General features: G+C 43.0%; 6 protein-coding genes and 1 long non-coding RNA gene across 8 annotated transcripts; 4 read left to right on the plus strand and 3 right to left on the minus strand.

Moving 5' to 3' along the window:
- Positions 1 to 5393: 5393 nt before the first annotated feature.
- On the plus strand, positions 5394 to 22893 carry LOC103720278 (probable GTP-binding protein OBGC2). The gene is made up of 12 exons (XM_039127340.1): positions 5394 to 5604; positions 5697 to 5847; positions 6088 to 6172; positions 6262 to 6351; positions 6809 to 6820; positions 7021 to 7077; positions 7768 to 8017; positions 9648 to 9869; positions 11951 to 12034; positions 16734 to 16934; positions 17029 to 17136; positions 22678 to 22893. Exons 4-12 carry the CDS (start codon positions 6332 to 6334, stop codon positions 22792 to 22794), a joined length of 1071 nt encoding a protein of 356 aa, XP_038983268.1. The 5' UTR covers positions 5394 to 5604; positions 5697 to 5847; positions 6088 to 6172; positions 6262 to 6331; the 3' UTR covers positions 22795 to 22893.
- Positions 22894 to 46379: 23486 nt separating this feature from the next.
- Positions 46380 to 60730, plus strand: LOC103717040 (uncharacterized membrane protein At1g16860-like). The gene is made up of 4 exons (XM_008805271.4): positions 46380 to 47348; positions 50071 to 50217; positions 53579 to 53790; positions 60234 to 60730. Exons 1-4 carry the CDS (start codon positions 46632 to 46634, stop codon positions 60424 to 60426), a joined length of 1269 nt encoding a protein of 422 aa, XP_008803493.1. The 5' UTR covers positions 46380 to 46631; the 3' UTR covers positions 60427 to 60730.
- A 2382-nt stretch (positions 60731 to 63112) lies between these two features.
- Positions 63113 to 71565, minus strand: LOC103717041 (tropinone reductase-like 3). The gene is made up of 6 exons (XM_008805272.4): positions 71359 to 71565; positions 71128 to 71244; positions 66782 to 66916; positions 66578 to 66703; positions 63825 to 63926; positions 63113 to 63430 (listed from the first exon to the last, which is right to left on the minus strand). The coding sequence occupies exons 1-6, from the start codon at positions 71488 to 71490 to the stop codon at positions 63281 to 63283; spliced, it is 762 nt and encodes a 253-aa protein (XP_008803494.1). The 5' UTR covers positions 71491 to 71565; the 3' UTR covers positions 63113 to 63280.
- A 1649-nt stretch (positions 71566 to 73214) lies between these two features.
- LOC120111906 lies at positions 73215 to 88190 on the plus strand. The gene is made up of 2 exons (XR_005513317.1): positions 73215 to 73812; positions 87200 to 88190. It is a non-coding gene; the product is annotated as an uncharacterized LOC120111906 (long non-coding RNA).
- Positions 88191 to 93458: 5268 nt separating this feature from the next.
- On the minus strand, positions 93459 to 100010 carry LOC103717042 (NOI-like protein). Of its 2 annotated transcripts, none has more exons than XM_017845185.3 (4): positions 99832 to 100010; positions 94345 to 94866; positions 93940 to 94143; positions 93459 to 93768 (listed from the first exon to the last, which is right to left on the minus strand). In XM_017845185.3, exons 1-4 carry the CDS (start codon positions 99835 to 99837, stop codon positions 93733 to 93735), a joined length of 768 nt encoding a protein of 255 aa, XP_017700674.2. In that variant the 5' UTR covers positions 99838 to 100010; the 3' UTR covers positions 93459 to 93732. The 2 variants fall into 2 exon arrangements, with proteins under 2 accessions (XP_017700674.2, XP_017700673.2); XM_017845184.3 differs by having other exon boundaries at positions 94345 to 94872.
- A 3546-nt stretch (positions 100011 to 103556) lies between these two features.
- LOC103717043 (non-specific lipid-transfer protein 3-like) lies at positions 103557 to 104477 on the plus strand. The gene is made up of 2 exons (XM_008805273.4): positions 103557 to 103973; positions 104135 to 104477. The coding sequence occupies exons 1-2, from the start codon at positions 103618 to 103620 to the stop codon at positions 104142 to 104144; spliced, it is 366 nt and encodes a 121-aa protein (XP_008803495.1). The 5' UTR covers positions 103557 to 103617; the 3' UTR covers positions 104145 to 104477.
- A 10198-nt stretch (positions 104478 to 114675) lies between these two features.
- LOC103717044 (ethylene-responsive transcription factor 3-like) lies at positions 114676 to 115946 on the minus strand. The gene has a single exon (XM_008805274.4). The coding sequence runs from the start codon at positions 115691 to 115693 to the stop codon at positions 115010 to 115012; it is 684 nt and encodes a 227-aa protein (XP_008803496.1). The 5' UTR covers positions 115694 to 115946; the 3' UTR covers positions 114676 to 115009.
- Positions 115947 to 137318: the final 21372 nt, after the last annotated feature.

Consider the following 137318-nt stretch of genomic DNA (forward strand, 5'->3'; position numbering starts at 1 on the left):
GTATATAGAACCACCCCGGTTTTTTTTGGATGAATACCCTTTTTAAAATTTAAATTTACATTAATACCCCCATTTCAAAATTTAAAATTTTCTTAATATATATATACACACACGTATTCGTATACGTTTACGTTTACGCATACGTATACATTTACGTATATCTTTACGTATACGTTTACGTTTACAATTATGTTTACGATTACCTTTACGATTATAAAATACATTTACGTATACGTATACTCTTTCGTATAACGTATACGCTTACGTTTACGTTTACGTATCCGCTTACATTTACGTATACATTTACGTTTACATATCCGTGTACATTTCCGTATACGTTAACGTTTACATATACGTATACCTATACGTTTAAATTTAAGTTTACGTCTACGTTTACGTTTACGTTTACGTATAGGTTTACGGTTCGTTATATGTATACATATAATGTATATGTAAACGTATACGCAAACGTATACATATACGTATCCGTATGTGCAAACGTATACGCAAACGTAAACGTATCTGTAAACGCAAACGTATCCATATACGTAAACGCAGCCGTATACGTTTCCGTTTACGTACACGTTTACGTTTCCGTATACGTTTGCGCATAGGTATATGCATAAGTTTACGTTTCCGCATACGTATACGTTTCCGCATACGTATACGTTTCCGTATACGTTCCAATACACATTTATGCATATGCATACGTTTCCGTTTACGTTTATGTTTACGTATACGTTTACGCATACGTTTACGTTTACGCATACAGTAACGTTTACGTATACGCATACGGTGACATTTCCGTTTCCGTTTACGTTTACGTATACGTATACGCATACATTTACATTGACGTTTCCATATACGTATACGTTATACGTTTCCGTGTACGTTATATGTTTACGTTTACGTTTACGTTTACGTTTACGTATACGTTATACGTTATACGTTATACGTTTACGTATACGTTATACGTTTACGTATACCTAATACGTTTCCGTATACGTTATACGTTTTCGTTTACGCTTACGTTTACGTATACGTTATACGTTTACGTTTACTTATGCGTATACGTTTATGTTTACGTATACGTTATCCATTTACGTTTACGTTATACGTTTACGTTTCCTTTTACGTTTACCTTTACGTTTTACGTTTTCCGTTTACGTTTTACGTTTTTCGTTTACGTTTACGGTATACGTTTTATGTTTATGTTTACGTTTACGTTTACGTTATACGTTTACGTTTACGTTTACGTATACGTATACCTTTACATTATACATTTTCGTTTACGTATACGAATATGTATACCTTTACGTAATACGTTTTCGTTTACGTTTACGTTTACATATAGGTTATACGTTTATGTTTACGTTATACGTTATACGTTTACGTTTACGTATTCATTATACGTTTACGTTATACGTTTACGTTTACGTTATACGTTTACGTATACGTTTACGTCATACATTATACGTTATACGTTTTACGATATACGTTTACGTATACGTTATACGTTATACGTTATACATTTTACATTTACGTATACGTTATACGTGATACGTTATACGTTATACGTTATACGAGATACGTTATACGTTATACGTTAAACGTTATACGTTATACGTTTTACGTATACATTACACGTTATACGTTATACGTTATACGTTATACGTTTTACATTATACGTTTTACGTTTACGTATACGTTATACGTTTTACGTATACGTTTACGTTTACGTTTATGCTATACGTTATATGTTCTACGTTATACGTTATACGTTATACGTTATACGTTTACGTTTTACGTATACGTATACGTATACGTTATACGTTTACGTTTTACGTTTACGTATACGTATACGTTTACGTTTACGTTTACGTTTACGTATACGTATTTACGTATACGTATACGTATTTACGTATACGTATACGTATACGTTTACGTTTACGTTTACGTATACGTATACGTTAAGAAAACGGCTGTGCTAACGCACAACAGCGAAAACCGTTGTATACGTATACGTTTTCGTTACACGTTTACGTATACGTTATACGTTTTCGTTATACGTTTACGTATACCTTATATGTTTTCGTTATGCGTTTACGTATACGTTATACGCTATACATTTACGTATACGTATACGTATTCATTATACGTTTTCATTTACGTTTACGTATACGTATACGTTTACGTAATACGTTATACATTTACGTATACGTAATACGTTTACGTTACACGTATACGTTTACGTATACGTTACACGTTTACGTTTACGTTATACGTTTACGTTTACGTTTACGTATCCGTTATACGTTTACGTTTTACGTTTACGTTTATGTTATACGTTTACGTATACGTTTACGTTATACGTTTATGTTATACGTTTACGTATACGTTTACGTTATACGTTTACGTTATACGTTTGCGTATACGTTATACGTATACCTATACGTTATACGTTATACGTTATATGTTATACGTTTATGTATGCGTTATATGTTATACGTTATACGTTTACCTTTACGTTATACGTTTACGTATACGTTATACGTTATACGTTTTACGTTTTACATTTACGTATACGTTATACGTTATACGTTTACGTTTACGTTATACGTTTAGGTATACGTAAACGTTTACGTAAACATATACGTTATACGTTATGGTTATACGTTACACGTACACGTTATACGTTATACGTTATACGTTATACGTATACGTTTATGTATACGTTATACGTTATACGTTTACGTTTACGTTTACATTATACGTAATACGTTTACGTTTACGTTTACGTATACGTTAAACGTTACACAGTTACGTATACGTAAGCGTATTACGTAAACGTATTACGTAACGTAAACGTATACGTTTACGTATATGTTATACGTTATACGTTATTCATTTTACGTTTACGTATGCGTCATACGTTATACGTTTACGTTTATGTATACGTTTTATGTTTTCGTTTACGTTTACGTATACGTTATACGCTGACGTTTACGTATACGTTTACGTTTACGTTTACGTATATGTTATACGTTTACGTTTACGTATACGTTATACGGTTACGTTTATGTTTACGTTTTATATTTTACGTATTACGTTTACGTTATACGTTTTACGTTATACGTTTTATGTTTACGTTTATGTTTACATTTTACGTTTTACGTTCACGTATACGTATACATATACGTTTGCATTATACGTTTTCGTTTACGTATACGTATACGTTATATATTATACGTTATACGTTTTTGTTTCGTTTACGTATACGTTATACGTTTACATTTACGTTTGCATATACGTATACGTTATACATGTACATTTTCGTTTTATGTTTACGTTTACGTATACGTTATACGTTTACGTTATATGTTTACGTTTTACGTTTACGTTTACGTTTACGTATACGTTATACGTTTACGTTTACGTTTACGTATACGTTATACGTTATACGTTATACGTTTAGGTCTGTTTACGTATACGTTTACGTATACGTTTACGTATACGTATGCGTTATACGTTTACGTTTACGTTTACGTATGCGTTATACGTTTACGTTAACGTATACGTATACGTTTACATTATACTTTTACGTTTACATTATACGTTATACATTTACGTTTACGTATACGTTATACGTTTACGTTTACGTTTACGTATTACGTTTACGTTTACGTTTACGTATACGTTATACGTTATACGTTATACGTATACGTTATACGTTATACGTTATACGTATACGTTATACGTTATACGTTATACGTTATACGTATACGTTATACGTTATACGTATACGTTATACGTTATACGTTATACCTAGACATTATATGTATTCGTATACGTTGTACGTTATACGTATACGTTTACGTTTACATTATACGTTATACCTTTATGTTTACGTTTACGTTATACGTTTATGTTTTTACATTTACGTTTATGTTTACGTATACGTTTTACGTTATACGTTATACGTTATACGTATACGTTATACGTTTACGTTTACGTATACGTTATACGTTATACGTTATACGTTATACGTTATACGTTATACGTTATACGTTATACGTTATACGTATACGTTATACGTTATACGTTATACGTATACGTTATACGTTATACGTATTCGTATACGTTATATGTTATACGTATACGTTTACGTTTACATTATACGTTATACATTTACGTTTACGTTTACGTTATATGTTTACGTTTTACGTTTTCGTTTACGTTTACGTATACGTTTACGTATACGTTATACATTTACGTTATATGTTTACATTTTACGTTTACGTTTACGTTTACGTATACGTTATACGTTATACGTATACGTTATACATTATACGTATTCGTATACGTTATACGTATACGTTTACGTTTACATTATACGTTATACATTTACGTTTACGTTTACGTTATACGTTTATGTTTTTACGTTTACGTTTAAGTTTATGTATACGTTTTACGTTATACGTTATACGTTATACGTATTCGGATACGTTATACGTATACGTTTACGGATTCGTATACGTATGCGTTATACGTTTACGGTTACGTATACGTATGCGTTATACGTTTACGGATACGTATGCGTTATACGTTTACGGATACGTATGCGTTATACGGTTACGTTTACGTTTACGTAAACGTATACGTATACGTATATATTTACGTATACGTAAACGTTTTCGTATATGTTATACGTTTACGCATACGTATACGTATTCGTATACATATACGTTTACGTTTACGTTTACATTTACGTTTACGTTTATGTATTCGTAGACGTATAACGTAGACGTATCCGTATATCTGTACGTGTACGTGTATGTTTACGGTTACGTTTACATTTACGTATAGGTTTTCGGTTCGTTGTACGAGTACGTCCACGTATACGGATATATCTACGTTTACATATATATGTACGTCTTTGTATACGTATATACGTAGACGTATACACGTATATGTATGTACGTATATGTATACGTAGACGTATACCTATACGTAAGCGAAGACATAAGCGAAAATGTGCGCATATGCGTAAACATAAGCATATGCATACATGGAAACATAAACGTAAATGTAAACGTGTGAATAAATCTAAATGTAAACGTAAAAATATATGTAAACGTATGCCTATACATATGCATAAACATATGCGTAAACGAAAACGTATATGAATGCGTAAACATATGTGTAAGCGTATACGTATACCGGTATACGTATACGAATATGTATGTATATATATATTATAAAAAAATTTAATTTTAAAATGGCGGTATTAATGTAAATTTAAATTTTAAAATTGGTATGCATCCAAAAAAACCGTCATATATGTGACCTCGTCTTCCCTATTTAAACCCTTCGCCACTGCCCAAATTGCCACCGACGCCTCTCTCTCTCCTCCGTTCCCACTGCCCGCCCGCCCCCCCAACGTCTCTCTCTGAGCCCAAGAAACTTGAAGGCCGGAAACAATGGCGGAGATGGGGGAAGAAAGCCTCCGCGACCCGGCGACCCGGCGACCCAGAGAAGAAAGAAGAGGAGCAGTGATGGGAGGAAAGAACTCTAAGCCTCCTCCAAGGCCCAAGATCGATCAAGGTCCCACCTTTCCCCATGTTTCCGCTCCCTTTCTCTCTCTTCCATCTTGATTCTTTGATGACGCTCTCTCTTTCCTTTTGGTGGGTTTGCAGATATCTCTGGGGCGAAGGAGGGAAAAAAGTTGGGCAAGAAGCACAAGGTGAAGTGGATGAAGAGGCCAATGACGATGCCCCAGGTCATCGTCGTGTTCGTCGAGATCTTAGGGAAAACGCCATCAGATACCTAAGCAACTGCCTCGTCGAGGTCTCCATTTCTTTTTTGAATTTTCTTGGGTTTCTTTGTTGATTTTGGGTACATCTGTCTCGATTTAGACTTTTCTCTCAATTCGTGATTTACATGCCCTTCTTGTTCTATTTTGAAAAATCGCTTTTAAAGGATTCCAGGTCATATGAAATTTGGTTGTACAAACCAAGATCCAAGAAATTGATTACCGGTGATTAATGACTATCAGAGTATCATCAATTTATACATTCTTGGCTGCAGAAAAAGGGAGGAAGATCCAGATAATTACCACCGGGCTGGTTTTTTGGTGTTCAATTCCTATGCTACAATGTCTGGATTGTTGCAGGTGGTCGTTTGTTTCTTGGTTCTAAGATTCTATCTGATTGCAAATGGCTTGGTTAGTTTGATATGTATGTTTTTGATTTGATGGAACAGGAGATTGTGGGGTTTTACGTGAAGATGGTAAATGAAACTCTCAATGTGAGATCCATTAAACGTCTTGCTAATGTTCTCCCACTTTTTCAGGTAAGTTTTGTTCTCTGTGTTTGTGAGGTTTATGTTATTGTATCCATCATTGTTTTTGTTGTATGAAATAAATCTTGTTTCCCCCTCTTTTGAACCATTCGCTGACTAGTCAATAATCTATCGTTTGCCCCTCTTTTTCTATCGTCTCTGCTATCTTTTCCAATCTTTCTTTGCTCATGAGGTGAAGAACTTGTTTCTTATTCTTCTTGATTGGTGTCTGAAGCTGAGGAATTTAAAGAAATTAATTATAGAATAAGTAGATTTTATCTGTCTTGAACTCGTGATTTTTAATCATACTGTTCTTGAGAATATTGTAAGTTCTTGAATTCTTTTGCAATTTCTTTTTATTGGACGAATAGCTAACCAATTATCTTGGATTGTTTGAACCGTTCGCTGACTGGTCAATGGTTTATGATTTTTGTGAACCTTGAAGAATTAACAATGATTCTTATTGTAGTTCGCCTAATCCTTCTGTTTCGCAACCTAAGTGATCTCATGTCCTCCTAGTGGATCAACTTGAGCATCACAGGTTGGGTATGACAAGAGGTGAAGAGGTGTCTTGCGGATTATTAAATTTAACTAAAAGCACCATATGATGAGCTGCATGGGGTGCATCGTCGAGTGAGGCAGATTATTTATATTGGATTTGATAAGCAAATGATGAATTTATGGATTTAGCAAAGAAAGAATTGCCACTGTGTGGGTCAGGGGTCTGGGAATCAGATGGTATGTAAGGGAGTTGATGTAGATTTATATTGATTTCTATGTGATTTTCTTTTAACTTTGAGATGACAACCCATAGTTTATGATGTCTAATCTCTTTTACATATGCTTGTTTAATATTCAATTTATCGAACATTGAATTCTTTTTGGAAATTTGGTGAACCCCTGTTTCTCTTTCTGTCTCTCCCCAGAATTTTCATCTTGTCTACTTGTTTTTAGACTCTGAATTTGTGATTAAATATTTAACTGAAGCACTCTGAGTTTATTAGTTCATAGCGTTTTGTTCTGTTGATTTGTGCAAGCAAGGGGTACTTAAGATGATTGTTTTGCAATGGGCGTTGTAATAAGCTTGAGAAGACCAGATTATACTTTAGAGATAGTTTCACTAAAATGATAGTTTTGCATATTCAGGAGAAAAAGGTACGAGCATGTTACAGCTTTGTAAATTCTCATTTTGTCTTCATGAAGGATTTTAGTAGGAAAAAAACTATTTCTTATTACAACTTCTTTGAAGAGATATTGTAGGAAGCCTGATAGCATAAGAGATTTGATTCATTTATTGTACTATTGGATTCTGATATCCTGCTTTTTACATTTCTTTGGTGCTCGAGGCTTTTGTTTTGATGGAAATTTTGGAATAATTTTTGAATTTCTAGATTACTCATAATTTACCATGAGTTGTCTCTTTTGCAGGGGTAGACAGTGGAGTTATAGTTCAAAAGGCATTCAGTACTTTGTCATTAACTGCAGATCTGCAAGGGTCAAAGAATCTCTGTCCACTAATGCTGCCACATTGATAAGAGAACCATACCACTATTTTGATCAGGTTGTCATCACTGTACGTTCTGGAGATGGAGGCCATGGTGCTGTTCTCAGCTTGCCAAACCTTAGAAATACCACTATTTTTGCTATGTTCTATTGTTTTGGATGGCCTAAAGGTAAATGAAGTTATCTTCAACCATGTGATGACCTAGATGCGATTCTATAGCCTTAAACCAAGTGTTCTAAAGCCGATAACCACACTGAAGTTGCTTGCAAATTTGTTTAGGAGAAAATTGCTGGCAAGGAAATATTGTTTCTTCGTTTGATTTGAAAATCAATTAGATGACTCTTTCACTAGTTTGAAGGATCTACATGGCAAGTTATGCATGATTTTTTGTCAGTACAACAACTTTAGGAGGGAAGTTTGATTTTTGATTGCATTCATGCAATGACCCAACTGCTTATCCTTCAGTTTTGTGAGCTATATACTGTATGCGCACTTTCTTACAAAGGCCAAACTCAAGGTCTGCGGAACTGTCCCGAACCGCCCAGTTCAGGGCGTCCCAGGCCATACCGGTGGCGGACCAGAATGGTTCTGCCATTGAAACCGAGACTTGCCGGAGGGGAAGAAGGAGAAGAGGAAGAGGGAGAGAGAGAGAGAGGGGGGGGGGGGGAGGAAGGGAGCAGGAGAGGAGGGAAGAGAGAGGCCGGGGCTAACCGGCTGAGGCCGGGAAGCCTCCGCGCTCTCTCCCTCCCTCCCTTGCTCTCTCTCTATCTTTTTCTCATTCTCCCTTCCCTTGCCATAGAAGATGTGTCGATACGGGCCCGGCACGGCATGGCGCGGGCCCATACCGACTCGTCCCGCCGGGCAACCGGTATGGTGCCTGGTACCGATTCCGCTGTCCTTGGCCAAACTACTACATTATGCAATAATCATGTCACCTGTTGAGGGCATGTTCTTTGGCCTCAGTATCTCAAAGACTGGTTTACCTCTCTTTCCATCCTTTCTTCTGTGTGTGCACATGCATGTGCATGTCTGCTTGCATGTATATGTACTGTGTACATATGTATATATGTAAATATGTGCCTATTCTCTCCGAGTTTATGCCTTTTACTTTATTCGAGGCATAGCTTTAGTTCTTGCTTTCACCAAGCCCCAATCACTAAGTTTGGAACTGTAGTTGCTGTCATCCAATCGACAGCTTGTTACAAGCATTTGAGTGGATGAAGGCAACTATCATTTCTGCCATTTAAGTTATTGTATGGCCAATTTTTGTATCTTTTTAAAGATGTAGGTCAAAAAGATGGAGTCAATTCATGTAAACTATGGAAAATGTATTATGTACGCGTAAAACCTATACTGAAATCAAAAATAAATAAGCTCCTTTCTTTATGATAATATATAAATCTACCTACATACAAACACGTAATATTTTTGATATTTTGTTTTTCAATCTCCATATTCACCCCATTATAAAGAAATTTTTCTATATTTTAGTTTCAGTTTATAAAATAGAACACAATTTGATGGGAAACATGAAGCCTTCTTGTCTTAGAGCTGACAGGTGTGCTTCATAGCTGTCATATTTGATGCAAAGGGGCTTGGATGATCATGTCCATGTCATAGACCAAGATGAAATTTGATGGGTTTGTCTAGTGGCCGTCTCCAAATTTTTGACTGCATAATTTACTTGCTTGCTACCAAGATTCCTTGATCATCTTGCTATTATGCCTGTAAAGTTTCAATTTTCTTTTGCGTCCTGTTGTATGCAGTATAATAAAATATGCTTATGTAATTTTGATGTCTCTTTATAATTCTAGTATGTGCTAAAGCGGCAAGCAGATTAAGCCTGATAGTCAATACACAATATTTCCATTTTACCATAGTGCTTAATCAACTTTTATTCCCTTATTCACTGTTATACGTGTCATGCCCTTTTTTTTCACAGATTAGCTTGTTTGAGATGCCGGAACATAGAAGGAAAAGGTTGATGGCACTATCTAGTAATGTGATGAGGGATGAAAGTGACAAGGTAAGCTTCTGTCACAGTGTTATTGAAGCTGAATTTAGGTATATCTATCAATTATTGTACTTGCTTAGTTGTAATTTGTTGAGTCTCAAAATGAATTGTAGCTGTCAACATGTGATGCCTTTGATGTACTTGAGATGCATTATTGATCAATCAAACTATTAATTAATTAATTAATTAAATTCAGGAAAGTAAGAAAATGGAGAAGATCGCATTCTGAGGAAAACTCCTATTTGCAGCACTTGTGTCTGTCAAAGGTCGGCATGGTCTGGTAACATACTGTTTGTGCCTTTGTGGTGCCTGCTGGCCATGTGCCGTCCTTATAACATGAACAATGAGTTTATGCTGGTCTTTGTCTATCCATGCTACTGTGTGCCAATTGGCATGCACCAGCATGGACTAATAAGAATTGGTATGCACTCTAGTAAGAGCAATACAAGGGGTACGTACCCCCTGTTCTATGCCTGTCCTTGGCTGGCGGAATACATGCCATGCAGCAGGGACCAACACTTGACTGCATTCAACGCAATAATAGTTGATGTTGTATAATAATAAAGTACACAATCAAGACTTCTAGATCTAGAACCTTGTAATTGGTGTCTTTCATTGCTTTATGATCTCATGAATGACTGCTAAGGATACCAACTTTTTGCAGCTAAAAATACTCAAATAAACATATAAATATTAGTCATGTGTATTAGTTGATACTCTTAGTTTGAAGGTTTTGCAATGTACATATGCAATCTCTGCTATTTGCATGTATCTAATTTATTGGTTGACATGCATCAATTTGTCCAAATTCCATAACATTAAATTTGTATATATAACACATATACTGCTGCCTCTGACTCTTATTAATATGTGAATGGTATGACTACAATATCCTTTGAACTTTATCTGAAGATGTCAGCTAGGCTTTTGAGTAAGTTCATCTCACATTGTTTTCTCTCTCTCTAGGAGAAATTGGTCGTTGATATTTAAGATGTGATGCAAGAAGGATTAGGAATGATATAATTTGAACCTTTTGTTATCGAAGATGAAGACAAAAAGGAGACAAATTATTAATGAAAGATTAAATTAGTCCTAAAAGTTGAGATGAGTTGTGAACAGGCTGAGCTGAACTTATCATTTGATGACAGTTTCTGCTTTTAATTCCCAGGGATTTCTGAGAACTCAAAAAGTAAGCAAGAAACCTTGCTTCGCCTAGGGTTCTGGTCATACACAAAAAACTATGGCTGATAACTTCTTTAAAATTTTAAAATTTACTCCTCTTTTAATGTTAAACCAAATTAATTCCGCAAAATATAACGGAGAGATTTCAAAAAACCAAAGAATGAAACATAACTTGTATTGCATACCAGACCATTAACTACAACCTCAAAATTTAAAGATCTTCCACTACACGCTATCATGACTGTTGAAACTTGCCTTCTGATTTGATCTACTTTGAGCTTTGAGCATATGTTAATTTGGAATCTATGGTTGAGTATGTAGATGTGGTAATCTAATTCTTGATATGCACCTTGATCCATTAGACAAACACTGCCAAGATCACAGAACGAAAAGCCCATTTTAGAGTAAGCAAGAAAATGACAGAGAGGCTATAAAATATTTCTATCCCTTTTGACTTTTGTTAATGGTACACAAACTGAAAGGATGAAAGCCTTAACACAAGGAGAATACCTAACCCTATATGAAGATTGTGAATCGGTTGGATTTTTTATAACATTATACCTTAAACCTTGGCATATCTATTGCATAATTTATTTGCTATTAGCAGTATATGTCACATAATTTATTCACAAATGTTTCACATAACATTATATTTTAAGCCTTTTGATTTTTGCTTAATGGTACACAAACTGAAAGGATGAAAGCCTTAACACAAGGAGAATAACTGGGTCCTATATGAAGATTTTGGATCAGATGGATTTCCTATATCATTATACCTGAAACTTTGGCATATGTATCCCATAATTTATTTGTTATATCAGTATAGCTATTAAAGTTATAGTTGGTCTCATTCACGAGGTGTTTTTATTTTTTTTTCTCTGTATAAGCATCTTGCTGCTGCTTTTTTGAAGGTTCTAGTTCTTGGTCAGCCTGGGGAGGAGGTTAGCTTGGAACTCATCTTAAGAGTGGTTGCTGATGCTGGTCTTGTGGGGTATGTGAACAATCTTGAAGTCCTTTCTAGGTTTGACATTTATTATATGAAATTAGTGGTCAGTAGTGCTGTGCTCTTCTTTCTTTTAAACCATCAACTGCAGTATCTAGAGATAAGTTTAACTAGGTTGATGAAGATGACAATTTTTAGTTACCATGAGGAACTTTAGATGGGATGTAGTATTAACTTTGATTGCCATGTGTTTTGAAATGCTATGTAATTCAAATCAAAGGAGGGTCAAATACTTGCATACTCAGTTTTATTTGTACAATACGATACATGATGCCTTTCAAGTGCAAAATAATTGGAAGGCCATATAAAAGCTTATTCTTTTTTAGTTAAATGAGGGTGAGAGGGCCTGACTATTATTACTTTAAATTTGGTCAAGAGTTTCAAGATATATCGCTTTTATTTGGAAAGGTCATAAAAGGATGCATGATTGAAATAAGCCAGTAAGCTGTGTAATGCCTAGCATTTATAAGGTGGTATCAAAAGTACCTTCCAAATGTGTGAAGGTGGTGACAAATTGTATTGTTTCTTCCTTGCAAGGTACTTTTATATTTTTTCAGAAAAATGTTTGGCTACTATGAAAGTAATGCAAGAATCATTTACAAGATTGACAACAAAGGAAGTTCTTGCTCTTGAGTGTTTTTTCTAATGCTTGCAATATCTAAAAAGGAAAGAAGAACAGAAGCCAATGATCTTTTGCTGCATTATTTTTTTTAGCAGTGGACTCTATTTCTACATTGGCTGCCCATATAATTTTGTATTTATTTGGAAACCAATCTCTCATATCATTTACTGTATTGTCACCATCGCAAGTAGATGTTGTTTATGCCACTACAAAAAAACTTGTCTTTTCCAATGCTTTTTAAAGCCTATACTGAAGCTTATAAGTGTCGGTAATTTTGCTGCCGACGCTTTCTAAAGCGTTGCAAAAGTGTCAGCTATGTAAGAGTGGAAAAAAATCTGCTGACGCTTTAGCATCACTAAAAGTCGACGCTTATAAGCATCAGGCAGTTAGCGCCTCTTGAAAGCGTCAACTATTAACTGCTAATTTTTTTATAGCATCGCTTTAAAGCATCATTATAATTATTTTTATAAAAAAAATATTTTAAAATTTTTTTCCCTTTTAGCAAGCTTTAAAGGTCAGAGGTCATCCTTCTAGCACCGTATTTGCATTTCATGATCCCTGCCAGACCTCCCTTAAATCCATACAACGTGCTCCCCTTGGCTCGATCCTGCAAGTAATCTACCAAAAACCATAGAAAAGAAAAGAAAAAAAAATCAAAAGATCAATCTAACAATCAATCAACCAAAAACACAAAAGCATCCACAACTACAAAGGGACAAAGAAAGAAATCAATCAATTTGTACGGGGAGAAAAGGACAACCAAAAGAAACCATGAAAAGAAGCACTCACCAAAGATCCCAAAGATGACATTGTGCCCACCGGGAGCTTGGCCTCCGGAGAGCACCATACCGACATTAAGAATCCCAGCCATCTCCGACGGAACAACGCCCGTTGGCACTAGCATGACCGATGGTTGACCGAAGAGATTAGGAAACAGCTTCTTGATCTCATATGCAACCCATACCATCACAAGCATTACTATCAGAACCTCAGGTCGATCTACATAGATCTCAACCAATAACCAAAAGAGAGAAATGAAGGAAGATGGATAACGGGGTTTCTGGCGGCGGAGTTCGGAGCCTCATCGATAATCTTGAAGGGCCCTCTGACGACGGAGGGAAGGGGGAGGGGGTGGTTGAGGCGGCTCGTCTACACCTCGCTGTACACCGCCACGAGGCCGCCGGGCGATTGCCACTTGCCACCATTAGCGAGGACGGAGTTCGCAACCATCGTAGGAGATCAAGAAAGATCGATCTCAAATGAGACGCAAGCGAGCGACGGAGAGAGAAGGGGAGGGGGTTAGGGATTTGTAAGGAGGGACGGCTGGGTTGGAAGGGGTTAGGGATTTGTAACGAGGGGGGGCAGCTGGAGGGGTTAGGGATAGGGAGGGGGCTTCGACGACGCTTTGTAAAGCATCGTTTGGGGAGGGGGGGATAATGCATTGTTGGGGGCAATCGGCCTCCAACGATGCTTTCTAATGTGTCGTCTTAGAAATTAGGCCTTCGACGACGCTTTTTAGAGCATCATCTTGGGGGTGAGATTTAGCCTCCGACAATGCTTTCTAAAGCGTCATCCTAGGACGACGATTAGGCCTTCGACGATGCTTTCTAAAGCATCGCCTTAGCGCACTAAGTCTTCCAACGACGCTTTTAAAAAGCGCCGTATTACCTTAGGCTTCCGACGATGCTTATAAATGTTATCATAGCTCTCTTCCCACTTCCGATGCTTTTAAGCGCCGGAATATATCGACGCTACCTCCTCGCATCGCCAAAATTTGGTGCGGTGACTGATTGAAGACGCTTCTTTATAGCATCGGCAGATCACTGTTGGGAAAGCCACTTTCCCTGTAGTGTGCTTTTTTCCCACTCTTATATGCAAGAATGCATGGTAGTAGACCTCTTCAAAAGCCTCCAATGAGAAGTTTGGGGAACACCACACTTGCCATGGATTGACAAATCCAAAGGACTTTTCAGCTGTTGGATAATTTCATCACTTTCCTTTTGTTTTTGTTGTTGGAGGACTATTTTGCATGAGCATTGCTAGTCTCAAATTACATTGGCATCATTGTAGTTGGTAGACCTCGAGAGCTTTTTAAGGCTTTTTCTTAGATGTTTTCGGTGCCTTTTCCGCTAACCTAGTCAATGGTTGCAAACAAGCGTTTTCTGTGTTTTGCTTACTTACAATAGAACCTCAAAATGTCAGAAAATTTAACTCACTTTTCCTATGCAAAAGAAGGTTTTGAAATGTCTTCAAATACTTTTTTAGTACTAAATTTTTCCAAATAAATTACACTTTTTTTTACCAGTCTATTTCTATTCTTGAGCCTTTCTAACTTTATGCAGGTCTTTTCTTTCTTTTTTTCCTTTTTTGGTTAGTTCGAGTGAAACGGACACTTAAGCTAGCTAGATTGTTGCCTAATTAGAAACTTAAATCACAATTAGAGAACTCATGTAATTTGATTAGGATTTGATTCAAGATCTGTCTGAGGTTTTCGTTTTATTTCTTGCAGGACCCTTTTTCAAGGATTTATTTTTGGCCATTCCTTGAGGACCTTTTTCTAAACCGTTTGTTCCATTTATTTTCTGTTTATGGGTTAACTGCCTCTTACACTCTGTTCTGGCATTTGGTGTCTTTTCGAGATTGCTGACAGCATCTTGGTATCCGTAAAATCGTTTCGGTGTTTAACTTACAAAGCCTTGTTCTCTTAGTTTATATTGCCCTTTCACACTTGGCTGACCAGAACTACAGTGTCTTCGCTGAGAGTGTTTGAACATCAGCAAAGCCTATTTATATTAAGAGATTTGATACTATATTCATTTTTTGTATGTTTTGCTATTTCACTTGGAAATTATTGGCCTGCTAAGTGCTCAATGCTTGGTTGCATTGTCTAGACCCTGTCAGTCATTTTGCTGTAAGGTGTATATGTGCCTTACTGTGTCCTTAGCTCTAAATTCTTGCAGTAGTGAGGTTGAGCATCATTCTTGCTTCCTTCGTGCTTCAGTTTCTTCTATTACTTTTATCATGCTCATGTATATTTTGGTGTTGCTCCAAGCTTAATAGGTGGAAGCTTGTCAACAAAGATGAATTACTGCAACTATTAATATGATCAGGGTTTCAACTGGAACTGTTTCTATTATACAAGCTCATCTACTAGAGTGATCCTAATGTTGGTTCTTTGCATCCCTTCCTAGGCTGATCATGAGATCCCAAAGCCTTTTGATTGGTTTGAGCATACTATTCTTGCTAGTGATATTTTTAGCATGATTTAATTTTGTATAGTGCTCTTTTGGAGCTTAATATGATCAATCATGTATTAATGATTTAACGTGAACCCAGATATTCATGTAAAAACATCCAAGGGGCCAACATTGACTTTGACTATCATGGATATTTTAGTGATTTGCCGCTAGCAATGGAAACACCAATTAAATTGAGAACATGAGTATAATCATATATCTGTCCCTTTGCTGCAGTAACAATGCTCATATTTTCCTAAGTAACTACTTATTCTATCACTTTGGTTATGTTTGCCATTTGTAGTATATCTAGACCTACTGAGATTATCTAAACCCTCCTTGATTCTTGAATCAGGTAAGTCTACCCTTACTCATCCACAACCATTGCTGAAGCCACTTTGATTTGCTCTATTAATACTTCACCAGTTTTTATTTTACATAAGGATGCTTTTATGAAGGGGTGCAAAGAAGGTGACCCATGCCAACCTGTGCTTTACATTATTCAGTAAGCCCAGTGCTCATATTATTGTCAGAAGTCCTTATAAAACATGATAAAAATGCACCATGTTTGAATTAATATAAACAAACAACCATTACATTGCCAAGGCCCAAGACATCAGAACAAATAGTGCTTACTATATTAAAAAAAAAAGAGCATATCAGCATTTCATTTGGCAATTGGAGCTCTGTAATTGATATATTGGTTCTAGAGAGCTACCTTATCAACTCAATCCTTGTTGCATTGAATTTAGTGAAGTGCTTACTCATGTATAGCTTATTTGTACTAAATAAAGGAACATTTTGTTGAAGGGTATCTTATTTGCTCCCCCCAGGGACTCCCGAATGCTGGAAAGTCAACTCTTTTGGCAGCTATCACGCTTGCAAAACCAGATATTGCTGACTACCCTCTCACAACTTTAATGCCAAGCCTTGGTCGCCTTGATGGAGACCCTACTTTAGAAGCACCTAAGTATTCCTCAGGAGCAACATTAGCTGATTTGCCTGGTCTGATCGAAGGTGCTCATTTAGGCAAGGTACTTCTGTGTGCATCGTATCTTGTCATATTTTCCTTTATTGACAGCATCAGATGCTTTATTCACAAAAAAAAAAATATATATTTTATTACAGGGGCTTGGTCGGAATTTCTTGAGACACCTAAGGCGAACTCGGCTTCTTGTTCATGTTGTTGATGCTACTGCAGAGAACCCCATAAATGATTATAGAACTGTCAGGGAGGTAACCTATATTTTTGCTCCTTATGTAGCAATTTATTAGTTTCTATCTTCATTTTGTTTTTGCTCTTTTTTTTTTAACTGGAACATCTTCAATAGCTAACTGTAGTAGATAACTTTAGTGTGGAAATAGTTGAATGTGGTTCTAGCTATTGAACTGATGTTTTATTAGCAGACATAGCTATAAAGGCTAAGAAGTAGCCATGCCACGTGAACAAGAAAACTGAACTTCGCAAAGGATCCAAAAACAAAATCGACCAACAGATGAATATCCAGAACACGCAAAAGACCACAGCATAAGCATGAAACTGATAGCTAGAGTCTGCAAAGGATTTCAAAACTTCCATTGCTGTGAAAAGTTTTTGGGAGTCTAATAGGCTTCAAACTTCTCTCATCAATTTGTCAACTAGATTGCATGTGATAGATTATTTATTCTAAAAGAGCTGTGGACAATGACTATGTGCTTAACTTAAAATTTTATTTATAGTTCTTTCAAACATCTTAGAAAAAAGTTTTGGAATACTCCAATGATGATCCACATGGAAATATTTATCCTTCAGATAGATCTGAATATCTGATTATGGTAGAATTGAGATTCTCCATATTGACATTGCTAACATTGTCTTTTGTGAACTCCAGTGTCTAAAGTTAAGCGCATGCATGTGTTAGATGCTTTGAATTAACATGAATAATAAAATTTCATTTTTGATAGTAATATTTTATATACTCTTTGTGCATATCTTTCTATAGAGGATAAATAGTCTTTAAAAGAGATTTAGAAGAAGTGCAGCTCAAAAATAGGGTGCATCCATTGGCTTGTCAAACACACTGTTTATCAACCCATCCCTTTTTTGAATTTGGGCTCATGATATCCCTATCATCTAGGACTCTAGACCCCGCAATGGCGGGAGCCTCGTGCTCTAAGCCACCTCTTTTTTTGAAACATAGAAACAACCTCTTTGTATGTGGAGGTAAGGCTGCTCCATTATGACCTACTGTCATGGGTTCAAATACGAAGCCTCTCCGCATGCGCAGATAACATACATACGACCCTCCCCAACGCCCACAGTGGTAGGAGCCTTGTGCATTAGGATGCCCTTTTATATCCCTATCATCTTGAAGGAGGCTTCTCTTATACCTTTTGTTAATGAATAGGTGATATTTAAATCCTCAAAGAAAAAAGAAAAGCAAATGGTACTGCCACGCCCCGAGCCCGGAGCACGGCAGACGTCGCACGCCCGCACGGGCACGCAAGGCAGCTGACCACGTCAAAGCTATCACAAATGCTTAAAATTTGCTTAAACATTTATATATATACAAAACAATCTTACAAAGTTTCCAAAATTTGCATATATCAACATAGTTCAAATATTTTAGTTTGACTAACCAAAATTCTAATTTTGGCAAAAACTTCCAAAATCTATCGCACTCCCCAATCCCGTGCGATCAAGCTTCTGGATCTAAAAAACAAAGAAAATAGAATAATGAGCTATACTAGCCCAGTAAACAACATAATACCCTAGAGTGGGGTCAGAGCATATTAAATGTTTAATTAACATACAAAATAATGACTGAAAAATAAATCACAATAAGCATTCTAATTTTTCTTTTCAAAACTTATCATCATTTTCACAAAAACTTTGATACTAAAATTCCAACATATGTAGGCTATGGCCATGAAATCCAGTGGCATGGGTCGCACAAAGTGCCAAACACCACTATTATTATACGCCGGTGGTACGGTGTCCAAACACCACTATTATTAAACATCGATGGTACGGTGTCCAAACACCACTATTCTAATCACCGATGGTACGGTGTCGAAACTGGTCTCTCACAGATACAAGTCGACAGGGCCAACGAATAATCTTCATTGACGGGGCCAGATCATAGCCATGCTGAGAATACATACATGTATACAAAATAAATTTTTCATCATTTGCCCAGTCACATTTTTCAGATTTCATAACATATAACATAATAAATTTCAAATAATATTTAACATGCATGACCCATTTTACTAGGTACAAAATATATCTCAAGATTCAATCAGTAATAATTATTTTATCAAATACTTTGAAAAATACACTTTGAGGTATTAAATTACTTATCTTTTGTTGCGTAAATTCCACTTCCAACAAACGGATCAATTGCACCTGTTTAGATATAATTAATTTTCTTGTTAAGTTCAGGGCTAAGCAAAATCAAAAATACTATTTTCGGTCCAACAGGGTCCCACATGGCTGAACTGAGCCCAAGTTGGGCCCACAATGGGTACGGCCCAAATAGAGCCCAACAAGGCTGGACTGGGCCCAAGTTGGGCCCACAAAGGGGTACGGCCCCAACTGGGCCAAACATAGTTAAACTGGGCCTAAGTTAGGCCCGCAATGAACAGAGCCCAAGCTTGGCCTAGTTCGGCCCACGATGGGCCTTCCTTCTTTTCTTTTGTTTCCTTTCCCTTTTTTTTCTCTTTTTCTTTTTCTTCTTTTCTCTTTCTTTCCTTCTTCCCGTTTCTTCCCGAAGCTTCCTGTTTCTCCTTTTTTTTCTTCTTCTTCCCGTAGCTCTCCCCCTTCTCTCTTTTTCCCTCTCCTCCTCCTCTCTTCTTCCTTTCCTTTACTTCTTCTCTTCTTCCTCTCACCTTCCCATGATCATAAGGAAAATCCCACGTCGGAGCTTGAGAGAACCCCACGGTGGAGAGGGAGCTCGGCAGGAAGGGCGATGGAGCTCTTGGGAGGGCCGGCCGAGGCCAGCGGCGCCTATGGCGACCCATCTTCTCCCGCGGAGGGATGACGGCATCGCGGGATGACCGTGGCCGAGCTTGCGGCTGCTCCCCATGATGGTCGCGGCTCTCACGACCGGGCTGCAGCATCGCGGTGCTCACGGCCAGGGTCAGCGGCACCAGCGATGCTCACGGCCGCACACGGTGAGCCTTCCCTTCTTCCCCTTTCTCTTTCTTTCTTTCTTTCTTGCTTGCTTTCTTTCCTCCTTTCTCTCTCTCTCTGTTATCCCATGCAAATCGGGAGGGAAGAAGGTTGGGAAGAGGAAAACTAAGATGGTCGGAAGCTTACCTAACTTTGGGGAGGAGTCACGAGCACCTTCTCCGACGATGCAGACGTCCGTTCAGGGAGCCCGATCTCTGAGGAAGGAGGAGAATAGTGAGGGAGAAATAGTGACATGGGTTCAGTTAATAGAAGGGTGAGTTCTGGAGGGTTCGACGACTGAACCACCGTACATCCACTTCTTCCCCCCCTCGAAGCAACGGATAGTGGCCTCTAGATGGGCTGCCGACTTTGGTCCATGTTGGCCCATCTGGCGGCCCGATACTCACAGGTACCAACAACAAAAAGGATAAAGCTATGTTTATTTAGCAGTATCCTACAAGTGGAGATGGTAAGCAACAAACAATTGCACAGACACCACTTGAGTTGATTATATTTTTTAACATCGTAGTTGTATAGTCCTGCTTTGTACTGTTCATATAAGTGCTATAGAAGTATGGATCCTAGGTACCTTGAAACTTATCTGGCATCCTTGAATGTTGGAGTAGGAGTATTATCAGAGCGAGGTTGCAGGTTCAAACTCCCAGGGTGTCGCTTAGGGGGGAGATTGTTGGGATTCCCCCTTAGGGGTTCGCTGCCACGTGTGGCTTATAGGGTCCACATGGTGGCATCGGTGCTTGACAGCCCAGCCTGCCGATGCGCTTATGGGGACGCATTGCGAAGCCCCTCCTGCCTACCTGTCGCTTAGTACGGAGCTCTGCTCTGCCGTTGATAGCCGTGGGGGGTGCCTTGCGGTGGTCAGCCTCGACTTAAGAAAATAAAGTTGCGCCTCTACTAACAGCAATTGCTTTTAGTATGGTAGTAAGCGCTTGATTCAACAAGTGGGTTTGCCAACCTTAACTTGGATATGGTATCTTCTAGTAAACATGTGATTATATGATGTCTAGTTTAATACAAAAACTGCATCAATTTCCAGTTGTGTCTAAAACATATTAACATATTTTGCTTGTTATAAAATCATACCTGACTTTTATGCTATATTATGATAAGGGCTATCATGCCCTGAAGTTTTATAAACTATATGTTGTGTTGAGGTGTCAATTTGATAGCTTGGAGAAATAAGGATAAATGTAGAAATAAACTTATTAATGATGGCTCAGATATTATGATATAGAAGATGAGTAGATAGGCAGCAGATTGTATGATATGATCAAGTGTGATGTAAGATACTCCAGTAATAAGAGAGGCTTAGGACATGTATATAAGCAATCTAGAATAAGGACCTTAGAAAATATGGCCGGAAGTTTTTAGACAGGATCTGACAAAGCTTCCACTTAAACTTAAGATGCAGTTGTTTTTAGGTAAAGAATTGCTCAAAGATTTTTTTAAGCAACCTAAAATATAGCATTGGGAATGTAAATTACATGTTAGAGCAAGGTCGGTGGAACCGTCCCGAATCGAGTGGTTTGGAGAGTATCGAGTCGTATCGGTGGCAGACCGGGACGGTTCCGGCAACCGAGAAAGAGCGAGCGGGGAAGAAATGGAGAGGGAGAGGAAGAAAGAGAGAGGGTTGCAGAGGCCAGCAAGCTGTGGAGGAGGGGCTCCGCCTCCAGGTCCTCTCCTCCGCCTCCTCCCTCGTGTAGCTCGCCAGCCTCCACCACCCTCTCTCCTTCCCTCTCTCCCCCTTCTCTCTCTTTTTCTCTCCTATTCTTCCTTTTTTCTGCCTCCTCTACTGTGTCGGTATGGGCTCGACACAGAATGGTACGGGGGCATACCGACCCATGACGCCAGATAGCCAGTCCGGACTTCAGTTTCGGCACAACAAACCTTGTATCAGAGAAAGTATGGATTGTTGTGACCCCCTATCTTATCGAAGATTTTTACTATTTTAAATAACTCGATGAATATATTTTCACTTTTGACTATTACTTCTCTCTCTTTCTCTCCCCTACTCCCCACCCCCTCTCCTCTTCTCTCTCCTCTTCCTTAAAGATCTAGCAAGGCTTGAGCCGAGAGTGGTGAAGATGGAGTCTTTGAAGCCATTATTAGCGATTTTTTTCATTATTATAATTTGTAGTTGTGGATGGGTGACTCAAGCACACTCACCAAGGGCCAATTGAAGTCCTTTCTGCAAGAGTGCTTATGGACTAAGGCTATGGTTCTCATAGTACATATATTTTAATATGTTTTGCATTTGCCTAAACCTTGTTGGTTTTTTCAAGTTTAATAACTAATTTTGCATTATCTTGGACTTCCAAATGCTTTATGCTACACAGATAAGATTTAACTAGATGTTTATAAGCTCTACTCTTTCAGATGATAATACTACCATTTAACTAGATGTTTATAAGCTCTACTCTTTCTGATGATAATACTACCATTTTAAAATCCACTTGGCCTATGACGATGCTTGCATCAAGGATGAACTAAGCCATGAACATTTGGACTCTATATCTTCATCCTTTTACGGTGGCTAATGTTTCTCTATTGTATGCTTATGATTATCAAAAAATACTACTTTTGCTGAGAGTAGCTTTGACAACAAGTGGACCTTCCTGCAAGAATTACGAATGTACAACCCAGACTATCTTCAACGACCATATATGGTAGTGTTAAACAAGATTGACCTTCCAGAGGTGCATTCTAGTTCCATGCTCCAATAAAATTCATGCACTTATACAAAGCTATATCCATGTTGTTGACCCAAGGTTTGATTTTGATGATCACAAAACTATAAATAATATTTACTATTGATTGTGTCTTGGCAAGAAAGATAGAACATGAGTTTTTACAGAGAATGAGAGGCATTCACAGATTAAGGGTCGAACCCTTCAACAAAGAAGTCGACCCCAAGCAGCTAATGTCAAGGAAAGAAAAGCAAAGTTCTGTGGATGAGTCGACCCCAGGTTCTCAAGAGTCGACCCCAGCGAAGCAGGAGTCGACCCTTGTGCTTAAAGAGTCGACCCTCGATCTCAATGAGTCGACCCTTATGTTTCAAGAGTCGACCCCTGATCTCAATGAGTCTACCCTTGTGTTTCAAGAGTCGACCCCAGCTCAGTCTCAGCATTGGATAGATAGTCAACTTCTGGATTCCTCAATGAGTCGACCCTTGTATTTGTTGAGTCGACCTCCGATGCAGATGAATCGACCCTTGGGTTTGAAGAGTCGACTCCAAAGGATCGAGAGACAAAAACGCGATTTTCAGAGGAACAATGGCCGAGTCGACTCCAGAAATCTTCGAGCCGACTCACTCAAAAGGGAAGAACAAAAAGCAAGCTCAAATGAACAGTTAGCCGAGTCGACTCTAGAAAATCTTGAGCCAACTCCACTAATGAACGGCAGAAGATCACGACAGCACTGATGCCGAGCCGTTCCAGAATAACTAGAGTCGACTCCAGCTACAGTCGAGCCGACTCACAGAATTGCCGAGACGACTCGAGGACGGACAGAACTCCAACAGCTAGTTTTTCCATATTTCCAACGGCTCTATTTTTGTGTCTAACGGCTAGTTCTCAGCTTCCACGCCACCCAAAGGTATAAAATGAAGATGAGAACAAGGAGAGAGTAGAGAGATGATTTAGAATAGATTGGGAAGAGATTTCAAGGAGATTTAGAGAGAAACTTCCCAAGAGCTTAAAAGATCCATTCAAAGAAGAAGAAAGAAGAAGAGTGCATTCGACGGAATCCCAAGCTCTCTCTCCATCTACTTGCTGCATCAGTGATCCTCAGCTTCGTGCAAAATCAGAAGAGGATCAAGTAAAGGAGAAGCTGAGTTCTTCCAACATCGACTTGAGTTTGAAGGCTTCTATCCTTTATCCATTTGTTTAGATTGCTATATCTGCTTATTTCAGAAGCTTGTATTTGTTCTTAAACTTTATTTTCATATCTTGTGACTTGATTCAATTGGGGGATTGAATCAAGTGGTATTGGTTTAGTTGGTCAGCCAAGGTAAAACCAACTGGGTTGTTTGTGACACCATAAAACAAACGGTATAGGTTCTAGTCGGTGATCCTGTAAAATCGATCGGGTTCGTTGTGCTCCCAGAAAACAACAGGTTGGTTGTGTGCCTGTAAAACAATTGGATAGGTTCTAGTCGGTGAGCCTGTGAAAACCGACCGGGTTCATTGTGCACTCGAAAAACAACAAGTTGGTTGGGAGCTTGTAGAACAACTAGACTGTAATCCGAGAGATTATAGTAGAATTTCCAAGAGGTCTTGGAGAGTGGATGTAGGTGCAAGGTCGGCACCGAACCACTATAAAACTCTATGTTTGTGATTGCCTTGTTTTACATTGTTTCTATTATGCATTTACTACTTTATCTTAGATCTTTTTCAAGTGCACTTACATTAGCAATCACATTCCTTCTTGCTAAACCTTTGGACTGAATTCAAGCCCTACACCCAAAGAGCTTTAGCAAGATATCTTTTCGCTGCACTTAACTCTAAAACTGATTAAGTTTAAATCTGTTAAGATTAATTTTTTTTTAATTACCCAATTCACCCCTCCTGTTGGGCTGCGTATCTGGGCAACAATTGGTATCAGAGCAGGTGCTCTAATATTTGTTGTTGATCCTATCAACAAAGCTAAAGATAATGGCAGCCCCTGTTGAGACATCTATGTTAGAAGACCAATCCACAAGCAGACCCCACTGTTTGATGGATCAAACTATACATATTGGAAAGCGCGAATGCGCATTTTCATTCAGGCCTTAAACTATGATTTGTGGACTGTCATTTTAAATGGACCTCACACACCCACAAAAATAATTGATGGCTTCCCCTTTCCTAAATCTGAAACTGAATGGGATGCGCAAGATAAAAGATTGGCTCAAATAAATGCTAAAGCCATAAATGTGTTATACTGCTCTTTAGATGCAAATGAATTTAATAGAATATCTACTTGCATCTCTGCTAAGGAAATCTGGGATAGATTAGAAGTGACTCATGAAGGAACAAACCAAGTTAAAGAGTCAAAAATTAATATTCTTGTGCATAAATATGAACTCTTTAAAATGGAACAATATGAGTCAATATCTGATATGTTTACCAGATTTACTAACATTATTAATGATCTAAAGAGTCTTGGCAAGTCCTACACTAACAGTGAACTCATGAGAAAAATTCTTAAGTGTTTGCCAAAGATATGGGAAGCCAAGGTGACTGCAATACAGGAGGCCAAAGACCTCAACATTCTACCCTTGGAAGAGCTACTAGGTTCACTGATGACCCATGAACTAAACATGAATCAGAACCTAGATGAAGAGTAGAAGAAAGTAAGAACAATCGAATTAGTGAAATGAAAGAAAAATTGAGTACTGAAAATAATCTTTTGAAATCGAATTCAGAGAAACTGATTCAGAAAAATCAAAGCCTAATCATAGAAAATGAAAAGCTAAGTCTAGAGATTAATAAATTAAAACCTCTTGTTGATAAATTCACTCTTACTTCAAAAAAGCTAAACTTGATATTAGAAAATCAACAAGCTGTTTTTGATAAAGCTGGACTTGGGTATCATCCTCTGTTAAAGCAAAAAACCTTAAGAAAAATGTATGTAAGACCTGCAAAAGCTTTTACCAATACTTTCAAAGAAAAATCTTTTGGTAAAGTTATTAAGCAAATATGGGTTCCAAAAGGAAGCATTGGCACTAACCCTCAAGGACCCAAGCAAGTTTGGGTACTTAAAATGAAAATCTGAGGTTGTGTTTGCAGGAGTGCCTTATCACCCATGGTCTCAAGAAAATATTTTTTTTGGGTACTTTGGCACAAGAAAGGTATGAATGAATTTTAATCTTCTTACTTTTGAATTATTCTTTTCTTAAGATTATAACTGCAAATCTGTATGCTACTTGGTGCTTTATTTGTATGATTTTTTTTTGTTTCTAAACTTAATTGCATAAATGATTAAAACCTTAAATTGAAACTTTCACAGTAACATCCCCAAACATTTCATAAAATACTTAAGTGTTTAATCTTAAAAGGAAATGTTATTAAGCAATTTCTTCAATCAAAAACTTGACTTATAACTCCCCCAATCTTGATTTTAATTGATAAATTAATATTAAAAATGAATAATAAGAAAAATCTGATCATAACATCTTTTATTCTTGTTGACCCCTCCTTAGGAGTCAACTCCAGGAATGGAGTCGACCCCTGACTGGTAGGAGTCGTCTCAAGTCGACTGAAACAAATCGACTCAAGACCCTGAGACAGAGGAGTCGACCTCTCAAAATGAGGAGTCGACCCCTTCTCCCAGGAGTTAACTCGTGTTTGTTCAAGTCGACTTCTGATTTGGGAGATGGAGTAAAACCCCAAATCGAATCGACTCCTTCTTCATTTCTATTCCTTCGAGTCGACCTAGAGAGCTCATTTCTCCGAGCGGCAGACAATTTCCAGCTCATTTCTCCTTCGGTTTCTTGCTGCTCCTCTCTGTTACACTCCTCTCTTCACAATGGCAAGGAAGTAAACTGTGATTCGTTCGAAGAAGAAGAGCTTCGCTCCAAAAGCCTTAGAGAGAAGGTTGAAGGCCAGATTTGATGCCCCTCCTCCTCAAACCATTCCATCTCCTCCTAGGCAAGTACCTAGTTACCCGTCCAGTCTCTCTCGGTAGAAAAATGGACTTTGCCTTTTTAGAGACCGAGGGGTTTACCATAGGTCTGAAACTAAAAGCCATGGGGTGGAAAACCATATGTTCCCTGAATCTTCCGACCTATCCCAACATAGTCCAGGAATTCTATGCAAATTTAAAGACCAGAATGGGTGATTTTGAAACCGTTGTTGTGATAACTGCCCCATTCCAAGAGAAATGGAAGGTGGCCATTACACCATGGTACAGGCATTTGTAATGCCTGGTGGTGGATGGTTACAACCGTCCATCTCCCTCAGCGATCGGGGGCTACAAGAAGCCCCGATCGGCTAGGCATTTCACCACCCTTTCCTCCTCCACTGTCTGTCTCCCTCTCTCACAATTCTCCTCGTTTGTCAAGACCTAGTGTTAGACCTATGCTGCCGGAGCAGAAGGCCGCATCGCCGGAGTAAGAGGCAGACGACCACCTTCAGAGCAGGTAAAGCCCTTCTTCATAATTTATTTTTGTAGATCTAGCTTAGAGATTAAATCTAAACAAAAAAAAAAAGAAGGAAAGGTGGGTGTCAGCCGGGGCGGCCGCGAATAGCGTCGGCCACAGGCCACGGCAGCCACAGGCCATCGGCCGCGAGCACCAATTGCAGCCACAGGGGCGGCCGGTGCCGCTGACTAGCCGGAGAGCACTGCCGGCTGCGGGTCGGGCCCTCCTCGGGAGAAGAAAGAAGGGAAGGAAGAAAAAAAGAAGAGAGGAAGAGGAAGAAAAATAAAATAAAATAGAAATATTTACCGGTGGTCGATCCGAGGGCGCCGACCTCCACCGCGGGGCGGGTGGTCGGCTGTGGGCACGACCGCAAGCACGGCCGCCGGGCGCCATCGGCTGTTGCCCGTCCTTCCCGAGCCTCTTTGCCTCATGGGAGGAGAGGAGAAGAAGAGGGGGAGGAGATCGCGGTGGAAATGGAAGAAGGAAGGGAGAAGCTTCGGGAAGGAAGAAGAAAGAAGAGAAGCAAAAGAGAAAGAAAAGAAAAAGAAAGAAAAAGAAAAGAAAAATGGGTTTAGCGAAATTTGACTAAACCCGAGCCCAATCAGATTGGACTAAGTCCGAACAAACCCAAACTGTAACTTGGGTTAAATCACTGGTTCTAAATCGAGCCCAATCGCTCCAAATTGGGTAAATTGGACTTGAGATCCAAGCAAGTAAATTCATGTTATGATAAATTAAAAAATTATAAAATAAATAGGGATTAATGTGACCCTTATGTGATTAATTTAGGTGATCAAGGATTCGTCACCCGGACGTAAGAAATTGGAAAGCAAATTGCTGTAAGTAACCCTGGCACAATCTTATTGATTTCAAATTACTGTTTAATTGTAAGTATAAAATTATGAAATTGTATTTGATATGATGTATTTTCTCAAAGTTAGGATCAAGCATATGATTGCATATGATCAATGAATTTGATTAAAGAGCATCCTTCATGAATATTTGATGGTGTATGAGTTATGAAATTATAATTATGTTAGACTGCATGAAAAATGATATTTGAGGCATGTTTATGCATTTTAAATTATATGATGCCATTTATTATTTTCCAACCTATTTATGATGATTATGATTTATGAAAGAAAAAGAATAATGATTTATAAACTCTCAGATTGCTCTGTACGGTCCTCGCCAGCGGGTTATAATAGCTTGGCAGATGGCCCTCGCTAGCGGGTTATAATAGCTCAGCATACGGCCCTCACCAGCGGGTTATAATAGCTTGGTGTAGACCCTGCCAATGGGGAATAATAGTTGGCAAAGATTATGGTCCTCGCCAGCGGGTTATAATAGCTCGACATATAGCCCCGCCAACGGATAATAGTAGTTGGTAAATATTACGGCCCTGTCACGGATAATAATAGTGACCATAGCTGCACTATTATCTGAGAGCATGGTTTTCGAAGCATGAATAATGGCAAGTATGGATTTCAAAGCATGAATAATGGCAAGAATTTTATATGATGCATATTCATATTTATGAACTTTCATTGATGGAACATGCATTGCTTTATGACCTGATTTGTGTATATCATCTATAAAATGTTTTATTTTGCCATAATTGTTAGCTTCTTAAACACTGCATTGGCATAATTATGTTTGATCCAATAAGATAGTACTTGGTTACTTACTGAGCTGTGTAGCTCATATCTTTTTATATACTTTTTTCTACAGATGAATAAGACCACTAGGAGCAGGGAGCTTGGTGTTATTCAGGGTTGGGTAACTGAAAATATTATGTAATAATCAAATTTTAGAAGCTCTATACTGTTCCAACTTCATGAGTAATGTTATGACATTAGTAAATGAAACTATTTATTTTTATTATGAAATTTTAAGCGGCTTCATGTTATTGTGTGCATAAGATTGCAATAGCACGGCCATGTCATGATCCGGATTTGGGGTGTGACATTTAGTGGTATCAGAGCAATAGGATTAATCATGAGTAAAAAAAAAAAAACTCTAAGTTTTAGTAAGGAAAATGGGTAGTTAAGTCTCGTTCAATTAAATTCGGCATATTCAAAAGAAAGAAAATTAGTTAATTGAATTATGCTAATATTTTTGATAGGTGAAAATGAGGAATAGAGAGGAGGAAGTCTTGGCAAATATTGCAGCTCGGAGGAGAGGAGCAAGAGGGAGAGGAGTTGTCAAGCAGCCAGCCGAGCAAACTCCTAACTAGACTTGGGCACTGGGCCGGGCCGCCCACGGCCCGGCACGGCCCGGCACGAAGCGGGCTGTGCCTGGCACGGCCCGCTAGCTACAGTACCGGGCCATGCCTGGCACGGCCCATTCAAGGGGGCCGTGCTGGGTCACGGGTTTCTGGCCCGCGGGCCAAGTACGGCACGGCCCGCGGGCCAGGCACGACCCGTCTCCATTAAAATAAATGCTTCATAAATTTTTTTTAATAAATTAATAAATATTGAAAACTAAGGATTTATTAATATAAAGCCACCTTAATGGTGGGGGGTTTGGCATAGATCCCTACCAGTTTATTAATTTAAATCAAAATGGTACATGAAGGGAGGTTTGGACCTTGGTCTGACCTCCAGAATACAATAAGAAAGAAGAAAAAATAGAGATGACTCACTTTAACAATTAAAAAAATAAAAATGTACAATTATAAAAAATTAAGAAATCTTACTAATCACCAGTGATTCAGTGAATCAGTATTCACTCTTCAGTAGTGTTTGTATCATCATCATTAGAGGATGTTGTATTATGTCCACCTTTATCTTGAAGTCTTGCCTCAGCATCCAACCAATCTTTGAAGCTTAGAAGCATCTCAACCGTTTTGCCCGTCATCCTACTTCTCTTTTCGTCAAGAACACGCCGACTTGCACTAAAAGCGGATTCCGATGCTACCGTGGACATCGGCACAGCTAAAATATCGCGTGCAATTGCAGACATAACAAGATATTGATTTTTAACACTCTTTCACCAAGATAATACATTTAGACTCTCTATTTGATTTTCATCATATGCAGACTGAAGATCATTTCGTAAATAAAATTCTAGTTCACTACTTAAAGATGAAGAAGATGAAGATAAACTTGAATCATGTGTGTGTTTTCTCTGTGCAATGAATGAAAAAGTAGATGACGAACGAGAACTACTAGAAGAAGAAATAGAGCTTTGTACGGAGAATCTAGATCCACGAATTTTTTCATCATATATAGCATAAATATCATAAAGAAGTTGTTTTACCTCATTTTTAGCAGGTTCAGGATCTTGAATCATATTTTCACAGTATGCATCAAGTAAAATTAGCACGCCATTCAATTTAACTCTTGGATCAAATACAACAGCTAAGTTATGCATAGGACATATCTTGTCCCAATACTCATTCCATTTAGATTCCATTTGGTCAATAATAGGCATTAAAACATCATCATATCTATGTTCTGCAAATTTTTGACTAATTATATATGCTTGTTGTAAAAATGAACATGAAGTTGGATAATAAATACCAGAAAGAACATTAGTAGCATTATAAAAACTAAGCAAAAAATCTTCCAAAATTTTTCCTTTATTCCAATCAGTTTCAGTCAATGTAAAGCCTAATCCACGATCATTAATATATGCACTTAATAAGTTTTTATATGGGTATGCATCATGTATCATGCTATATGTTGAGTTCCAATGAGTAATTACATCAAGTTTAAATTTTTTAAAACGTTTACCATGATTTATACATAGTTCCTTAAATTCTTGAAGTCTTGATCTTGAAGCATGAATAAAAGAAACTGCATTTCTAATTTTTGAAATCACATCTTGAATCATGCCCATGCCAGCTTGAACAGAAAAATTTAAGATATGACATGCACATCTAATATGCAATAAATTTCTATCTAACATGGGATGCAATGAGTCTTTTAATAATGTAACAGCAGAATTATTATTAGATGCATTATCAAAAGTAATAGACATAATTTTATCATTAATATTATTTGAACATGCAGTTTGATAAATGACATTTGAAATTTGTTGCCCAGAATGTGGAAAATCAAAAGCACGAAAAGCAAGAATACGTTTATTTAATTGCCAATCATTATCAATATAATGAGCAGTAATGGCAATAAAACAATTACTACCTACAGATGCTGACCAAATATCAGAAGTTAATGAAATTTTTACATTTAAAGTAGAAAGTGTTTCAATTAAACTTTGTCTCATTGCTAAAAAGTTAGTCATAGCTACTCTTCTAAATGTACGCCTACTAGTTCTTTTGTAAGCAGGTTGTAGGTTTAATTGAACATATTCTTCAAAATTAAAAGATTCACATAAACTAAAAGGTAATTCATCCTTAACTATCCATTTTACAAGTGCTTTTCTTTGATTTTCTTGATTATATGCAAAATTACCTATAAGTAATCCCCCTTGTATATTAAGGGTACTTTGAGTTTGAGCATGAGAATCATGCATCCTATGACTCTCTTGATGTCTTTTTAAATGCCCTGTTCCCCCACTACTACTATAACTATAAAGTTTGGCCACTCCAAAGATCCCTTCGCCGACTTGGAGATCTCCTCCCAGCCGGCGCTTGCCTCGAGGATCCTGCGGACCCCGAATCCGCCGGGGTTTAAAATGCCGGCGATCGAGCCCTATGACGGGGCGGCGGACCCGCGGGATCACGTCGAGAGTTTCAGGACCCTTATGCTCCTCCACGGAGCATCAGATCCTCTCCTCTGCAAGGCCTTCCCGGCGACCCTCCGTGGCCCGGCAAGGGCGTGGTTCGCCGGCTTGGAGGCTAACTCAATCCAGTCCTTCGACTAGTTTACTCGCCTCTTCATCACCCATTTCGCCGTCAGTAGCCGGCGGCGACTGGTCTCCGACTCCCTCTTTGATGTCCGGCAAAACGAGGGAGAGAGCTTGCGGGATTATCTTACCCGCTTCAACAAGGCTACGCTGGAAGTCCGGAACCTGAGCCAGGAGGTGGCTCTTTCAGCCCTGAAGCGTGGCTTCCGAAAGGGCAGACTCACCTTCTCCCTGGACAAACGCCTGCCGCGGAGCTTCCCGGAGCTGTTGTCCCGGACGAACCAGTATGCGGACGCCGAGAAGCGGCCGCCCACCGGAGCAAGGAGGCCGCCGAGATCCCTCCAAAGCTCGGGAAGAAAAGGCGAAAAGAGGCACACCAGAGGAGGAGCCCGACGCCTCAACGTCGGCGCAGAAGCCTGTCGCCGGCGAGGAACCACGGCGCCCTACGCCCTCGTTCTCCGCCCCGACGTTTCAACCGGTACACTCCTCTCCTGACTCCCCGGGCCCAGATCCTCATGGAAATCAAGGGGCGGGAGGACCTCCCGGTCCCGAGACAGATGAAGAGGATTCCTGGGAGGAGGCCCTCTCGGGCGTACTGTGAGTACCACCGGGACCACGGCCACGACACCGAAGACTGCTTCCAGCTTCGGGACGAGATCGAGGCTCTCATCCGCCGAGGGCGTCTCGGTCGATATGTGAACGACCGACGTCCCCCCGCAGACCCGCGTCCGGCCGACCCGGCCCCTCAGGAGCCTCGGGAGCAGAATCGACCCGTCGCGGGCGTGATCCACACTATCACTGGGGGCTGCCCCCGGCCCGAGAGGAACGCAGGGGGCTCGACTGAAGCGTCAGGGGCAGCCGTCGCGAAGAGGCAAAGGGTCGGTAATGTAATCACTTTTTGTGATGAAGATGTAAAGGGGGTTCAGACCCCCCACGATGACGCCATGGTGATCTCCCTCACTATGGCAAATTATGATGTAAGGCGTGTTCTTGTGGATAGTGGAAGCTCAGCTGATATTTTGTTTTACGAGGCCTTCCAAAAGATGAGCTTGTCCAGACAATTGTTGCACAAAACATCCACCCCCCTCATAGGATTCACTGGTGACGCTATCTCGGCCGAAGGTGTCGTTGAGCTGCCTGTGACTGCGGGCGTTGCACCCGCAGAAGCCATGGTGCGGCTCGGGTTCTTGATCGTCCGTGTTTCCTCGGCCTACAACGCTATCCTCGGACGACCCGGACTGAACGCCCTTCGCGCGGTGGTCTCTACGTACCACTTGCTCATGCGGTTCCCCACGGCGGCCGGTATTGGAGAGGTCCGAGGTGACCAACCGACCGCAAGGCAATGTTTCCTAGCAACTCTCAAAGGGAAGGAGCCCGTAGAAGCCTTAAGCGTCGAGTCCCTCGACGCCAGAGATGAGGTGGCCTTGCGGCACGGGGAGCCGGCCGAGGGTGTGATCGAAGTTCCCCTCGAGGAAGGTCGCCCGGACAGGACGATCCGGGTCGGCGCCAATCTCGACCTGGGAGCTCGGGCCCGGTTGGTGGAATTCCTCCGAGCCAATGCCGATGTGTTTGCCTGGTCGGCGGCCGATGTACCTGGGATCGACCCGGAGGTCATTTCTCACGCCCTCAACGTCGACCCGACCCACCGACCGGTAAAACAGAAAAAAAGAGACACTGTGCCCCGGATCGGATCCGAGTGGTCGACCAGGAGGTAGACAAGCTCTTGGAGGCAGGATTCATAAGGGAGGTCAGCTACCCCGAATGGCTGGCAAATGTCGTACTTGTCCGGAAGGCGAGCGGGAAGTGGAGGATGTGCGTCGACTACACCGACCTGAACAAGGCGTATCCCAAGGATAGCTTTCCGCTTCCGCGGATAGACCAACTGGTCGATGCGACTTCCGGGTATCAGCTGCTGTCTTTCATGGACGCCTTCTCCGGCTACAACCAGATAATGATGGCTCCACAGGACGAGGAGAAAACTGCCTTTATAACAGACCGGGGGCTGTACTGTTACAAGATAATGCCCTTCGGTCTGAAGAATGCTGGCGCCACTTACCAGCGCCTCGTCAACAAAATCTTCAAAGAGCAAATCGGCCGGAACATGGAGGTGTACGTGGACGATATGCTGGTGAAGAGCCGCCGTGCAGACCAGCACATCGCGGATCTGGAGGAGACTTTCGCCACCTTGCGGAAGTTTCGCATGAAGCTGAACCCAGCGAAGTGCGCCTTTGGCGCTTCGGCCGGGAGGTTCCTCGGTTTCATTGTCAACCAGCGGGGGATCGAAGCCAACCCGGACAAAATCAAGGCCATCCAAGATATGTCCCCTCCGACCAAAGTGAAGGGGGTTCAGGAGCTCGCTGGGAGGGTCGCCGCGCTCGGACGATTTGTGGCAAAATCGGCCGAACGCTGCCAACCTTTCTTCAAGGTGTTGAAACGCCCAAAAGACTTCCTCTGGACGGCCGAATGTCAAGCAGCATTCGACCAGCTCAAGGAATACTTGGCGTCTCCTCCCCTGCTGTCCAAGCCGCAAGAAGGGGAGATGCTCTACCTCTATCTGGCGGTCTCCCCAACCGCAGTCAGTGCGGTACTGGTTCGGGAAGAGGCAAAGCTCCAGAAGCCTGTGTACTACATCAGCCGGGTCCTACGGGATGCCGAGACGCGGTATACGAAGGCTGAAAAGATCGCCTTCGCGCTGCTGACCGCGACCAGGAGGCTTCGCCCCTATTTCCAGGCCCATTCTGTCACCCGCTTGACCGATCAACCGCTGCGGCAGATCCTCAGCAATCCTGAGAATGCGGGACGGCTGGTGAAGTGGGCAGTAGAACTTGGTGAGTTCGACATCCGCTACCAGCCCCGACCCGCCATCAAGGCCCAGGTGCTCGCGGATTTCCTCGCTGAGTGCACGGTGCAGGAGGCGGAACCTAGGTCGCCGGAAACACCCAGCCTCGACCTCCCGATTTGGACGCTTCACATCGATGGGTCGTCGAACCCCGAAGGTGGAGGGGCCGGGCTGGTCCTTACCAGTCCTGATGGAGTGATAGCCGAGTATGCCTTGAGGTTCGGATTTCCAGTGACCAACAACGAGGCGGAGTACGAGGCCCTAGTCACGGGACTCAAACTCACCAAGGAGCTCGGCATCCGGCGCCTGAAGGTCTTCACCGACTCCCAGCTGGTGGTCGGGCAGGTCCGTGGGGAGTTCGAGGCCCGGAACCCGACCATGCAGAATTACGTCCGGAAGGTGCAAGCACTCATTTCCGACCTCGGCAGTGTCGACATCCAGCAGGTCCCAAGAAGTGAAAATGCCAGGGCCGACAGGTTGTCCCGCTTAGTGGGCGCAGACGCGCACAACTTGTCGAGGGCGATCTACCTGGAGACCCTGGATGCCCCGAGCATCGGCGAGGCTGGAGCGGTGATGGCGATTGATCCGGAGCCGTCTTGGATGGACCCGCTTGTCGCCTACCTCGCCGAAGGGATCCTCCCTGAAGACGAAGATCAAGCTCGGCGACTTGTTATGAAGTCCGCCCACTACGTACTCTATGAAGGGAGGCTGTATCGGACCTCGTTCACCGCCCCCCTCTTAAAGTGCCTCCGCCCCTCGGAAGCGGCCTACGTCCTCGGCGAAGTCCACGAAGGCGTTTGCGGATCACACTTAGGGGCTAGGTCCTTGGCGCACAAGATCATGAGGCAAGGCTATTATTGGCCTACCTTGTTGGAGGACTCAAAGGATCATGTATGGAAATGCGACGCCTGCCAGCGCCACGCCAACGTCCAGAGAGTCCCTTCTGTCCCCTTGGCACCAATCACTGCACCCTGGCCCTTCGCCCAGTGGGGAATGGATATCCTCGGACCATTCTCCGTCGCTTCAGCTCAGCGAAAATTTTTGATTGTTGCAATCGACTACTTCACCAAGTGGGTGGAGGCAGAGCCGCTAGCCACTATCACGGAGGCGCAAGTCCGGAAGTTCGTGAAGAAGAGCATCATTGTCCGATTTGGGGTACCTCGGGTCCTCATCTCGGATAATGGTCGACAGTTCGACAACAAGCATTTCCGTGACTTCTGCGAGGAGTTCGGGATCGAGCATCGGTTCACATCTGTGTCGCATCCCCAAACCAACGGCGAGGCCGAGGTCACAAATCGGACAATCCTCCAAGGAATCAAAGCGCGAATCGGTCGGACGGGGCAAGCTTGGGTCGAAGAACTCGAGAATGTCCTTTGGGCGTATCGGACCACGCATCGGACCCCTACCGGGGAGACGCCTTTCAGCCTAACCTATGGCACGGAAGCCGTTGTCCCCGTGGAGCTCGGACTCCCCTCACCTCGGGTGGCCGCGCACCGACCCGAGGCCAATTCGGAGCAACTCCGAGGGAACCTGGATCTCTTGGAAGAAGCGAGGGAAATGGCGCAGGTTCGGATGGCGATGTATCAGCGGAGGGTGGCCCGATATTACAACTCCAAGGTCCGACCGAAGCTTTTCAGAATCGGAGATCTGGTGCTAAGGCGAGCAAAAGCATCTCAACCTGCGGAAGGTGGGAAGCTAGCGCCAAATTGGGAAGGCCCGTATAGGGTTCGCTGGGTAAACCGACCTGGCTCCTACCAGTTGGAGGCCCTAGATGGTCGAGAAATTCCAAGGAGCTGGAATTCCGCTAACCTGCGGATGTATTACCAGTAGAACGACAATGCCAGAAAGACAGTTCAAAAATGTATAACACTTTTCATTTCAATAATTTCTGGTTACAATGGCGTGCTCGTGTGATTACAAGGAATTTCCAGAGGGAAATTAGGGTGTAAAGAAAGTAAAGAAGAGGTGGAGACTCCGAGGAGCTGAAGATCTGGGATCCCGAAACCTCCATCCGAAGCGGCTGCAATCCCGCCGGAAGTGGGTGCTTCCAACCGGAGGCGCCATCGGCGTCTCACGAAAAAGACGAAGAGCCGGCGCGGATGAAGAAGAAGTGGACGAAGGAGAAGTCCACACTGCTCCTACCCAGAGGCGCCATCCACGCCTCACGAAAAAGATGAGGAGCCGCCGCAGAAGAAGCTCCCGCTGCCTCCAGGGGAACGCCACCTCCAAGGGATATTCCGGTCCTCCCCAGTGTTAGGGGAGAGAAGGAATACAAGGGAGAAGAGCATATGGAGGCGCGGTCCCGGATCAAGCGTCTGGTGCGGAGCTCAATCGGGAGGCTGAACTTCAAGGAGGGGAGACGTGATCCCGGATGAAACGCCTAGAGCGGAGTTCCGCCGGGGAGAACCTCCTTGTTGATCCCAGATGAAACGGCTAGTTGGCGGAAGTCGCGAAGGGCGCGCCTCCCGTTCCTTCGATAGGGGTCTCTCAACCATGCGCCGGAGAGGAGGCCCACGATCCATGGCAATCTGAACAGCTCCGGCTTGGCAGGCTCCATCGCACCTGCACCTATATTTATAACCAAACTGCGGCCCCCCGGTCGTTCCGATGCGGGTGGCTCCAATAAATGCGGGCGCATTGAATCCGGAGCCGATCCGGCTCTCGAGGCGTATCTTCCCGCGATTTTCTAGGCGTCATTCTCCTTAATCGCGTTCTTTGTGCAGGACACTCCGGGTGGCCTGTACCCCTAGGTCCACGTATCTCCGCTCGCGCCCAGGCCGCATCCGCCTCGAAGAACGCGCGTATCGCGGCCGCTTAACTGACACTCCTCGCAAGCAGCAACTGGCGATCCGATTTCCCAGGTAACCCCTCAATTAGCATTTAGTGCCCATCTGGTGTTCCCCAGGCAACGCTTGGAGAGGAGGAGAAACACGATCGCAGCTGGCCACGGAGAAATCCCGTCGGGCGGCAAGCGACAGGCGCACGACCAGCGAGCGGAATTTCCCGAGGCTCGGCCCTCGGATGCCAGGCTAACCCGATGATCATCCCGGGAGCAGACTAGCCTGAAGCCCCGACCGGTCGCCTCGGCTTGCGCCAGCCTTGGCCGACCAACGAGCGGAATTTTCCGAGGCTCGGCCCTCGGATGCCAGGCTAACCCGATGATCATCCCGGGAGTAGACTAGCCTGAAGCCCCGACCGGTCGCCTCGGCTTGCGCCAGCCTTGGCCGACCAACGAGCGGAATTTCCCGAGGCTCGGCCCTCGGATGCCAGGCTAACCCGATGATCATCCCGGGAGCAGACTAGCCTGAAGCCCCGACCGGTCGCCTCGGCTTGCGCCAGCCTTGGCCGACCAACGAGCGGAATTTCCCGAGGCTCGGCCCTCGGATTCCAGGCTAACCCGATGATCATCCCGGGAGCAGACTAGCCTGAAGCCCCGACCGGTCGCCTCGGCTTGCGCCAGCCTTGGCCGACCAACGAGCGGAATTTCCCGAGGCTCGGCCCTCGGATGCCAGGCTAACCCGATGATCATCCCGGGAGCAGACTAGCCTGAAGCCCCGACCGGTCGCCTCGGCTTGCGCCAGCCTTGGCCGACCAACGAGCAGAATTTTCCGAGGCTCGGCCCTCGGATGCCAGGCTAACCCGATGATCATCTCGGAAGCAGACTAGCCTGAAGCCCCGACCGGTCGCCTCGGCTTGCGCCAGCCTTGGCCGACCAACGAGCGGAATCTCCTGAGGCTTGGCCCTCGGATGCCAGGCTAACCCGATGATCATCCCGGGAGCAGACTAGCCTGAAGCCCCGACCGGTCGCCTCGGCTTGCGCCAGCCTTGGCCGACCAACGAGCGGAATTTCCTGAGGCCTAACCCTCGGATGCCTGGCCTAGCGCCGGAAGAATTTCCTGAGGCCTAACCCTCGGATGCCTGGCCTAGTGCCGGAAGAATTTCCTGAGGCCTAACCCTCGGATGCCTGGCTTAGCGCCGGAAGAAGTTCCTGAGGCCTAACCCTCGGATGCCTGGCCTAGCGCCGGAAGAATTTTCTGAGGCCTAACCCTCGGATGCCTGGCTTAGTGCCGGAAGAATTTCCTGAGGCATAACCCTCGGATGCCTGGCCTAGTGCCGGAAGAATTTCCTGAGGCATAACCCTCGGATGCCTGGCCTAGTGCCGGAAGAATTTCCTGAGGCCCAACCCTCGGATGCCTGGCTTAGCGCCGGAAGAATTTCCTGAGGCCTAACCCTCGGATGCCTGGCTTAGTGCCGGAAGAATTTCCTGAGGCCTAACCCTCGGATGCCCGGCTTAGCGCCGGAAGAAGTTCCTGAGGCCTAACCCTCGGATGCCTGGCTTAGCGCCGGAAGAATTCCCTGAGGCCTAACCCTCAGATACCTGGCCTAGCGCCAGAAGAATTTCAGGAGTCGGGAGTCAGCGAGACGCTACCAAGAGTTAAAAAGAAGAAGGACGAAAGTGAAATGAAGAAACTCTATTTGCATTAACTTTCATTGTTTCAGGGCCGAGACCCATACAACTTGGCAAAACGCCAACACACAAAGAAAAGAACAAAAATACAGAAGGTCAGCTTGGAGGAACCCCCGGGTCGGGAACGCCGGGCACGTCCGCAGGGGGTAGGGAGGCGGTTGGAGAATCAGCGGGCAATGGCGCCGGAGAGGAGTCTAGAAGAGAGATCCCACTCAGGTCAATTTCGGGGTACTTAGCCGACACCCTTGTCAGGCCTTCCTCGAAGCCTAAGATAAAGGAGTCGGACCCCGCGTCCGACATGTCACGGACGAACTCGTCAGACTGACGATAGGCCTGTACCGCCTCCGACATATCACGGGTGAACTCGGCGGACTGACGATAAGCCTGTACCGCCTGACGCCCGATTTCCGCACTCTTCTCGGCCAGCGCCGCCTCTGCCCGCTCCATAATCTGAGCTTTCGCCTCCAAGACCTTCGCCACAATCCGGTCGTCCGCCTCGGAGGAGACCCTCAGCAGATCAGCCTGAGCCTCCTTGTGCTTCGCCTCGGCAGCAATGCGAGCAGCCTCAGCCTCCTCCAGGCGCGAATGAAGCTCCTGGTCGCTCGCGCGGAACTTCTCCAAGGTCGACTCCAATTCGCCCAGCTTGGCTTCAAGAGACCGGGTTCGGTTGCGGGCGTTGTCGGCTGACCGCTGGGCCTTCTCCCACCTCTCCCGGTAGTCGGCAGCCTTCCGGGACTGCTTCTCGGCCCGCTCCTCCGTCTTCTTGATCTCGCCCTCGAGACCCGAGGCAACCTTGAGTTGCTCCTGAGCCTCCAACAGTTGCTTCTCGAGGGTGACGAAGCCGAGTGCCCGCTCTTCGGCCACCTGGAGCCTCATCTCGAGGTCCCTGGTCGTCCTCCCCGCCGCAGCCTGACCTCCCTCCTCTACTGCCTTCAGTTGGCTCTCGGCCCTCGCCAGAAGCCTCGCCTGTTCCTCGTAGCACTCCTCCAGGCGGATCATGTACTGGGCGAGCTAAGAGATAGGAAAAACGAGGGCGTCAGGCGGGGATCAACAGAGCCTATAAATGATGAAAGCGACCAAAAGAACACTCACCGACATGAGACAGACGCAGCTGGCAGCCCCAACGTCAGGGACCCTCATCTCCCGGACCCGCCTGCGGTCCTTCTCCAGCAGCACCGTCTCGATGAGGTTTCGGGCGCCGGCGAAAGTGAAGGCCGACCCCGACTTCTCCCCGGAGTCGGACGGTGGTTCTGCAGCCTTACCCTTACCCATCGCTTAGGGAAGAGTCATGCTGACCATGCTCGGGGCGGGGACCGCCCCTGGAATTGACAGGGTCCCGCTCGGCCGGGGCCTCGGCGCGTCCCTCCTCGTATCATCCGGAGCCGACCGAGTCGAAGGCTGGGCTGGGGACCGATCACGTCCGACCCGTCAATCTCGGGCGCGCCCGGGTGATGCCTCCGGAGAAACGGTAGTCTCGGCATCGGAGGGCTGATATAGCGTCAACTGCCGGTCCGCGCCTGCGGCGTCCCCCTGATCGGTGGGTCCGGACCCGTCTGTCGGCGTCGGAGTCGCCTGCCGGCGGGACTTCTTCGCCGGAGGGGCCCCGCTCGGAGGAGCTCGTTTCTTCCTCCGGACCGCTTCCAGTAGGGACGTCCTACTGACAGCCGTTGCCTTGTCCGACCGCATGATGTCGTCGATCTCTGCAAAAAGGACGAGATGGTCGGAGGCTGAGAAACTGAAGGAAAGAAGAAACGAAATAGGAGAAAAGAGCTAAAAAAGAAATGGTGGCGGGCTCACGGTCAGCGGGGACCGAGCTCAGACCGACGTTCACCAAGGTATCCTCGGAAATAAGGCGAGCCACCGGGGGGAGCCGGCCCTCGGCAACCAACCCCTTCAAGACGGCGACGCCATCGGATTCCTCCCTCGACAACCTCGATAGGCCAATCGGGGACTTCATCGGCGTCTCCCAGGTAGCCCTGATTCCCCAAGAGGGATCTGCGTCAACGAAAAAGAAGCGCCCCTTCCAGCCGTGAATGGAGGTAGGAGCCTCCTTGACGAGGCCGCACCCTCGCCGCGCCGCAAAGCACCACCACCCTTTGTCCTGGGGGTGGCCGCTCAGGCCGTAGCATTCCCAAAAGACATTCAGGGTGGCGGGAACCTCGTGCATGCGGCAGAGAACCTGAAAGGCCGTCAGGGCGCGCCATGAGTTCGGCACCAGTTGTGTCGGCGCCACTCTTAAACCCCGAAGCACCTGAACGACTAAGTCCGAGGGGGGAAAGCGAAACCCGGCCTGAAGAATGCCCTCATTGATGGCGACCTTCCCTGGAGAAGGATGGGACATCCTCTCCTCAGGCCCCGGGAGCGTAACATTGCAGGCCTCGGGAAGGTGGTATCGAGCCACGAACCTATCTAGGTCTTCAGCGACCAGCTCCGACTTAATGCGGTCTGCTCTCACTTCGCCCATCCCTAATGGCCAGTGAATCTACGGTCAGGACGGGGTCAAGAAGGGGGAAAGGACCGGAACGACTGGAGTACCCTAATACAAAAGGAGAAAGTATGGAGAGCCTTAAATTGAAGAATGGGGCAACTCACCGGAAGAAAAGGAAGAACGGCTCCGGGAGCGTCAAAGGAGGAGCAAGCGAACAGTCCGACGGCAATGACGGCAGCGCAAAGGAGAAACTCGGAGATGTCTGTAAAGAGAAAGGCGGACGGAGGAGGGCCCCCGGTTAAATAGGCGGAAAGGTGGGTGACGCCACGGTGACGCCAGAGGACGCCTGGCTGCCGAAGGGTCGCTCGCGCCCCAAAGACGAATCGACGCCATTAAGGAAGGATGTCCGCCGAAATCCTCAGACTGCCAGGTCAGCAACAACCGTCATACGCCATAAAGAAGGCGGGGAGCTCGAAGCGCGCGCGCCTCTCCGAGGGATGGCGGCAATCACGAAGCATCACTCCCTTCACCCGTTCCCCTTCTGGTTCCAGGCTCGGAAGTGGGGGGCTACTGTTACGGGGGAACTTAGCCACCATGCCCCACGTGACCGGCACGCGCGCCCAGGAAGACTACGGCAGCCCCTTGATCCAGCAATCCGACCCCGAGTCGGACATCTCTCGACAACGACAGGCTATTCCCCAGAGGCACGCCGCAGCCTCCTGCTCCACTACTCCCTGCAACGGTTGTATCTGGCGCTGCTCCACGATCTCCTGTAACGGCCGTACAAGGCGGAGCTCCACTACGCCCTGTCATGTCCGTACCCAGCGCTGCCCCACGACGCCCTGTAACGGCCGTGTCAGTGGCAGCTCCATCGTGCCCCACGATGACGAACCCCCCTGAAAGACCCCCCAGCCTGGTATATACGCGGCTGGGGGAAGAAGGGGGGGAGTAGGCAAGAACTTCCAGAGCATTCTCCTACTTGCTACTATTATCTCTCCTTCTCCTCCAATCTCCTCTGACTTGATCGTCGGAGGGCCCCCACTACCCCAGTGGTGGTGCGAGGCTTGCTTGCAGGTTTCCCGGTGGAAGGTGGAGCGCAATCAACACCAACCAAGGCAACTCAGACGGAATCCCGTTCACACCGCTGTGCCAATCGTTCTCGGTTTGGACCACCAGCAACAATAAGTGCAATCAAGAAAATGCCAATATAAAAACGAACAAACACTTAAAAGTGCGACATAAATCATTTAGATATAAATTAAAAAATAACGTTATTACTTTGAATTTTATAAAATCAGAAAATAATTTGGCTGATCAGCTTACAAAAGGTTTGTCTAGAACAGTAGTTCTAGAGTCCTCAAGGGGGATGGAGCTTAACCCATAAAGATAGATCACCACGGTGGGAACCCAACCTTAAAAGGTTCAATGAGTAGAACAAACTGGAGTATGACTAAGAGAAGCATTGTTTCATATTTTTCTCATCCCTATGGCGCTAGTGCTCATAAAAGCAAGCGGTAGGATGAGTTTGTTTGTATAACTCTTAATGAGTCTAAGTCCCAAGAGGCAAGAGCTTTTTTGCTAGCTTTCTTATTAGGACTCACCCATATGTGCGGTCGTGAGGCTGCGATTATAGAAAATGGGCGATTTCCTAAAAAGCATATGAAAGATACCAGCGCATGGCCATATTAGCGCAACCTGCTTGAACCCAGATCAGGCTATATTATGTGGCTGTTGATTTAATCTGAGCCATAGACCGAGGTTCAAGATTAAGACCACCTTGGCTCTACAGATGTAATCAATTGTCACTAAGTGAAGGTTCAAACCGAAAGGTACCTACATCTATTATATAATATAAGATATCTAGCATTTTGTTTTGATTTTAAAATTATTTAAAAATTAATTTTTATGGAGGATTGTTGGAAAAATTAAATACGCACGCATATTTTTGGGCCGTGTGCGCGTTTGCTGCTGGAAATTATGTGAGCCAGCGCCCGCACTTAATTACTGCAGAGCGTTCGCAGAAAGACCAATAAGCTCCTGTAATCACCCCTATATATACCCCTCAATTTCATCTTACTCGGTACACGAAAAATTAAAGAAAAATATCAAAAAAATTCTGAAGAAAAGTTCTTCCTCTTAGCCACTACCGATTTTTATTTTTGCAATTCTATTTAGTTTATTTTATTCTTTTTATTTCGTTCTTTGCTAGATCTGCAAGTCTGATCGGGTTCGATTTGGCTTCTTCCGAGACGTACCGAAGAAAAAGTTTAGAGTCGTTATATCTCTGAGGAGAATTGCCAGAAGATCCATACGTAGGAACAAACACTTCTTTGGGACAGCGTCTACGCGCTTCGACCTGCTTTTATTTAGGCTATTTTCTCTTACTTTTGTTTTAAATTTAATATTAGTGGATTTGTAGGATTTGCAATTTTATAATTTGAATTTATTAAATGAATATATTTATTTTGTGCTAAAATAGATTTTTTTTAATAAAATAGATTTATTTTGATACCCAATAATATATATAATAATTTTTATTAATTATAATTATTAGATTTATTTGTTTAGTTAGGTAATATATTACTAATAGAAGTATGCATGAGGAACGTAGACGCACTCAAAAAATTTGCATTGTCTAATAATAAAGTAGATTTTAAAAAGAAACTAAACAACAGCAACGAAAAAAAAGTATCCCTCTCCCTCTCTCTCTCTCTCTCTCTCTCTCTCTCTCTCTCTCTATATATATATATATATATATATATATATATATATATATATATATATTATTTTGACATCGATTAAAAAAATTTAATATTTCTATATCTATAATTTCAGCTGGAAAGTTTAGTATTGGGAGACATATAAAGAAGGTTATAAAATAAGTAGTGTCCCGTCAGGGAACCCCGGTGATAGAGAAATAAATAATAAAAAAAAAGCTAAAGGTGGAGTTCATTATAAATTGAACTCTATAATCACACGCAACTTGATCACTTTTAGAATCGTAGTCTAAACGTTTTAGAGGAAGAAACAAGACAAGTCCACTCGCAAAAATTTATTCACACACGCATCCACACATGTATATCTCACTTCAATAAAAAGCTTAATACCTCAATTTATTTTTTATACTTCCAGTTAAAATTTCGGCAATTGAAAATACAAAGAACCTTATAATTTGCGAAGAAACGAAAAAAGAAGGAAACAAAAGAGTCCATAAAAAGTGCTCTCATGATCGAGTGAAATAAGAGATATATTAGACAAGCGGGCCAACAAAAAAAAACAAAGCACTTATCTATCACTTCAATATACTAAAATAATTTTTAATATAATTTTCCTTATCATGATTTCAATTAGAAATGGCTGCAGTGGAAACATACTAGAGAACTTAAAGTTGGTAGAGCCGCATAGAGAAGCCTCGGAGTCCGTGAAGAAACGGACACAAACAAAATGAAGAGTCCTTCATAAAAAACAAAACAAGCGTACCAACAAAGGATTGCTGTCGTTGCATGCATCAACTTCCATAATTCTAGTCAGAATCGTGGGAAATACATAAAGAAGAGCGGAAAATAAATAGAGTCCCATGAAACAGCCTTGAAGTTTATATTAAAAAAATAAAAAAATAATAAAGTAAAAAAAATTCATAACGTATTATTTTAATGCTATTCTGGTATGTTACGGTCCGATACCAACGGGATACTGCAGTGGGACTCAAGCGGCATTGATGTATTTCTAAAATTATAATATAATAGATTTTAGGTAAAAAATAATAAAATATACTAATAAACAATTTAACTTATATAAAATTAAAAAATTAAATACAATTTCACGGTTTTTGATTTTAGTTGGAATATTAATAAAAATAAAAACAAGCAAAGGAGAGGAAAGGCCGGTTGCCATCACACAAGTACAGTATAAATACTCATGATGTATGCCTATGCGCGGTTCTAAAAAAAGGACCCACAAAGCAAAAAACCTAACCTTCGCGAGCTGCCAAATCCATTGTAACTGTTTGGACGTTGCCCAGAGTTGTCTCGTCAAAGAATCGAATCGAAACTCCTTTTCTTTCTGTCGTCTCGTTGCACGCTTTGATTGCCTCGAGTACCTTCAAGCGTCACTCGGAATTCTATTTTCCGCCGGGCCCCGCCAGCCCCTCGATCCTGCCCATCCGAATCCATCTCGCAATCACTCGCAACCGTTGATCTCGTCTTCGATCTAAGTAGGGTCATTTCTTTTTTAGGAAAAAAGCTTGCGTCAATTACACACCGTCGGCAGTCCACTCCCCCGGGCGACCAGCGACCGCCCCACCTATCCCGATCCAACGGCCAAGATCGCTCCACGACCACGGCCATCGCCAGGGGCCGCGCCACCCTTGAGGGTCGGTCGGCGTCGAGCCACCGGGCCCACGTGGCACGATAGCGACACGGTCAAGGGCGCGCCACGTGCTGCCTTGCATCCTCGGGGTCCCCCACTTGTCGGCAAGGACCCCACACCTTTACTTCAGGACGCACACGCAATCCCCGCTGTCCACCCATCGTTCGACAGCCCTGATCTAATCGCCCTCATTCCCACCGCCTTTTTTTTATTGTATATTCCACTAATTTTTAATTTTTAAATCTTGGGAATACTTGAACCCCTTGAGCTTCCCGTTCCTCCTCCGTGCAAAATAGATATCCACGGAGCGGACGATCCAGATCGAAGGGGGTCCACGGGAAGTCCCAGCTCGACGCCTCCGGGCTGGGGAGCAAACGCTCGACGCTGGAAAAATCCGGCTCGATTCCCGTCCTTTCGCCTTTACCGCCTTGCCCCCGCTCCTTTCCCCGCTCTCCACTCCCAAAATATATAAATTTCCGAGATCGTCCTTCGTGTACTGTTGCTGCGCTCTCCGTCACGTTCGAGATGTCAGGGCGCAGGATGTCGCACCAGCTCAGCAGCGGAATGTTTGTGTCGGGGCCGCCGGAGCAGCCAAAGGAGCGGCAGCCGACAATCGGCTCGCGGGCGGTGCCTTACACCGGCGGTGATGTCAGGAAGTCCGGCGAGCTGGGAAAGATGTTCGACATCCCCGTGGTGATGGAGGGCTCCACCACCACTCCCGCCAGCCGGTCTCGGTCTCACTCCGGCCCCCTCCCCCGCCCGTCCTCAGGCTCCGGGCCGCAGTCGCGGAAGACATCCGGCCCGCTGTTCCAGGTCCCTGTCACCGGGCTCATCACATCCGGCCCGGACCGCCGATCCGGCGGGCAGCAGCAGCAACCAGCGGCGGCGGAGCAGTCGCCGGCGGTGGCCGGGCGGAGGAAGGCGGCGCTGGGAGGATACGGGCCGGCGGTGACGGCGGTGGGCCACAGTGGGAGCTACGCGTCTGGTATCCCGACCGTGTGGTACTGGATCGTCTCGCTGACGTTTGTGGTGGGGCTCGGGGTCGGGGGGTTCCTCTGGGTTGTGGTGGCGAGGCCGGTGCTGCTGATAGTGGTGGCAGCACTGGGGGTTCTACTCGGGCTGCTGGCGTTGTGGAACTGGATCATGAGGAGCCGGGAGGTGGAGAGGTTCTTGACGTGCTACCCTGATACTCCTATCGATCCCAGGAACCTCCCAATTGGAAAGACAGTCAAGATCACCGGGGTAACTTCTTTCTTTCTCTCTAATTTAACGATTACTCGGTTTACTTCTTGTTCATGTTCTGTTTTCTTTATTCGGCTATCGATTCTTTTTTATTAGAAAATATTGATTCGTTTAGTGCTTGATGGTATTAGGTTGCTAGGTAGCTTGTTCTTTCACACCTTTTGAAATGTTTATTGGTACGGTTTCAGCCTTCCTTGCAATTAGAAACGACTATTTGGAACAATTATTGGCTGCCACTTCTTGGATAGCTTGTTCTTTTGTGTCATTTGGAACGATTATTAGTGTGATTTCAGTTTTTCTTGTAATAGGAAATGGGTATTGTTTGCGAGTATTTGCTGCCATTGTTTGCTGTTTTTAATGAATTATTTATTCTTTAATATGATCTCTAGGTCATGTGTCCTCTGGAACTCGGGGAATTGTAGATTAGTGGAATCGCGTGCCATGCAGCCCCAGATTAAATAAACTGACGGCCAACTTTATTATTGCTTCAATCACATGTTCCTCAAGTCAATGTTATGCCCTCATCTATTTGTTTGAAATGAAATGAAATGTTAAAGTTAAATTGTTAAAAAATTACAGAGTCTCATGTGTGATGTTAAGATATTGGAAAAGAGATGGTTATTTTCCAATCTATCTATATGTTTTTTAATCTATCTATGTTTTTTTTTTGGTTCTTTACTGTGGATATGTATGTGTGTGTGTGTGTGGATTTTTTTCCTCTAATTTAGATTTTGGATATGTTATTTATCAGGGGAAAAAATGAGACGGTACATTTTAACTTTCTTTCAAATTGAGCTGTATATGTGAAGAAAATTCCTTTCTAACATAATGAAGCTGTGTACTGTAAAGCTTCGTACTGTAAAGCTGCTGTTTTAATGTTCTGATGTGGTATCATTTATGGATTCATTCTTCTAGTCATGAATTGAGTCTCATAAATGCCCATCATCATCTTGTTCTTTTTAAGATTGAATTCAAAATTTGTGTTTAAAAGATAACTAGTGCAAGGATGATACAAAATCAAACTACACTAAAATGGTTGCAGAGCACCAGTATTCCATGGGTAGTTTGTTTATGTACACGGAATGTTTATTGGTAAGGTTTAAACTGATACTGCACTAAGATATGAGTATTATTTTCAACTACTTGCTGCCACTGTTTTATTGTCTTTTTGATCATTTATTTATTTTATTATGATTATTTTCATGTCTGTAAATTAACAAACTGTAGAACTAGTGGAATCCAGTGGTCAATGCAACACCCAATTCCAGAAACCGCTGGCCAACTTTATTATCATTTTCATCACACATTCTTTTCAGTCAATATGTTGGCTGCATCTACTTGATTGGCCAGTGGGAAGTTTTTTCTTCTGTCTTTATAGTTGTGTGGATTATCTAAAAGTTAAGTTGTTCAAGATTACAGTCTCATGTGTCATGTTGAAATATTAGATAAGAGATGGATATTTTAATCTAATATTTTTCTTTTTTTTTTTGCATGGATATCTATTTTGCATTTCTTGTTCAGATCTTGGGCATGTGATTGAGAAAGCCTAATGGATTCTATTCATTCATTTTATCTATTTGGTAAAGAAATTCGATATATTTTAGGATTATTTAGATGGATCGCTAAAATTGACCTTATATTTCTTATAGTTGGAGCCATATCGGAGGGGAATTCCTATGTATGAAACGTATTATTAGAACTGATCAAAACAAATCTTTTGAGGAGGACTTGCCTCCAATTTTCTGAGGATAAGTTATTGTATTATTCTATATTCTATTCAGTCACATTGCAAGTGTTTCTGGGTTTCAAAAGCTCTTACCAGGTACTGGTTTTGGCCTTTGGGGATATTTGCTCAAATTTTGTCATGTTTAAGGTCTGAAATCAGTACTACATATTCCCTGGCTTCTTAATCCTCTGTAAATCCTTTTGGATGTTTCTTCTTTTTATTTGATTTTTCAGATGTTTTTCGCCTTTTTTGTATTTTGATGGCTATTGATTGCCTTCCTATTCTCATATCCTACTTTGGAGCAGATTGAATTTTTTTCTGAGCCTTGTTGGGTCTGTCATGTATCTTCGCTGATTTAAGTTTTACCTATTTGGAGCTTCTCCTTTATTAACCTATGACATTGCCAATGCTTTCATCTTGGCCTTTAGAGAGGATAGGCCTTGGATCAAAACATGTGGTGTATAGTTAGTTTATAACGTTTACTTCATATGAATGGGATAAATTTATATGTTTATTTTAGCCTTTCTAATTTGTTACATGATGTTAAATGCTTGCATAAATTATCTAGGGTGCAATTTAAAGATCTTTTACTGATTATGCTCAATTTCTCAGTTTCTAGAATTCCAAACTTGCAATAACAATTCAAATATGGAAAATATGCCAATTTTTGTCTTCCTTGGAGTTTAAAAGTATCCTTGCTTGCAGCTTTTATGACAATATCTTTATCTGGTAAAGAAACTGAGTACCAGCATGACAAAACATCGGAGTCTTTTTTTTCTAATTTTATTTTTGGTAAGTAGATTCTACAAACTATTACATTTTAGAAGATAATGTTTGTTTAAAAAAAAGAATCAATTCATTTTAGTACTAATGTAATGATGAATGACAGGATATTGCATTTTAGGTTCTTCATAAAAATAGTGCAGCTTAGTCACATGTTTTAATTAAAGGTATCATCTCTTTTTGCCAAGTTTGATGCATCACACTTTCATGCAGCATGTCACTTGTGGTAGCATTCCTCTTGAAACATCCTATCAGAATATCTGTAGGTGCATATATGCATCTACTGAACTTTATGAGTATCGAGGATGGAGTGGTTTGGTTAGTCTTAAGCGCTTCACATGGGGATTGAGACATTCAGAGGTTAGTCTTTCAAATTCCACTTATATGGACTAATGCCATTTGACTGATTTTACTTAAACTTTGACTTTTATGTCTAAAGTCTCAATATATGAGCTTTCATAAGTTATTACTTTTGACTGGTTTATCAAGTATGAAATTCTTGATTATGGACCAATTTAAAACTGTTATATTTTAACACTTGCACAAAAATCATTCTATGGAATGTCATCGGTTACTGTTGGAATTTGTTGCCACTAGTTTCCATGTTTTTAATATTTATGTGTGGTGATAGATCCAATAAACCTCACTACCTAAATCATAGCAACACATGCTGATATCTAAATTAATACATATTGTGCCTGGATTGGCTAGGCGATAAAGGACCCCGAGAGATGAGTGAGCTTAAAGAATCATGATCTGTGTTTTGGGTTACTTGTATGACATGCAGTCTGCTTCAGAAAGAGGGCAGATACAGAGAACATTGGAGAAGAATTATCAACTTTGTTATTCTAGTTTTAATTTAGAAAATGGATGATCACCTACGGAGCAGATTCTAATTGCTTTAGTATTAGGAATTCTTTGTTCATGTATAAGATATTGTTATACTGCAATAATTGGATTCTTGCGGAAAATTAACTCTGCACAATAAAAGATAATATGTGCAGAAACTAAATTCAGCCACTAGGTTCAAGTCAGATCGAAAGCAGCCATCAACAATCAAATGTAGTAGAACATATATTATGAGCTGCAAGAACAAAGGGTTAAGAAATGTTTAAAAGTTAAAACAGATGTGAACATTGAGTAGTTCACCAGCCAAAAAAAAATCAAAAAAATCATAGCAAATTTCAACAATAGATCATTCAATGAAAACTGAAGAAGCAAGGAAAAAGAAACAAGAATTTATTAATTGTGAGAGGAAGAAACTATGAGAGTATAAGAGGGAAGGGAAAGGGAATAGGATGGCTGGACTTGGCCTTAAAATCTTTTCTTTTTCTCATAACAAACGAATCCATGGAAGATGCTTTAGCAATATTCATGCCTAAAAGCTCCTTTTACACATTTACTGGCCACTTCTTATTCTTATTTGGAGTCCCAGACTTCTAGGACTTAGGGCTCAATCAAGTCAAATATACTAGCTTGTAAACCAAATTACTTAACCCCCAAGTTGTTGAACCAATCTATCAGTGCTGAAAAAAAAGGAAGGGGATGGGGCAGCATATAAGAGACCACTTTCCATTTGTAAAGGTTTTATTCTGAAATTTGAGCTTATGTGACCAGTAATTTGTAAATGGTTGTGCAATTTTAATCCGTATGGCTAATTCCTTGCTACAATTCAATACACCATTTAAACTGCAATCAACTTAGACCTGTATACCTTTTTGTGCTAGCTTATCCATGTGTCAATATGATATGCATACCAAGCAAGGCCTCTTGACCTACATGGACATGACACAAGAATATAATTCTTTGGTCTTTTGCTGCATAGTTCATGATACTTAACCCATCAATAGGGGTTGAGGAAACAATCTTTATCCATGATTCCTCTGAACAAATGATATGTTCTGGTCTAAATGGACCGTTGAATGATTGTGCAATGGCTTTGAATGGTGTAACAACGACCTATATATCATCATTACATCACCAGGCATAATATATTGTAGATATTAATTTTTTTTTCATTGATCATTCTCAAACTCTAATCAATTCATAATAAACTAAATTAGTGCCACCATGAGTTTTGACTTACGAAGTGTGCAAACTTATTTGGATTTTGACCTTTTTATATTTTGTTTAATAAAATGAAAGCAAAATATGTTCTTCCTATTTATGCATTTTAACACAAAATCTCTGTTTCGAGTCCAACCTCCATCCCCACTAAACACACACACACACACACACAAGGGAAAACTTTTGAAGGTGAATGCACCTTAACCTACTTTGGTCTAAGACACTCTACCATCAACAGGGGTTTAGGAAACAAATCTTCATCCATGATTCCTCTAAAAGAAATGATACGTGTTGGTCTATATGGACTGTCGAGTGTTTGTCAAATGGCTTTGAATGGTATAATGATGACTTGTGTATAATCATTACATCACCAGGCATAATATATTGCAGATAATATTTCATTTTTAAATATTATTTGTTAAATTTTAATCAATTCTTTAATAAATTAAATTAGTATCATCTTGAGTTTGGACTTATGAAGTGTGTCAACATCTTTGGATTTTGACTTTTTTATTTTTATGTTAAATAAAATGAAAGCAAAATATGTTCATCCTAATCACACATTTTAACACAAAATCTGACTCTGCTGAAGTTAGAAGGTAAATATATCGAAATTCAGAAACTCTATTTATAGGGTTTAAAATCAAGTTTTATAATAAGCAGATGTCTGGTTGTCAGTTTCATGGGAGTTGCTTTTGTGACACCTGAAACTTAATCGAATCGGCAAAGTTTCATCCCCCCCCCCCCCCCTCTTCCCACCAAACCACCACCAGAAAGTCATAACGAAAAGAGGTTTTGCAGATTAAATTTAAGAAATGTTATTTGATTTCATGGTTTTGGCGATAGGTATCATACCTGCTATTATGTTGAAAAGGATGAAGTGTTTTGTGGTTAAAACAGGAGAGGGTTTTAGGGTGTTAGTTCCTGTATTCTGAAAAAAATCCCAAAAAAGGAGATAATTCAAGGGATGGAAAAAAGGGGAGAGAAGATAATATTTCATGGATACTGTAAATCCATGCTCCACATGGCCTCTTAAACAAGGCCCATCTACCCATGATTGTGTTCTGCCCAACCATCTTGGGGTTATGCTATAGAAGGGCTTTTGCATGTAGTGAAAGCCTAAGATATGAGACATATAAGTGACTGGAACATGGATTGGCTTTGACGAGCTACTAAATAAACGGTGTGCACATTCTTTTGCATCACTTAAAAAGATTAATAGGCATAGCCTTGGGGTGCTGCAATGCTCCAACATACGTGATGGCTGCTGGTTGAAGGGACTAGAATGCTAGAGATGTGAATATAAGGCACTGTAGCACTGTGGTTTATACCTAGTTGTCTTCTTGTAAGTTTCTGAACAATAAGAATGAAAATGTATGTATGTCACGATTTGGGTGGCTAACTATGTGTTGACATATGCATGCTGACATGCAGAACTTCCTTTCTTTAATTATGGTACATAGGCTAGATCTAGGTATTGGCTTGTGCATTTCTGACAATATAAGAACTTTATATGAATGGTATATATAGTTAGTCTGTGCTTAATTAGTTTTTGCCTATGCTTATGTTGATTGTTTCTGTGTACTCCATTCATATTTAGTGCGTAGGTAACTGCATTTCTTGATACTGATCAGTCTGCTATCTCTTGTGACAGAGGCATGTTGCAGATTTCTACATATCTGACCCCAATACTGGGACAAGATTTCTTGTAAGAGCAGGAAATGGAGCCAAAGTCACTTCTTTTGTTAAACTTGCAACCGTTTTAAATGTAAACAAGGAAGACAAAGAGCTATCTCCTGACTTCGTAAGCTGGCTGACAGAGCGTAATATTTCCAGTGATGATCACGGGATGCGCCTTGAGGAGGGGTAAGACAATCTATTTACAAAAGACTTATCATGATAGGATTATGAAAACTGTGCTCCCATGAGTATTGTTCTTTAACATTACATGTGTTCATGGTAACTCTTTTCATATCTTGAGTAATGTTGGTGAAACTTTAATTAGAGTATTAAGTACCATGAAAATCCCTTCTTCAAAGCTTGGAATGGGTGACAAACGCTGTTAACATGATGGACATCTTGTCAGCGTCAGGTGGTTAACTGAAACTGTAAGATGTTTACTTATGGGCAGAAGAATTGGAACATTCTGGTTGAAAGAAATTCTGTTTATTCTTGCCTTAATACAGAAACTTGCAACAATATGGTAACAGACTAACAGTTAAGTCAAAATATCTTGTTGATTGTACAATACTATTGCAAATGGTTGCATCTAAAAAATAGTAGATTTGGGTCCTTTTTGGGTTTGAATCTTGATTAATCAATGAACAATAAATCAATATGCAATTTTGACATAACATTAACCAAAGCACAGCTACACCATGATATTTATTTGATCAATTATAGTTTTGCAAATACATACCTCAAATCCTTTGCCTAAAATTCTTTTGCTTATGATGTATATTCTATGTATTGCTATTTATAGTTATAAATAGTATATTTAACTGTACATATGGTGCCATTTGTAGCCTTCTGCTTTTGTTGTTAAGATCCCTTCCTATGACCATCTTGTTGTATCAGTGCCTAATCATAAATTGATGTCCTCTTTTTCAATCTCTCTCTCTCTCTCTCTCTCTCTTGACAACCAGCTAAGGCGAAAAATAAAATATATGATGTTTGTTATTAGAGATAGTCTTGTATATGTGCTTCTTGCATCATATGACATGTATGATACTGTGCACAAATTGGCATGCACTAGCACAGAGAAATAGACAAAACTATTGGAAGATGCTTCAGAGGAATGTTAAGATGAGCTGAGAAAACTCCTTTTTGATTCTAGGTCTCTTTTAATTTATTTGTAGTGGCAATAGGTGATCGTGCTTTCAATAGTGAAAAAAAAATACTATTAATCTTTTGAAGCAGACTTGCAACTTAATTATTGCATTATAAAATTTCTTTTTTTTTTGATTTTATTGGGTTAGTATAAAAAATATTACATAATATGTTATCAATTGCCATCATCTTAATTATCATGATTTATATTTTCCTTGATCTTGGGCATTTCCTTTGATGGCGGCACATTGTAGATCTAGAAATGACATTTTTTGAGCTCGTGAATTAAGGAAATTAAGTTCAAATGATTAAAGCTTTAGCTAATAATGTGATTGATGTTTATTTTTGCCGAACTGCTTGTCGCCTATTTAGAAAGATTGGTCAAATTAGGCCTAGATTTAGAGTTTTAGAAAAATCAATTTTGAATTGTTGAACTGGATGGTTTAAGCAGTCTAATTGGTCGAATCTAGTTTGGAGCTGTTACTCACATTATGTAACAAGAGAGCAAATGGCCCCACCCCCCCTTTGCAGCAAACCTTCACCTATAAAGAGTGCATGCAGCCTTCCTTCTTATGAGAAGGAGAGTTATGCTGAAATGCTGAGACTGTTCATGGCAAAGGGATGAAGCTCTTGACACAAAACAAAGGCCAGGGAACACTCATGTCAGAAAGGATGAAAGCAAAGGCTTATAACTTGAGAGATACGAGATTAAAGCCATGTGAGATTGCTCACATTGAAGTAGAGCATGAAAGAAAAAGCATAGAGAGAGTTTGAGCAATGGGCAAAGAGGGAAATCCCTTAATACAAGGTGGTAAACCATCACAGTATCACCCCATTCCTTCTCTCTTCATCCTACTTCACCTCTCTCCACCATAGTCACCTCTTTTCTTTGTTTGTATTCCATATTATCAGAAGCAACTGCCTTCTCTCTCTCTCTCTCTCTGCGTGTGTGTGTGTGTGTGTGTGTTATGCACTCACTATAATAACAAGCCCATGGGTTTAATGTAAAAAGGGCGTAAAGAGGAAGGAAAATGAGAATGTCATTCTCAGGTCCCAGCCATATCAAAAGAGAAGAAAGGAGGGTGCATGCATGGTTTCTTAGGTCATGTTGATGCCTTCATAAAATTGATGTAGACTCCATTGGACAATGTTGGGTGTCTGCCATTTGTTTCTTGCCCCCACCTCATGTCCCTGGATGTTCATGGTCATTTCACTCACTGACAACCATGATCACGTCGGAACACTACATGTAAAGATATGAACAGGGAATGATCATGCTGAGCTATGAATCAATCCTTCTAAGTTGAGACTAGCTATGTTGAGTTGTGACATTCTAAAAGCCATGACATTAATTGTTGCGATCACTTCTCTCCTTGGTAGTGTTTTGCCATCTTGTGATCTGTATCACCGAACTTTTACTAGATTTACTGTATCATCACCAAGCTATGATTCCAGTCTACCATGATGATCACATTGTTGTGGATTTGGAGGAAGAAAATGTTCATGCATATACAATGTTGACCTCCTCATCTTATTAAGTTAGACCAAGTTGAGACCCATCTTCTTGAGCTATGACCCATTTCACTAAATTATATATGTCACTAGTTTGGGTTAAAGTTTATTCATTTAATTATTAATATCATCTTATTGCACTGTATTGTACCAGCGTCTCCTAGTCAAGTTATGATGATGTTTTCGAGTGACCAATATGTCTTGGTCGCATGACTTTTAAAAGTTGTAACTGCTTCCATGTAATATCTTGGTTTGCCTGGATTATGGCTAGTTTGCTATAAAGCTTATTGTATATCATAATACATGTGCGCTCGCTTGGGATTTTATCTCTTTGTGCATGTTCACACTATTACAATAGCCATTTGGTAAGAAAGGGTTAGTGTTCTGACCAATTAATTAGAGGTTAAAGGATGTAATTGATTGTGTTTTATCAATACCATAGGACATAGTTCACCCATATTTCCATATAACTAATTCAATAAAAGGACTTATAATATTAGGATGTCAATCAATTGGGTTGGGCCAAGGCCTAATCTCGATCAAGGTTTAAATCCTTGAGCTCAAATCATGCCCAACCGAAACTCATCTAAAGCTGTCAGGCTTGATCCAACCATGGGGTAGGGTAGGTTGTTCTAAATTTGAGCCCAAGCCAAATTTCACCTGTAAAAGCCATAGCTTGGCTTAGATTTGTTCAAACTTCATAGGAATCAGGCTTATTGGGCTTTAGTGCTTAAATGTTGGGCCTAGGCTGGGTTTTCATGGGTCAGGCCACTCTACCACTCAGTCCAGGTTGACCGATCAATGATCATACGAACCACATTATTAGACAATTTGATTCAAGGTTCAAAACCTAATTTTGGTTTTGACCAAAACTGACCGAAATCAAGTTTTGGTGGTCAGCTTCAGTTTGGTTCTGGTTATAACTGATCTGTTTTAGGTGAAACTTTAATCTTAATTTAATTCACACATATTGGTATAATTACCAACTCCTATAAATTGTTTCTTTTTTTTCCGCATTCTAGGTGCATGTTGGGAAATTACATAATATACTAGTACGTAGTAGGACTGGAATCTTGGACACCCCACACGCCATGGGGTCTTTCTATTAATGGATATACATTAGGCATTTAAGAAACAAAGCTTTGATTTTTTTTTTTTCTCTCCTGACGTGCCACTTCACAAACCAACACAAGAGCATTCATTCGTCACAATTTGTGGTTCCCTCTTCTTCTACTGAAATACAAACTCCCTTGGTGGGTAGTAAGTGAATCCCCTTATGCGGTACTACATGAGATGAATGAAGTTGATGCTTCAGCTTCCATTCTTAATGCATTAGTTCTCTTAGTCCCCTCTTTTCCTAAAAAATGCTAAGCAATAGATAGGCATATAGGAGTCATATTATGAAAAGAAAAAATGTATTTTTGGAATTAACTATCATAAAAATATAAAATAATATGTAAAACCTATCATTACTATTATTGAGGGCTTAACACTTTATAGTTGTTTGACTTGTCATGAATTATTTCCCCCTCTCACCAAATCTATTGGTGCCCACCTATTGACCCGCCGTGAAACTCCTTAAGAAAAATGAAGCTCTCTCCATGAGAGAGACTGCAATATTCTAAAATCCTCTTGCTGTGTGGGTTTTCAGTACCAACTTTCAGCATGATTTCGATTACTATCATATGCAATTGCATGTGCCAAATATTAGTTCTATGTGGTGCCTAATATGAAAGTGTCTCTATGCACTATTTGCTCATTGTCATTGACTAAGTGTTATTTTAAATGGATTTAAGTGCCATTTGCCATAGCATGCATGATATGTACTGTGCCAATGCCTTATTGGCACATGGCGTTGGCAAGATACAGGCTACATGTTAGCTTTTGGTATGCTATTGTGCCTATATATGCCAAGTGTTGGTAGGCCTGATGAGCTGCACTACATACCATGCCATTGCTACATTAGCATGCCATTGGCAAATGATACTTAAATCCTTGGTTCAATATATATTATTTACAATATTTTTTCTTTACTCCAATTTTCCTTTATACAATGTCTCATCAAAGTAATTCATCGTTTATGGTTGACAAATGTGAAAGCTTCTTTGTTTGAGTATTAATAATTGATTCATCTATGTCAAAGAATATATGAGATACATTTAGGGATTCCCATCCTAATTACAATATTTTTCCTTAACTACACCAATTTTCCTTTATACAATGTCTCATCGAAGCAATTCATCATTTATGGTTGACAAATGTGAAAGCCTCTTTATTTGAGTATTAATAATTGATTCATCTATGTCAAGCTATTCTAGAAGACCATAATATATGAGATACATTTAGGGATTCCCATCCTAATGGTACCATACTGTTTTGATGGGAGAATAGTACCAAGATGGCCCACGGGACACCGGTTCGCTCATGAACCGGAATGTCCTGGTACCAGTTAGGACTAGCTAGTTTGTTAGCCGGTCGCCCGATACCAACAGGGACAGCCAAAACGACTCTATTGGCTTTCTTTTGCCTTGTGGGTTTAGTCATTAGAGGTAACTTAGAGAGGAAAAAAGAGAAAATTGAAGAAAATTTAGAGTAAAAATTAAAAAAAGAACCTGCAAGAAGGGGTCTCCTAGTATTGTATCTGTTTAAGAGGCTCAAAAACTTTATTTAAGAGGCTAAAAAAATTAATAAAAAATCATTAGATCTCATAAAAGTCCTGGACAAGAAAAAAAGGGGTTTGCAAGCATCTTGATCTGATGAAGTATTGGGATGCTCATTCATCTTGCTTATCGGGATGGGAGTGTCCTGATATTAAGCCAACTGGGACCAGATTGGGACAGGGGTCTGTAGATCTTATATCCTTGCATGTAGCTATCAGATGTGGCGGTTCTTGCGTTGCTCTTTTGTTACTCTTTTGATTGATGCTCACAACTTGCCAATGCAAGTGACATACGTTATCTAGTATACTGGAATTGACAAAGTTATCAAGTTATGTTTTGGAGCTAAGGACTCACGGCCGTAAGAGTGAATGGTTAGGTACTCAAAATGGATCCTAACTGTAGGAAGCCCAAGTTCTGGAAACTCAGTATTTTGAATAGAGCGAGCTTCCTCCTTTTGACAGTTTTTCATGAATATATAATGCTGCCAATGATACTTTATATTGCGTTTTTGGTAATAACCATCTCAACTCTCTAAATTGTTACTAACTAATTTTCTTGTCAACCAAAATGGATTATATTTTCTTTCCTTGTTCAGTTCTTGGTTTTCGTCCCATTACTTGCCCACAAAACTGCCTTGACCAAGACAAGTGATGAGAGACTACTTACTGGCTTATGATTGCTGCTTATTGCATTACACGGCAGGGCGGCATTTGTACAAGTGAAATGCTTTATCCATAGGAATTGACATTTATATAAACCCAAGAAAATGGAAAAAATTGAGCTTTTGGCCTTACTTGCTTATGGTTTTTTTTAAGTACTGCTATGTGAAGATTCTTCCAGAAAACCATTACATTTCTAAATTCTGGTGACAGTCGTCCCCTAAAACTTGAAACAGCAAGAACATAAATATCAATAAATACACTTAACTAACCTAGCTGAGTCAAATCTGTTTCTCTACATATTGCAATTATCTGCCCTTCTTTTTCTGTTTCTTTCTGGTTATTGATTGGACGTTATATCCCCACATTCTTTCTGATTAGCAATAAACTTTGACTTTTAGTTTTTGTCTTTCTAGGTTTAATGATAATTGCACAAACTTATTACTTCTCATTTGGTATGACTTGATAACCTTTTGTTGCAAATATCAATCAAAAGTTCTCTTTCCGAAGATAGGATAATATTAATTGCATCTCCAGTATTCTTGGTTGCGTTTGCTGACTCTCAATTTGCAAGCAGTTTTTGCAGTAGAAATGTTGTGTTTCATATGATTATCTTGATCATTTTGTTTATCTTAAATTGATGTGACAGTTTTATCAAAGAGGGGAATACCGCAAGTGTGATAGGCATTCTCAGGAAGCATGAAAATCTGATTATTATTGACCCACCTGCGGATGCTATTTCGACTGGTTGCCAATGGGGAAGATGCTTTGTTCCCGTGTTTGTCGAAGGCCTCATTCTGATTGGAGATGGAGGTCCAGATGAGGTGATCTATCATGTATAGATATTGCTAGGTGAATGCGGTAGTTTCAAATTGCTAGGAGAAAGCAGCTTTGTTTGTTCTGTAAATATGTTGTGTATACGGGGAGTGGGAGGTGGAAAAACACTAGAAAGGGAGTGGATAAGTATCAATGCCCCAGATTCAATTTATTGAGGATCAAATAATGAGTTATATAGTTGCTTTCTGTTTTCTTTTATAAATGCTGCCGTTCGGTCATGATATAACGGGGAATGTAAATGTACATATTTTGTTCTTCCTCATTGTATTAGACCAATGTGTTTACGTGGTTATCTTTGCTTTCCTTTCATCATTTTTTCTCCCCAGTTGAATGGAGAGAATGGGTAGGACCACCTTATGTCAATATTCTCATTCATACTAAATCTGCCGAAACTGTAACCTGGTGGATGTTTCTCTGTTTGTTGTTGGCGTCTCCAATTTGAGAAATCTAGATTGGCATGCAAACAAAGACAGCATGAAATGAAATGAGAAGATCATTTGCTATTGTTTTTGATGTTCAAGCAGTGCAAATGCCCGATTCTGTTCATGCTAGAGTGCTTATCCTCATGGAGGACGCAGAACAGAAAGGGCCCCATCTGATGTGAAAGCTGTGTTCTTTTTGCTTCATTCATGCACGTCGGTTCTTGTACACTGCTCATTGCACCACTGAGGACCCATTCCCGTTATTGGTAAACCTTTCCCTTGTGAACATTGGTCTTCTCCTTGGGGGTGTGTGTGATGGTCTTCAGAAGCCATCCGTAGTCAACATAATTTTTGGTTTCTATTAACACGATATGTCTCGACACTAGTTGCAGAAGTGTGGATATTTTTTCAATTTCTGTAATCTTTAATCAGGCCTCTGTTAAACGGTATCTCAACTCTTAATCTCGCACACTCGATCCAACCATATGAACATGTCATCGCTAGTATACCTTACCAATCCGAATCCCTCTCTCTACGTCTTCCAAACACTAATTCTAAATCTTTTCCAGCTTTTTTTATTTGACAGCCTGGGACCATTTGCTTACAATGTCTCATCTATAACAGTCAAAATTTGATTAGAATTGTCCGATATCTAAAATCTTTAGGTTGAGCGTGCATTTGGACATGCATTATATAACCCGGCAGTATGAAGGGTATGATATGCATCCGGTGTCATGGAAACTATGTATTGGAGGATTCGATCTTGTATTCTGTTCGCAAATCTTGCTATTTTCTTACTTGGAGCATCCGTTCTTAGCCACTTTAATGCTGTGATCATTTGCTCCGACAGCTGATGGCCAAGATTAAGCAGACAAAACCTTTGTTACCAACTGCACCCTAGAACTGAAGGCTGTGATCTTTGATTTATTGGTTTGCTACATCTTTCGAACACGATTTCATCAGATATGCTAAACATACTAGAGCTGAGTGTGCTGCATTTTTTTTTTTTTTCGCTGAGAAGGCAAGAGCCTAATCACATTAATAACTCTCTTAAAAAGAACAGAATTTACATCAGTTCATACTCTAATTGATGAGGAAAATTATCAACCCCAAACCTGTAACCATCCATAGAAATCGAAGTCAGAATGAGGCATGGTCGGAGGAAGTTTAGGCTTACAGATTATTTTCTTCTTTTTTATTTTCCTGGAGAAGAGACCAATAACTTCCAATGGAACACTGCAAAAGGTTTTAGACGTCTCCACCTACACCTGGCATCAGGCGCAGGACGCAGTGCATGTGATTAAAGAATATTATAAAGATGCTTAACAGGCAACCTGTTACAGGGTACGTTACATGTGGAAGAAGAATTTGATTTTAGTTGGCACCTTTGTCCCAAATTACACTTGTCAAAAAGTATTCATCGAATGGTAATGGTTACGGCAGCTTCTTTTTAACATTAACTTTGTGAAAGCTCATGTCTTCCAAATAAAAACCCTTTCAGAACAACCAAAGGGAACAGGAATAGATGAGCTAAGAAAAACGAGCTCCAAGGAGCTAGCGTAGCTGGGTTGAGGATTTAGCTCAGAAAGAGTGGCCTAATAGTTCAGCTCCATGTTTTAAACCAACCAAACACAAAATATTGGCGTGAAAGATAGCTCGAGCCTCACATTCTGCATGAGGATGTGAAACCGTTCAGCATTCACAATATATCTAATTTCTCAAGCTGACTGATATGGGAAAAGAGCTCCGAATATTAGATATAACCCTAATCCAGTTGGGCCAGTCACTTCAGATCCTTTGAATCTAAAAAAAGCATGATAGATGGCAAACAGGAAGGGTTAATAATTTGATGCAATAATTGCACATAATTGTTTTAGATTTTCTGCTGTTTCCCTTAAAAATTGGGACATAAATTCCGTTGTCATGCAATGACACTTCCATCTTAAAGAATTTCAGAAAGGAAAAGGCTATAAATCACTCACTGCTGATCGCCACTCAGTTCACAGGGTATGCGGAAGTCTCCGATTGGCTGAGTGCAGGTGGAGCCCGACTGACACCACTGACCCACCAACCATGTTTAGCCCCAATCCCTCACTACCACATCCCAGGTGAAATGGGCAGTGATCATTAGCCCGTGAGTAGAGGAGCATTCTTTGAGAAACCCAAGGCAACTCAATACTCTATAAAGATGGTATCGCTTGTGTGTAGTAAATTAAAACCCTACAAGGCACAAATGGACGATATTAAAATGATTAAATCGTCCAAAATATGCTAGAAGAGGGCTATGACAGCGACTTACTTAAACCCTGTGAAATGACATTTATTAGCTAGACTTTGGGACATACGGAACGTAGATTTATCTTTTTTTCAGGAAAGAAAAGAAGTCTGAAGAACAGCAAATATAACTGATCACAACAAAGCCGGAGCTTCAGAGGGATTAGAGTCTTGAAGGCGTCCCTCCAGCAACCACGAGGGTTTCCCCAGAGATGTATGATGCATCATCAGATGCTAGAAAGGCAGCAGCTGCAGCCATGTCTTCTGTTGTCCCCAGCCTCTTAAGCAAAGTTTGTTCCTCAAGTGTTTTTCTCTGCAGATATACTTCTCATTTAGCATATGGTAGATCAGCAATAAAAGGAGAAATATTTTTGGGAAACTGACTAATGATTCTACGCAATGAAATTGATGCTAAAACTGGGTTATTTAACATTCATTCTCAGTTGTGCATATACTCTGAAACACATTCAAGAAGAGGTTTGCACTAAATGTGGAGCCACTATTTGCAAGTATGAGACTTTTGCAAAAGATTAGTGCAGACAATGGATCATAATGGTTTCCTAATCCATCATCTAGAAAGCACTAAGGCATTTATCATCTATGTATTTCTTCTTTAAACATCTGTAATATGTGGACAGAAATGACAAACAGTGCAATAACATTAAGACCTAAAAATAGAGAAAAATACATATGCTCAGAATACTTACAATGGTTTCATCTCTTGTGAGGAAATCAGCAAAATGCGTGGGCACAAATCCTGGAGCTACACAGTTAACACGGGTGTCTGGACTCATCTCAGCTGCAAGGGCCTGGAAGTGAACATATAAAAAAATATTAACACATACTGCAGGAGGGTGTATATGAGCTAAACTGTTATATAGTGCTACATCCATCATTTTTGACTAGATTGATAGCAAGTATGAGGGATCAAATGAATTGCAGATTACATGACAGCAGCTACAGGCAAATATGGCTCTACTTATCTACTATAATAGATATAGTTTTCATGAGGGAAAATATGTAATTGTACTCTTCTAACAAACAAATGCATAATTCAAATATGTTTCAGCATATTTATAATGTTAAAACATTTTAATGAAGGAGATGCTTACTATTGCAAGAGAGCCTACCGGTTAATTAATTCTATAACAAATAAGAAACATACAAGACATAAAAATGTTACCTTGCAGTTAGTCAAAACCAATACCAAGCTAGTAATCTACCAAACAGGTGCAAGCTACCGGTGTTTTATATATTTTATATCATGCACATCACTGCTACTAAGACTTCTTACTCTCAAAGGAGGTTAGCTCATTTTCAGTTCTGCTTAGGCATGTACAAGAGAAAAATCTAGCCAAAAACTAAGTAGATCATTTAGGATGAGACTAGGAGAACCCTCTCATGAATAAAAACACCAGTTCAATATAAAGACCCCATCACTCCCAACTGTTGACATCATGCATTGCTTCCACTCCTACATTTAAAGAAAAAAAGAAAGTGTAGGAGTTGGTTTTAGAAGAAAATAGAAGATACATAATACATATGGAGCACTGCATAAAGATCATGCATAAGGAATTAGTATGGAAGATATCAAACATCCCAAAAAAGACAAACAAGGAGAATGCTATCAAATAAACCTCCTGTCTTTGATTTTCATAGGAAAGATCATCTTTATCCCATTCACACACAAGTGCATGAATATCTCCTTGTGGTTCCTTACTTTTTTAATAGACTTTGCAGGCCATAACCTAGGTAGCCATATCGTCTACTTAGATCCTGTAATTGCCTGGTTTGGAAATTTGGTAGCAATAGGTCCAGAATACACCTTAAAAATCGGAAATCTCAAAGACCCACAAGCAAGAAAAAAGAAAATTTAATTAGTTTATTGGTGCGTTCTTCTTACCTGGTAAGAATCATCTCTTAAGATGGGATATTTTCAAGGAAAAGCAGAATGTTATAGGAATATATAAGGGCACAGCAACACCTTATTTTATCTCATTTGATATTTAGAACCTCCAACCACAACTACCAGAAATATAATTAAGAATGCAAAGAACAAGGAACATGACATCCTTATTCTCCATCAATTTATCAAATATATCACATTTTCCCTTCTTCCAACTCTAAAATAACCTCTTGTCTTTATTAAGTTCATCTCCTTGAGATTATTCATTAAGCTCAAAAACATTATGTCAAGAATTTACCTTTATATTCACTTTACTTACCCATGCTAATAGCTAAAATTGTTCAGTTGTTACGGGGAAAAAACCCTTCCATATTCAGTATTAAGAAAAAAAAACATTCATCTAGCAAAGTTTTTAACAGTAAAACACCTGTCCCTCTTGCTTAATCCTGCACATCTTACCTCATCTTTGCAGGTTATAGTAGCATGAAACTTCTATGGTGGCGCAACCACTTTAGAAACTCTCAAGAAACTCACGCCAACACTCACTTCCTAAGTGTTTCTTATTTTAACTCTTTTCAAGAAATCCTCTTCACCACACCTGCGCCTGCAACTGATCTCGCTCGAAAAATCCTCTTTACCACACCTGCGCCTGCAACTGCTCTCACTTCAGGTAACTAGTGCACAGCTCCTCCAGCATGACTCCATTCATATTACCATTGTAGCAGTCTTAGCATAGACTGGCAAATCCATCCACACCAAGTTTACGATTAAAGAGGAAAATTACAGCGAAATCTATACAAATTGAGTGCTAATCTTTCTCTCAATATTTCCATTACCTAGCCACCATTTTAAATCCTCAGTAACCCATTTCAGTTTTCATCTGACAAATCTAATAATACTCTAATATCAACCTCATCAAAAGAATAAAGAATTTTATGTATCAGACAGGTTTACCATGTGGAAAGCCAACATATCTCAAAGCAAGAAAGATAGTACAATTTCTCAGAAAGCCACTTAACTTTGGAATGCAATGCAAGAATTGGAGATAGCAGCTATGGTCTACCAGCTCTTACCCATGACAATCAGATTTACCAATATTTTCTTCTTATACATGTACTAGAACTTCTATAATATGTTTGAAAAAACAAAAAAAGTAAAATATCTCCTTATAATAGACACATTGGATATCAATAGGTACCATTTAGTGAAAAGTGAAATGATATAATCAACCGATATGGTCTGGCTGAATTTGTCTCCTTCATTAGCAAGCATTCTTTAAACGTATGGAATATCTAAATATTGTCTTCTGAATGATAGGTGAACCTCAAACATACCTGCTTTATAGGAAAACAGGAACATTTTTTTTGTGATAACTTAAAAAAACTTAGTACTCACCAATAACACTATTTTCATAGGGTCAGCACTATATGCTTTTGTTTTTATTATGGGAAGTGATCATCAATTGGATAGTAAACTGTAGAATTTATTAAATAATCATTCTAACATGCAGTATAACATTAGCTAGAGGCAACACCCATGTGAGAAGATAAATACCTTAGTCAGTCCCAGAAGAGCTGTCTTTGTAACGCCATACATGGCTAGTGCAGCTTGTGGATGATATCCTGCAATAGATGATATAAGGATGACTGATGATCCCTTACGCAAGTGTGATACAGCATCCTGCAACACAAATCCAGGTAAAAGTTTAAAACAATGACTGCAGAATTAAAAATAAAACATTGTTAGTATGTGACGTACCTGCAACAGAAGGATTGCAGCCTTCACATTTATCTCCCAAAGTTTATCAAGAACTGATTCTTTCGTATCCAATATGCTATCTGCTGTTGGATTAGCAGCAGCATTGGAAACAACTATATCTATATGCCCATATTTCTGCAATGAAAACAATTATAGATTTCATTACCATAACATTTATGAGAAATTTGATCCAGCATTATCAAGCCAGAAATAGACTTGACGAGAGAAGAAAGCCTAATGCCTACTCACCAAAGGCCTGAAGTGCTGGTACATATATCAAATATGCAGCACATATAGATTTCAGGATTTTCTGGAAGTGCAAACTGAAAAGATCTAAGTGTATGCAGATTGCAGAACAAAAAACAGAGGTGAAAAACATGGAAAATATGGAAGGCACGGACCTTTAATCTTTCTCCACATTTTTAGAAGGAGTCGTCCAAGGTGCTCTGTTGTGAAGTGACGAGTTCATTTTTGGTTGGTGTTTGGAAAGATGACTCCTCCTGAACTATTTGTCCATTCGTGAAACTATGCTGATGTCTAAGGTTTCCTAAGCACTTCTTAGGTTTCCTTTTGTTTCTTTTTTTAAGTAGAATATGATGTCTATGCACGAATACATCATTTTGGGGCTTGGGATAGCTCTATTTACAATTTTGAAGCAGAGTTCATCTTGGGGGTAAGGTTTTTGAATCCACAGCTCTCAATCTTCAAAAAACAAGAAAGAGACTAATGAAGTGAAGGGATTGGATTCTGAGGCGTATGATAATTCCAGCATTTTCTAATTACTTGGAACATCAATGAAATCAATTGCAGCCCTTGAATTATGAAAAATATTGGATTTCATCATAAAATAAGTTTATATTTATTTTAAAATTATTATATTATGTTGCATGGCCCTTACTTGGCCACCAGGTTAGTCCTTTTTAATCACTTGTCCATCAAAATAGTTGGCCCACAAATAATTTATGCTCCAAGTTATCTTTTATTTATCTGGTTCCTTAGCATCTGAGTCAAGGTAGGCTGTAAATATTGTGTTATGGGATGGCTAAGGAGGATAGTCTAAAGTATGTATTGTATGAGTTTGTGTTGTTAAGGAAGAAAGTTGTTTCTTTCCTCTTAATCCTCTGTTGTCTTCCTCTCATTCCCTCCTCTCTCGTCTTCTTTCTCTACTATTTTCTACTCTCTTCTTCAATCCGTGAGTTTTCTCATGTGTCAAGTCCATACACGCATAAGCAGGCCATCCCCCTAAGTTATCCTACATCAATTTGGTATCAAAGCAAAAAGATCCTGCATATATTCTTTCTTTTCTTTACATTTTTGTTCTTCCCTGATATTTTTCATCATGTCATCAAATAGTGAACTATGTTTCAAGCTCGAGTTTCTTCATCAAAACATAAGGAAGGACTCTGGGTTTATGTGCAATGATTTGGTATCAATTTACACCAGGTTAGTAACTCTCACAATGTTTTGGTGTTAATGCCTGCCAGGTTGCAAGCGGTGGCAACAACTTTAGATGTTAGACAATGCCTTCAAGCATGGTCATCTTCTCTAGCTTTAAATCATCAATGACCTACAAAGCAAATTCGTGTAGTGCTGTGCAAGTCCAAGTACATGAAGCAACTCCAATAAAAAGTCCTGCAATCGAAAATCCACTGAACAAGGATGTTGTTATTGAAGCTAGGTCTATCAACGATCTTGTAAATGGTGAACCTTCACATCAGAAGCTTGCAATTGAACATACATCATGTCCAAAGAATACGATTCAGAAGCATGCAAACATCGAAGAATCAGTGGCAATTTTCAAATAACAAAGACATGGATGGCAATCTTTCAAGGATTGTGATCATATCACAACATTTTGAAGATCCATTTCATGTTGATTTTATGGATTCATAAAAGCACACCATCAATCAAATGATCAAAAATCTTCATGGTTGAAGATCCAAGAGCACCAAAACAAACCGCTGAAGATACAATCATAAGAAAATTTTATGTTGGCCTCCATTATCAAGTCTTGAAGATTCAAAGGTGGACTAAATGTCAAAGGGACATCAAGATCTCAAGGACGAGATTCACACAGCAGAAGCAAATGATGAAGTCAAGGGCTCGGATCGTGAGGCACAATTTCTCTTATGATCATTTGAGCCCTCATCCAATTGCTTGGAGCACCAATGGATTCATTTGCAGCCCTTAAATTATAAACAGTCCGCATTTCATCATAAAATAAGTTTGTATTTGTTTTAAAATTAGTAGGTTACTTGGCACTTAAGCAACTTAAATATTAAATTACTTGGCCACCAAGTTAGTCTTTTCTTAATCACTTGTTCTTAAAAATACTTGGCCCACAAGTAACTTGGCCTAAAAGTTACCTTTATTTTCTTTGGTCTCTAAGTATCTAAGTCAAGGTAGGCTAAAAATATAGTGTATGGGATAACTAAGGAGGACAACCTTGAATCATGTAATATATTTCTGTTGTCATGAAAGACAGTTGTTTCTTTCCTCTGATCCCTCTCTTGTCTTCCTCTCACTCCCACCTCTCTTTCTCTTTATTATCTTCTTTTCTATACTCTTCTCTACTCTCTCTTCTCTCTATCTAGGATTTTTCCTTGTGCATTAGGCCCATGTACGCATAAGCAGGCTATGTCCCTGAGTTGTCCTGCATTGGAGAGAATCTGGACCAAGCTTAAGTTGTTTGTTCCTGCAACCAAAACCTCCTATACCTCCACAGAAGACTAGAAAGTTTTACTGCAGCATTATGAAATATGGAGGAACCACTTCATACAGTAAGTTAATTTTCCATAAATCTTGTATGATATCTATATCCATATTATTCATACTGGTCTTATTATTTCAGAATGCCATGCTTATGCATGAATAAGATTGCTAAGCTATGCTCAATGCACAAGACCCTCATGAGTTTGAAGTGAGAGGTAGCACTACTTGCAGTCAACAACAATAATAGGTTGACTCATCAAGTTGACCCATTACTCGATCAAGACATTTCGACTCAGCTACCTAGTGGACTGACTCAGTGTGCGAAACAGATCTGGGCATAAATAGCAAGAATTTTGAATGATTCAGTCAAATCTGCCACTTCACAAGTCACTTTCCACTGAACTAGTTTACTTAGCTCTTAATGTCAGTTTTCACAAGTTCAAATAAGCTCCATGACCTGGCAACATCACAATTTGTTCATGGGTCACTCAGTACTAGAACAACGCACTGCATTGTTCTTACAAAATCTTGTGCCTCTCTTTAAAGAAAATTTAGAGAAAGATAGAAACAAGTAGGGTACATTGTCAAAACTAGGGGTGCCATAATTAATGATTTAATGATATGCAAGGCCAGAAAACTGTAGAACCGAAAGCAACATGCTGGAACGAGAAATCCTGACTTTCCCTCTGTATTATTCTTGAATCTCAACTGCACCATCATTTTTAAAACAACTTTTCAAGTAATACAAGAGGAACATTTTACACCATCAACTGATGATTCTATTCCTTCATCAAAACTATTAGGTAATTTAGGCTTGTTTTCCCAGCTTAAGTTTCAAAGTTCCCAATATTTCAATCAATATTTATGTTATCCCCAATTTCTTTAGAGCCAAGTCAGAGTAACAGATCTGTTGCAGATTTGATTGCTATCCAGTCCGGATGCAATTGACTTGTCAAAGATTTACTCCATACATCTTGACTTGCATGCTTTTGTGGCCAAAATATTTTGCACTCATTTCTCTTAGATGTTCCTTACACACACACACACATATATATATATACACACACACACGTACATATACACATATATATATACACACATACATATACACACACATATATATATATACACGTACATATACACATATACATATATATATATATACACGACATAGATATATATTCAAAATTTCAAATAGGATGTGAACAAAATCACGACTTAACCATTTGATTAGGTCGGCCCACATGATTCAAGAAATTTGGACAATCTGAGTTGAGCCGGAGACATGGGTTTTCCAAGACTAATACTTCAAAATCCAATAAAAATCCTTTCCTAATATGCTGAACTCAAATATTCCATCCCAAATCGATATAATCAGCAACTACACTGGATGAGAGTGCAGATCGAACCATGTAAAAAAGCATGACTATTAACAACTCCAAATAGGCAAGAACCAAGCGAAGCATTAACTATGACCAATACCCCAACATAAAAAATTACCCTAATTTGCAATCCAAGAAACATAAACCCTCACAAAACTTCACACCTTTAGATCAATTATACAAAAAGGTCACAACTTTGAGGGGAAAAGATCCATTTTCTTGCGAATTAACCAAAAGCAAAGGATCTGTCACCTGAACGGTCTTGTCGATGAGGTCCTTTCTTTGCCGGGGATTTGAGACATGGCAGACGACCCCGGTCACCTCAATTCCCTTCGACCGGAGTTTCTCGACCGCCTCATCCACGTTCTTCTGCTAGCCCACAACAAGAACCACAGATAGATAAGAAAGATAATTAGCCGAAGATGGAACAAATCGCCACAACTTATACGAAAAAAGAAGAAGAGAGGAGACGAGAGAAGTGACCTGCTTTCGAGAGGAGACGACGACGGAAGCGCCCTCGAGGCCGAAGCGCTCGGCGATGGCGAAGCCGATCCCCTGGGTCGAGGCTGTCACGATCGCCACCTTGCCCTCCAGTCTCCTCGCTTTCACCTCCATCTCTCTCGCGCGCGCGCGGCCGGGAAGGAGAGGGACGAAGGACGATCCGTAGCCCAGGAGTTGTGCTGCTCCGGCCCGACTCCTAACTCCTTAAAAAGTAGATTCTAGCCGTCGGATCTATGCTATGATCCCGCGGTCTGTGCATCGCTTGCTCCGCCCGTTCTTGGATCGTGGCACTTGGGCTTTGGTATTTGGATATTCCCAGCCGAGAGACCGAAGTGGGCCAAATCATCCGGCCCACAACGTTCGGAACTCTTTCCCCGAAAATTAGGTGATTAACATTAAGATAATTAGTTATAAAATTCTTGTTTAAGAGTGATCTCAGATATTTGTGGATTTCTTGGTGCAGTGAAAAGTTTTGAATGACTTCAGTAGGTTGGTGTAAATCCCAACTTCTGTTCAAACAAAGTCAGATCCAAACCCGAAAACCGCCTAAAATATTAGGGTTAGGATTTGCTAAACTTTGATTCCTTTATAGGGACTAGATATAATGCACACGCCGATTCGCATAGGGCTACCACTAAAGATTTAGAACATATATCGAAGACTTTAACTTGGAATAAATACAAATATATCTTTCTTATAAGATTATTGAAATTTAGTTAGTTTATTATATTTTTAATCTAGATAAGTTTCATTATAGCTATTAATTCATGATTTTGGACATGGAAATCTTATCATGCATATAGTTCACTAAACCTTTGGATATTGAACTCATCAAAGTCCAACAATGTTGAAAACCTTTTTTTTTTAATAGAGTTTTGGCATGGTTTAAACATCCGAGAGAGACATAACTAACAAGAATCATTAGAAACTGAAAAATTACAAAATTCAGCAACTTTTGTATATTGTGTAAAAATTCAGTAATATGACATAGAGCTTGAAAACGACAAACGGGGAATCTTTCCCACCTGTAAAAATGCTACCGTTAGGAGTCCTCGGCATTTAGCATAAAAGGGGACAATTTCACCAACAAAGAATTGGTGATCTTATTATACTCCAATATAACACCTCTGGAGGGTCACATATTGGCAGATCGATTACAACTCCATACAGGTAACAAAAAAGAAGATCACCAAAATATACCTTACATTCCTCAGCATTTACCACGTATGGAACAAAAAGGATTTTACCCAGAGATTTTTACAAATATTGATCATCCCTAAAAATCATCTTTTGCCGCACGGACCTGTTGTTTTTTTTACCACCAACTTCTGAACAATTCCCTGAAAATTTGAAATTGAAAAGCGAATCAGTTCCAAAAAAATAAATGGCTCATGTAGCCCATGGATTATCATCGTCCATAAAAAATACTTCCATGCCATAAAAAATAATTGGTGTTGCTCTAACGGCGTTTAAATCAGAAGGTGTCACAAAGGATTGCAAGGGAGTCACAATTGAGGGCTCGTTTGGTTCGTGGAAAGCATTTTTTCTTCTAAAAATATGATTCCTGAAAAGCAGATTTTTAGAAAGAGAATGCCTGGAAAAGTACTTTTGGTATGTTTGGTTGACCATTAGAAAGTGACAGATTTATAGAGTACTTATATTTGGTTGACCATCAACTTTTCTGAAAAAGTTATGTATAATTCCTATTATACTCTTAATAAAAATTAGGTCTTTAATGCCTCTTTAATGCTGAAGGGCTTTTTAAAAAAAAATAAAAAACTAGATGATTCCCGGCTCATGGAAAAGTAACCTTTCCATGTTGATGAGAAAGACTTTTCCATGAAATGTGGGAATCATATTTCCATGGGAATACAACTTTTCTATCTCTCTCTTTTGAAAACTCCAATCAAACAAGAGGCATATCATTACTTTCCTATTGACCACACTTTCCCTCCTTATATTCTTGCAAACCAAACGAGCCCTGAGAACCATGTGCTCGTCCTTGACCCATTCGGAAAAGTCGGGCCACCTTTAACCCACCCTACAGGTACATCTAAATCTTTCGACCTATCTTATCTTGTGCGATGTAGAGTTAGACTGGATGGGTTGATTCTAGTAAAATTGCAAAAAAATTTCGAGATATATCAAATAAATAGAATAATAAAATATTAAATTTTAGAATTTAACAAAAATTTTAAGATACAGACCATAGCAAACCAAATATTCAACAATAATACAAACAACAAATAAAGTATTATTATTTATAAAATCAAAAAATACCTTGAACTAAGAAAATCAAATGGCTGTGTCATTAGCCACCTTCGCTCCCAAACCACTGCAGGTTTGGTTTTTTATATGCATCCATGTCTCTCCGGCTCTAAATGGGTCAATAAAATCTGCCTTATTAGAATCATATAGGATCAAGTATCCAACTGGGTAGTGTTGCTGGAAATTGGACCCGGGGGCCACCGTGAAGCCGGGGAAGGAGGAGCTCCGCTGCTGCAGGGGGCGGACGGCGGTGCGCCGGCTGGCTGCGTCCTCCGCTGCGGGGGGGTGTGCAAGTCCTGCAAAGAAAACCGGTGGCCGGGCTCCCCGGCGCCGGCCCTCCGATGCCTAAGTCAGAGGGGGCAAGTATGTGGAGAGAGCAGGGGAGAGAGTATGTGGAGAAGACAAAGAGAATCTCGTGTTCAATTGTGTCTGTGCTGTTTTCTTCCTTTTTTCCCCGGTCTAGGAGGGTTCTCTCCAGCTCCGGGTTTTTTCTCTGGTTTTTGGTCCTCTCTCCCTTTTCCCTCCAAGTTTCCTTTTATAGGAGGATTTTTGTTACCTGGGAGGTGACAGGAGGTTTGTCCTGTTTTGTAATAATTGGGCACCATGTGGCCCATTAATGGCGTAATCGAGAACGGGACCGGATCAGACCAGAATCAGGGAGTTGTCACGGTCGATCGGACCTGTTGGAGTGGTTGAACCGCCGGCTGCGGTGGGCCTGGGGTCCGTGGATGGTAAGTGCATTTATTACCGAATGAACCGGCGGTCAGGGAGAGCCATACGTTCTGATGGTTCAGTGATCCGGAGATCGTCTTGGGCCGTGTTCATTAAATGCCTGAGTGCATCGGAGACTTGAGGGAGTCTCATGCATTAATGGCAGGTCGTGCCGAACGCCTGAGGAGATCTTATGCCTTGATGGCTTGGAGATAGTGGCAGGTCGCAAGCCGTAGGAGTTGTCAAGTCCCTTGGACTTTAGGCGGAGGTTGAACATTTGGTTAAGGCATCGGCTCGGCAAGGGTGCCGAGCCGAGCTGATCGCCCAATGGGGCGCCCTGTGGCGGGGCTGCTTTGAGTACTCCTGGTCGGCGCCCTTTAGGCGAGCACCTTCTAGCAGAGCGCCTCGGCGCTGTCTTTGGTCGGCACTTTCTAACCGAGCAGCTTATTTTGGTTGGGCACCTCTTGGCGCGCACTCTGGTCGGTGCCTTCTAGTCGAGCGCCTTCCTGGTCGGCATCCTTTGGCCGAGCAGCTTTCTGGTCGGCGATCTTTGGCCGAGCAGCTCTCCGTTCGGCACTCTTTGGCCGAGCAACTTTCCGGCTGGCGCTTTTCGGCCGAGCAGCTCTCTGGTCGGCACTCTCTGACCGAGCAGCTTTCCGGTCGGCGCTCTTTGGCTGAGCGCCTCCGTGGATGTATGACTTGGGGTTTTTCCCCCAACACTACCCCCCGACTTCCGAGTTCCAGTTGGCTACCAGCTGGAGCGCGGGAAGTAGCTTTAGTTGGGTCATTACGAATTCCGAAAATTTCGATTTACTGCGCGTTTTGAATTATCGGAAGCTTCGAGGTGCCTTTAATAGGCGGCGTCTTTTCCTTCCCGAAAAGCCTCATTATTGGGACACTTTTTGCGAAGCGTCCTCGCGTCGTGGGCTCATGATGGGGCCGCACGATCTTCGATTGCGGACGCCTTTCCGCACGATCCGATGGGGCGCTTCGATGTTCGAAGCGCTAGCCCTAATTAAATGCGTCGTTCTGTCTTTTAGACCGACACGCGTTATCATCTAACCGGGACGCAGCGTTTTCTTCGCTGATCCGGGCCGTTGGGGAGGTCTATATAAACTCTCCCCCGGCCCCCTGTCCTCTTTCTATTGCTTTCTGCTTCCAGCTTTCTATTCTTCCAGTCTTCCTCAGACCGAAGTCCTTTTTCTCCGGCATCTTCCCCAGGTCCCCCTTCTTTTTGACTTCCCTCTCTTGCAATGGGTTCTTTGCCTAGTGAAGTAGTGTCCACCATGAGTGTCCTGGAGGTCGAGATGACCGAAGAGTGGTTTTTCCCTCTTCACGGGTTCCGTTTGGAACCCGCCAGGCGAAGGGATCGGGTAACCGATCCTCCGGTAGGCTGGATTGGAGTGCACTCGGAGTCACTCTGGGCCGGCCTCCGATTTCCTCTTCACGGCTTTGTGAATGAGTTGCTGGCGGTATGCCAGTTGGTTCCGGCGCAACTCACTCCAAACGCTTGGAGGGCAGTGATGGGTTTCCTGTCACTGTGTTTACTACAGGGGATTCCTACCTCTGTCAACGTCTTCCGGCGACTTTTTATTTTCAAGTCGAACCCGGGAGACGGGGAGTGGCTCTACATCGCCCTCCGGGTGGGTTGGCCACTTTTTCATGGTGCCCCCTCATCCATTCATGGTTGGAAGGAGAAATTCTTCTTCCTGGGTTCTGAACGGTCCTGGGGGTTTGACCCCAGGTGGAGGCCGGCCCAACTTAAATCCATCAACAGGCTCCCCCAGCTTTCTCCGCGTGAGCAGGAGATCTTCGATACCATCCGCAGCCTTGGGGACGGGATTTTGCTGAACGGCCTCATTAGCGAGGACGCCCTGGTGAACGTGGGCTTGAGCTCGGCACGTCCTCAGGGTAAGGATAGTTACAGCAACTTCTTATTTCCTTATTGTTCTAATGTTCTAATTTTGCTTATCTTTGCAGACATCGCAAAAATGGTGACCAAGAGCGAAGTCCTTTACGCCCGCTTCCAGAAGAGGGCGGCCGAACTCTCAGGAGAACCGACCGAGCCGAGGAAGAAAGCAAAGACCTCGGCGAAGACCTCGACGACCACAACAGTTGAGGCGCGCGCTTCTCGCCCCGTGCGCCCTGAGGCTGGTCGGGGAGAGGGCGTGGGCTCTGGCGGAGCCACGATGGCACTTCCATGTCCGGTGCCGATTTCGCAAGTCACTGGTCGGCGGGAAGCTCCAAATTCCGACCAGGGAGGGAGGACCTCAACAGATCTGGCGCTCGCACGCCCCACCTCTACCACGCAGCGGTCCGGTCAGCCGTCTACTCGACCCCAATTCCCCAGCTCTGAGCCGGGGAATAGCCAAGAAGCAACGGGGTCGGCCGCACCCAGGCCAGCTGAGGCCGGCCTGGCGGGTTCTTCGGGTCCTCAGGAGCGGGTGCCTTACGCTCCTGGATGGGCTGTTTTCGAGGGCGACTCGGCCCTCGATAATGCACAAGTGGCGCGCGAAGTTCTTCGGGTCGCGCTGCTCCCGGCCGACCAGGCCAAAATTCGGTCCATGAACTACGGCGAGTTCATGGACTCTGCTATTTGCTCTTCCATCCGAGTAAGTCAGCTTTTATCTCTGTGCAAATTTGTGTTTCGGCTTAAAACTGTTTCTTACATGTCCCTCTTGCAGCGCCTCCACGAGACCGAGACGATGATTCACATCATCCAGGACTATCGGGACCGGGCCCGAAGGCAGCAAAGGGGGCGCGAGGAGGCCGAAACAAAGTTCCTCGCGTCTGAGGCCGAGCAGAAAGTGCTTCAAGCGAAGCTAGGGGCGGCCGAAGACGAGGTTCGGACTCTGGTCGCCGAACTTGAAGAGGAGAAGGGCGCGCACTCTTTGACTATGTCTGAAGTGCGCGCCGCGGAGGCCCGCCGGACGGAGGCCGAATCGTCGCTCGCTATACGCGAGCAGGAGGTGGGGGAGGCTCGAATAAAGGTCCGAGATCTCGAGATCCGTCTACTTGACGTGCAATCTCTGCTCGCGGATCGCGAAAGAGAAATAAAGATTTTGGAGCGGAAGGCCGCCTACCACGAGGCTCGAGAGAAGGAGGCCCGGGAGCAGGCCCAGGACGCCGTCAAGCTCTTCCGCGAATCGGAAGAGTTTCGCGACTTGATGGAAGAGGAAGGCGTCAATGGTCTCATCCAGGGCTTCAAGGACTTCCGCAATCAGTTGCGGCGACTTCTCCCAGATTTCGACCTTAGCCTGCTTCAACCAGGCGCTGGGGTCGAAAACCCAGAAGCGGAGGCGGAGGTAGAGATTCCAACCTCTGGTGGGACCGACCAGGAGGGTCAAGCTGAAGAAGGCGAGATCGCTCTCGAGGTCACCGAGGCAGCTCCCAAAGCCACCGTGGGGGCCTCGGCCGCAGAAAAGCCAACTGTTCCTGAAGTCGCCGGGCCTGAGCCCTTGGTGTAGTTTTCCCCTTTTTCCTATCTTCTTTTTCTTTTTTGTAAGCCGGAGCGGCCTCTATACTTTGTTAAGGCCGGGTCCGAGCTCTTGTACTAGGCCTCCAGGCTTTTTGAAATGAATATTCATTTGTGTGGAAACTTGTCTATTGTAGTTTAAGTTTCTCTGCTCGGATCTGTTTTAGGTTCCGAGGATATGGGCTCTAGGGCCTGAGCTTTTCCCGCCACAGGGTTTTGAGTTAGAGTTTGGCTTGCCGAGCTCCATTGCTCGGTTCTTCGACTAATGGTGTAGCAACGCTTGTGCTTATACCAAGGGTTTGGGCTCGGAACGTTTTTCCGAGCCTAGTCCAGAATTCGACTAAGCCCTAGGGCGGTCGTTAGGACTTGGGACTTCTTAATGCGGCGAATTTCGAATCCGAGCCTCGGGTTGCCGGGGCGAACCGGATTCTTTTCTTACAAATAGACTGCATACCCGTCAGCCCTTGACGGGGATTCACCGGACTTGCAACAATGTGTCGGTGTCATGAGCATCCAATAATGGGTAATGTAAAAACATTAAATAAATGGGTACATTGTACCGTATGCGTCCTTGCGCCGAGGCGACTGAAGACGCTTCTCTGCTCGGACTCCGTTCTTCGAGGACGTCGGCAGAGAGATCCAATAATGGGTAATGTAAAAATATTAAATAAATGGGTACCTTGTACCGTATGCGTCCTTGCGCCGAGGCGACTGAAGACGCTTCTCTGCTCGGACTCCGTTCTTCGAGGACGTCGGCAGAGAAATCCAATAATGGGTAATGTAAAAACATTAAATAAATGGGTACCTTGTACCGTATGCGTCCTTGCGCCGAGGCGACTGAAGACGCTTCTCTGCTCGGACTCCGTTCTTCAAAGACGTCGGCAGAGAAATCCAATAATGGGTAATGTAAAAACATTAAATAAATGAGTACCTTGTACCGTATGCGTCCTTGCGCCGAGGCGACTGAAGACGCTTCTCTGCTCGGACTCCGTTCTTCGAGGACGTTGGCAGAGAAGTCCAATAATGGGTAATGTAAAAACATTAAATAAATGGGTACCTTGTACCGTATGCGTCCTTGCGCCGAGGCGACTGAAGACGCTTCTCTGCTCGGACTCCGTTCTTCGAGGACGTCGGCAGAGAAATCCAATAATGGGTAATGTAAAAACATTAAATAAATGGGTACCTTGTACCGTATGCGTCCTTGCGCCGAGGCGACTGAAGACGCTTCTCTGCTCGGACTCCGTTCTTCAAGGACGTCGGCAGAGAAATCCAATAATGGGTAATGTAAAAACATTAAATAAATGGGTACCTTGTACCGTATGCGTCCTTGCGCCGAGGCGACTGAAGACGCTTTTCTGCTCGGACTCCGTTCTTCGAGGACGTCGGCAGAGAAGTCCAATAATGGGTAATGTAAAAACATTAAATAAATGGGTACCTTGTACCGTATGCGTCCTTGCGCCGAGGCGACTGAAGACGCTTCTCTGCTCGGACTCCGTTCTTCAAGGACGTCGGCAGAGAAATCCAATAATGGGTAATGTAAAAATATTAAATAAATGGGTATCTTGTACCGTATGCGTCCTTGCGCCGAGGCGACTGAAGACGCTTCTCTGCTCGGACTCCGTTCTTCAAGGACGTCGGCAGAGAAATCCAATAATGGGTAATGTAAAAACATTAAATAAATGGGTACCTTGTACCGTATGCGTCCTTGCGCCGAGGCGACTGAAGACGCTTCTCTGCTCGGACTCCGTTCTTCAAGGACGTCGGCAGAGAAGTCCAATAATGGGTAATGTAAAAACATTAAATAAATGGGTACCTTGTACCGTATGCGTCCTTGCGCCGAGGCGACTGAAGACGCTTCTCTGCTCGGACTCCGTTCTTCGAGGACGTCGGCAGAGAAATCCAATAATAGGTAATGTCGGACTCGTTGGCTGAAGCCGATGGAGCACGAGCCGAGCTCGTCCGGTCAGAGAGGACCGCTAACTCATCTCGATGTCTCGAGCATCCCTATAGTTGGGGCATCCCGACGTCTCGGGGCATCCTGACCGTGGTCAGGGTAGGAGCACGAGCCGAGCTCGTCCGGTCAGAGAGGACCGCTAACTCATAGCCGTTGGAGCACGAACCGAGCTCGTCCGGTCAGAGAGGACCGCTACTCAATAATCGATGGAGCACGAGCCGAGCTCGTCCGGTCAGAGAGGACCGCTACTCAATAGTCGATGGAGCACGAGCCGAGCTCGTCCGGTCAGAGAGGACCGCTACTCAATAGTCGATGGAGCACGAGCCGAGCTCGTCCGGTCAGAGAGGACCGCTACTCATGTCTCGACGCCTCGAGCTTCCTGGTAACCGGGGCGTCCTGACGTCTCGGGGCATCCTGACCGTGGCCAGGGTAGGAGAACGAGCCGAGCTCGCTGATGGAGAGCGCACCATAAACTCATGGACATCTTCAGGGAGTCCACGCAGGTACTCCATCATCCCGAGGTATCAGGGCATCCCAACCGTGGTTAGGGAAGAAGAATAAACCTGATGCCATGGGATAATCAAGAAAATTGGTGAGCTCGGAATAAGTCCGCAAACCATCAGTTTATCGTGAAATGAAATTCATAGAGTGAAATTCATAGAATGGAATTTAATGGTTGAATAATGAGGGACCCCTTAGGGTTCTACTGGTGGTACACGCGGAGATTTTCAGAGCTCCAGCTCCGCGGAATGGGAGTCCCATTTAGAGACTCCAATTGATAAGTTCCGGGTCGGCGAATGCGCGTGACTCGGTATGGTCCCTCCCAATTCGGGGCCAGCTTCCCTCGCTCAGTTGGTCGGGAGGTTTCAGCTCTTCTTAGGACAAGATCCCCTGGTCTGAAAGATTTGACTTTGACCCTGGCGTTGTAGTACTGAGCTGTCTTTTGTTGGTACCTCGCCATACGCACTCGGGCGACCTCCCTGGTTTCCTCGATCAGGTCGAGGTTGCCTCTGAGCTGCGAAGAGTTGGAGCTAGCATCGTGGTGCTCGACTCTTGGAGAGGGGAGCCCAATCTCTAGTGGAATGACGGCCTCCGTCCCATATGTCAGGTTGAAGGGAGTCTCGCCGGTGGGGACGCGGAACGTAGTCCGGTAAGCCCACAGGACATTGTATAGGTCTTCGACCCATTGTCCTTTGGATTTGTCGAGCCTGGTTTTGAGACCCTGCAAAATAGTACGATTTGTTACCTCGGTTTCTCCGTTCGTCTGAGGATGCGCGACCGAGGTGAAGCGGTGGTCAATGCCAAGCTCGGAGCAGAACTCTCTGAAATGGATGTTGTCGAACTGGCGACCGTTGTCAGATAAGGATGCGGGGGAGCCCAAATCTGCAAATGATGGATTTCCAAACGAAATCCTACATCTTCTGCTCGGTGATCCGGGCGAGGGGCTCAGCTTCCACCCACTTGGTGAAGTAGTCGATGGAGACGACCAGGAACTTCCTTTGCCCGGTGGCCAGAGGAAATGGCCCGAGGATGTCAATTCCCCACTGGGCAAAAGGCCAAGGGGAGCTGATGGAAGTCAAAGGAGCCGAGGGCCGGCGCTGAACATTGGCGTTCCTTTGGCACCGGTCGCATCTTTGGACGAAATCCATAGCATCCTTCTGGAGTGTCGGCCAATAATATCCTTGGCGCAGAATTTTATGGGCCAAGGCTCGTCCTCCCAGATGATTTCCACAAATTCCTTCGTGGACTTCGCGCAGGGCATAATTAGCTTCCGTTGGGCGAAGGCATCTGAGAAGGGGAGAGGTGAAGGATTTCCGATAGAGCTTTTCCTCGTATAGTATGTATCGGGTGGCGAGGCGCTTGATTCGGCGAGCCTCTCGTACATCAGCAGGGAGGGTTTCGTCTTGCAGATAGTTGATGAGTTCATCCATCCAGCTTGGCTCGAGCTCGGTGCAGAGGGTCTGCTCGGGCTCGTCTGTGCTGGGCTTTTGGAGATATTCCAGGACTGCCTCTTTGGGAAGCTCGCTCATGCGAGAGGACGCCAGCTTTGATAGCTGGTCGGCCCTGAGATTCTCCGACCTGGCAATATGTTGAATGTGGAAAGAGTCCAAGGTCGAGGCGAGATCCCGTACCTTCTGGAGATACTTCTGCATGGTCGGGTCTCTAGCTTCGAAGTCGCCCACAATTTGGTTGACGACGAGCTGAGAATCACTGAAGGCCTTCAAGTCCGTCACTCCTAGCTCTTTGGCTAGCTTAAGCCCGGCGACGAGCGCTTCATACTCCGCCATATTATTGGAAGCAGGAAACTCGAGGCGCAGGGCCTGCTCGGCGACCACCCCCTCCGGGTTGGTGAGAATAAATCCTGCTCCACTACCCCCCGAGTTTGAAGAGCCATCGACATGTAGAGTCCATGTCAAACTTGGGGTCTGTTCCAACGGTGGCTCAGGTTCAGGCTCGACCTCATCTGGTATGGTGCACTCGGCTATGAAGTCTGCGAGTGCTTGTGCTTTGATCGCCGGTCTGGGCCGGTACTCAATGTCGAATTCTCCGAGCTCAATGGCCCATTTAGTGATCCGACCCGCACGATCTGATCTCTGCAGGATCTGCTTGATCGGCTGATCAGTCAGCACAGCCACTGTGTGAGCTTGGAAGTAGGGTCGGAGCCTCCGAGCTGAGATGACCAAAGCGTAGGCGGTCTTCTCAAGCTTGGAGTATCGGGTCTCAGCATCCCTTAAGACCCGGCTGGTGTAATACACCGGTTTCTGATGTTTCCCCTCCTCTCGGACCAGGACCGAGCTTACTGCTACAGGGGAGACAGCTAAATACAAGTAGATGAGCTCACCCTGTTGAGGCTTCGTGAGTAGGGGAGGGGAAGCCAGCAAGTGCTTGAGCTCTTCAAAAGATTGCTGGCACTCGTCCGACCACAAAAAGTTCTTCGGCATCTTGAGGGATGCAAAGAATGGAAGGCAGCGCTCGGCTGAGCGGGAGATAAACCTCCCGAGGGCTGCCCCTCGGCCCGTGAGCCGCTGTACCTCCTTGACCGTCCTGGGAGGCGTCATCCTTTGGAGGGCTCGGATCTTCTCTGGATTGGCCTCGATTCCTCGTTGTGTAATGATGAAGCCGAGAAATTTGCCGGAGGTGACCCCGAATGCACATTTAGCTGGGTTGAGCTTCATCTGGTACTTTCGGAGTGTGGAGAATGCTTCATTGAGGTCGGCTATGTGGTCTTGCGCCGCCTTGCTTTTCACCAGCATATCATCCACGTAGACCTCCATGTTTTGGCCTATTTGGTCTTTGAAGATCCGGCTGACCAGCCTTTGATAAGTCGCCCCGGCATTTTTTAGACCGAATGGCATCACTTTGTAGCAGTAGGTTCCCCCGTCGGTGATGAAGGCTGTCTTTTCCTCGTCTTCTGGCGCCATGCGGATCTGGTTATATCCGGAAAAGGCGTCCATGAATGCCAGCAGCTCGTGACCCGAGGTGGAGTCCACGAGCTGGTCAATGCTGGGAAGTGGAAAGCTGTCCTTCGGGCAGGCTTTATTCAGGTCGGTGTAGTCCACGCACATACGCCACTTTCCGCTAGCTTTTTTGACGAGGACCACATTGGCGAGCCATTCCGGGTAGGATATCTCCCGGATGAAACCGGCTTCAAGGAGCTTGCCGACCTCCTCGGCTGCTGCTCGTTGTCGTTCAGGGGCGGCGCCTCGCTTCTTTTGCCGCACGGGCTTGCAGGTCGGCTTCACCTGAAGTCGGTGGACCACGACCTCCGGGTCTATCCCCGGCATATCTACAGGCGACCAGGCGAAGACATCCATATTGTCCCGTAGGAAGTCGACGAGGCGACTCCTCTCGTTTTCGCCAAGGCCAGAGCCGATCTGCACGGTTAGCTCGGGAAAGTTCTCTCGTAAGGGAACTTGAATTAACAACTCACCAGGCTCTACCCGCTCTTTCTGGGGGTTGACCCGTGCCTCCATAACTTCAGTTGAGGGCTGTTCAGTCGTTGGGGCGGGCACCTCGGCTGGTCGTCTTGCCTCGTGGGTCGCTAGGTAGCATCGCCTTGCCACCATTTGGTCCCCTCGGACTTCACCGACTCCCTGGCTGGTGGGAAATCGCATCAGCAGGTGGTGAGTTGAGACCGCTGCTCGGAGGGCTTTGAGTCCTGGCCTTCCAAGGATGGCGTTGTAAACCGAGGGCAGGCGTATCACAAGGAAGCTCATACCCACGGTACTTTCACGAGGGGCGAGCCCGGCTGTGACCAGAAGGTCGATCTCGCCCTCTACTGGGACTGAATCCCCAGTGAATCCAACTAGCGGAGCATTCATCCTCCGTAGCTGTTCTTTTGTCATCCCCATTTTACAATAAGCATCAAAATACAAAACATTCGCCGAGCTTCCATTATCAACCAGGATGCGTTTTACATCAAATTTATTTATGATCATGGAGATGACCATGGCATCATCATGGGGAGTTTCGACTCCCTCTAGATCGTCATCTGAGAAGGAGATGGCTTCAGAGGTGCGTGGGCGCTTCGAGGAGGCTCCTTCCCCTGAGGCCTCCCCAGCCGAGGTCCCTCCTCGGATAGTGTTGATGACGCCGGCGATGGGCCTGTTGGCATTAGAACCTTCAGGCTGTGCTGCTCCTTCGGCTGGCTTCTTCCCTTCACGCCGGCCTTGTACAAACCGATCGAGCACCCCTCGGCGAATGAGTGCTTCGATCTCATTTCGGAGCTGATAACAATCCTCGGTATCATGGCCGTGATCCCGGTGAAAACGGCAATACTTCCGGAGATCACGCCGGATTCTGGTGTCTGGTTTTGGAGGGGGGAGCCGGATGCAATCCCGACTCTCAATCTCCATGAGGATTTCAGCCCGAGGAGCATTGAGGGGAGTATACTCTTCATACCTCCCTTCAGGTGCACGGACCTGCAGTGGGAACCTCGGGCGGAGTGACCTCTGCTGCGGCGGTCCTCTCAACCGGGGTGGACTTTTCGGGCGGGGCGGATTCTTAGCTCGTCGTGGAGACGGGCTTCTGGGTCGGCTGCGTTCCTCACGGCGCCTCTTCTTGGGGTTCTGCTCGGTCCCGCCCCGCCTGACGGCCACGGCTTCCTCAGCCTTGGCATACTTCCGGGCTCGAGCGAACATTTCTGTAAGGTCCGCTGGGAAATTCTTCTCAATCGAGAAGAGGAATCTGTAGGACCGGGCTCCAGTCTTCAGCGCTGACATGGCGATTGACTGGTCAAGCTCCCGGACTTCCCATGTTGCGGCGGTGAACCGGTCCAAGTACTCCTTGAAGGATTCTCCCTCCTTTTGTTTGATGTCAAGGAGGGAGTCAGATGTCCGCCGCTGGGGCTGGCTGGCGGCAAAGTTGCCAGCAAATTGTCTGCCGAGCTGCTCAAAGGAAGAGACAGTACTCGGCTTGAGACCGGTAAACCAAAGCCGGGCTGGTCCTCGGAGTGTCGCCGGGAAAGCCTTGCACATCATGGCTTCCGAGGCTCCTTGTAGGGCCATTAAGACCCGGTAACTCTCCAGGTGGTCAAAGGGATCTGCCTTGCCGTTGTAAGGCTCCACCTGGGGCATCTTGAACCGGAGGGGAACCGGTTCATCTTCAATCTCCTGGGAGAAGGGCGACTTCGTATTGAACTCGAAGTCGCCGTTACGTCCTGACTTCCTCCCGTGGAGTGCCTGGATTTAACGTTCCAGCCTCTCGACCTTCCGGTCGAGTTCATCGTTCTGGAGAATCGCTGCAGCGGTTCATTCGAGCGCAGGTTGCCCTGGAACCGACTCAGCTTCTGAAGGCTGTGGCCAACCTCCGTGGCCTCTGGCTGGGCGCTCTCTCCAGGGGGAGGCCTGGACTTGAGAGTCCTGACCTCGAAGAGGAAGCCCGCTTGTAGGGGGCTCCGGTTGAACTGGAGCCGGGGGAGGCGGTGCTGCTGGGATGCCCCTGGGTTGCAAGCTTTGGACGGCGGTAGCCAACGCCTGCACTTGCAGCACCAGGGCATCAAATTGTTCCGGTTGAACTTGAGGTGCTGGCTCAACCGGGGGTGGTGAGTTCCGAACGGAACATTCTGGGCTTGGTGGAGGACGTCGAGAGGCGTTGGAAGCCCCTTTGCTTCTTAGCTTCATGGTAGCGAACTCGGACCCTTCCTCTAGCGCCAACTGTTGCTGGAAATTGGACCCGGGGGCCACCGTGAAGCCGGGGAAGGAGGAGCTCCGCTGCTGCAGGGGGCGGACGGCGGTGCGCCGGCTGGCTGCGTCCTCCGCTGCGGGGGGGTGTGCAAGTCCTGCAAAGAAAACCGGTGGCCGGGCTCCCCGGCGCCGGCTCTCCGATGCCTAAGTCAGAGGGGGCAAGTATGTGGAGAGAGTAGGGGAGAGAGTATGTGGAGAAGACAAAGAGAATCTCGTGTTCAATTGTGTCTGTGCTGTTTTCTTCCTTTTTTCCCCGGTCTAGGAGGGTTCTCTCCAGCTCCGGGTTTTTTCTCTGGTTTTTGGTCCTCTCTCCCTTTTCCCTCCAGGTTTCCTTTTATAGGAGGATTTTTGTTACCTGGGAGGTGACAGGAGGTTTGTCCTGTTTTGTAATAATTGGGCACCATGTGGCCCATTAATGGCGTAATGGAGAACGGGACCGGATCAGACCGGAATCAGGGAGTTGTCACGGTCGATCGGACCTGTTGGAGTGGTTGAACCGCCGGCTGCGGTGGGCCTGGGGTCCGTGGATGGTAAGTGCATTTATTACCGAATGAACCGGCGGTCAGGGAGAGCCATACGTTCTGATGGTTCAGTGATCCGGAGATCGTCTTGGGCCGTGTTCATTAAATGCCTGAGTGCATCGGAGACTTGAGGGAGTCTCATGCATTAATGGCAGGTCGTGCCGAACGCCTGAGGAGATCTTATGCCTTGATGGCTTGGAGATAGTGGCAGGTCGCAAGCCGTAGGAGTTGTCAAGTCCCTTGGACTTTAGGCGGAGGTTGAACATTTGGTTAAGGCATCGGCTCGGCAAGGGTGCCGAGCCGAGCTGATCGCCCAATGGGGCGCCCTGTGGCGGGGCTGCTTTGAGTACTCCTGGTCGGCGCCCTTTAGGCGAGCACCTTCTAGCAGAGCGCCTCGGCGCTGTCTTTGGTCGGCACTTTCTAACCGAGCAGCTTATTTTGGTTGGGCACCTCTTGGCGCGCACTCTGGTCGGCGCCTTCTAGTCGAGCGCCTTCCTGGTCGGCATCCTTTGGCCGAGAAGCTTTCTGGTCGGCGATCTTTGGCCGAGCAGCTCTCCGTTCGGCACTCTTTGGCCGAGCAACTTTCCGGCTGGCGCTTTTCGGCCGAGCAGCTCTCTGGTCGGCACTCTCTGACCGAGCAGCTTTCCGGTCGGCGCTCTTTGGCTGAGCGCCTCCGTGGATGTATGACTTGGGGTTTTTCCCCCAACAGGTAGTATAAATTGCCACCCCTTCATCACTCGCAAGGCCATTTATCCTTGTAGAGAAAGGCATGGAGCTCCACCGAGGGAACACAGAGAGCTATGTTCCAAACAAAAACTCAAGAGCCTTGTTTGAGCTAGTCTCGAAATGCCGCTTACCAAGGCTAGTTCAAATGTTGCTCTACGGCGTCATATGTGCAGTATGTAATTCAAGGACCAAAATGTAGTTCAAACTAGAACTTCTAGCTAATTTTGTTTAAGTTTCATCCCATCTGCTGAGATTAGTTCAAATGTTTCTCTCTTTCAACTAATCGCATCGCTTAATATTAAGAGGAACCAAGCACCCCTTCCTTGTTTTGACTGAACTTGAACACGCTACCATTAGTATTTAATTTTTAGTCCTACACATATTTATATGAGATTTACACATGCCTGCATTTATATTGCACACACAAATAATAACTCTTGTATACAATTATATTGCCCATGCATACAGTTATACTATCCCTGTATACACTTGTACATGCGTGCGCAGAGTTATCTATAACTGTGTATATATTGGGATATAATTATATACAATTGCTAGGGACTTAAAACTAAAGAAAATTTGAAACTTGAGATGGATGTTAAAGTCCCCGACAGCAGGTATTAAAAGTTGCAGTCCGGTCAAAGGTGAGACTCAAAATATGAATTAAGAAGTCTTAAAGTGTAAAGTGTTAGGAAAGACCCCTTCACTAGATGAAAAGTTTCCTATCTTTGTGTGAGTAGAATGAGAATACCACAATAATTAATCAATGTAAGAACCACCAAAAAAACAAACCACAAGAAAGAGACAAGAATTTTTAGGTGGAAAAACCTCCAATATGAGGGGAAAAAACCACCGGACCTAAGTCCACCACAAACCTCCACTATCAACAATAATGGGCTTACAAAGTATCTTCTCTAGGCTAAGCTAGAGGATCACATACATCAAGGATCTCTTCCTTGGATCACAAACAAAGAGTTTATATGAAAAAGAGTTTAGGCTCCAATAATAAAATGAGAACAATCTCACCGAGTGTAGGTTTGCACAAGGTTCTTCTTCCTCTTGAAATGCCTTGAATAAGATCTTCACCTCCTCCTTGAGATGGATTCCACAAGCACTTCTCCCAAGACGGCTACCCACTTTTTTTTCTTCTCATCCACCCTCTAATAGAATAATTAACCCTAACCCCTCTTTTCCCTCTTTTTGTTTCCTTTTTTTTTCTTTTTTTTATTTAAATTGCTGGGTCCCACCTCACATAAGGTGGGACTCGGCCAACAATTCTCCCCCTCCCATCTTATGTGAGAGGCTCCACCAAGCTTGCCTTAAGCATACAAATATCATGCTTCTTCTTAAGCAAAATTTTAGTCATCATATCCGACCCATTCTCATCGGTATGGATTTTCTCTAGATGCAAAAGCTTTTCTTCCAACACATCCCGAATCCAATGATACCTCACATCAATGTGCTTCGACCTTGAATGAAAGCTGGGATTCTTGCTAAGATGAATGGCACTCTGATTATCACAAAAGAGAGTATACTTTTCTTGTTTCAAGCCCAATTCTTGGAGGAATCTTTTCATCCACAACATTTCCTTACATGCCTCTGTCACCGCAATATATTCGGCCTCTGTAGTGGACAAAGCAACACATTTCTGCAATTTGGACTGCCATGAAACAGCTCCCCCTGCAAAAGTCATCATGTATCCCGATGTAGACTTTCGAGTATCAATATCACCAGCCATATCTGCATCTGTGAATCCTTCTAGCATAGTTTTTCCATTTCCAAAGCATAAGCAAGGTTTGGAAGTACCTCTAAGGTATCTAAGTATCCATTTGACTGCAGCCCAATGTTCTTTGCCAGGATTCGAGAGAAATCTGCTCACAACACCAACTGCATATGCTATGTCTGGTCTTGTACACACCATGGCATACATCAAACTTCCTACTGCTGAAGCATAGGGTACATTTTGCATCTCCTCTTTCTCCCTTTCATTTGTAGGACATTGCTTGTTTGTGAGTTTGAAATGATTTGCAAGTGGAGAGGAAATCGGTTTAGCCTTTTCCATATTAAACCGCTCGAGCATCCTTTCAATATACTTTTCTTGTGATAGCCAAAGCTTCTTGATCTTTCTATCACGAGAAATTCTCATGCCAAGCATTTGCTTTACGGGCCCCATATCTTTCATGGCAAATGACTTGCTTAAGTCTTTCTTCAACCTATCAATTTTGTTAGTATCACGGCCAATAATCAACATATCATCTACATAAAGCAATAGAATGATAAAATTACCATCACTAAACCTTTGCACATAGACACAATGATCGGATTTTGTCCTCTTGTAGTCGTGGCCCATCATGAAAGAATCGAACTTTTTATACCATTGTCTTGGTGCTTGTTTAAGCCCATATAAGCTTTTCTTCAACTTGCAAACAAGATGTTCTTTGCCCTTAGTTTTAAACCCCTCAGGTTGCTCCATATAAATTTCTTCCTCTAGGTCTCCATGCAAGAAGGCTGTCTTCACATCAAGTTGTTCAATCTTAAGGTCCATACTAGCTGCCAAACCCAATATAATCCGAAGAGATGACATTTTCACAACCGGAGCAAAAATTTCATCAAAATCTATACCTTTCTTCTGACCAAAGCCCTTCACAACTAATCTTGCTTTGTACTTAGGTTTTAAGCCGCTCTCATCCTCCTTTAATCTGTATGCCCATTTGTTCTTGAGTGGTCTCTTACCCTTAGGAAGCTTTACCAAATCAAAAGTATGATTTTCATATAAGGATTTTATTTCTTCTTGCATAGCTTGAAACCATTTATCCTTGTCCTTATGATTCTGCACTTCTTGTATGCATTCTGGCTCCCCCTCATCTGTAAGAAAAACATACTCTGAAGCAGGATATCTAGATGATGCTCTATGCTGTCTAGTAGACCTTCTGACCTCTGGTTCTGTCATTTCAGACTGACTTGATAGCTCACCATGTTCTGAAGCTTCACTGTGACCATTATCACCTGTAGAACCCTCACTAGCACCTGTATCACTATGCTCACTGTCATCCTGCACATCTCCTCTATCATCATCATGTACCATAGGTGGAGGAACTGGATCAAGATTAATTGGAGAACTGTTCAAATACTTCGGCTTCTCTTGCTTTCCAAAGTCTTCAATAAATTGATCTTCAAAGAAGACAACATCTCTACTCCTGATCACCTTTTTGTCTTTTGGATCCCACAACCTGTATCCAAATTCTTCATGGCCATAACCTAAGAAAATACATTCTTTAGACTTTCCATCAAGCTTAGACCTTTCATCTTTTGGAATGTGAACAAATGTCTTGCATCCAAACACCTTCAAATGACTGTAGGATACATCTTTTCCTGTCCAAACTCTTTCTGGCACATCACCATCCAAAGGAGCCGATGGAGAAAGGTTGATCAAATCCACTGCAGTCCTCATAGCTTCACCCCAAAATGGTTTTGGCAACTTTGCATGAGAGAGCATACATCTGATTCTCTCTACAATTGTTCTATTCATTCTCTCTGCAACTCCATTTTCTTGCGGTGTTTTAGGAACTGTCTTTTGGAGCTTAATGCCATAGTCTTTGCAATATTTTTCAAATGGCCCTCTATACTCACCTCCATTATCTGCCCTGATGCACTTTAGCTTCTTGCCTGTCTCTCTTTCAACCATGACATGAAAGTATTTAAATATATCCAAGACTTGATCCTTGGATTTCAAAGCAAAAGCCCATACCTTTCTAGAATGATCATCAATAAAAGTAACAAAATAAAGTGCACCACCAAGAGTTCTACTATCCATCATGCATACATCACTATGTATCGAATCTAGAATGTTAATTTTTCTAGATATAGGTGTTCTATGAAATGCAACTCTATGTTGTTTTCCGGCTAAACAATCAACACAAGTTTTCAAAGACACACCTTTGGTATTTGGTAGCAACTCCTTCTTGGCTAGAATTTGAAGTCCTTTCTCACTCATGTGCTCAAGCCTTTTGTGCCAAAGCTTTGTAGAGAAATCATCATCAATTGTATTCACCTCTCCTTTCTTTAGCTTTGCTTGCATCATGTAGAGAGTATTATTTTTCTTTCCTCTTGCTATCAACAAAGAGCCTTTTTGTGAGCTTCCATTTTCCTTCACCAAAATGATTGCTATAACCTTCATCATCAAGCTTGCCGGTGGAGATTAAATTGAGGCGGATATCCGGAACATGTCTAACATCTTTGAGTAGCAACTTGCACCCTGTATTGGTCTCTAAACATACACTCCCCATGCCAACAATTTTGGATAAACCATCATTTCCCATCCTAACACAACCAAAATCACCAGAAGTATAGGATGTGAAGAAACCACCATGTGGAGTGATATGAAAAGAAACACCAGAATCAATCACCCAGTTACTATCTTCATATGCAAGGTTGACACAACCATCACTAACAACAATGACATCTGCATCAGCTGCAACTGCTGTAACATCCTTTTCCTCTGTCTTTGCTTTACCTTTTTCTGTGTTCTGCTCTCTTTTCAATGCTCTGCACTCTCTTTTCATGTGTCCTAGTTTGCCACAATGATAGCATTTTATGCCTTTCCTTGACTTTGACCTGCCCCAGGATTTATCTCTATTGTAAGGATACTTGCTTTTGCTTCTACCTCTTCTTTCTGTCACAAGAGCCTCAGCTTCAGGAGATATTCCCTGTTCCTTTCTTCTAACCTCTTTATTTAGCATGCTATCCTTTACCATATCCAAAGTGACCTTGCCGTCAGGTGCAGAATTGCTTAGAGACACCACAAGAGTCTCCCAACTGTCTGGCAAAGAACTAAGAAGTAACAAAGCCTGCAACTCCTCATCTAGGACAAGCTTCATAGTAGTCAACTGATTCACCAAGCCTTGGAAGTCATTCAAGTGTTCTGTCACACTTTTCCCATCTTTATACTTCAAGTTGACAAGCCTCCTAATCAAAGAGGCTTTATTCTATGCAGTCTTTCTCTCATACATGGCCTATAATTTCTTCCACAAAGAGAAGGCATTGGTTTCTTGAGCAACATGATGAAACACAGTCTGATCAACCCATTGTCTAATTTGTGCAACTGTCTTTCTATTCATTATCTCCCATTCCTTGTCAGTCTTCTCTTTTGGCCTAGCCTCATCTCCATGGATAGGTTCATACAAATCCTTACAATAAAGGATATCCTCCATCCTAGGTTTCCAAATGGCATAGTTGGAAGATGTCAATTTAATCATGCCTCCCATAGAATCCTCCATTCGAGTCACACAAGAATTTTATCAAACACCTTGTAGGCACAAAACCTGGCTCTGATACCACTTGTTAGGAAAGACCCCTTCACTAGATGAAAACTTTCCTATCTTTGTGTGAATAGAATGAGAATACCACAATAATTAATCAATGTAAGAACTACCAAAAAAACAAACCACAAGAAAGAGACAAGAATTTTTAGGTGGAAAAACCTCCAATATGAGGGAAAAAAACCACCGGACCTAAGTCCACCACAAACCTCCACTATCAACAATAATGGGCTTACAAAGTATCTTCTCTAGGCTAAGCTAGAGGATCACATACATCAAGGATCTCTTCCTTGGATGACAAACAAAGAGTTTATATGAAAAAGAGTTTAGGCTCCAATAATAAAATGAGAACAATCTCACCGAGTGTAGGTTTGCACAAGGTTCTTCTTCCTCTTGAAATGCCTTGAATAAGATCTTCACCTCCTCCTTGAGATGGATTCCACAAGCACTTCTCCCAAGACGGCTACCCACTTTTTTTTCTTCTCATCCACCCTCTAATAGAATAATTAACCCTAACCCCTCTTTTCCCTCTTTTTGTTTTCTTTTTTTTTCTTTTTTTTATTTAAATTGTTGGGTCCCACCTCACATAAGGTGGGACTCGGCCAACATAAAGCTAGTAAAGAATAAGAACTTCAAATTGATTTGGCTTAAGTTGCATAAAATTTAGCTCCGGCAATTGAAGACTAGCTCAGAGAGTTGCTATCGGAAGGATATGTAAGGAAATATAAAATATATAAATTAATTTATCTCATCCTATCAGCTTAAGATTTTGGGACGAGTGGTGATTTCAATACTTCGGGGAAATCTGTGAGCCTAGCCGCAAAACATGCCGGAAACAAGAGCTTTTTATCAATATATGTGGTGAGTAATGTTTGAACTGCTCTCGGAACGCCGCATGTTGCCCACGCGAAGGTTACAGTAAAGTTTCATGTCCCGGCTCTTTGTTATTGGAGACTTTTATTACAAAAAAACTTTAATCCTTTATCCCAGTTTCTTCTTACTCAAGTGGATGCTATCCTCTTGTTTGATAATGATTTCAAATCAAAGTATATGCTCACTGTAGCAAACAATCTCTCTCTCTCTCTCTCTCTTTTGATGTAAATGGTGGCAAAATGCCTTTTGATGTAAAGGGTACAGTCTGAAACTCGGATGAGAAGCTTGTAAGAAAATATTCATCAAACATTCTTGCAGTTGATGATCATTCTGCAGCGGTAGGAAATAAGCAGCAACACATCTGCAGAAGGATGACAGGGATGAGGTGAAGAGTGGTAGAGGAAACCGAACCAAATGGACCACGTCATGTAATTGGAAATTTTAGGTACTATGCTCATTGTAATTTGCTTGTCTTGGTTAATATTCTCCTATATTCTGTATTATAGAATTATTTTGAACTAAATTCAGATACCTTCGATTTTGAGGAAGCGTGACTGGAGTTATTCTGCCTTTCTGGATACGTCATTGTCTTGGCTGGAAGTGTTGGCAATTTAGTTGCAGCTATCTGCTTCTCTTCTTTAACTTTGTTAAATATGACCGTAAAACTCTCAGCTGATTTGGGATCTGTCTCATCCCAAGAACCAAATCTCGGCACCGACGGGGCTCTGCGTTGTGGCTGTGCCAATGGAGTGCAATAAAGTCAGCTAAAAGACTTGAGCAGCATATAAATTGTATGTGTAGTCTGAAACATCATGTTTATCAATTTCACCATTTTATGCCTTTCAGAAATTCATAATTTTCTCCTCCTTTCAAAATATTCCCAAGTTGCAGCAACAAAGTCACTAAACATTAGGAATGACACACAGCAAATACTTACAGCTTTGCCCTCTAGAGAGTTTCCTGCTTCTGGTATAGCTTCATGCAGTGGTAATGGTGAAAAGCCATGACTACCTTCAGCTGAGTCCTTATCTGTCCTGCGACGATGTCGAGGTTGCAGAAGTGAGTTATCGGAATTGTTCTTATCACTGCTAGGCACTGAGAGACGGCTCCCACGGTTCCTGCTTCTCTGTGGACCCATATTGACTCTCTGGAAAGTAGATCTATGAGGCAGTGGAGCTTCCATGTATCTCTGAAATTCACCATCTTCCCTGCTGTTATGTTTCCTGTGATGTTGTTTCACCACATGATAACCAGTAGATGTATCATTGTGGTGTTTTTGGCAACGTTTGTGATCTCGAGCAAATGTCCCGGGATGGTAAGCTTGTGGATTTTCTTCAGGATCATTTGGGTTAAGAATCTTTGATCCAGCGCCTTTGTCTCTGCGCACCATCTCAAAATATGTAGTATATGGAATATTTTCGCCATCCCAATTTCCAAACTTTGGTGCATGAGCAAGTTGCTGTAACTTGTGATACAAACAATATATAAGAATGGCTAGCTAGCCATTTTAAGCTTTGAAAAGTCCTTAGCTTCTTATAAAATAGAAATAAAAAGGTCCTTAGCTACACTAGATCAGGGAAGGGGAGAGGAGGAAAAAATCCTACTGATGCAGAATTATTGGATGAGGACCATCGAATATTTAACAATCATCGGCCACCATGAAAGGAATTTTTATCATGAGACATTTTGTCCTAATTTTGCACGACATAAAATATGCAGTGGTGCAGTAGATGTACTGACAGAAATCTCAATTAACTGAGGTTGCAAGGGCAAACTTCAATATTAATAAATGGAACCAAATGTTCGAATCATGTAACTGCTAAACTGTAATTACTTTACTGGAAGTTTCAATGTGGCGCATAATAACCTTTTGAATATTAATAGTACAAAAGGTGAGCAATCAAAATAGAGATCATGTGGACATTAGTAAAACAATGGAACTAAGAAACTAAATTTCTCTGGGCACGAATTTCTGAAAAAGCTTCTTTGGGCAGGCACTGGCTAACTGAGACAGCTTTGATATTCCTATGGCATATCCTGACCAAGCCCCAATTGATTTGTTAATTCCAAAGGGGACTAAATTTTTCACATTTCATTTTTGGTTTCTAGGAATTTTGAAGAATGAAGATGATGAACTGTTTGGACTATCAATTTGGATGGCCACCATTCATTTCACTATTTCAGAGACCTGCAATATGGCTAAAACAAAATACTGGTAAACTTAATAGGAAATACAATTGCTCTCACCTTACAAGAACTGTTAACATCAACATCTGTTTAATAAGCCATTACATGGTTGCAACAAAAAAGTAGCACTACTGCTTTCCTTTTCCTCCCAGAGATCTCTCTAGATGAATCAATATCTGCTTCTAAATATCTTCCACAATATAATGCATCTATTATAAATCTTCGCATCTTTTGTAGGCTTCTTTCTTGACATCCTTTTAAACATACTAATTTACATCGAATGTACATTAAGAAAATGGTAATGTACATGATAACCATGTTCAGGGACTGTACAGATAGCACTCGCTAGGATGCCCTCCAGCTACATCTGATGGGTTAGTTTTCACTTTATTTGTGTGCACTCCTCTCTCCAAAGTACTGGACCCACCATTTGTCTTGTTGGAGGGAGGCTAATATGCAATCCTAATCAGCAATCTAGACAATCAAATCTTGCCATGGCATTCATGTAGTTAGATATCTGAATTTTCAGAAGCTTGCTACTTGAGAATGACTGTTCAGCTTCCACATACATTATTGTCCTAGATAGACAAATATTCCAGCTCAGAAAACTTTATTCGATCCAATGTACTTTCAGTCCACAAAACCCCAGCTGAAATAATCAAAATTTTCAACCTGTAGTCTTCTTCAGATGTGTACTTTTCTTTGCAGTGGATTCAGAACACCTGAACATATCCTACAAATTGTTTATTTACTTTACCGACCTGATACATATGGTCTGAGTAAAAGTCCTTTTGAAGCAGTATGATCTTGAATTTCTATGGACTAAAATTCAGGCAATCAGGTTACAGGGTTTCCTGAATGTCACTCAGATAACTTCAGCACATAACTTCGGTGGGTGTTAGCAGGCCAAACTAAATAGCAGATAACTTCAGCAACCGTGCACCAATTTTAAGACATACAGCGAACCTAAATGCACATCACAATGAGTCGCCTAATTGGTAAAGACATCAAAAAATTATCTGAATATTTAAATTAAGGTCCTCTTTCCAATCCTTATTTGTGCAAATATATGTTGAAAATAGCTAGGTTCGTTTTGGAAAGTATCAACTAATATAGAATTCAATCTCTCACTAGGTTTCTTTCCAAAGTTAGCAACAGAATGGCACCATTAAATAAATCTTTGGCTTCTCAACATTTACTTTCTTCAAATGACTGACCGCAAAAATCTCCATATAGCCCCGATCTTGTAGCTTTGCCATTCCACCTTAGTATGTTCTTCAAGCAGAACTTATGGAGGTCGTAAATGGCTAAAGGTTCAAATCTATATAAATCTAATCATAAGCACTACGATCGGCCCGTGATCAGCCCTAATGGATCCGTGATGTAGTGTTTCCTAGTCCACATAGGTTACAGATCGGGTCCGCTCTGATACCATTTGTAACAACCATGATCTCACCCAAAAAAGGCTAACCAAAAGGTATTATTTGGGTTTTTGATCCTGTATAAATACCCAAGATCTACCTAGCGAATAAACGATGTGGGACTAAACACACGCTCGCACGGGTCTTCATAGTAATACCAATTATTTAATTAAACACTTACACTAACTCCTTATTTGCAGTCATTTATAGATAGGTCCCTATCTCCTTTCCCTGACACTCCACCATGATTGGAGCTCCTCTCCTTGCACAACCATGTCTCAAACCTTTGTTGCATGTCTCACTACCATCTACACATTGGTTCTCCAACAGTTTGCCGTTAAATAATATAACTTGTATGCCTCCTTGGATATACTCCTTCCAGATTTACTCTTCAACGGATTCTTAAATTGCTGGATATATATTTGCTTTAAAATGAAAAAGTACAAAGCGAAAGAGAAAAAACACTTATCGAACACTTAGTTTGGAACCATTGAGCCTCTTTTTTTTGCATATGTTCTTCTTCTTTCTTGACAATGTAACTCATCATTGTTGTAAATATGATTAATCTTCAATAAAAGCCGGGTGGCTCCTTTCTGCCTCCCCTTTACATCAAAAAAAAAAAAAAGGAAGGAGAAAAAACACTAAGTATAAGGAAGGGTTGGTTTTTTGACTTATGATGTCCACCAATACTTCGTAGCATAAACTAACCAGAAACTTGTTGTTCCTTTCTTTCCCATTTTATTTTAAGAGAATGAAAGAAAGCCTTCCATATGCCAAATGTACAAGGGCTTCTCTATTCTCCCTGTTCATTGTTGCGCAAGTGAAAGCCCAATAGTCCATTTGCTATTTTGGCTTCTTTGATGCTTCTCCCATTTGATTAATTTCTCAGTTCAGATCCTCACAATGAAAAACAAAACAAACAAAAATGGCTGACAGCTAAAACAGCCTATATTCCTTCTTGAAGCCTCATGAACTTTATGCCTTTTGAGAACTAATATGGTGAGAAACCATGCCACTACAGAAGGAATGGGGGCAAAGGGGGAGTCCCCTACAAAATTTTATCGATTACTTTATAATTTTTTTGTGTTTATTTTCTTTCATAGCTCCCTTTCAGGTGCCTATTATTTATGGATGACTATCTTTGCTTGGATATTATTGATGGGAGGAATTGCTAAAAGGCCGCAACTTTGGCAACCTAGCTTAACCTCTAAATCCATCAACCCTAACCCAACCCAACTAGGTCTCAAGTTGAGATTTTTCTATCCAAATTCAACCCAACCCCATTATAAGCCAAATTCGGGTTGGGTGGATTAGCGGGTCTGGCCAGGTTAGTTGGGTTGTGCCATGTTAATTGGGTTTGGTTGAACTAAGTAGAAGTTTTACCGTAGAGAAAAAGTTAGAGACATTTCTTAGGAATTAATATTTATTAAACAGAGATCTCGGTCATTCACAAATTTCAATGACGCACTTATATATTAATTTTAACATGATTAAAGAATGGCACATCTTTCAAAGAATTATGGATGGTACATCTTTTAACTAAGTTGTGTGTATATCAACATATTTGAGAGGGTGAAATCTTTCTGTAGCTTCTTTACTAATTCTAGATAAACAGAATACCCTTAGTCTACTTTGGTATGTACCTAGGACCAGAATATAACCAACAGTTCTATTATTAATATAAACTGAGAAGAAGTGGGAAAGGGAGCAACAATTAGCTTTAGGCCCTTCAGGTTTGACAAGGCACAAGGGACAGAAGGGAGGCTAAAAGCATGGCTCAAAAAAGAACCTTGTCAATTGAGTGTTTATTCTTCTTAGTCTAGCAACTATAATTTGTGTACCCTCTGGTGAATATAATCATCTAGAAGGGGGAATTTCTGATAGGGATTGTATCACAGAGTTGCAATATTTGTAGCTGTGCCGGACATTGATATGTAGGTTTTCATTTTTTTCCAAAACAAATAGTTTGGAAACTTTTCAACTGATTAAGATTTCACCCATAAATTTCTTTTTACCTTATTGTAATTCATGATTTTTTTTCTGAATTTACATGTTAGAGTACAGAAGATTGGATGGCATCCTTTTTTAAATCATACAAGATACAGTGACAAGAAAATTTAAATAAAAAATGCCTCGAAGCTTTGAAAATACAGATAATTAAGTATCATAGTTGTGCTATTGGCTGTAAGCTTCGCTGCTGTCATAAAGCTACATCCTTATCTGGTTAGCAAAAGATCGAGCATAGCAAACTACATTAAAATTATTACTAACCAAGAAGCATCCAACACACCACAGAGCTCGCCTAAAAGTTTCAAAAACATAATGCTAGATTAAGCAGCAAAATATGCAAGCTGAGACTTGCTGTAGTAATGGTTTGAATTAATAGGATTATGACTAAGTTCCAGATTGTATGGAAGTGCTGTATGTTAATGATCAATCTGATGCTACGTATTTCCTATGTTTCAAAGGAAGCTCTATCACCCCGAAACACACACAAATAACAGCAGACTTACTTGCCCCAAACCACGACCTCCATGCGTCAATGTCTCAAACAAGAAACACGGTTATCCTTTTTACACATAAATACATCACAAAGCATAATACCACGAAAACCCAATCAAAATTCCATATCAAAATCACTTCGCCAATTCATAAATAAGAAAACACCCAAGATGAGTGAAAACAGCCGAACCTAAAGAGTAAAACTTTCTTCATAAGAATAAAGATGCCATCAAGATTAAACAGATCGATCACACAACAAAGCAAGATAGAAAAAAGAGCAGTGGAGACAGAAGCCAAAGAGAAGTTCTACTCACGGTCATGGTGATCCAAAAGAGCAAGTGCTTCTACAGCGCAAAACCAGAAAGATTGAAGGAGTCAGCAGTAGCTGGTTTTGAGCCTTCTGAACACAGAGTCTCATTAGATAATTTTAATGTTTATTAGAGGAAGGCGTGACGTGGAAGAGCCAACCAACACGGCACCAACCAACACCGTCCCCCACGGCAACGCATATCCTTCTACACGTTCTCCCTCAGTAAGTCAAGTATCCTCTCGTTCTTTCCCTTTGTCTTCTTGTCAGTACCTTGTTATCACTTTCCTCAAAAAAAAAAAAAAAAAAACTTGTTATCATTATCTTGCATTTCATAATGCATGGGACCAGACCGGAATATTCGCTTCCTCTCCCACAGCCATCATCAGGTGATATCTTGGATTTGACTTTAACATGCACACGAGGCTTGGTAATCAATGGTTAGACACTTAATTAGTCGTATTATCTTGTTCCGGGAGACGGGGTTGCTTGGGGTTGAGCATCTCTTGATGAGTGTGCGGATCATTGGTGGAAAGATATCAAGATTTATTGATGTTTTAGGGCTCGTTTGGTTCACGGGAAAAGAAGGGGGGAAAGTGTGGTCAACGGGAAAGTAATGAGATACCTCTTGTTTGGTTGGAGTTTTCAAAGGAAAGTTGTATTCCCATGGGAATGTGATTCCCACATTTCATGGGAAAGTCTTTCCCATGAGAAACATGGGAAAGTTACTTTCCCATGAGGCGGGAATCACTCCATTTTTACTTTTTCCCAAAAAGTCCCTTCAGCATTAAAGAAGCATTAAAGAGGCATTAAAAACCTAATTTTTATTAAGGGCATAATAGGAATTATATATAACTTTCCTAAGAAAGTGGATGGCCAACCAAACATAAGCACCTTGGAAATTTGTCACTTTCCCATGGTCAACCAAATATGCCAAAAGTACTTTCCTAGGCATTCTCTTCCTAGGAATTTGTTTCCCAAGAATCATATTCCTAGGAAGGAAAATGTTTCCCGCGAACCAAACGAGCCCCTAGGCTTTAGTTGTCATCGGGACTTGATGTTTTAACTTGGAGATTTTGTTTGCTTGTGGATCTCTGGTCTTCTTTTTTAGTGATCAATTATCTCCAAATTCCAGAAAATGACTCCAATGTCGCTTGCCAAACCTTCCGAAATACTAATTGCTATTGAGAAAGTGATTAAAATTATCTTTTCAAGGTCATGCTCCTTCATAATTTTAGTGAGAAACAAGTTGATGGTGCTTCCCCTCTTGTGCTGATACCGGAGATTTAAGTAGCAATTCTTAAAGTGGCAGCTAACTTGCTAGTAAATTCTTCCAGGAAGAGGGCCCGGGCCAGGGCCAGGGCCAAGCAGGAAAAGGCCGAGATTATTTGGGAGGCTTCCTCTATTTATTAAAAGTAAAAAAAAAAAGTGGGAAGCCGAAGAATAAGTAGCAAGTTGTATAGCTCCAATTGTAGATGAAACCAACCTAATTGTCTTTAATGTTAGATGATATAATCTCTAGTATCCAAAGCTACAAGCTTTGAAGGACCTTGCATTACATACTCAAGTGGATGCCAAAATGGTTTGTCCGAGGGAAAATATGGGCGAGTAGAACCTTTATGAGAAAAGTTTATTGCAATTAGGAAAGTCTTACAAGGCTCGGAGTATGCAATCCCTGAAATGAAATATACAAATATTGGATCCCTTTCCTCTATCCCTTTTCTTTTAGGATAGTGTGTTCTAAATTTTCCTAGACTAGATTAATCTTTCTTTTTACACCATTAACTTTCCACTGGAAAGGAATGCTGCATTCTATTGCCACTTAGAACCAGTCCGACCTAGATGTCGAGTTGGTGGTGGTTGTTAGAGTTTCCAACTCGTCTACCATCTAGATTGGAGAGGTCGGATAGAATCTCTAAATACCTCTACGACGATGTCTTGGTGGAGTTGAATGGTGGAAGAACGGTTTTCGACGATGCTGCGACATTGGCTCCGACTTAAAACAACAAAAAATAAGGGATTCTATCCACTAGAATATGTCCAGTGAGGAACTCTCCGATGCCTAAGTCAGACACGACTCTCAAAAAATTGGAGAATGACTAAGAGGAGTGGGGAGACAGTGCAAGAGAGTTAAAAAGAGAACTTATCTGGAGAGCCTCTAAGAACGCAATTTATAGGCGAGGACCGAAACCCATCGCCGAGTAATTTGAGGAAGATATGCTGGTTGATAAGGCACCAAATCATGTATCTCGTCCATAAATCTTTCTCACATTCTCGATAGTAGGATTTGCTCGATACATCGTTTAAGAAACAACTAGCTATACAGTTATGAAGAAAGTTTGAGATCCACGACACTTTCTGCACACCTTTTGGGTGTGACACATGGCAAGCTTGAATAGTGAGTGCACGACTAGGTGCGGAACTTTCATTAGTTAGTTTGCTATAGTCGGATAGGTCGGTTCCGAGATGTATCAAATTTCATTCGTCTATTCCTCGAGGGCCGGTTTGGATGCTTATCTTAAAACAACATAAGGGGAGGAAAAACCATCAATAATTAGTATACCGCATCCTCCCTTCCGGAAATTATGGAAATAAATCATTCCTCCTCGGAGGTGATTTATTTTATTTTATTCACAAAGTTCAGGAGTTAGGTAATGTTTGCCTTTCCAAATTCATTAAACCTCTCCTCTCTTCTCCCGACCTCACACGCCTCCTCAACCTCTCTACCATCTTCCCGCTTTTAGTCGGGCGTCAAGGTATCCGATGACAGTTTCAAATTGGCCCTAAATGATTATAATATACTGAAAAGCATTGCCATACATGAACATCTAGGGCTCGTTTGGTTCGCAGGAAAAAGAGGGGGGAAAGTGTGGTCAACGGAAAAGTAATGAAATGCCTCTTGTTTGGTTGGAGTTTTCAAAGGAGAGAGATGGAAAAGTTGTATTCCCATGCTATAAAATATCAAGCCAGAGCTAGACTTGCTCCCAGCTGATGATATCGATTCTTTTTATTTTGGTAGAAATGTTATGTGGTGTCTTTATGGTAGATCTAGATAAAAGGGGATATTTCGTAACAATTTTTTGAGCAACAACGAATAAAAAGATAATGAGACATAATTAAAAAGTCTCTAGAAAAGAATGTTATATGGTCCATCCTATCTTGCTGGTTGTTGGTGGTTGGTTACTTAGCTCTTTAAAGATCAATTCCCTTAATTTCATAAGGTTCTCCTTTGCTTTTTTTTCTTAAATTGATTCAGAACACTGCTGTGATATTTTTCATTTTTTTATCACTAATAATATTATTATCATCATCAGATTTTCTTTTTTTTTTACTAAAACGAATGATTCATACAATAAAATCAAAAAATAATAAATTTCAAAGCTCAACGTCAGTTTTTTTTTAATAAGAAATTAAGAACCGGCGGTATATATCATTTTCATTAAAATGGCAACAGTATTCTAGTTGGGAGATGAGCGGCAATAAAATCTACCCCTGCAGTAGTAATGTAATTGGGTTTCGCCCTTCCATCATCAGAAGGCAAAAAAGGTAATAATTCATCTAGCCCAACGGCTCCATCAATTAACCATAACTTAATTCGGCGACCCAACGGTTCCACACGTCAACACCACGGCGGCCAACGCGAGCCTGCAACCTAGCGTCCAAATTTGACGCATGGGCGAATTAAAAGCCGACGCCAACCTCCTTGACCCCAACTCCTATATGTACGGGAGCCCTCCTCCCAAGTCCCATCATCAAGAAGCAGCGGCGGAATAGAGCGAAGGAGAAGAAGCCGATGGCCAGCAGCAGCGCGAGGTGCACCTTATGGGCCGTGGCGGCGGTGCTGGTGGTGTCGACGGCGGCGGCGGCGGCGGCGGCGAAGGTGTCGTGTGGGGACGCAGTGAATGCGCTGATCCCTTGCGGGTCGTACCTGGTTGGTTCGGGCCAGGCGGAACCGAGCCCGAGATGCTGCAAGAGCGCAGGGGAGCTCAGCCGGATGGCGAGCACCGTGGCGGAGCGCCGCGCGCTGTGCCAGTGCTTCAAGCAGACGGGGCCATCCTTCGGGGTGAAGCCCGAGCGAGCGAACCACCTCCTCACGGCCTGCAACCTCAGCCTCACCATCCCCCTCAACCCCAACATGGACTGCAGCCGGTCGGTCATTCCCTTTCCATCTTCCAGTATCCAAATACTACTGTTACCTCCACGCATGGTGCCACGGTCTTCATGCTTTTGGTTACACTATGAGATATATGATGTGTTATTTTTGTTACTCACTTTGGTTTGTTTTCCTCTTTGTGTCTGTGGGCTTGCAGGATTTCATAAATGGTGGAGTATATTAGAGAGCTACGTTCGGAGGAGCATTCCTGGGATATATGCAGGAGAAGTAGGATATATTATTATAGCTACGTTCAGTGGGATGCAGTTGCTATCAGGGTGTTTCTGTTGTTGTGAAGTCCTTTGGACCTCTGGGCTTAATTTGATGTTGAATATAAAGTTAATGTCAAGGGTGTAACAGGTATATGTACGTAGAATAATTAATGGAGTTTGTAGTATAGAGTGCTTAATTAGTAACTACTTTTATTGGATGCCACTTATCTTCTCATGATCTGGATTGAGAGTGAAAATAGTAGAACAAGAAACGTATAAGTTCGCTTGTCTGATTCTCAATTTCATTTTTGCCAAGATCTCTAATTAATTAACAAGACGTTTCATGAGATTTGGTGAACTTAAATAATTTGATCTATTTTCTCGAGGATGTGATGTAGTACTCAGAGCACACTTTGGATTCATGCAGCCTTCTCAGCCTACTCTTACATCCTCAAAATAAATGTTTCGTGACGTGGATCGATGCTTGATTCCTGGTGTAATAATTTGGCATAATAACATCTTAATTAATTTCTCATTTCCAATACGTTGTCCATTAGTTTCCCAGCATTCGGGTAATTCCTAGTTGTTGCCAAAATTACAGTGTCCACAATTATGCTTATAAATTATTGGAAGCCATTATCGTCATTTTGGGCCAGATCCAGGCCGGGTTGAGTTGAGCCCTCCTACATGATCATGATGCCAACATTGGGGCTAGGCTTCATCTGGCCCATGGAAAAAATATTAACAAATTCATCAGTGGGCTACAGTCTGATAAAAAAAAATCCCTATACTATGGAGCCCATTCTCCACCTTGGGAGTAAGTACATTGTTGTCATTTCTTTATAAGACAAACTAGTTAATAATTGGTTAAGAGAACAAATGAAAGGAGGCTCGCTGTGCTCTAGTTAATTTAGAATCCGTGACAGGCAAAGCTTGCTGTCGTTTAATGGGCTTTGAGACGATCTTGTACTGTCGGAGGCCTTGCCACTTCAGCAGCCATTAGCTGCCAAGCGATATTGCCCTGCCAACTGGGCTTAGAAAGACAAAATTGTATTCCTCCATCCTTTCGAGTGCTCACCAGGTAATCCATATAATGGAATATTTAGATTTGGATGCCATTTATTTTAATCCACTATAATATTATGGAAAACTATCTCATATGTTTTGGCCAAGGAAACAACTGTGGATTTTGATTTCTCACTTCTAGGGCTGAAAATAGATCGGATACGGATCGGATATTGGTACATCCATATTTTTTAACAGATACAGATATGAATATTAAATAGATATCAAAATTGACATTTATATTTGTTATAAACTGATACGGATATGAATCGGTTATTAAGCATATCTATATTTGTTATAAACAGATACGGATATGAATCAGATATTAAACATATCTATATTTTTTTATCTGAATATAAATATAAATTAGATATTTTTATGGATATTAATAAAATTTTTAGCAAAATTTAATTATTAAAACTAGTAATAAAGATATGACATAAAGAAAAGATTCAAGTAAGAAAATATAATTTTAACAAGCATTCGTCAATAATAAAAACTAACAATAATGATATAATCATAAATGATATATTTAATAAAAAAATATAATTTGTTGTCATCAAAGCAAGAAGCAAAATTTTAATGAAGGCAAAAATTCAAAAATAAAAACTATAATGATATATTCAGAAGGGATAAATTTGATTTAAAAATTTTAATTTCAGTAAACATTTATTACAAGCAAGAGATATAATCATAATTCAAAGCTCTATTTTAAGTAAGAAATGGAATATAGAACTCAGAAAAAGACACAAGAAGAATCTTATATTGAGTATCCAAATGATCACGAACACTTTCTCTAGTTAACATGAATGTATACTCATCTATACTCATAATAAAAATACTTAAATACAAATATGAGAAAATAAAAAAGTCAATTAAGACGTATGTATAATAATCCTAAATAATAATCATTCAATAAAATAAATATATACTTACTTTCTTACTGGAACTCCTATATTTTGACTTCATTATAACGACACAATTATTATAAGAAGAACCATAATATTATTCCAGATATATGGCATTCAATATTAAAAGAGCTTGGATTTAAATGATAAATGATTCAAATATTTAGCATAATGCTCATAAGATAAATGATATAAGAGAAAGGATTTAAACATATAAATTATATCAAAAACACAATCACCATCCACTATAGTTAATCTCATTCAAAGATAAACTTCAAATACATCACAACACAAATATCTTTAACAAAGTTTTATAAACTAATAAGTAGAATAGTTCCATTTAATGGAATGACATCATATGGCAATCTTCAATGCTCCAATCACCCTGCAATAAAAATAATGATTTCTCTTCACCATTTCTTAAATATTTTTAATTGCCACATTAATTTTTTTCAATCCATCTCGTACAACTAAATTAATAATATGTGCAGCACATCATATATGAAAGAATTGACAATTACATACAAGTATTTCTTGAAGTTTTTCTATAATATATTCATAAGAAACCACACCAAGCAAACTTCTTAACTTCACAAATGCTTCTACCTTCAGTGCTTTGGTGAGGATATCAGCCACTTGATCTTCTCCCTTGCAATGATGTAGTTCGACCACCTTATCTTTGACAAGCTCCCGAATAAAGTGATATCGAACTCCTATGTGCTTACTTCTATCATGAAAAGCTGGATCCTTGGCAATCAAAATTGCCGACTTATTATCACAATAGATTTTGGTCTGATCACTTTGTGGAAAGTCCAACTCTGTCAACATTCTTCTGAGCCATAACACCTGAGTCATGCATGATGATGCTGCAACATACTTGGCTTTTGCTGTGGAGAGTGCAACTATATCTTGCTTCTTAGAGGACCAAGTAAAAACACTCTTGCCAAAGAACAATACATTCCCAGATGTACTCTTTCGATCATCAATATCTCTTGCCCAATCACTATCTGTGTATAACCAGTTTTGATGTGTAGAGAATACCAAAATCAAGTATGCCTTTGATGTTTCTCAGGATTCGCTTTGCAGCTTGTAGATGAAACTGTGTAGGAGACTCTGCATAGCAACTGATAAGCCCAACTCCAAACATAATGTCAGGTCTTGTAGTTGTTAGATACTGAAGGCTTCCAATTATCTGCTCGAAATATGTTGCATCTACCAATCCACCTTCCTTCCTTACTCAACTTTAATCCGGTCTCAACCGAAGTACTAACTGGTTTGGCATTCTCCATCTTGAATCTTAGAAGTACCTCATTTGCATACTTCTTTTGGGAAACAAATATCCCATGTTCATTTTGATGAACTTCATGACCCAAATAATAGACCAGAAGACCCATGTCGGTCATCTCAAATTCTTGAACCATGCAACTCTTGAATTCTTCAATCATAGTAGAACTATTTCCAGTGAAGATCAAATCATCAACATATAAGGAAACAAGTAATAGATCTCCATACTCACTTTGCTTAATGTGGAAAGTATGTTCATAAGGACACTTACGAAATCCTTGTTCTTGAAAGTACTTGTCAATGGGAGTGTACCATGCTCTGGGGGCTTGCTTCAATCCATAAAGTGCTTTCTTCAACTTATAGACTTGATCTTCATATCCTTTTTTTCATATATCCTAGAGGTTGTTCAACATACACCTCTTCCAAGATCCCATTTAGAAAAGTGGACTTTACATTCATCTGATGAATCTTCCACTTGTTTTGAGATGCTAATGTAATCATGAGCCTCACAGACTCCATTCTTACAACTGGGGCAAACACTTCATGATAATCCACTCCGAGCTTCTGCTTGTACCCTTTTGCCACAAGTCTAGCTTTGTGTCGATCTACACTACCATCTGGCTTGTACTTTGTCTTGTACAGCCATTTAACACCAATAGCTTCATGCCCCTTCAGAAGTTTTGTCAACTCCCAAGTATGGTTCTTCTCAATCGCCTTAATCTCTACATCCATGGTTTTTTCCACTTTAGATGAGTAGCAGCTTCTTCATATTTGATTGGATCACAATCAGCAAACATGATACAGTGAATCAACTCACTATCATCATCCTTCTCGGGGACTATTTAATCAAGTACATAGTCGCTGTATCTAGAGGGCATCGCAGTTGATCTTGGAGGATTTCTTCGAACACTCGGTGCAGATGTGGGTGTAGATTCTAGAGAGAAAGAATTAGAAGAGGGTAATGGAGATGTTGAAGGAGGAGGGTTTAGAGTTTGCTGACCTTGATCTTCTTTTTCTTCTTCAAGATTAATGTACACGCCATGATTTTCCTTCTCTTCTTTCGTCCACTCTCAAGTTTTTGTCTCATCAAACTGTACATCTCTACTATTGATCACCTTCTCCGTGGCCGGATTGTAAAGCTTGTATGCCTTCATATTTTTAGCATAGCCTATAAAGATGCACTTTACACCCTCATCATCCAACATTCTCCTTGGTTGCTGGGGAATGTGTGCATATGCGATCAAGCCAAATACTCATAGATGACCTACTACTGACGGCTTCCTTTTACTCCAAGCTTCTTCAGGTGTCTTCTGTGCTATACTCTTTGATGGGTATCTATTTAGGACATATGTTGCACAAGCAATTGCTTCTACCCAAAAATAACTTGGCATGTCTTTCTCAACCAACATGCTTCTAACCATCTCAACGATGGTTCGATTCTTCCATTCTGCAACTCCATTTTGTTGTGGAGAATAAACCGATGTCCACTAATACACAATGTCATTTTCTTTGCAAAAATTCTGACATTCTCTTGATATATACTCACCTCCTCCATCAAATCGCAGATTCTTCACATATTGGCCACATTGCTTCTCAGCTGATGACTTAAATTGACAAAACATGCTAAAAGCTTCTGATTTTTGTTTTAAATAATAAACCTAAAGCTTTTTTTGTGTAATCATCAATGAAAGTCATGAAATACATGCTTCCTCCAATCTGTGGACAGTCCATTTCACACAAATCTATGTGAACAAGTTCAAGAGGCTTTGTAGCTCTAATGGACTTGCTACTTGGGAAGGGATCTCGATACTGCTTTTCCAGGATGCAAGACTTAATTTGGATGATGTATAGTAGGCAACCCTTTCACCATCTTCTTCCTTGCCAGCAGCTTTAGACCTTCAAAATTCAAATGCCCAAACCTCAAATGCCATAACCATGACTCATCCTGGATTATGGTTTTGAAACATGGCAAAGCATCATTTTGAATCTTCAAAGGGAACATGTGATTCTTCATTATTGGCACCCTTGCTATCAAATTGTTCTGCTTGTCCTTCAACTCATAAACACCCTTCTCGATGTATATCACATGTCCCTTCTCTTGAAATTGACCAATACTCAGCAGGTTGCATTCCAACCCTGGTACATAGAACACATCGGTGATAAAAAAAGGATCATTGTTGCATGCTCGAATCAAGATCTTCCCCTTTCCTTTTATAGAAATCTTTCGATCATCTCCAAATTTCGCCATAGAGGTGATGCTTTCATCTAGCTCTAAAAACATCTCTTTCTTTTCGCACATATGATTGATGCACCTTGAATCTAAATATGTTGCCCAAGGTGACAAGCTAAGAGAGGGGTGAAATGGTTCTTCTAAATTTTTAATTCCTTAATTGAGTTAATTGATGAGTGAGTGATGGTAGTAAAGTTAAAACAATACACAATGCAAACACACAAGAAGTATAGTGGTTCGGTGCTCTCCTAAAGTATAGTTAATCTAAATATCTCTTTGTCGGGCTCACCAACAAACCTTTACCGTTGGTTTTACGGGTTCACCAATAAACCTACATCGTTGGTTTTACGGGCTCACCAACAAACCTTACAAATTGATTAAGAAGAAGAGAGTTGAAACTCCTAAATGAGCAAATATAATAATTATGAGCTACAAAGAAGATTTTAGAATATAGTTATCGCTTTGACAAGGCTCTCCTCTTCTTTGTCAATATTGCTTCACTCTTCAAGAGTTGGTGAAGCTCTTAATGTCTCTTTTAATCTGCTCAACCACTTCCTTTTGGCCCTTTGAATGTAGCACTTGATTGAAGAAGGCTAGGGCTTGCTTTTTTTTTAATGAACTTTAATTTGTTTTCAAAAGATTCTTTTCTCTGATAAATAGTGTCACTTTAAATACTTTCCCACATCTTTTGGTCACTCCTCATTGGTCAGATTTGAAAAACTATCCGTTACTAGCCATTGGGAGGTCAAAAAGTATTTCTGCAGAACTAGCCGTTATGCCTCTGTCCATGCTGGGGTCGACCCAAGTTTTTCTGGGGTCGACTCAACTTACTGTGCATCAGACTTGGGGTCGACTCAACTTTCTCTGGGGTCGACCCCTGCAACAGTGGGGTCGGCCTTCTCAGGAATCACAGAACCTTGTATTTCCGATTGTTCTCACTGGGGTCGACTCAACCTATCTTGGGGTCGACCCAAGCTACAGTAGGGTCGACTCAAACTCCATTGGGGTCGACCCTCTCAGGGATTTCAGAGACATGATTTTTGAGCATATATCTTTGGGGTCGGCTCATGTTCAGTTAGGGTCGGCTCCAACTGGGGTCGGCTCAAGGAAGCTTGGGGTCAGCTCTCTCAGTAAATTTCAGAGAGTTGTTTTCTTGAGGCTTGAAGCTGGGGTCGACTCAATGTTCTTTGGGGTCGGCTTCACTCCTGGGGTCGACTCAAGTATACATGGGGTCGACTCCACTTACTGTTCATCTGTGCCATTTTTGCAAAGGTGTGCTAGATGGTTCCATGATGTGCCAGGGTCAACTCCACTTATGTTGGGGTCGACTCATTCCACACTTTGCTGCATCTTAAGGTTAGACTAATCTATATAATCAATGAAATATATTTCAACCAATTTTGAGTGTATGCCACGGTAGTGCTACATACTCTTAACAATAAAAATTATTGTTTTTTTCTTAAGAGTATATTTCTCTTGAAACCTTGCTAAATTAGAATTAAGAATTCTCTATCCCCTTTTTTATTACAAATTTTATCTCGTTGTTAATCATTGGAAGACATCATGATCTTATTCTCTTAATGTATCGAGGGTGTCGTATTCATTAATGATGTATCTCGTTAAATTATATTATTAATTTGATATTTCCTCAATGGTTGTGTCAATCATCGAAATAATACTATCATCCTCAAAATACCATGTGCTGCTTTCACAAACCTCTGCTACATTACAAACAAGTAACATAGGAGAGCTTGAATCTTCCTTCTTTTCAACAAAATTGGCATTATTCTCCTCATCAGCCATCTTCTTCTTGCACTCATACCGATAGTGGCCATATTTGTTGCAGCAGAAACACTTGACTTGTGATTTGTTCTATTGGTAGCTTGTATCTCGACCACACGCTCTTCCCTTTGATGAAGTGCCACTGTAATACTTCTCCTGGTTGACCACAGCTACTTCACCACGACCTCATCCTCGACCATGACCACGGTCGGCGCCTCGTCCTTCTTTCAATCTTCTATCAAATCTATCACCTATCACCAATTGAGCTTTGAGAGACTGCTCAACTGATGATGACGATCTCTGACTGAGTCGTTGCTCATGTGCTTCCAATGAACCCATGAGCTCTTCAACGGACATCTTTTCAATGTCCTTGAACTTCTCGATTGTAGCTACAATACGATCGAACTTAGGTGGAACGGTTCTCGGGATCTTCTCCACGATCCTCAAATCAGTGATTTCTTCACCGTTCATCCGCATCTTGTTTGCTACGGCAATCACTTTGCCAAAATACTCTGATATAGACTCTATGTCTGTCATCTTCAATCCTTCAAACTCTCCTCTCAAAGTTTGAAGGCGCACCTTTTTCACTCAATCTGCACCTTTGAAGCTCTTCTCCGAAATATCCCATGCCTCTTTTGACGTGGTAGCATTCGTGATTCGCTCCAGCACGACTTCATCGACAGCTTGAAAAAGAAAGAACAACGCTCGGCTATCTTTCTTTCGCGCCTCCTTTAGGGCATCCTTCTTGGCTTGTGGGAGTGCCTCGTACTCTGCACCAGCTACATCTGAAAAGCCGGTCTCCACAAGATCCCACATATCTTGAGATTTGAAGAGACATCGCATCTGGACCTTCCATTGATCGAAGTTCTTCCCGCTAAATCGAGGCAGTTGAAGCTGGATCATACCGTTATTTGATGCTATGATCTAGTCTTGATCTCCACCAACTCTCTCTTGCTTGCAGCCAGATATGCTGCCTACGATCTCGCGCCCTAGATCTTCCGAGGCTCTGATACCACTGTTAGGAAACAACATGCCTCTAGATTGGCCTCTTTGGAGAAGTAGAATTAGTAGAGAAGAGAGAGAGAGAGAAGAAGAGAGAGGAATTGAGAAGCTACGTTGAGAATTCAATTCAGTCTAAAAGAACATACGTTGCTTGCGAAGAGGAACTAGCCACCGCATACCACATATATAGCTTCAGTTCCCAACTCTAAACAAATTCTATTTCAACTGAGTCACTATCAAAGACACCACTTCTAATATAATTCTAATCCAATCTAAACTAATCCAATCACTAACCTAATAAAACTCACAAACAAGTAAGAACTCTAGCCAAAACCAACTCCTAATCACTTGACTTCTTATATTGGTTTACTTCCAACACCCCAACCGATAGAGCAGCACGGGAACATGTCTCCTTATAAAGACTTCGTATCGCCCTTCCTTCATCTTATCTTGAAAGAAAGTAAGAGAAGATGGATGAGTGTCGCGTAAGGTTGTGCACATATCCATGCTCATGAGAGGCATCGTCTGCCATGTTGAAAGCAGAGAATGGGGAGACTCTATTAGTGCTTATGCTCTTTTTATTGGACATCCAGTACACTAATGGAGATCATGGTCTTGATTGGATGATCGCCTGATTGTTACTTGAGTTATCAGGACTCGAAAAATGGACTTACATAAAATAACATATTGCATTAATGTTAGTTTTACTTATAAAATGAACTTGGCAAAACTTTAGCAATGCTGTTCCAAGAAATTACTTCATCAGTGAGGATGGGAAGGCCTCTCCTAAAACTCTCATAAGTCTTCTTTGATATGACACCTTAGTAGAGTGCCATTTTCCCCTCTGGGGATAAGAAGTTAGACATGCATTCCCGCAATAGACTATATAATTTGAATCTAGGAATACGGTTCTTAAAGAGAATAGAGTCCCCTATCACAAATTTTGCTACCAAAATAAGTTTAATCAGTTGAAGTTTGACAAAATTTTTACAAACACTCAACCTCACATCAACCTTCCGAGAACTGGATCAAATTTCCAACCCAAGCAACCTAGTATGAACTAGGAATTGCAGAACGATATCTGAGAAGAATTAACCTAATCATTTACAAATATAAGTTGGGTCTAGACTTGGGATGTTAATTAATAGGATAGAATTGAATAGACTTGGGTCTAGAAAAGAATTTCTCAACCTCGCATGAACCTTCCGTGAGCCAGATCAAATCCCCAATCCAAGCAACCTAGTGCGAACTCGGTGCCAAGGCTTCGATAGAATTGCAGAACGGTGTACGAGACTTGGGATGTAATAAATAGGAGGGAAAAGAAGCATGCTAAATTATGAAAAAAAAAAGTGTATTCTAAACTAATCAATACTGCAAGAATAGTTGCATGTCATCAATTTGTGATGATCTAAACCCCCGTTTGTACTTCAGCATCAGTAATCAAACAAAATTACCCAAGCCTTAACAGATCCTCGAGTCTATGGTTGCTAATTATTATAAGAAAAGTAAATCTATCAGATAAGACCAAGTGAACTCCTAGAGCTGGATAAGATAAGGATCGAAATGCATGTGTTCAACCTTAAGGCCCTTCAATACTGAACCCCAAAAGACATCCGGAAAAAAATGAGTAGACTCAAATAGGACCTACAATTCCAACAGAACATGTGGAATAGCTTATGGCAACCAAAGCCCACCGAGGTGATCATCCTCGGTTTTTTTAGTACGCGGTTTTTTTTTTTCTGATGAAGTTTCTGATCTACATTGCGGTAAATTGCTTCAGAGCATATATTTTTGTAGTACAACCACAAATCCACAAGCAACAAAAATCTCTAGATTTAGCGTTGTGGAAGCTTAATAGCTTTTTTTTTGGTGAAAAAAAAAAAGCTTAATAGCTTTGATGCTACTCAAACTGGAAAGAACATGATCGAGATTTCGGAACTCGATGCAAAACAACAGAGTTCCCCAATGCAATCTCTAGTCTCTTCCATGCCAAAAGTTTGTTTTTCCCCCTTGGTAGTGCCCCTGTGAGAATCTTTCGGCCGCTATCTCTTCAACTTTGAGAATCCAATGCATCAACTTTGATGTTGCGGGGATTCAAAAACTCGTTTTTTATCTGACGGTGTGTGAAATCCACTAACAGAGACATGAGATCCAAAAGAATATATGTGAAATTTGAACTAAAACATGTAAAGAACTGAGGGGAGAAGCAGGAGGAGGAGAGAATCAACTTAGATTGATGTTCTAGTTTTCTTTCTCATTCATCGAATCAGATAGATATCCTTTTTTACAAAGAAGAAAGAAAGGAGAAGATCAGAGACAAACCCCAGATCCGACTCGACACCATCCGATCCTGAAACCTCTACCCATCTAAATAGAGTTCGTTATCCAAAGCCAAGTCCCAAACCCTCATACAAAATGATCAGAGGGTGAAAAAAGAAAAAAAATAGATTGTAGGGAATTATGAAAAGAAGAGATAGAGAAGAAAAGGAAGCAATTCTATTTTTTCTTTCCTTTCTTTTTCTCTTTCTTCTCGGCCGTGGCATCGAGCATCAGAGACGGAGCGTGGTGGCGTGGAAGTCGTCGTCGGAGGGAGGGAGGAGGTTCAGATCGAACGGCAGCGGCTGCCGGAAGGCGGAGGCGATGTCTCCGTCGTCGATGACGGAGGAAGAGGAGCCGCAGTCGCTGTGGCAGTCCTGATCGCCGGAAAGGACGCGGGGCGGTGGCGGCGGCTTGGCCCGCCGCCGGAGATGGGAGTTCGACCGGACGGGGAGAGGCGGCGCCGACAGCCGGGGCCCGCTGAAGGACTCCACGGTGCTGCTCAGGCTGCTGGACGTCGGCCGGTGCGGAGGCGGAAGATCGGGAGACGAGTCTGGATCATGGTGGTGGCGGTGGTGGTGGGGGAAGGGAAATCCGGCGACGGGGGCGACGGCGGTGGAGGAGGGGAAAGGAGGGGGAGGGGGGAGGGGGGAGCCGGCGGGGAGGGGGAAGTTGGTCTTGGCTTTGGGGCCGCGGAGGGCGCGGGCGGCGGCATCGTAGGCGCGAGCTGCATCCTCCGCGGAGTCGAAGGTGCCGAGCCAGACGCGGCTCTTCTTCCAGGGGTCCCGGATCTCCGCCGCGAACCGCCCCCACGGCCGCTTCCTCACGCCGCGGAACCGCGCCTCCTTCACCGATCCGGCTCCTCCCGCGGCCGCCGCCGCCATCGCTGTGGTCCCCGCTGCCCGCGCCTTTCTCATCGCCGACCGGGACGAAAGTCGATATAGATGTGGGAAGGCAGAGCAATGGAGGGGAGAGAGAAGAGAGATTTAGGGGAGAGGAATGGAGTCCGCTTCCTTGCTTCTCCTTCCAAGAATGATAAATATTAAGAGGAGATCAGGAGTCATGATCTCTCTCCATCTCTTTCTCTCTCTCTCGCTCGCTCGCTTCCTCGCGCCCCCACAAACCGACTTGATTGCTTTCTTCTACCACCCCTCGCCTTTTCCTCTCCCCTTCCCTTCTTTTAAAAATTTTCTTCTTCTTTTGTGGTCACCCCAAAATGACCAAAACACCCTTGTCCATTTTTTTCTCTCTCCGTTCTCCTTCCAACTGCCGCCGCAACGTGGCGTTATTTTTCCTAATAATAATTTTATATTATTGTTGCGATAAGATCAGGATTCGGGCGGCGTTAAAGGGCACGAAACGTCCAGGAATCACGCCGTGCAGTCTCCGTCGGAGATGACCGGGGCCAACGCGCGGACTAGTTGGCTCAGCTCAGAGGACGGGTCGGAGGCTGGGAGCTGCTATGCTGTCTCGCGGGTGAGTATAACTAGAGGTATGTTAATGTATGCATGATGCAGCCAATAAATCAGCATTCTGCAAGCATCTACATGACTACATGCATGAAATAAGTATAGCACAAGACCCTTGTGATTGGCATCCCATGATCTTATCTGCTGGCACTGTACGCAGAAACTTGTCTCTTTCTTGATCTTGCGAGCTGGTAATCTGATGGCGAAAGTGATGTGAGGCATGGGCGTCTAAATTTTCGTCAAAAGAGCTTTCCAATTTCACCACCATCTTCCCTGGTATTTAGTAGTTAAAGTGCAACCGCTTAATTTGATTTTACCTTGAACTCCAGCATTTCATGATATTAAATTTTCCTCAGCCTAAGGTTGGCGTGACAATGGACTTGTTGGGAAAAAATAAATCGCCCCAAAGCACGTGAGCACGTCGCCAGCACGTGATCAAAGGCGCCCGACCTAGAGGCGCCCGACCTGAAGGCGCACGACCTGGAGGCGCCCGATCTGGAGGCGCCAGACCCGGGCACCCGACCTCAGCGTCCTCGACCTCGGGAGCCCGACCTTGCTACCCACCTGCAGCGGTCACATCCCTCTGCAGCTCAGCCAATGACCATATCCTGCCACCGCTGTCAACAATTAATGCGCATGGCCTCTGCAGACCTCCGGCTCACTCAGCAATTAATGTGCATGTTATCTACGGATCTCAAGCCCTTCACGGCAACAGTTAACCTACTCGGTCACGTCCAATCAGCCACGACGACTTACTGGCTCTGGCCTGATCTCCTACGACAATGCAATAATTCACGCGATCGTGCATTAATTCGGACGACATGCTTAATTATGACTGTAACCCGCTTGCTCCGTCACATCGCAGGTACACCTATATCCCTCTATAAAAGAAAAACCCCCCTCCTTAGAGGAGGTTGGACTCTGAAACTCAGGACACCTATTTCCTCCATCCTTCTACACATTAGCCCCCTCTGACTTAAGCATTGGAGGGCCGGCGCTGGAAACCCCGGCCACCGCCTTTTTGCAGGCCCCCCGGAGGACGCCACCCGCCGACGAACCGCCACCCGCCAATCCTTGCCGAAGCTCCTCTTTTTCAGCCGAGCGGTCATCCCCGGGTCCAAATTCCAGCAACAGTTGGTGCTAGAGGAAGGGCCCGAGTTGTGGCCATGAAGCTGAGAAGTAAAGGAGCCTCTAATGCCTCCCGGCGTCTCCCACCAAGTCCTGGACACTCTGTCCAGAACTCACCGTCTCTGGCTGCTCTAGTTTCCCAAGTCCAGCCGGAACAGTTCAATATCCTGGTGCAGCAGGTCCAAGCCTTGGCCACGGCTGTCTAGGGCCTACAGCGCGACGGAGCCCCACCTATGCCGCCTCTGCAGGCCCAAGTTCAGCCAGTGCTTCCTCTGAAAGGACCAGTGCCCCAAGGCCAAAATCTCCATGGCTCCTCAAGGGCTAATAATGAAGAACGATGCTGTCACCAAGGCTCAACTTGGACGTCTCCCCGGAGAGAAATGCAGGGGAGGAGCATAAACCGAAGGCCGCAGCCTTCGGAAGCTGAGTTAGCTCCAGACCGCCACGAGCCGGAGCAGACTACTATGACAATCCCCCAGGCTGGAGAGCTCGACAGGAAGGTCGAGCACCTGGAGCGCCAGATTGAAGCGCTTCATAGCGGGAAGGCAAGGCGCGAGGGTGACTTTAAGTTTACCACCAAGTTTCCCTTTTCCTGCCAAATCGAGAACGAGCCGATCCCACCGAGGTTCAAAATGCCCCAAGTGGAGCCCTACAATGGAACCACCGACCCCCTCGATCATTTGGAAAGTTACCGAGCCCTTATGGCATTGCAAGGATCCTCGGAAGCTGTGCTCTGCAAGGCCTTCCCAGCTACCCTTCGGGGAACCGCTCGGCTTTGGTTCTCTGGATTGAAGCCGAGTTCGGTGTTCTCTTTTGAGCAGCTCGGCAGGCAGTTTGCCACCAACTTCGCTGCCAGTCGTCGCCAGCGGCGAACATCGGATTTCCTCCTGGACGTCAAGTAGAAGGAAGGGAAATCCCTCAGAGAATACCTCGACCGCTTCACCGCTGCAACCTGGGAGGTCCACGAGCTCGACCAGTCAATAGCCATGTCGGCACTAAAGATTGGGGCTCGATCCTACAGATTCCTCTTCTCCATCGAGAAGAGCTTTCCCGCCGACTTCACCGAAATGTTGGCCCGAGCTCGGAAATATGCGAAGGCCAAGGAGGCTATCGCCTCCAGTCGGGGCGCGATTGAGCCGGCCTCAAAGAAGCAAAGGAAGCGCCGCGAGGAGCGCAGCCGCCCAAGAAGCCGATCTCCCCGTCGAGATAGAAACCTGCCTCGGCTGAGGAGCCCGCCTCGACAGCAGGGACGGCTTCGACCAAGGTCCCTGCCACAGCCTCGGATGCACTCGGGGAGGTACGAGAACTACGCTCCCATCAACGCACCCCGGGCCGAGATTCTAATGGAGATAGAAGGTCGGAACTTCTTCCGACCCCCGCCTCCGATGCAGGATGTGGGAGTTCCGCGTAACCCTAGGAAGTACTGACGCTTCCACCGGGACCATGGCCACGACACGGAGGATTGTTTCCAGCTCCGAGATGAAATCGAGGCACTTATCCATCGCGGGTTACTCAACCGGCTCGTGCGGAACCGACACGAGGAAAGGAGGCCAGTGGAAAATGCCGCGCCGCCCGAAAATCCAAATGACAATAGGCCTATCGCTGGCACCATCAATGCCATTGGAGGAGGAAGCTCGGCTGAAGAGCCAACCTAGGAAAGAACCCCTCCGAAGCGCCCGTGCACCTCCGAAACTATCTCATTCTCCGACGAGGACATGGAAGGAGTTGAAACTCCTCATGATGATGCTGTGGTCATCTCCATGATTGTAAATAAGTTTAATGTAAAGCGTGTCTTAGTTGATAATAGAAGCTCAAACAAATATTTTGTACTACCATGCCTACCAAAAAATGGGGTTAACAGAAAGCCAGATTCGGAGAATGAACGCTCCACTGGTCGGATTTATCGGGGACTCGATTCCGGTTGAGGGCGAGGTCAGTTTTCTCGTCACAGTTGGGCTCGCCCCCCGAGAAAGTACGGTGAGGACGGACTTTCTTGTGGTCCGCCTGCCTTCGGCCTATAACGCCATTCTTGGACGACCAGGACTTAATGCCCTTTGAGCTGTGGTCTCGACTTACCACCTGCTCGTCCGGTTCCCCACCGACCAAGAAATAGGCGAAGTTCGGGGGGACCAGTTAATAGCTAAGCGATGCTACATGGCGACCCACAAAGCAAAGCAATCGGCTAAAGCACCAAGCCAAGAGGAGCCAACAGCCAGGGCATCAATTCAAGTATCAGACCAGGCGCTCCCCATCGAAACTTTGGTGGTGCGGGACAACCCCTAGAAAGAACGGGTAGAGCCCGGTGAGCTTCTTACCCAAATTTCTTTACAAGATGACTGTCCAGAGCTAACCGTGCAGGTCGGCTCCGGCTTGAGCTCCCTTAAAAGGGACCGCCTGATCGAGTTCCTTCGGTCCAACATGGACGTCTTCGCATGGTCACCCGCCGACATACCGGGAATCGACCCTGAGGTCATGGTTCACCGACTCCAGGTAAAGCCAACCTGTAGGCCCGTGCGACAGAAGAAACGGAGCTCTTCTCCGAAACGACAACGAGCAGCGGCCGAGGAAGTGGACAAACTCCTCGAGGCCGGCTTCATCCGGGAGGTCTCCTATCCAGACTGGCTCGCCAACGTGGTCCTTGTGAAGAAATCCAATGGAAAGTGGCGCATGTGCGTGGACTACATCGACTTGAACAAATCCTACCCAAAGGACAGCTTTCCACTTTCCAGCATCGACCAACTTGTCGACTCCACCTCGGGACACCAGTTGCTGACCTTCATGGATGCCTTCTCGAAGTATAATCAAATCCGAATGGCGCCAAAAGACGAGGAGAAGACAACTTTCATCACCGACAAGAGCCTCTATTGCTATAAAGTAATGTCGTTCGGGTTGAAGAATACCGGAGCAACATATCAAAGACTGGTCAGCCAAATCTTCAAAAATCAAATAGGCCGAAATATGGAGGTCTATGTGGATGACATGCTGGTAAAAAGCCGAACGACCGAAGACCATGTGGCTGACCTCAATGAGACTTTCTCCACCCTCAGAAAATATCGAATGAAGCTCAACCCTGCTAAATGTGCATTCAGAGTCACCTCGGAAAAATTCCTTGGCTTCGTAGTCACCCAGCGTGGAATCAAAGCAAATCCCGAGAAGATCCGAGCACTGCAAGAGATGGTGCCGCCGAAGACGGTCAAGGAGGTACAGCGGCTCACAGGCCTGGTCGCAGCTATGGAAAGATTTGTCTCCAGGTCGGCCGAGCGGTGCCTCCCATTCTTCAAAATCCTCAAGCGGCCGAAAGACTTTTCATGGTCGAAGGAATGCCAGCAAGCTTTTGAGGAGCTTAGGCACATTCCTGCTTCTCCACTGCTACTTACCAAACCCCAGTAGGGTGAGCTCCTCTATTTATACCTGGTCATTTCCCCGATTGCGGTAAGCTCGGTCCTGATCCGAGAAGAGAACAAGCTCCAGAGACCAGTGTACTATGCCAGCCGGGTCCTGAGGGATGCTGAGACAAGATATTCCAAACTGGAGAAAACAATTTTTGCTCTGATCATCTCAGCTCGGAGGCTCCGACCCTACTTCCAAGCCCACACTATAGCCATACTGACCGACCGGCCTATGAAGCAAATTCAACAGCGGTCAGATCGCACCGGGAGGATCGCGAAGTGGGTAGTTGAGCTCGGAGAGTTCAACTCGAATACCATCCGAGGCCAGCGATCAAAGCCCAAGCCCTCGCCTATTTTATCGTGGAGTGGACTTTGCTGAACGACCCCGAGCACCCACTCATGCCAATGAGGGAGGCTCCGAGGCAGCCATGGGTCCTATATGCGGACGGTTCCTCGACCTGGGGGGGTAGCGGAGCGAGTCTTATCCTTACAAGCCCGGAAGGGGTAGTTGCGGAGCAGGCCATACGCCTCGAGTTTTCAGCCTCGAACAACGAGGTAGAGTATGAAGCGCTCATCGCCAGGCTCAAGTTGGCGAAGGAGCTTAAGGCCGAGGATCTGAAGGTCTTCAACGACTCCCAACTGGTCGTAAGCCAGATCCTGGAGGACTTTGAAGCAAAAGAGTTGTCAATGAAGAGATATCTACAAAAGGTGCGAGACCTTGCATCCACCCTAGGCTCCTTCAATATCCAGCATATCTCCAGAACGGAGAATCTAAGAAAAAACAAACTGTCGAAACTGGCAACCTCCCGCATGAGCGAGCTTCCCAAGGCAACAATGCTCGAATATCTCCAAATGCCCAGCACGGAAGAGCCTGAGCCAACCCTTTGCATCGATACCGAGCTAAACTGGATGGACGAGCTCATCAGCTATCTACAAAATGAAGCCCTCCCCAACGATGGGCTCGAAGCTCGCCGAATCAGGCGTCTAGCCTCCCGATATATATTATATAAAGGCAAGCTCTACCGAAAATTCTTCACCTCTCCTCTCCTCAGATGCCTCCGCCCGTCTGAGGCGGACTATGCTATGCGAGAGATCCATGAAGGAATATGCAGGAACCATCTGGGAGGCCAGGCACTGGCCCACAAAATCCTGCGCCAGGGTTACTATTGGCCCACACTTCAAAAGGGCGCAACGGACTTCGTCCGAAGGTGTAATCGGTGCCAGCGGAACGCCAACATCCAGCACCGACCCTCAGCCCCACCGACCTCGATCAGTGCCCCCTGGCCATTTGCCCAGTGGGGGATTAACATCTTGGGGCCATCCTCCTAGCTACCGGGCAAAGAAAATTCTTGGTCGTCTTCATCGATTACTTCACCAAATAGGTCGAAGCTGAACCAGTGGGCCGGATCACCGAGCAGAAGATGTGGAACTTTGTTTGAAAGTCAATAATCTGCAGATTTGGACTCTCCCGCATCCTTATATCTGACAACGGCCGTCAGTTCGACAACACCCATTTTAGAGAATTCTGCTCCGAGCTCGGCATTGATCACCGCTTCACCTCGGTGGCCCATCCACAGACGAATGGGAAAATCGAGGTAACGAATCGCACCATTCTGTAGGGTCTCAAGGCCAGGCTTGACCGATCCAAGGGGCAATGGGTCGAGGACCTCTACAATGTCCTCTAGGCCTACAAAACCACTTTCCAACTTCCTACCGGCGAGACCCCTTTCAACTTGGCATACGGAATGGAAGCTGTCATCTCCCTGAAAGTTGGACTCCCCTCACCAAGAGTGGAGCATTACGACGCGGCCTCCAACTCCTCCCAACTTAGGGGCAACTTGGACCTCGTCGAGGAGACAAGGGAGACAGCCCGAGTTCGCATGGTGAGATATCAACGAAAAACGGCACAGTACTACAACTCCAGAGTAAAAGCCAAGCTTTTCAAGGCGGGTGATCTCGTCCTCAGGAGAGCAGAAGCCTCTCAGCCCACCGAGCAGGAAAAGCTCACCCCGAACTGGGAAGGACCATATCGAATTGCGCGAGTCCAGCGGTCCGGGGCATACAAATTGGAATCTCTCGAGGGGACCTTATTTCACAGAGCTGGAATTCCGAAAATCTTCGGATGTATTACCAATAGAGCCCTAAGGGGTCCTTAACGATGGGGAAAACGATTCTTGTCCCCTTCTCACGTTAATTCACTTACAGTTTTTCTTCAATTATTTGTGCTCCTCCTAACATTGGGACACTTGTGATCCTCAGAAAGCCCGACCAAGCTCGGATGCCCGACTAAGTTCGGATGCACCAGCCAAGTCTGGAACACCTCGCCTCACCGACGTCGAGCTCGGTCTCGATCTCCCTCAAAAATCTCGACGAAGGCCGGGATGCCCCGTGTGTCGACAGTGCGTTCCCAGACCCCTCGACCTCGAGAAGCGTCCTCAGGTCGATAGCGAGACCAAGCTCCCTCGACCTCGTGCTCGATTCCTCGACTAAGGTCAGGATGCTCCGTGTGCCGACAGTGCGTTCCCGACCCCTTGACCTTGGAAAGCGTCACTAGGTCGACAGCGAGCCCAAGCTCCCTCGACCTCGTGCTCGATTCCTCGACTAAGGTCGGGATGCCCCGTGTGTCGACAGTATGTTTCCAGACCCTTCGACCTCGGGAAGCGTCATTAGGTCGACTGCGAGCCCAAGCTCCCTCGACCTCGTGCTTGATTCCTCGACTAAGGTCGGGATGCCCCGTGTGTCGACAGTGCGTTCCCAAACCCCTCGACCTCGGGAAGCGTCACCAGGTCGACAGCGAGTCCAAGCTCCCTCGACCTCGTGCTCGATTTCTCGACTAAGGTCGGGATGCCTCGTTGTTGACAATGCGTTTCCAGATCCCTCGACCTCGGAAAGCGTCACCAGGACGACAGCGAGCCCAAGCTTCCTCGACCTCGTGCTTGATTTCTCGACTAAGATCGGGATGCCCCGTGTGTCGACAGTGCGTTCCCAGATCCCTCGACCTCGAAAAGCATCACCAGGTCGACAGCGAGCTACGTTGTTGCGCGAAATTCCGACCAAAATGCCATCCCTACAACAGATAACACCTCCTATAGAAGCGGGCTACAAGCCGAGAAACGACCCTAAAAAGCTGATCACGGAGCAGAGTCGCTTATCTCGACCTGAGATGACCGACTCCGATGGTGCAAGAGGTATGATTCTACCCAGCACCTATGTCATCACATCTACTTATTTGTACTACAAAATGATCGGTGAAGCCCAGACCAAGTTCGAGACCAAAAAAAAAAACACGAAAGCTCTAATGATGGCCCGGCCACAGTCTGTGATCTCTTCAGGGTCAGACCTTAAAGCTTTGACAAGCTTATTCTAGAAGCCGAGCTTAAGGACTTGGCAAAATTTTTCAGAGGACCTTAAAGCTTTGGCAAGCTTCTCCTAGGAGCATAGCCTAATGACTTGGCCAAATTCTCCAGAAAGAAAACCTAAACGCCTAACAAAACTCCTTCAAAGCCCAAGCTCAATGCTTCGACGACCTGGAAGCAAAGCCCAAGAGCTTAACAAAACTCCTTCAGAACGTAAAATTAAGGGCTTAGCGAGACCTCTTCAAAGTTCGAGCTCAAAGACCTAGCGAATTCTCATAAAGTCTGAGCCCGGACTAAATGCAATCCCTATTGGAGCTAAGCTTAACAACTTAGCAAACGTGGTCAGAGCCTAAGTCTATGAACTTGGCCGAGCCCAAATATTTGGAAGGATTCGCGGGAGAGAATTCAGTTCGAACGATTAAAGTGAAAGCCTACTTACCATGCGAAAGAGGGAGAGAAAGACAAACATAAATTTGCAAAAAGAAGACTTTTCATTAATGAAAGCCCGAAGGCCAGGTACAAAATTGAGGTTTGGCCGTACAGTAAGTCTGGAGGCCAACCTCGCTTACAAAAGGAAAAACAAAAAGAAAAGGCTAAGTCCTAGGGAGCGGCAGCTGCGTCGGTCCCGACCTCAAGGTCGTCCACGACAATCACTTGGGGGTCCTCGACAGGAATTGGCTCCGAACCCTCCGCGGCGACCTCAGACGGGGCCTCGTCGGTGACCTCGGGAACGCCCCCGGCAACTTCCTCAGCAAGAGCCACTTGAGCTGTCTGCTCGGCCTCAGCGACCTCTCCTTCAACCTCGATCTTGGCAGCCTCCTCTTTGGCCTCAAGTGTCGAGGGCAGATCGAATTCGCTCTCCTTGTCGACTCCCGATCTGGGCCGAATCCTCGAGAGGTCAAGCTGGGGGCAGAACCTGTGCATCTGCCTCCGAAAATTTGCGAAGCCGCGGAGAAACCCGTCCACGGCCTCCTCCTCCAACATATCGTGGAACTCTTCCGACTCCTTGAAGAGTTCCATGGCGTTTTGAGCTTGCTCGAGTGCCCTCTTCTCTCGAGCCTCGAGCTGCTCGACTTTTAGGCGGAGGACCCCGCCCTCGTATTTGTGGCCAGCGGCCTCCGCACGGGCCTCGGCCAGACGCGCCTCGGAGGCGCGCAACTCCGACCGCGCCAGACTATGCGCGGCCCTTTCTTCCTCGAGCTGGTCGACTGCCAATCGCCGCTTGGCCACGGCAGCCTCCATCCGCGCAACGGCCTCAGCCCGCGCAGCCTCAGAATCTGCAAGCCTCTTCTCGGCCACTTCCAACTGCTGTTGGAATCGCCGAGCTTCTTCCTGGCATTCCGAGGCTATGAACACCAGCGTATCAATCTCGTGGATATGCTGCAGGAAAAGCAACGACAAGTGAGAATGAAGGAAATATGAAGTAAAGAAAATAACCAGAGCAAAAATAAAAAGACAGCTTACCCGAACAGCGTTGCAATAGGTCTGGTCGACGATATCTCCGAGCACGATGCCTGCGAACTCGGCTCGGTCGGTCGGGAGCATTGCGCGGCAAAGTACCGCATGCACGACATCGCTATTTCGTAGGGCCGAGCTGTCCTCAATCGAGGACTTCGGGTCACTGGACCCCCTCCCGGAGTGATCTCCAAACCCCGACGAGCTTGGCTCGCCCGGGCTCGTGATCGTGGGACAAGACGCGCTCGGAACCCCAAGGCCTCTGCTCGGCTCGGGGCCCGAGCGCCACAGACGGATGACAGGTCGGCCTGCCCGTTGAGAAATAGGGACGGGGCAGGCAGGGGGCGCCGAGCCCGCCGCCCCTCGGGAACCCGAGCTCGCCTGCTCGGTAGTTGAGGCCTCCACCCGGACGGACCTGGAAGGTCCGGCTCCAAAGCCCCTCACCTCGGCAGGGGCAGAAGTTGAGGCCGACCTAGCCTTCTTCCTAGGCTCGGGAAGAGCCCCGCCAGTTTCGGCCATCCTCCTCTTGAGACGGGAGAAAAGCACGGTATTGCTCGTCACCTTATTGGGAATGTCTGAAAAGGAAAAATTTTCTAAGTGTTAGATCAACACTAATAAGAGGAGAGAAGCAAATAGGACCGAAAGTAGTGAAATAAAAAAGGAGCAGTACAACTGCTCTTACCCTCGAGGCGCGCCGAGCTCAAGCCGACATTCACCAATGCCTCCTCGCTCAGGAGGCCGGTCAGAAGAATATCGCCCCCGAGGCCACATAGAGCATCAAATGCCCTCTGCTCGTCCGCCGAGAACTCAGTAAGCCGATTGAGGGCCTTCAGCCAGGGATGCCCCCATCTCGGGTCAAATCCCCACGATAGCTCGGAAGAGAGGAAGAAAAACTTCCCCTTCCAATCATGAATAGAAGAAGGGGCACCTCGGAAGAGCGACATACCGCCCCGAAAAGCAAAGTAAAGCTACTCCCTATCCGCAAGGTTTGACTTCAATAAGAAGCACCAGCGGAAAATGCTTATTAAGGTCGGTATCCCGTGCGCAAGGCAGAGGGATACGAAGCCAATAATGGTCCTCCACGAGTTCGGAGCGAGTTGTGCTAGTACAAGCTGATACTCTACCAACAAATCGTTTACGAACTCGTGAAGAGGAAACTGCAAGCCGGCCCAGAGCGTCTTGATGTACACTCCGATCTGACCTGGAGGAGGTCTCGTCATCGGGTCCTCCGACCCCGCGAGTTCAAGATGAAACCCTGGCTGAAAGAAAAATCGGGAGCAGACCAACTCTAGTTCCTCCGCGGTCAGGGTAGACCCGACCTCATTCGGACCAAGACCCATTTTCAAAACAGAAAAACGAAGAACAAAACAAAAAACAAGAAGACAAAGAACGTAGAAAGAAAGGAAGAAGAAGAAGAGGGGTCCCTGAGCCTACGTGGGAAGATGACCTACGGAAGGGTTGTCGGAAATCGCCTCCGGGCACCGCCGGGAAGGCTCGATCACAGTTGGAAAAGAGAAAAAGAAGCGGAGGAAAAAGGGGGAGCAGCAATAGGCAGCCAAGCGAGACCTTTCTAGGGCTAGGATAACGGGTTTATATAGACCCTCCCGACGGCCCGGATCGGCGGAACTGGATCCCGCCTTCTGTTCAGATTGTGCCACGTGTCGTCCCCAAAAACCGAAGCGACATATTTAACCTGGATCGATGCTTTGAATACAGAATCAAGGTAGTGTCCCATCGAATCTCGAAGCCCCATCATGAGCCCACTACACGAGGCGACCTCGAAGGACGAAAGGGCGTCGCCCCATCTCCTCTCATTAAAGGTGCCCTGAAGCGCGCGGAACGCCGGAATAATTTAAGGCTCACTGGCCCCCACTAATGCAGTAAAGGCAGCAACTTCCCGAGCCCGAGCTCGCAAAACGGCTCAAACTCGAAAGTCGGGGGTGGTGTTGGGGGAAAATAAATCGCCCCAAAGCACATGACGTCGCCAGCACGTGATCAAAGGCGCCCAACCTGGAGGCGCCCGACCTGGAGGCGCCCGATCTGAAGGCGCACGACCTGGAGGCGCCCGATCTGGAGGCGCCCGACCTCAGCGTCCTCGACCTCGGGTGCCCGACCTTGCTACCCACCTGCAGCGGTCACATCCCTCTGCAGCTCAGCCGAGGACCATACCCTACCACCGCTGTCAACAATTAATGTGCATGGCCTCTGCAGACCTCCGGCTCACTCAACAGTTAATGCGCTTGGCCTCTGCAGACCTCCGGCTCACTCAACAGTTAATACGCATGACCTCTACAGACCTCCGGCTCACTCAACAGTTAATGCGCATGACCTCTGCAGACCTCCGGCTCACTCAATAATTAATGCGCATGTTATCTACGGATCTCAAGCCCTTCACGGAACAGCTGACCTACTCAGCCACGTTCGATCAGCCACGACGACTTACTGGCTCCGGCCTAATCTCCTACAGCAATGCAATAATTCATGCGATCGTGCATTAATTTGGACGACACGCTCAATTATGACTGTAACCCGCTCGCTCCGTCATATCGCAGGTACACCTATATCCCTCTATAAAAGGAAAACCCCCCCTCCTTAGAGGGGGTTGGACTCTGAAACTCTGGAAACCTATTTCCTCCATCCTTCTACACATTAGCCCCCTCTGACTTAAGTATCGGAGGGCCAGCGCCGGAAACCCCGGCCACCGGCTTTTTGCAGGCTCCCCGGAGGACGCCGCCCGCCGACAAACCGCCATCCGCCAATCCTCGTCGGAGCTCCTCCTTCTCAGCCGAGCGGTCACCCTCGGGTCCAAATTCCAGCAACAGGACTGCTTTACAACTCAAACATGATTTAACTTGCACTTCAAGCATCTCATAAATGTTTGATTTCTGCCACCCTAAGATTGGCTGGGATGATCACAGCAATTCATCAGGGATTGGTGCAGCATCCTGCTAGGATCAATGTATGATGTCATTCCCTTGTGGTTATTTTCTTAGGTGGAAATCATGACGAGGTAATACCTCTTGAAATTTGAACATAGAATTTAAGAAGATGATTTGGCTGCTTGCTTGTACCAACCTGTAAAAGAAAAATTACCACTGTGATGTCCCCTGATAGTAGTTTACCATGATTTTATTATTACTGTTACTATTACGACTACTGTTACTATTGTTTATACCGACCTGTAAAAGAAAATTTTCTAAAAAAAAATAATAACATGAACATGGTGGTACTCATAATAGAAATAATATGCCTTTATTAGTTTTAATTATTATTTAAAGTGAATCATTCTGTTACATGATAGCTATGTAGTTTTCCTTGATAATTTGAAATTATTGTCCAAAAATGCATACCATGTAAAAATACTTGCACTGCCTTTCAATTATTTGATACCCTTCCTTTAATATATACTTGTGAATAAATAAGAAGCAATATATACGTGCTAAATCCATGGTGCCTAAAATATTAGAAGTATGGTAAGGAGCTCATTGATTAAGCTAGTAAAGTTCTTTGCAGTTGGATTGAGTGACTTTAGATCAAATTCCGCCTTCATCATAGTATGGATAGTTAGGGATATTGGGGATAGCTACCTCCCATGGTATATCATTTGCCTATGCTTTTTCTATCTATTACACACACAACACAAGTAGAGAGAGAGAGAGAGAGAGAGAGAGAGAGAGAGAGAGGAATAGTAGTTATAAGTATGAACCACTGCTACAACCTCCACAACCATCAATTTAGAGGATCACTTGACTACATAACTATGACGACAAAAGTCTCAAACATCATGGTCAAAAACTATGGTTGAAAGGGAATTAATCCTAGCACATGGCTAGACCATATTTGACTGTCAATTTTATGTGATTCCTTCCACATCTAACATGCATACCTAAATCGATTTAGTTAGGCAAAACTAATTCACCATTAATTCAGGAAGTCCAGATGAACTAGATTTTCATTATTAGATTTAGTTATGCATACAACTATCAAATTTGTGCAGCCATTGATAATCTAATTTAAATATGGTTCTGTGTCATTTTGGAACTCCATGATTCATTCAACAATCCTCATATATTGCGATAGCTATAGGATTAAAACAAGAATATTCCGATTTCAACTCTTTTATGTGAAGCTAAACTAGATTTCTAATCTGCTATCACATCTATTTTGCTATACTCCAGCATTATAGCTTAGTGCAATCAATAGAAATTAGAAATCAATATGCTTCTTATACACAAACGCATAGCATCTCGATCCTCATTGCTCTCTTCCTTTGCCTGCAAGCCCAACTTGCAACATTTCATTCCCTCGTTAGTTGTTTCATATTGGCCAATTAAAATGAGTGAAAATAAAGTGTATATTAGTAAATGCAGCACATCATGTTTGCCTATACTATGCTTTCTTAACCCTAGCCCCTCTACCTGTGTAAGCCCAAGGAAGATGTTAAATGGAGCAAGAAGCAAAAGAGAAAGGTATAAAGTTCAAAAGTTGGTTACAAATTGCAATTCTTGTGCAAGATTCTTGAGTATTCTTACATTTTTTATCGGGTCATATGCAATTGAGATGACAAAATAATGCTACTAGCTTGAGTGCATTAATGAATTTAGAGTCGCAATTTATGATCCGATCTGCCAACCTAACTCGTAATCAAGTTGCATGTAGCAGCGCGGAACCGAGTCTCCTTCCTACAGTTTTTATGCGGAACACCATGCTCAAAGTCTTAGAGAATTTCCGACCTCTTAACAATTTCCACGTCACGGTACCCCATCGCTGTCTTTAGTTTTGGAAGACTGAAAGGAGCAGCTGGGGAGGTCGGCCCCGGTTTTCAGAACCCATTCCGGTGGGTTATTACTTATTTTCGATATCTTCTGAACCGCAGGTCGGTCGGTGGGCATGTGACCATGATCATAAATAATAATCTTCTGCCATATTAAAAACAAGAGAAAACAGAGAAGCAAGGGCCGGGTCCTCACCTGACGAATAATAAATAAAAAAAAATGAAGTCTTCCATCAAACTTCCCATGATCAACGTTCGCACAGTATTTCCTATACGGGCGTCCATATCTCCCTTCCCATATGGACGGCCGATGCGGGTCCCGGGTGCGCGCGTGCGAAACTCTCCCGCCATGCTCGCCCACGTCTCCGCCGGCTTTCTCATTTTCCACAGATGACGAAAATACCCTTCCAAAATTTAATTATTCGCTTTTTATTTTTTAAAAAAATAGAGGGGAAGAAAAAAAACTTAATCCAATATTCTGAAGAGATCATCCGGACTCGGCATGATTTTATATCTCCACCACTATGTCATCTTCTTTTTGTTGATTCAGTTGGCCGTCCTCATGCGAGATTAGTGTGAATAGCTGATGTGAAAAAAAAAATAAGCTTGGTTGCTCATACTGGGATATGCTTGTAATATTCTCTGTGTGATATGTTATTTCTCCACTAATGTGTCATCTTTTTTTCGTTGATTCAGCAGTCTGTGCTCATACAAGATTAGTGTAAGTAGCTGATGTAAAAAACGAGCTTGTTCGTGGATATTGGAATATGCCTGTAATATTCTCTGTTTTACATGTTATTCTTATTAATTTTTTTCAAAGTTCATTAGAGGGAACGAGAGGCTCTGAAGGATGACAGCGGTCCAGCGTGCCAAGAATTTAAGAAAAAAAATATCTTCTTTCTACTTTAAAGAAAGTAGAGAAAAGAGAAGGGGATGAGGCCTGTGGCTCTTTCGGCGTCCGCGTCTCGGAGTAGGCTTTGGATGGGCCGCCGCCAAACGATCCCTCCACCCGAACCAGCCGTTCCCGGAGCGAAAGGGACGACCCGATCACGTGCGCCGTGCGTGTCTTCGTGGGAAACGATTGAGAAACGAGCGGATGCCCCACCACTAAGAAAGAAAAAGGAAGGGAATAAAAGAATGCGACGGGACGTGCGGCGGGAGAGGCGGCTGGGCATCTACGGGTGCTTCGGGAATCGAGTGGGAAACGGGAATGGGAATAAAGAGCAAACGAATGCTGCCATCGGTGAACTTGGCCGATAACTTGTCTGCATTGCCCATAAATAGAAAATTCGTGCATGCAATCATTCTTATTACATTATTTTAGCTTAGTATAAGTGTGTATTATTTGAATATATAGTATGTACTAGTGTAAATAATATGTAATATGCGAATATCTTGTATGTACTCTTCCAACATGTAAAATTTATGGAAAAAGAATGAAAAAAAATTGAAAACAAAGAACGGTGAGAGAACTTCCTAGCTTTGCTCAATATAAGAATACATATACAATTTCATAGATTCCATTAACTCTTAGGTGTGAAAATTTTAGAAAATAGGGGGAGGAATTCGAAGGAAGAGAAAGAGACTCGGGAAGAAAAAAAAAAAGTGTTATAATAGATGAAGAGATAGTTTGATAAGGAAGAAGAAAGGGATGAGGCTAGGTAGACAGCCTCCTGGTCTCTTTTCACGCATACATATTTCCTTTTTGTTTTAAGTAATAGGATGGATGGATTCCATTAGCAAGAGGATTCAATAGAAAATATGATAAAAAAAAAGGAAGACCACTTCATAGCATCATAGGATTTTTGTTCATTAGTGCCATAATTTTACTGATTTGAAGTAAATTAATTATTAATAACCCTTGCTTCTTTTATGTGGTACATTTCTGCTTGGTTCGAGCAAAAACCAAAATGCTAAATTTTTTAATTAGCCAGTAGCTGCAATCTTAAACTTGCCAACTTTGAATGTGGATCGGACAAAAAAAAAAACACATATGTGGTTGTTTGACATTTCTTACTTAACTTTTATTTTTGTGGTGATTTTATAATTAAATTTCTATATAATTTAAGAAAATAATTATATATGTAAACAAAGATATTAATCAAATTATATATAATACCGTTGTTCCGCCGGTACCCGATATTGTCCTTTGCATGTACTGCTAGTGAGGTATGCACAATTAATATTATTCTAAAATCTAAAAGGCTAGATCGATGCACAAACTAATAATTCTACCAAATTACTATATATCATCTCATAGATGGATCCAGATGCCAGGCAAAAGAAGCATCCAAGTATGCCTATATTCTAAACAGATCTAGATGTAATTTTTTTTTTTACTATAATGGATGAGTTATAGTACGAATACATCCCAAAAAAAAAAAAAATATCTACAATTGGAAAGAGTATATGCGAGGTCAGAGCAAACCATCTTGATGAGTGATCACAGCCTGTTCTCATGCATAACTGCGGGCAACGGTGTTATTAAACCCCTGAACGGTTCAAATGAAACCAGGCAATATAATAATTTTGAGCAAATAGAGAGCACTATGTGAATAGTAATCGGCGCATAGGTTGGGCCTGGGAGCTAGGACCACGTTTGCTGTGGGCCTGCCAAAGACCCGGCCGCGGGCCCCACTCGGGCTGACACTCGCCACCCACCAAATTCCACATGTGTTCCTCGGGAGCTGATCCGGTGCAATGCCCAATCAAGATATTTCCCTGCCACCGTATCCATTAAATGACACCTGTCCCGTGTCAGCCCTTCCACAGATAACCTTCCGAGCTCTATTTTATTTTCTGATACCCACTAATATATTTTAATATAGAATAATTTAATAAATTTATTTTATTTGAAAAAATGGTTGTTGAACTGGGACACGGGACCATCTCTGTAATGACCGGCACTGTAGCCCTGTCTCGACACGTAGTGCTTCAGGCCTGGCCTTCTCGCGACACGAGGGGGCGCAGACCGGCTGCAGCCGGTTCACGGTCCGCCGGTCCCGGGGCTCGGGGCTCAGGAAGCAGACTGCGCGGGTGGCGATGGGACAAGGGCGGAGGTCTGACTTTTACTCCACGCGTCGTTCGCTGTATCCACCGGATTCATCCAAGGATCTACGGTCATATCAACCGTTTTAACGGAGATAACGAACGCTGTCCCGAAACATCATTTTTGCGACTAAATGAACAAAATAAGCGACTTCTGCGGGATAAACAGTACTAGAAATTAACAGCACGGCGTCACAAGACTCACAACGTTAAAAATTAAAAAATTAACAGCTTCAAATTAAAATAATTAAAATATTCTTAATGAATAGATATGCAAAAAGAATTACTTATAAGACGACCGCAATAGAAAATAAAAAAATAATTTTATAATTTTATTTTATTTTTAATTAAAATAAATATAGTTTTTATTAACCATATTAGAGAAACGGTATGCAAAAATAATATTTTATAAGAATACAAAATAAATATAAAATGCAAAAAAAATATTTACTTAAATTTAAATTTTTAGGGGAGTTTTTATGAAAGAAACCTTTTATTTTAATATAAAAGATGAATGCTGAGACTACTCCAGGCTGTTATGGTCTGCCAGTTTGATCCATTAGTTGACGTGATAGAAAAAGAAGTATGATGAGTGGAATAATATGTCATTCGATTTAACTGTATTCGACAAAAAGTATAAATTGAAGTGATGCCAGCACTTGATTGTCTTAAAAATAATTGGTTGAATAATGAAAGTAATAAATACCATTGCTTATATTTATTTATAGTATCGGTACGTTAATTTTAAAGTTAATGTAGTTACTGCGTCAATAAGTTACAAAGCGTGGAGTTGAATTATGGTTGCTGTGATTGTACAATGTGGTTTCAATAAAGCTGTCAAACTATTGCAGTCTTGTAGCCATTAACGATGAACTAAATACTTATTCAGTATAAATAACTAAATTTAGTATTATACTTTATTATTTTTAAATTTTGATTTAAAAAAATAATCATGAAGCTGAAATAACCCACTCAGAATAATTACATGATATTGGGCCAAATAAGTTCTTATAAAATAAATACTCAGACGCTTATGAACCAATCACTAATAACAGTAACTGTTTGGTTAGGCCTGGTCTAATTTTTTCATAGATTAACAACGAACCTGTTACCGTGGTTGTTTTATTTCCGAAAAATCTATTACTTTTCCTCCACCGGGACAATGTTGTGGAGAGAGAGATACATTTTGGCATTGTCTTTCTTCTCTTTTATAAGGAGAAACATCTCTATCTTCACTGTAAAATGATTAAGTCATGGAAAAAAGGCAAAGCACATTCAATAAACGAAAGAATTTTTTTTTGTCAAATCCATTCTAAAAAGTCTCCATCAATGATACCACCAGCTAATGATCCATCTTTCTTTTATACAGATCATAAGCACAGTGTCTACTCAGTGCTATTAACAATAACAATAGATTTGAAATTTTTTTTTGAAACCCCATCATTTAAATAATAAACTTACATAAGTTTAAATTGTTTAGGATTATTGTGACTAGAATATAAATGCGTATGGTCGTGTGTTTAATTCCACATCGTTTATTCATCGAAAAATTTTGGATACTCATATAGAACTAAAGAATCAAAAAAAAAAAAATCGACTAACTTTTTGGATAAAATCTTGAGTTGTTACAAATGATATTAGAGTAAACCAGCCTACAATCTATGTGGACTAGAAAAAACTGCAGTACAAGCTCAGTGAGACTAACCCCAAATCTATAATGTTTATGATTGGATTTATATCCTTAGTCCGGCGAAGACGTCGGACTTAGTTCTGTATTAGTTATTTATTGAATAAATCTAAAATTTAAAAAAATAAATAATATTTTATGGCTAAATATTATGAATCAAGTCTTTAATTGTTACAATAAATTATTTTTATTTGTTTCTGAAGTGAAAAAAAAATAACGCAGAAAATGGAGCGGAGTAGGTCAGGAGGCCCAGGGGCAGAGCTGGAACGCGATTTGATTGGAGGGAAGGGGCGGCCATCTCTGACCGGTCTTTCCCGCGGTCGCTCGCATCGCGTGACTTGCCGACAGCCATTCCGCCTTTCACGTCCATCTCCCACCAACGGCTGCCCGACACGTGCCGTCGCGTCATCCCCTCGCACCGCCTATTTTAGATAGGTTTATTTGACCGGCCTCGCTGTCCCCCACGCCGTTCCGTCCGGTCCGGGCGTGGGAGGACCGCCGCGTGCGCCGCGTTGCCTCGTCCAGAGGCCAGTCCCGGTCAGCCGCACCCCATGCCGGGACCCACCGCTTGGACACGGCAATCTTCGCTCATCATTTCCATCCGTCTTTTACCGTGTCTGCATTCCGTGTCTGCCGTTAGATCCGATCCTTTATAATCCATGTCTGGACCACAACAGATTTTGAGATTTGTGCTCAATAAATAGTGTATCAGTGTATGCAAGCAGAAGGCACCTCCAATTTGCCAGTGGAAGAAAAAAATTAAAAAAACACGACTCCGACCTTATAAGAATCATAATTTTTTGCCATTTGGAACCCAAGAAAATCATATATTTTGTTAAAGTAAACTATGTATTTAATGGCGAACATGAGTCTGGTATTCTCTCGGTAGCATCCTTTTGGGTTGTTAGTCGTGACCACTGACACCCTAAAGTTGGTGGGTGTAATTCATAATTTATTTCGTTTTTCTTTTTCTTTTTCTTGAGTGGTCACGTCTCTTTGATTATAGATAATTTGGGCGTCAGCTTAGTGGTCACGTCCCTTTGACTATAAACTAAATTTGAGTCCTGCAGTGGTGTTTTTGTGGTGATATTGCCGAGATTTCATCCAAAGTAATGATATCGGAGGACTCATTGTAGTAGTTATATGAAGGACTCGGAACTCCTGGATGGGATTCTCTCCGTTTCAGTAAAGAGAAAAGGAAACTGGGTGCTGTGTGAGGCCCACGAGCTATTAGTACGTAAACCGATCACTAGCGACACGTCCGTGCTTCCAGCCCCTCGACCTAACCCAAATAACAAACTATTACGTGAATCAGTTTGTCAAGCTACGTTTGGCTGGAAGGAATGCCGACGAGCCTCATAAAGTTGGGAATTACGTGGCTCTGGATCTTTCTTGTAAACCTTCTCGGGGAGTGGGAAAGGAGTTGTGAGGGGGAAGAAGTTAGGGAAACTAAAGTGGCTTTCCAAATTCCAAACCGTTTCACTTCTTAATCAATCAATCAACCCGGGTCTCTCTCTCTCTCCCTCTTTTATTATTATTATTATTATTATATTTACAGCGGATAAACCACAAACTTCTAATATAAATATATAAAAAAATCAAAAAAAAATACATTACCGAGTGTTTTAGAAAGCTCTTTTTTTTCGATTCATAAGATTTTTCCGAAATGATCGGCCATGTACGAGGCTACCCAACCTGTGGGCCAATTAGCCTCTCTATAAATGTACCCGACCTAGAATGTAACTTCGTCTCTCACCATGGCTCGTATGTCTCAAAGCAAGAGGTGGTGCACATCCATGCAGCCGATGTTCTCTGAATCCAGCCGATCGTCGTGGCCGAGTCACCTTCAAGTAGGACTGTTTTGACCAGTAGAACACGCCGTATATAACTTAGACCAATCCACACCGCTCTCAACTCTGTCTCTAAAACAAAAATATCAACAATCTGACACCCACCAGTAGCAATCACCATAGAGTCCAGGCCCCTGATGACGAAGTCTATACCACCTCTTCTGCCACAATCAAGCAAGCATCTATCGAAATTGACTTTAAGAAAACTCAGAAGTCAGAACTTCCAGATAAAAATACCGTCTGAGGCGCTACAATAGTAGAAATAGAGCCTCAGGTGTCTTAAGCTATCTAAGACCTATCTGATGTACCTGTATAGGTGATCTCTACCGCTTGAGCCCCACACTCTCTCTTCTTTTCGTCCCAACTCTTCCCTCCTTTGTTTGGCG

The sequence above is a fragment of the Phoenix dactylifera genome, chromosome 1 (genome assembly GCF_009389715.1).
Source record: "Phoenix dactylifera cultivar Barhee BC4 chromosome 1, palm_55x_up_171113_PBpolish2nd_filt_p, whole genome shotgun sequence".
Lineage (NCBI taxonomy): Eukaryota > Viridiplantae > Streptophyta > Magnoliopsida > Arecales > Arecaceae > Phoenix > Phoenix dactylifera.

What these genes read in the sequence shown, in the direction of transcription:
- LOC103717041 (XM_008805272.4), bottom strand. Translation starts at nt 71,490, where the DNA reads ATGGAGGTGAAAGCGAGGAGACTGGAGGGCAAGGTGGCGATCGTGACA. An exon ending in TCGTCTCCTCTCGAAAGCAG is followed by an intron (nt 71,245 to 71,358) that starts GTCACTTCTCTC and finishes GTGGGCTAGCAG; the next exon opens with AAGAACGTGGATGAGGCGGT. An exon ending in CTCTTCTGGGACTGACTAAG is followed by an intron (nt 63,927 to 66,577) that starts GTATTTATCTTC and finishes GTTCACTTCCAG; the next exon opens with GCCCTTGCAGCTGAGATGAG.
- LOC103717042 (XM_017845184.3), bottom strand. An exon ending in ACTCTCTAGAGGGCAAAGCT is followed by an intron (nt 94,144 to 94,344) that starts GTAAGTATTTGC and finishes CCATTGGCACAG; the next exon opens with CCACAACGCAGAGCCCCGTC. An exon ending in ACGCTTCCTCAAAATCGAAG is followed by an intron (nt 93,769 to 93,939) that starts GTATCTGAATTT and finishes ATCCTTCTGCAG; the next exon opens with ATGTGTTGCTGCTTATTTCC.
- LOC103717044 (XM_008805274.4), bottom strand. Translation starts at nt 115,693, where the DNA reads ATGAGAAAGGCGCGGGCAGCGGGGACCACAGCGATGGCGGCGGCGGCC.
- LOC103720278 (XM_039127340.1), top strand. Translation starts at nt 6,332, where the DNA reads ATGTTCTCCCACTTTTTCAG. An exon ending in TTGGATGGCCTAAAGGTAAA is followed by an intron (nt 8,018 to 9,647) that starts TGAAGTTATCTT and finishes TGATGTCTCTTT; the next exon opens with ATAATTCTAGTATGTGCTAA. An exon ending in TGAGGGATGAAAGTGACAAG is followed by an intron (nt 9,870 to 11,950) that starts GTAAGCTTCTGT and finishes GCTTTTTTGAAG; the next exon opens with GTTCTAGTTCTTGGTCAGCC.
- LOC103717043 (XM_008805273.4), top strand. Translation starts at nt 103,618, where the DNA reads ATGGCCAGCAGCAGCGCGAGGTGCACCTTATGGGCCGTGGCGGCGGTG.
- LOC103717040 (XM_008805271.4), top strand. Translation starts at nt 46,632, where the DNA reads ATGTCAGGGCGCAGGATGTCGCACCAGCTCAGCAGCGGAATGTTTGTG. An exon ending in AGACAGTCAAGATCACCGGG is followed by an intron (nt 47,349 to 50,070) that starts GTAACTTCTTTC and finishes ACTTTCATGCAG; the next exon opens with CATGTCACTTGTGGTAGCAT. An exon ending in GGGGATTGAGACATTCAGAG is followed by an intron (nt 50,218 to 53,578) that starts GTTAGTCTTTCA and finishes CTCTTGTGACAG; the next exon opens with AGGCATGTTGCAGATTTCTA.